Source organism: Choloepus didactylus, chromosome 9 (assembly GCF_015220235.1).
Source record: "Choloepus didactylus isolate mChoDid1 chromosome 9, mChoDid1.pri, whole genome shotgun sequence".
Lineage (NCBI taxonomy): Eukaryota > Metazoa > Chordata > Mammalia > Pilosa > Megalonychidae > Choloepus > Choloepus didactylus.
In genome coordinates this window covers 72,785,053-72,892,824 of record NC_051315.1, presented here as the reverse complement: position 1 = coordinate 72,892,824, position 107,772 = coordinate 72,785,053, and the positions used below count along the sequence as shown (strand labels likewise).

The following is a 107,772-nucleotide window of genomic DNA, read 5'->3' as shown; positions in this document are numbered from 1 at the left end:
TCTTTACTCCAAAAAATAAAAAATAAAAGTAAAACAGAACACCCAAAATATCTCATACCCCCTTCTCCACCCTATTATTTGTTTACTTTTTGTTCACAGTTTTCTACTCACCTGTGCATACACTGGATAAAGGGAGTGTGAGTCACAAAGTTTTCACAATCACAAATCACACTGTGCAAGTTACATAGTTATATGATTGTCTCCAAGAATCAAGGCTACTAGGTTGCAGTTCAACAGTTTCAGTACTCCCTTCTAGCTATTCTAATACACTAAAATTAAAAAGGGATATCTATATAATGCATAAGAATAAACTCCAGAATGACTTGTTGACTCCATTTGAAATCTCTCAGCCACTGAAACTTTGTTTAATTTCTCTTCTCCCTTTTTGTCCAGAAGGCTTTGTCAATCCTGTGATGCCAGGTCCAGGCTCATCCCTGGGAGTCATGTCCCACGTTGCCAGGGAGATTTACACCCCTGGGAGTTACGTCCCACGTAGTGGGGAGGGCAGTGAGGGCAGTGAGTTTACCTGTAGAGTTGGCTTACAGAGAGAGGCCACATCTGAGTAATAAAAGAGGTTCTCTGGGGTTCTTAGGCACAATTACAAGTAGCTTAGCCTCTCCTTTGCAGTAACAAGCTTCATTAAGGGCAAGCCCCAAGATCAAGGGTACAAGCCTACAAAACTGGTAGTCCCCAATGCTTGCAAGAATATCAGGAATTCCCCAGGTGGGGTAGTCTGATATTTCCACATTTTCCCCCAGTCCCTCAAGAGGGCTTTGCAAATGCCTTTTATTCTCTTCCTAAATTACTCTGGGATGTATCAGGGCTTCACATAACCTGTACAAACCGACCAGATCTCAGACCCTATCAAGGTTCCATGTAATTACGGTGTTTGAATAAACTGACTGTACAAGTTAAATTATATAGTGTGCTACAAAAATATAGATTTTGCACCAAATAAGCATCTCTTCCTTTGGTCTCACATAGAAGCTGAAGTTTTAAAACACCATCAATAGCATCCTTTACCCTTTAGTCTGATTTACCAAAGTCCCAACAAAGTCCGTTTTGTTCATATCTCTAATTGAAGTCTGATCTCTTTTGCAACTGTTTTGTTAACAGTTGCTCTATGGGGTAATTCTGACCATTCATAGCTGCCAAACTCTGGCTCTGAGTCTCAGGTGTCACACAGAAACCAGGTTATACACAGAGCTTACCATCTCAGAATTTTGAAAAAACTATTACAACTCATGAATGGATTTAACTGCTATAAGAGCTTACAATCTAGGAACCTTTACAATAAGCCTTCCCCCAATAACCTATGCTCTCAGATTCAATTCTCAGAGTTTGCAAATTTTAGTTAGTCCATATTAGTGAGATGTTATAATGTTTTTTTGATTCTGGCTTATTTCACTCAAAATACTGTCCTCAAGTCCCATTCACCTAGTTGCATACCTCACAACTTCATTCCTTCTTGCTGCTGCTCAATATTCCATTGTATGTGTACCCCACAGTTCACCATTCTATTTATTAGTTGATGTACCATTAGGCCACCTCTATCCATTGAAAATTGTGAATACTGCTGCCATAAATATCAGTGTGCAAATGGCCATTTGTGTCCCTGCTCTTAAGTTCTTCCAAGTATGTACCCAATAACAGGGTTGCAGGACAATATGGCAACCCCATAGTTAGCTTCCGGTGGAATCACCACACTGCCTTCCACATGGGCTGCACTATTCCACTTCCCTAACAGCAGGGATAGGTACATCCCTGTCTTCACATTTTCTCCAGCACTTGTATCCCTCTGTTTATTTCTTAAATAGTTTTATTCATACCATACAATCTATCCTAAGTAAACAATCAATGATTCCTGGTATAATCATATAGTTATGCATTTACCACCACAATCTATATGAGGACATTTCCATTTCTTCCACAAAGAAAGAGGAAGAGGAGAAAAAAATGATGAATAAAAAATAAAAGATAGAAGGAAAAATCCAATCCAATCCAATACAATAAAAAGTCAGGCAACAACACCACCACCAAGAATCCCATACCACTCCCTTATATCCCCCTCTTATAGAAATTTAGCTTTGGTATATTGCCTTTGTTACAATTAATGGAAGCACTTACAATGAATGGTACTGTTACCTATAGACTCTAGTTTGCACTGATTGTATTTTTCCCCTATTCTGTCCAATTTTAACGCATTGCAATGTTGAAATTCATTTATTCTCCCTCATGTAAAAACATTCTTATATTTGTACACTTATTCACCACCATTGACCACTCCAGTTTTCATTAAATTATACAATCCCAGTCTTTATCCTCTATCTTTTCTTCTGGTGTCCTACGTGCCACTAGAAATGCATAATTTCTAACCTCTTTCTGTCTCCTGATATTCTCATTAACTCTCAAAGTTCACTCATCAATGTTAGTTCATATTAGTGAGACCATACAGTATTTGTCCTTTTGTTTCTGGCTAATTTCACTCATCATAATGTCTAATTTCTACCATTTTGTCTTTTGGATTTTATATGTCACATTTTATTTTATTTTTTCCTCTCTTTCTCTTTTTACCCTAACTGATAGTATTCATTTCTACACTTTCTCCAAACCTCTCTCTCCTTGCTTTTCCTATCTGCCTGTAGTGTGCCCTTTAGTATTTCTCGTACAGCAGTTATCTTTTTCACAAACTCTCTCAGTGTTTGTCTGAAAATATTTTAAACTCTCCCTCATTTTTGAAGGACAGTTTTGCTGGATATAGGATTCTTGGTTGGTGGTTTTTCTCTTTCAGTATCTTAAATATATCACCCCACTTCCTTCTCACCTCCATGGGTTCTACTGAGAAATCCATACATAATCTTATCGAGCTTCCGTTGTATGTGATGGATTGCTTTTCTCTTACTGCTTTCAGAATTCTCTCTTTGTCTTTGAATTTGATAATCTGATCATTAAATGTCTCGGAGTAGTTCAATTCAGATCTACTCTATTTGGGGCACACTACACTTCTTCGATCTGTATTTTTATGTCTTTCATAAGAGATGGGAAATTTTCGGTGATTATTCTTTCTGCCCCTTTTCCCTTCTCTTCTCCTTCTGGGACACCCATTATATGTATATTCATGTGCTTCATGTTGTCCTTCAATTCTCTGAGACCTTGCTCATGTTTTTCCATTCTTTTCCCTATCTGTTCTTTTGTGTGTAGGAGTTCACATGTCCTGTTTTCTAGTTCATGAATCATTTCTTCTGCCTTTCAAATCTGCTGTTGTATGTCTCCATTGTGTTTTTCATCTCTCCTATTTTTCCTTTCATTCCCATAAGTTCTGCCAATTGTTTTTTCAAACTTTTGAGTTTCTCCTTATGTTCATGCAGTGTCTTCTTTATACCCTTCATTTCTTTTGCCATATCTTCCCTCAACTCATTGCTTTGATTTTTGAATTGATTTAGCATATTTGTTTGAACATCTTTAATTGATTGTTTCAATTCCTCTATCTCACTTGAAGTGTAAGTTTATTCCTTTGACTGGGCCATATCTTCATTTCTTCTAGTGTGACTTGTAAATTTTTGTTGTCTAGGCATCTGGTTTCCTTGATTGCCCCAATCAGATTTTCCCAGACCAGAAAGGCCCAGGTCTCAGGGATGTGACCCAGAAGATTGTCAAACTTTCCTTTGAGGCCTCTAGACTCTGTGCTTTTCCTATCCTGCCTAGCAGGTGGTGCTTGTCTGCCCACAGCTCCCCACCAGCATAAAGAGGTGCAGTGCCTTTAGTTCTCAGCAGGCTGAGGGTGAGTTAAAAGTCAAGCTTAAGCTCTTTCTGTATTTTTTCTTTTACTCCAGGCCCTGGGGTCTGAATTCTCTGAGGGATGATTGCCTCTTGAGCTGGGCCCTGCTCCAGAAGATAAATTCTTTAGGGAATTATCTCCTTCAGTTGACTTCTTTCTTTGTCTAACTATCTTAACTCCACTCTTGCCTGGGTCAATGCTCACAAATGAAAATACCTGAAGCTTTCTCTAATGAGCTACTTAGAATGAGAGGGAAAAAAAGAGAAAAAAGAAAGAAATGCCCTTTTCAGAGCCAGTCCCCAAACCCCCAGTCAACTAGAGTTGGTACCCGGTTCTATGTGCTCCTTTTCTTGGGACACAGCCCTTTTTCAGTTTTCTTAGCTCAGCCAACTCCCAAAGCTTCTCTTTTATTTATTTATTTATTTTCCATCAGCCCCATATCCTCTCTGCTGGGAGAGACCTCAGTGTTCCTTTCCTGCTTACCCTGTGTTTATCTATACTCACAGCTTGTATTCAGTGGTCCAAATTCATTAATTAAAACTAGAACTGTAGCTTGGTTGCACTACCTTCCCATGCTCCCAGCAGAGATCACTTCTTTTTCCCACAGGCAAGTGTTCCAACTCAGCCTGCCACACCAGTGGGGAAGGGTTTCCAGCTCTGCAGTTTAAGGAGCTTTACTTACAATTTATGCTCTGATCTCAGCCATTCCACCCACTCTAGACTGGTGTATGATGTATGTCCAGTCATGGATGTCCCTCAAACTGTTGTTCCAGACTATTTGTTCCTAGCTATTTACTAGTTGCTGTAGGGGACTAGCTAAATTCCACATGTCTCTATGCTGCCATCTTGCCCCGTGTCCTCTCCACTGCAGTCCTGAATCCCTCAATGTCATCCATGAGGGTTAGGAATCAACTTCTTCTAAACTGTTAATGTTGATATTTTGACCTCTTCCCATGAATCAAGAATGTTCTTAGAGGCATCTAGAATGGTGAATCCTTTCCAGAAGGTTTATAGTTTACTTTGTCCATATCTATAAGAAGAATCACTATCTATGGCAGCTATAGCCTTACAAAATGTATTTCTTAAGTAATAAGGATGGAAAGTTGAAATGACTCCTTGATCCATTGGATCAAGAATGGATGTTGTGTTAGCAGGCATGAAAACAACATTAATCTCATTGTACATCTCCATCAGAGCACTTGGTTGACTGGGTGCATTGTCAATGAGCAATAACATTTTGAAAAGAATGTTTTTTTTCTGAGAAGTAGGTCTCAACAGTAGGCTGAAATTATTCAGTAAACCAGGTTGTAAACAGATGTGCTGTCATTCAGGTTTTGTTGTAACATTTATACAGCATAGGCAGAGTAGATTTAGCATAATTCTTAAGGGCCCTAGGATTTTCAGAATTGTAAATGAGCATTGGGTTCAACTTAAAATCACCAGCAGCATTAGCCCTTAACAAAAGAGTCAACCTGTCCTTTGAAGCCAAGCATTAACTTCTCTCTTTAGCTATGAAAGTTCTAGATGGCATGAGCCAGTTTGTATATATTATGTTCCCCAGAAAAAAACATGTTCTTTGATGCAATCTTGTCAGGGGAGATTGATTAATCTTTTTGATTAGGGTGTGACCTTTTGATTGGATGTTTCCATGGAGATGTGACCCACCCAACCGTAGGTGATAACTCTGATTAAATAATTTCCATGGAGGTGTGGCCCCACCCATTCAGCATGGGCCTTGATTAGTTCACTGGAGCCCTATAAATGAGCTGACAAACAGAAGGAGCTCACAGCAACTGAGAGTGACATATTGAAGAGGAGCTGCAGATGAGAGACATATTTTGAAGACAGCCATTGGAAGCTGACACTGACATTTTGGAGAATGCCACTTTAAAATGCAAGCTGGGAGCAAGCAGATGCCAGCCACATGCCTTCCCAGCTAACAGAAGTTTTCAGACGCCACTGGCCGTTCTTCAGTGAAGGTATCCTATTGTTGATGCCTTACCTTGGACACTTTATGGCCTTAAGACTGTAACTGTGTAACCAAATAAACCCCCTTTATAAAAGCCAATCCATTTCGGTATTTCGCAAAATGGCAGCATTAGCAAACCGGAACATGGCATCTTCTTCCAATATAAGGCTGTTTTGTCTACATTGAACATCTGTTGTTTAGTGTAGCCACCTTCATCAAAGATCTTAGATCTTCTGGATAACTTGCTGCAGCTTCTGCATTAGCATTTGCTGCTTCACCTTAAACTTTTAAGTTATGGAGATGACTTTTCCTTAAACCTCATGAACCAACTTCTGCTAGCTTCAGACTTTTCTTTTGCAATTTCCTCACCTCTCTCAGCCTTCATAGAATTGAAGAGAGTTAGGGCTTGCTTTGGATTAGAGTTTGTCTTAGGGGAATGTTGTGACTGGTTTGATTTTCTATCCAGACCACTCAAACTTTCTCCATATCAGTAGCAAGGCTGTTTTGCTTTCTTATCATTTGTGTGTTTGCTGGAGTAGCACTTTTCATTTCCTTCAAAACCTTCCTTTGCATCACAACTTGGCTAACTGTGTGCTGCAACAGGCCTAGTTTTCAGCCTATTTTGGGCTTCAGTATGTCTACCTCACTAAGCTTAATCATTTCTAGTTTTTGATTGAAAGTGAGAGATGTGCTACTCTTCCTTTCACTTGAACACTCAGAGGCCATTGTAGGGTTGTTAATTGACATAATTTCAATATTGTTATGTCTCGGGGAACAGGGAGGCCAGAGGAGAGGGAGAGAGATGGGGGAATGCCCAGTTGGTGAAGCAGTCACAACACACACACACCATTTTTTGATTAAGTTCCCCATCTTATATGGGTGCAGTTCATGGTGCCCCAAAACAATTACAACAGTAACATCAAAGACCACAGATCATCATATCAGATACAATAATAATGAAAAAGTTTGAAATATTGTGAGAATTACCAAAATGTGTCAAAGAGACACAAAGTGAGTACATGCTATTGGAAAAATGCTCAGCTCAGGGTGGCTATAAACCTTCAATTTGTGAAAACAAAACAAAACAAAGCAAAAATATCTGCAAAGCACAATAAAGCAAAATGCAATAAAATGAGGTATGTTGTGTACAACTGCTAATTGTGTCTTTGACAAACTTCAGTCTAATCCAATATTAATGCACACAGTAGGTACTTAATAAATGTTTGAAATAGTGAATAACAAATACCTCTTTAAAATACCCATTTTTATTGCCAATCTTAAGGGAGAAAATAGTATTGTGGTTATGTTGAAAGAAAAAAGAATCCTTATCATTTAGAGATACATGTCAAGTATTTTCTGAAGAAATTGTGATATCTGGAGTTTGCTAAAAAATTTTCCACGGGAGGTACAGGGAAGTGGTTAGGGACACAGAAAAAACAAATTGCAATGAGTTGAAAAATTGTTGAAGCTATGTGATGGGCATCTGGGTGTTCATTAAACTATTTTCTCTTTTTAAATGTATTTTCTGATTTTCCACGGTAAAAAGGTGTTTTTGTACATCCCATTCTAAGTATTTAAAACTTTGAACTCCAAACATGCTCATGAACTTCTGCTGCTTCAAATCAATTTCATTACCTCAATCAAAATTTTCCTGTTTTCTTTCCTGCTCTAATCAGCCTGTTTCTTCAAAGTTTATTCTAATCTTCCCTGGAAAGAGAGGCTACTATGTACCTAAAAGAAAATGAAAAGAAGTTAGAATAAAACCTGAGGGCTTTGAAAAGAGGTTAATTGAGTCGCACAGCCCAAGAAAAAGTGTTGTCTTGCAGAATTCTGCCCACCTACCTAGCAGTCAACACTGAACAAGTGAGCTGCTGCCAGACCTTTTATTTATACAACTCCACCTCTTACCTCAAGGATTCAGTGACATTCTCTGTTCTTTTGCTCTTCTGAGAATAAATTTTATAAGGGAAACCTCCTGGTAAGAGCTAAGCCTCACACAGCAAGTCCAGCCATGGTTGACTGAGATTGTTTGTTTGCCTTAAGTGGTAGAACACTTCTTTTTAGACCCTACAGTTTATAGGGGATGATATCAGGACTGCTCTTGGTAGATAAGGCATGTTTAAACTAACTGATTAGGTTGGCTTAAACGGGGGTGGGGATGGGGGGTGCGGGATAGGCCACCATCTCTGTTTTGTTTAAAAACCAGCCAGAACCAAAAGAAACAGGATAAAAACAAGAGGAAAACAACATAATTGTACCTTGTGATTTACTAATGTTCCTTGCCTGTGGGGCTCAAAATATTCTCTAAACATTAACTCACGCTTCAGTAGCTCCAAGATACATACAGGGCAAGCCTTATTACCTCCATCTGAAAGTTGAAGTTAAGTACAGCAGGGATGCGAAAGAGCCAAGATTAGGACTCAAAATGTGACTGTTCAGCAACACCAACGAAGTTACCTCCAGTTCCTTTCCCTCTTTTGGGTAGGTTTCCTTCCTTGCCTTAACTATAACCCATTGTCTCACCTCAGTCTCATGTGATATCTCTTCCTTCATTGGCAAGGTCTTCCTTGACTATCCCATCTAAGTATGACCCCCCTTCACGCTGTCTTCCTCAGCTTTATGATTTCATTTTGCCTTTATCACTTGACAGCTTGTCTATTCTTTTCATTAGGATGCTTCATGAGGGAATATTGTATTGTTATATCTCCAATTCCTATTAAACTCACAGTAAGTGCTGAATGAATATGTTGACTAAATTCCTTTTGTGGTGGTTTGAAAAACATGTTCTTAAATCTAATCCACTCCTGTGGGTGTGGACCCATTGTAAGTAAGATCTTTTGATGAGGCTCCTTCAGTCAAGGTGTCACCCACCTCACTCAGGATGGGACTTTATCCTATTACTGGAGTCCTTTATAAACAGAATGAATACAGAAAGAGAGAGAGAAGGAGGGAGGGAGGGAGAGAGAGAGAGGGAGGGAGAGGAAAAGAGAGGGAGGGAGGGAGAGAGCGCGAGAGAGCGTGTGTCAAGGAAGCAAGAAGCTGAAATCAGTGAAATTCGGAAGAGAAGGGCGAGACCAGCAGATGCCGCCATGTGCCTTGCCATGTGGCAGAGGAGCCAAGGATTGTGGGCAGCAGCTTCAGAATGAAAGAATTGCCTTGACGATGACTTGATTTGGACATTTTCTCAGCCCCGAACGTGTAGGCCAATAAATTCCCATTGTTCAAGCCAAACCATATCATGGTATTTGCTTTAAGCAACCTAGGAAACATTATTAATACCTGTTCCAAGTAAAGAAGCCAATAGAGTCACTTCAAGTTGATTGAAGAGGCTTAATGCAAGGAATATTTTGACTTTCATTCTAATAAGAAAAACCCTCCTATGATTTAAGCCAAAGGAATAAAGCTCTAATGAACAGCAATTCATAGTTTGAAGAAAAATATTCTCGCACATCAAGGGATCCCTTTGGTGGTCTAAAATCACAACATCCTTTCAACATCTTTTTCTGTTTTTCATCTTTATTTATCCTGGGTATTTGACTTTTATTTTGTCTGAATAAATGCTTTCCATAAACTGGAAAAAGATGTGGCTCTTGTTAGCTGAGCAAACAGAAGGATGTTTCTTTAGGGTCCTGAACTCTCATCTAAGGAAAGATAATGCAGAGAAACACCTGTCCAATGAGCTTTCCGTACCTGCTGATTAAGGGTTTTAGGTAGTCTCCCACAGCAATCTTTGAACAGATGTGTGGTGTAAAGGTGTGAGCCCTCTCTCCATGAGACCCATCATCAGGACAAATTGTAAATCGGAGCAAATGAGAGTATGATCAGACTTCTGGGAGCCTCTGAAAGATGCAAGTGAAATTAAAGACAAATTAAAATCTAATTGTAAACTTTATGTACCATCCTGTCTAAGCTGGGTGCACAGTTGTTTGGTCAAACACTAGTCTAGAAGTTACTCTGAAGGTATTTTGTAAGATGCGATTAACATCTACAACCAGTTGACTTTAAGTAAAGGTGATTACCCTGGATAAGGCAGGTGGGCCTCATCCAATCAGTTGAAGTCTTAAAAGGAAAAACAGGTCTCCAAGAGAAGAAGAAATTCTGCCTCAAGACTGCAACATTAATTCCTGTCTGAGTTTCCAGCCTGCTGGTCTGCCAGATAAATTTTGGACTTGCCAGACCCCGCAATCTTGTGAGTCATTTCCTTAAAAGAAAACTTTTAATACATAAATACAAATAAGCTGTTGGTTGTTTCTCTAGAGACCCTTTACTAATACATAACATATAATGTGATTCCTATGTAAGTTTATTTTTGTAAAAATTAATCTTATATTGATTACCTCTAATTTATTTCAACTGCTGCATATATTTTGGCATTTTTGCATTCCTTGCTTTTGTTTATAGTAAGTCTTGGTAAACGCTAGTAAGCATTTAAGGTGGTTTACATATATACACACAAGAAAAGGAGACTACATTAAAAATTGGTGGAAGAAGAGATAAATATAAAGGGAAAGTGAGAGTAGGAAAGGTGAGATAAAAATAGTGCCTAAACGAAGGGCATTTGCTATGTGGACGGCACTGCTTTAAGCACTTTGCATATATTAATTCGTTTAATCCTAATAGCAGACCCATGAGATTGGGGTTATTATCATCTCCATTTTACAGATGTGGTAACTGAGGCTTGCAAAGTGACTGAAATCATGCAAATTGTAAACCCAGGGCTCAGACCCAGGTACTCTGGCTCAATGATGCTTTACTGACTCAACAATGAAGCAGGGAATAAGGCTGCTTCACAAAGTATAAATTGTACGGTCCTGTGGTTCTGGTGGGGACTGACCACGAATTTGCCTCTAAAATTTTGGCAGACAGAATCGAGAAGGAAAAACGATGAGTTACACGATTCACGGTGTTTAAGAGATAAAAACAAGCTGGTTGCTCAAGAGGAGCATAATTATTTTTGGTTGGGAGACCAAGAAGAAATTTCTCTTATAAATTCTTACAAAGAAGTCACTATGTAATGAAGTGGACACTATTCCACAGTCAGTCCAATGGGTTTTCATAGGGCTGTTTGTTAAAACATCCTTCAGTGTGTCTTAATGTGTGACAAACTCCAAAGCCAAATCCAGTGAAAGGTAAACCTTTAGGTGGTCAGCTTTGTGGCTCTCTGCTGGTCTGGCTTAATTTAGGAAAACATTTTAGGCTATTTAGGGGAAGAATACACTGTATATCCTTCAGCCCACCGTCCGTAATTATTCCTCTCAATTGAGCTTTTGTTATCAGTTGAGTGGTAGTGAGTGTGAGGTAATTTCCTGACCAGTGCCTGGAGTGCACGCAGCTCTTCCACGCTATTGGCTAAGTATGGAACTCTTAGTTTTACGAGTCAGCTGAGCTAGGAAAAGGACTGATACATTCTTGTAAAAACTGAGGAAGTGCAATGATGTTTGATAGAGGGCCAGCTGGCCAGCACATGACTATGTTTAATGGAATAGAATTTGGGAGACTTGCTCATAAGTGACTTTGTGGGGATAAGTAGTCCTCCATAGAATTCTAGAATTCTAAAGCAGGTTCAACCCAGTATCTACTACGGTTACTTAAAACAACAACAACAACAGATCAACATAGTCTCAAAGTACCCCTAGAATATTTAAACTTAAAACCAAAATAATAAATATAAATGTGATTTTTTAAACATAAAGTGGTATAAGAAAGCAATTGTGTACCTTTGTACCAGCTCTTTGTACCAGGCCTCCCCACTCCTGATCCACTCACCAGAGGCTGCCATTTAAGGGTTTTTTTTCTTTGCTTTTACATTTTTCATTTTACCCAGATTCCCCAATTCTCAGTATTTTTCCACATTTGTTTCATGTTGTGTGTTGTCTCCCCTTCCCTCTCTCCCTCCCTCTCTTCCCCAACCCACAGATACATATTATGATTAATTTTTGAACCATTGAGAGGTGTAGGTTGCATTACATCTTGTCTTTTTATCCTTAAAACACTTTAGTATGTCTTTCCTAAGGACAAGTTGAATAGTCTTGTAAATAGCTGCAGTACGTTATCAAATTCAGGAAATTTGACATTTGTTCAACATTTTTATTTCATCTATAGTTCACATTCCAATTTTATCAATTGTCTCAGAAATGTCCCGTAGAGCACTTTTTCTCCTTTGGTGCAAGATCCAGTTCAGGATAAGTATTGCATTTATTTGTCACTCCTCTTTATCTCTTTTATTCCTCAGCCTTTCTTTGTTTTCCACAGTAACAACACTTCCTTAAACTTTTAATACTTTATTGAGATAAAATTGACACTCCATGTATTTCACATTTTTAAGTTGTACACATTATTAAGTTTTCAAATATGCATATATCTGTGAAACCCTTACCACAATCACGATACTAAACATATCTGTCACCACCAAAAATTTCCGCATACCCCTTTATGATTTCTCTTCTTAGCCGCTCACTATCCTCTTTACTCCCCAGACAACCAGTGATCTGCTTTCTATCACTAGGTTAGTTTGTATATTTTAAAATTTTGTTTAAACAGAATGGCATAGTATATACTGTTTTTTTCATTCAGTATAATTATTTTGAGATATATTCATGTTGCATGTATCAATAGTTCATTCTTTATTATTTTATTTTGCTATATTATATTTATTATAATATATTTTATTATTAATCTTTTTTATTGTTGAGTAGTATTCCATTGTATGATATATCACAGATTATCCATTCAAATGTTGATAGATGTTTGGGTTGTTTCCAGTTTTGAGCTATTTTTTATGAGGCTATGAACATCTGTTTACAAGTCTTTGTTTGGATATATGCTTTCATTTCCCTTGGGTAGCTATCTAGAAGTGGAACACCTGGATCATCTAGTAGGTGTATGTTAAACTTCTTAAGAAACTGCCAAACTTTTCCTAAGTGGTTATACTATTTTACATTCTTAACAGTAGTATATGAGGCTAACATTCTAAAACATAACATGTTTGTGTTCTTTAAAAGTGTCAATATTGGGGAAAGTAAAATATAGAAAGTAAAAGAAGATATACAGATGACAAATACATGAAAGTTGCTCATATGAAATAACCAAGAAGGTAAAATGGGAAATTTAGTACTCTTGTATCAGTTACTGCAATAAAAAGTTAAAAAAAAAAAAAAGATGCTGAACATCATTAGTCATTAGGGAAATGAAAACTAAAACCACAATGAGATGCTACTACACACTAACTAAAATGACTAAAATTTAAAAGTCTGACCACTTAAGTGTTGGCAAAGATATGGAGAATTTGAAACCCAGCTCTCAAAAACATCTATATATTAACTAAATTGTGTAATCCTATAATGTATAATAAAGAATAGTTTCAGACTTGCTATGCTCTTATCACTACCCAAAACAAACCTATAATGAGAGCATGATTTCTTTGCATTTTCCCTAGACTGAGAGCATATAGTCAAATCCATTTTTAAAAGTTCCTTGCATTAGTTCTTCACTGCCCCACCCCCACCCCCCAGTTTGGTAATGCTGTTCATTTGAAATATAGTTGGGTTCATTTATATCCGTTTGCATTCAGTTTTATGGTTTTATTCTCTTCTTTGTTGGCTTAATTTTATTTTTTGAATCAGTAGAATATTAACAAAAGTATAAAAAGTTACACTTAGAGAAGTGCTACTCTCTTCTCTATCCCTTCCTCTCCTCCCCACCACTTTGTGGAGCTCCAATTTCATTAATTTCTCACTTATCCTTCTTGTGTTTCTCTTTACAAAAATGAATAGACATATGTATGTATGTTTTCTTATTTCCCCTTCTTTCTTAGACAAATTACCGTATTATACTCTTTGGAACTTTGTGTTGTTCACTTAACTATATTATCTGAAAATCATTCTATATAGGTTTATATAGATATTCCTCTTTTTTAAAATTAAAAAAATTCACAGCTATATAGTATTTTATTGAGTGTATATGCCATAGTTTGTGAAAATGTTCTCCCATGTTTGAGCATTTAGTTTATTGCCAATATTTTGCAATTACAAATAATACTGCAATGAAAAGCATCATGCATATGTGTTTACATGTGTTTAAGGTATATGTTCAGTGTAGATTCCTAGAAGTGGGGTTGTTGGGTAAAGGATAAATGCATATCTTTTTGTAATATATTGAGAGAACCATTTTTTATTAGTTTCTACTTTTAGTTCTTATGCAGATATTTAAATAACATGCTTATAGTGCTTTAAAAAAATATTAACTTAGATGTTGACATTTGATTTCCTGTTTTGATAGCTGAGGACTTAGTACACTTACACCTTTTCTCTTCCTTCTTACTTCCTTCTTCCCAAATTTTATCACTACTCTCCAGTGTTGGCACACAAAAGTGGCAGAAGGTGGAGAGAAGGAGCAGGAGGAAGGAAATTTAGCTCCTATAATTTCCCCAGCCTCTCCCAAAATAAACACCAACAGATGCTTGCAATGCTAATGCAGCTTTAAGACGAGTCCCCTAGCCACTTGTTCAACTCCATTGCCCTGCTGTTTTTAAAGCTGCCGCTGCTGGCTCAGCTTCTCCAACAGTCAGTTCTGTATCTTTACATAGCGTACTTCATTTTCTTGTCCCTCTACTCTAGCAGAATCACAAACTGGAAACCCAGGCTGGATCTGGCATGGTTCATTATATTTTAAAATCTTTTGAAATTGTCAACATTTGAAAGATTTTACATAAAAATCCACCTTCTAGTTTCTTTTGATAAATTAGAATATTTGGGTCTTTCTTTCTTTATGGCAAAAATCTGCTGCTGCCCTCTTTAGACAGGTGTGAACTAACTGCTTTCTTTTACTTTGCCTTCAGGGCTCCTTTAGCTATGTGAGTTTGCAACCCCTGAACACTGTTTCTTTTCATACTGGAAGATAATGACATTGGTGCCCCATTCTTCTCTTTGCTTGGTTCAGTGTATATTTATTTTTAGGTTTTGTGCCAGTTTGAATGTATTATGTCCCCCCAAACACCATTATCTTTGATGTAATCTTGTGTGGGCAGACTATCAGTGTTAATTAGATTGTAATTCTTTGAGTGTTTCCATGGAGATGCACCCCACCCAACTGTGGGTGATGACTCTGATTAGATATTTCCATGGAGGTGTGGCCCCACCCAGGGTGGGCCTTGATCAGTGGAGCTATATAAATGGGCTGACAAACAGAAGGAACTCAGTGCAGCTGTGAGTGACATTTTGAAGAGGAGCTACAGCCAAGAGGGACACTTTGAAGAAAGCACAGGAGCTGCAGATGAGAGACAGTTTGAAGACAGCCGTTGAAAGCAGACTCTTGCTCCGGAGAAGCTGAGAGAGGACAAATATCCCAAGTGCAACTAAGAGTGACATTTTTGAGGAACTGCAGCCTAGAGAGGAACGTCCTGGGAGAAAGCCATTTTGAAACCAGAAGTTTGGAGCAGACGCCAACCACGTGCCTTCCCAGCTAACAGAGGTTTTCTGGACACCATTGGCCATCCTCCAGTGAAGGTACTGAATGTTGATATGTTAACCCTGGACACTTTATGGCCTTAAGATTGTAACTGTGTAACCAAATAAACCCCCTTTTATAAAAGCCAACCCATCTCTGGTGTTTTGCATTCTGGCAGCATTAGCAAACTAGAACAGGTTTTTAAGCTGAAAATCAATGACAGTACTTGAATTTTTATAACTTCAAAAAAAAACAGCTCACTGCAAAGCCAAGAAGTTAGAGCACATTTCTTACTCTGTGGATTTGATGCTATGATCCAGTGCCACTCAAAGGAGGGGTGAGAGTGGATTCTTCATTTGTACCCTCTACCAGTTTTTCCTAAATCCTCAAGTTTTACCCAAGCCCACAGACTTGGATCTGACCTACTACTTTCCTTCTTCCTAGTCAGAGACTTCTTTCCCAAGCCCTCTGTCTTCCAGCTCCAAGCTGGGTAAATCTAGCGTCTTCAGACCTCCAGCATGGCTGTTGGTTCTATGAGTTTGCTTCTCTTGGATTGGAACCACTGTTTCCTGGAAACCATACTTTTTTGTTTATCTTTCATTTTGCTGAGGCACATATCAGCTAACTATCTAAGAAATAATATACAAGAGGTAAGCTTTTTGAGTCCTTTTTGAGTATATCTGAAAATATCTTGATTCTGTCTGCCTGCTATTTGTCAGTCTCAGTAGGTACTTGGAAGCCTTTCCTCCACAGCCTTCTGGCAAGTTCAAAGTTCCAGTTGCAAGTTGGTTATTCTTTTTAAGGTGTGCATGTGTGTCTGTGTGTGTGTGGTGTGGTGTGTCTATGTGTGTTCCTCTCTGGAAGGTTTTGAGGATCTTCTTTTTGGTTCTGGGATTTCACATTGATGTGCCCAGCCCTCCCCCTTCACACCCCTCCCCTCCCCCCTTAATTCCGCATCCCCCTTCTCCCCACCTCCCCTTCTCTTCCCATCTGTGGGGTCTCTCTCTCTCTCTCTCTCCTCCCCTCAACCCCTATGACTCTCCCAATAGACCTTACTTCTCCAGCCTCATTAGGCTCCTTACTGTTCCATGAATTTGCCAAGCATACCTTGGGGCCTTTGTTCTAGGTGTTCTCTGTATCGATTTGCTCTACCCTCACAACATACCCTCTGCGTTAACGTGCTAACCTATTCTCCTTCAGGAGAACTACCTTGCTTACCTTATTTAATTCTGCAACCCTTCTGCTCCTGCCCCCACACTCCCAGTCCCTCTTACTGTGTTCTACTTTTTTCTTTATTCTATAACACATCTCCTTCTAACATACTATAACATAAATTTATTATGTTAATTTTGCCCACCTCCCCCATGCTAGAATGAAATATTCACGAGGGCAGGAAATTTGATAATTCACTGATGTATCTTAAACTCTAGAACAAGTTTTAGCATATTGTAAGAGCTCAAAAAATTTTTGTTTAATGACTGGAGGCCCATGTTACCCTAATAGTTAGCTTGTGAATGATTTCCATTCAGGCAGGCCAAAGGAAACACGACAAAGAAGATCACAATGTTCTATAAGTGGAAGAGTTGAACCTTATATCTACTTAGTTTTCTTGCAGACAACAGGCTTCAGAATCACAGACTTGCAATTTATCAAGAAAGGAACTTGCATGCATTTTAGATTAAATGACTATAAGCCAATAGGTTTGTAAATTGTGGAGTGCAAAGGGTTGTCTTTGCAAAAAATGATATGGGCTAAACAAAATGTCCATCTGGTGGGATGTTTTTTGGCCATAAACTTGAGTGATGGAACAGAAAGATGAAAATGAAACCATCAATTCTACCAGCGTTTGTAAAGGGCTGATGAAAAGCTTTGGGGGAGGAAACAGATTGACATCATCTTTTATGTTATTTTTAGACTTCAAAGTATTATCCTGTTCCACAGCTCCGAAAACTTCCTCACAAAGATACTAACTGCACTAGTGTAATCTTACTTGATTCAACAAAATATGAACTTCAGCTAATACATTTAGTTCTAATGAAAATTGTTAAAAGATTATAGCAGAGTGTAAAAAACAATTGTTCACCAATTTGTATGTGCATGCATGAGGATTATTTATTATAAATGGATGGATGCATCTATTTTTTTTCTTTCATTCATTTATTCCTCAAATGCATATTGAGTGCTTTGCCCAGGGGATCAAAAATGAATAAGAAACAGTCCTGGCCTTCAAGTTCATGCAATCTGGACCAGAGAGATGACAAGTAAACAGGCCTAAATATACAGAGTGTTAGAATCCAATCCTCTGATTCCCTAGAATATTGTATTGTTTGGAGTTTAATTTCAAATTTCTATCTTCAGTATTTTGTAAAAATGCAAAATATAATAAACACATTTAACTTCCATTTGTTGAAACATGACGTGCAATTTTTGACTTTTAAACATATATTTTATACCCGTGTTACAATTCAAACATAATTACTAATTTAACTAGAAATTTTATCACATATTATAAATGACTGAATTTCTGTTTTGAAATATCCTATCCATTTGAATGTCATGAAACGTATATAATTTGTGTGCCTGGATGCTGGCTTTATTAAACAGAATAAATGAGAAACTGTACAGTAGTAACTATTAAAGCCAGGTTTCACTAATCAAGCAAGATTTTATGGAAGAGGCCAGTTTAAGAGTGTTTTGAAGAAAAGACATGGAATTGAGGCAGGTTCTGCCAATATAATCATGGAAAAATCTCTCTATCCCAGCATGGTGTCAGAACACATTGACTTCTAGATGGGCTGGGCTTTTAAAGTTCAAGATGTTTATCTACTATTTAAAAATTTCACTTGACAGTAGCTCATTTGATACTAATTTGGCCAAAATCGTATTCACAAATACTGTGTATAAATGGCCACCAGAATACATTTCTACCTTAATTTCCACCTTTTGAGGCTGGCTGAGGAGTTCTTATGTTAACGCTTATTCACACCAAGGCATGCCAGCTTTTGTTGCCAAAAACTAGTTATGGTTCAGGACGACTGAAAACTAGGCTCTAGAGTTTCTTTAATTGGAGAATTATTACTTGGATTCAACTTTTATGGCTTGATCCCATAATGGATGAATTGGCTTAATTATGAGGGCACACTGTTCATTTAGGGGAGATCTGTGTGTGAGTATTTATCCACTGAATTTGGATAGTGTGTATTTTATCCCAAACTAAGAACTTTAAAAAACACTTACTTGAAAAATTAGTCATAAAATTTAAATACCAGAATAATGAACAAGGTAGCAAGTGGGGATAGTTGGGGAGAGATCAGGAGGGGAGAAGGGAATACAGTTATTTGGGAGAAATAAGGTAACAGAATAAAGCAAAAGCAATGCCAAAATAAATAAATAAATAAAAGTCAACATAGCAGGCCTTGTATCTGATATTTTAAAAGTAACTAAGGTTATTTGATTTGGTGTAGGAAGGCATGATTATTACTGTTGCAATTTGCTTTAGGAAAAGGGAAAACATGCTTCATTAGATAATGGCTTTTACTTCTGACATTTTATGTAACAGATTTAAACACATATAATTATTGTTCAGATCCATATTACCAAAGTATTTACTTTGAAAACTTCTCAGCTTTCACATGCAGAGTCATGCAAACTAAATTAATAAACTACTAAGTATTTTGCACCCTAACGTACTTTTCAGTGACTCTTGGAGGTTATAAATATAAAATATATTTCCTCTGCTCTTTTAGATCTTACCATCTACTGTGGAAGACAATAACAATGTAAGGGATAACTGGAGAGTGATACAGAATTCAATAAAAGCTTCAGCTTTTATATAAATAAATACTAAGTTAAGTGGTGGAGAGATTTCCTTTCAGAAATACAGGGAACAATGTGGAATAGTCGGTGAAGGCTTTACGGAGGAAGATGGCGGTTCAGTGTAAAGGATAACAAAGCCATCCAGGTGGGAAAAATAATGTGAACCAGGTATAAAAATGTAAATTATCAACTTCCTGCAAGTTATTTTGGAATGGAAAAAGTAATTTTGAAACTCTAAAAGGAATCAAGAGCTCTAAGGAAGACACAATTGGACTTGATTATTTGATTACTACCCCCACCCCAAACCTAGACATACTGTCTCCATAGAAGCAGTGATTCTCATGTGTACGCTGTAAGGAAAAGAATCACCAATTGTACATAATCCTGAAGTCTAGAGCCTGAAGGCCATGTAAGACTATCCAGTAATCTAAACTTCCATTTTCTCAGGAAGGAAGTTCCCAGGCTTTCCTCTGAGATAAATAGAAGTCACTACACTGCAAGATAAGCTCATTCCTCTTGTTCATCTCCTCTGGGAATGAAAAACATAAATGTGCCCATCACTTGCAGGAGGCCTTATCACTACCCGTTGCTAACAGTTTTCCTTTGAGATAAATATTTCAACTTTCCAACACTACCTTCTAGATGTTTTTCACTCCTAGTACTTTTATCAGTTTTTTATTCCAGTTTCCTCTCATTTATCTTAGTAGACCTTCTAATATTTGCTATACCTATTTCTGAGACTATAGTGGGAAGTTATGTCTTAGTTTTTCATTCTACTTTTATTGCTAATTATTGCTTTAACTTAGAAGCACCTAACTTCCAAAATCATTCTTTGCCTATTAAATCATTCCATGATTACATCTTAAGATTTCTCACGACCAAGCATATGAGCTTTCAGTTGTGGTCTTGCAAGGAAAGATCTAAAGTCTCTGGCTTTGAGGGGTACACTTTTGTCATAATTAATGAACTGCCTGACAGTTCATAGGTTTGTCTGAACTTCTTGAACAGTGGAACTTGTAAACCATTCAGAATCAAAACACCAGGTAAATAGATAAAGTAGGCCCATACTATTTCCTCTCATACCTTCCAGAGCCTTAAGAAGCAGAGGCCACAATGACTACTGAGTGATATACACCTTTCTGGAGGCTCACTCAATATGGGGAGACCTCCAAGCCAGAACAGGAGCTGAATGAAATGTTAACACTATGGACCATCCCCTCTGGTGTCCAGGTGACCAGTGGGGCTGCACCTGATTTGCACCATAGGACTTACAGTTGTAGGAAACTCCAAGGACTTAGGCAGACACTGGTGCTTAGGTGAATATGGTTCCTGGCTAATCCCAGTAGTGTTTTATTTTTCAATGAATAATTTTTTTTTTAAAGATAATTTTGGTTAGAATTGAACTTTACTGTGTGCATCAACTGCCACTTCAGGTTAGTTTTTTATTTAGTAGAAGGGGACAGGTGATCAGGATCAAATTACCACTATCACTGCTTCCTCCAAACAAACCTGTAAAGAACTGGTCTCTGCAGCAAAGCTCCTGCACATTCTGACCCCTTCATTCCTACTCTTTCCACTAGGGTTTTCATCTCTTGATTTGAGCAGTATGCTCCCTAAGAATAATTACCCACAGATAGTTGTGAAATATGAAAACAGTAAGTAAAAGTTCGGGAGTGATTTTCCTGATTTTGTTTCTCCCAAACCAAGGGAATTTCTCCCTTGAAAGCTACTAAGTTTGTGCCTCCAACATGGGGTACCCTGGCTTAAATAAGAATGTTTCTGGGTCCAGTCTGTACACATGTACATCTACACTTCATGCAAAGAATACTCAGAGTTTGTCCTCGGTTCCCTATCGAATTCAGGTAACATCAATGGAAATGATGGGCACTACCTCACAACACAGGGTATGAGGAAGACTGTGCACCCCTAAGAAATATGGAAGCATATCGGAAGCTAAGGGAAATTTTGTGCTCTGCCTTAGAATACAGAAAGGAGTTGGGTTAGGGTATGTTCCAGATTATAATCCAAATGAGTCTATTTCACACATTAATTATATCACTATTTATTGTTTTATTTATCATATACATGTTTGTTGAATGAATATTTAAAATTCTCCAGAATCACCTAGGATAGGTGTTGTAAAATGCACAGTATTCCTTTAAAGAGCAGTTTCGGGGGTGGGGTGGGATGCTTCATTTCTAGTAAACAGGAGTTATTGTACAGGAAAAGTTTTGAGAATAACATGGAGCTGTTGAGATGGGGGGGTGGGGTGGAGTGGAGGCAGTGGGGGGAGTAGAGATCCAGGGCAGGAAAGAACATCCTTGAGAGGGACAGCCACCGATAGTTGGCTCTCTGAAGCTGTGGTACCCAGCAAGGTCAAGGGTGAATAGTTGCTAGCCAGGGAGTAGCCCCTTAGGAAGATGGTGTAATTCATCCCTCAAGGCCCATTCAGTTGGGTCAACTTTTCAGAAGATGGTGAATCCTTGTATTATTGGTCTTCAGCTCAGTCAGTCTAGATGAGATGAAGTAAGACATCTGCCCAAACTCAGCGTTAGTAAGTAGCTGGAACAGAATTCAAATTCAGGACACCCATTTCATAGATCAGAGAGCTGTTTTTACCCAAAGACTGGGCCTCTAATTTCATAAATTAAAGCAGTATAAAAAATCACCAATATATCCTGAAGAGATTTGAATAAAAAGTTATGTTTAGAATAGTTTTATAAATATTCTATGATTCCTTAAAAGTGATCTACATATACTGTTATCTAGGCACCATTTTTCATGAATGGGAATCTGCCAAACTTTGATATATTTAGATATTTTTATATCTACAGGAACTTACATGCATATGGCTTTCTTCAATATATTCTTTCATATTATTCACATCTGTGTATTTGTCTTGTTACACTCAATCAAAAACTTTTGATGCAAAAATAATTGTTTCTTTGTAACTTCTCAGTCAAATGTATGTGGCTGTTAGGATTCTATTAGTGGAAGAAAAACAAGTGTAAATTCAGGATGTGTGAATTGTTTCAGTACTGAGGTAGAAACTAACCGTAACATTTTCTAGGAGTAATGAAATACCTTTCTATGTTTCTGCTTATTTTTCACTGCCATCTACTGGTGCCTGATGTTTCTGACTAAAATATTCCAGGGAAGTCTACCATAGGGACAGATATAGAGGAAAAAGAAATTACGAAGTCATAAAAAATTCTTTGGGATAGTTCCTTTCAAAGGCATATGTATTACTGGATAGGTGAGTAACCTTCAGTTACATAATGAAAATTACTAGGTTCTCAAAACTACCAAGCATTATAAGGCTTCTAATTACACACTTATGGACACAAGCTACAATTTAGAAGACATAAGATAATTTTAATTTCTATATGGCAATTCTTAAATGAATTGCTGGCATAATAATAGTATAAATTTTAAGCTCAACAATATAGTAAAATACTTCTGGTCATTTGTTTATTAAAATATACATTGTGTACCTATGGGTCATGTGCTAAGTTCTGAGAACACAGAGGGGAGTATGAAAGATGTGCCCTGTATCCTCATTTTGGGGGGAAATGAATTTCTTGTTATTTAGGTTTCACTAAGTTTAAATAAAACACACCCCCAAAATGAATTGTAAAATTTACTTAATCTTTGTGGTAAAAGTGTTTTTTTCATTTTGTATTTGTTATTATAGTTAATACAGATTAAATTTTCAAAGCCTTAACATGGTGAATTAGATCATAGGCCTTTTTATATATTATGTTAATAAGTCTTGAGTTCTTTGGTGACTATTTAAGAATAAATTGTGGAGGCATAAAAAAACAAAACACAATAGTTGATCTTCTAGTAGTAGTATCCTCAGTTTTTATAGTAAACTATAGGAGAAGTTTCTGTTCCAAATTTCCTGAAGAATATATAAATACAAATCATTTAAGGTTTCACTTGTGTAACAAAAGAGATAGGGAGATATTTTAAAAACAGAACTAAGGAAAGCTGGGTTAGACTAGCTAGAAATCTACAGTTATTTAAAGAGAGGAAAGATGGAACATACTTTACCTTCCCTTCATAATTTTCATGGTAACTAGAGAAAATTAGTTTTGTAAATTAACTACTTATACAAATTAACTATTTCTAAACACACTAAAACCACTGACTTGTTTTATTTTCTTGTCTGAATTTCAATTGGCAGTGGCTCCTAACATTGTTTTGGCCTCTCCATGTCATACATTTTACCATGACTAAAAACAGACACTTCAATGTATTAGGTGGGGCTGTTTGCTAGTTACTTGGCTTCAGAGTCAGGTTTTTAGTTATCTAGGGTTTTACCATTTGGCAATATAAACAATCACTAAGAATATGAGTTTCCTAAGTTTCTGATTCCGTATTTTCCAAAAAGCAACACTTACCTATTTTGTTTTAAAAAAGATTATTTTATCTCCTCCAAGTATTTCAAATAGCAGTTGTTTGATGAAAAGTATATAGTTAATGAACACAGACATTACCTAGACATTAACACAGACCTTTTTGAGGATGACGACTAATTTTCAGAATAGCAGGCCACTAGTTAATGCACTCAAGTGGTCAAGGTGCAGCATTCCTGGGTTCATTACTGATATGGGTCTATATGACATCTAGCCATAATTCTGATTAGTTATTTTTCACAGAATATAGCCAGCAGCTTACACAGAGACTGGGTAACAGTATGAGAATGTATTTGCAAATCCAGCATTAAATTAAAAAAGGACTCAAATCACTTTTTGTGTATAATAATAATACACTTAGCTTAACTGTTGGCCTAACTAAAACAAACTTATTCACCAGAAGAATCTAGGTGTATTTACATTTTTGATGTGTATAGTACTATATTACCAGAAAGGTTATTTACTTTTCATCTTCAGAATCAATTTTATCCTGTAAGTATTACAGAAAATTTAAAATGCATTTGGTTAATTTAACCTTTGAACTATTTCCTAGCAGTCATGATAGAATGCTCCTAATTCAAGACACTTATTTGGTTTTCTTGGTAGATTTAAGGACTAAGACAAGATTATTACACAGTAACTCTGTTAAAAAGGCTTAAAAATACTACTTCATTAAAAACTTTCTTATACTAAGCATCTTTGTAAAAGTATCCCATGGTAAACACTGTGGCGTGTTCTTTGTTGTTGTTGTTTTTTGATATCTATACTTCAACAAAAATTCCCAATTTGAGTACTGTCAGAAAACAACAAAATCAAAAAAAAATTAAACTTTTGCAGTATAAAAAATTATTACATGACAACCATTTCTTCATTTTACTTTTCCTTTGTCTTAATCGTATACTTTAAAAAATATATGAAAACCTAAATAAAATTTGGGAAATTGCAATAGGAGCCATCATTAATGTAATGCCAAAAAAACCCCACAAACTCCAAATATATTGTCTTACACAGCCATATACTCAAATGTATCTAATTTCCAAGGCTAGCTGCCTAACAGAATACATTCTGGTCTGCTGGAATTGGTGCCATGTTACCCAAGGCCAGATGTACAGGAAAACTGTGTTGCTGAGAGAGAAGGCACATTTCACCTGGCACTCTTCAGAGGTGTTCTACTGTACCAATAATGACCATTAAACCCTCTAATCCTTCTGGCTGTTTTTGAAATACCCAGTGACAGTAATATGACTGCAGAAGACAATCTCTTGATGGATGTTAATTATTCCATACATGCTAATTACACTGACTTCTGGGTAGTCTGGCTTTAGAGCTCATCCATAAGGATATTAGGTCAAGTTACCAGTTACAGGATTCATATTTACTATTTTCTTTACTGCTAACATGTTTCCCAACTAATAAGCATAGGAAATATATTCAGAGGTAGTAATTTAGATACCAGCAAACTTATTTAGGAGTTCAATTTCAGATCTGTGAATTACAGACACTTCGGAGAGAGAGACATGTCTTAGATTCTTTTTGTACATTCCTCAGTACCCAGCACAGTGGTATACATATAAATGGTACATTAATTCAGTAAAAAATTAACAAGTAAGACTACTTTAGGCATTCCATTTGGGATTCTTATAGAAAAAAGCCAAATTTGAAAAATTTCTAGATTAGTTTAATAGATGAAAGGTACTTGCCATGGGCTGATCATAATTCAAAAAGCTGGTGTTAAATTAACATTAGAAGTAATGACTGTTTCATACATGCCCACATGTATAAAGTAGACTTCAAGAAATAGTTAAAAGTATACATTAGAAAAAATACAGGAAAGGCTATGAAGAACAGGATTAGGGTTGAAAATGAACAAAGTCTATTACTTTCTGTATAAATTCCAGCTATAAAATAAAACTCTTCCAAACACAATCATAATTGTGAAAGGTTTTTGGAAAAATAGAAGATTTTTTTCAAAATTCGTTAACTTCTTTTGAGCAATTGGGATTTTTACCATTCCATACATGCTGAATTATAATTAAGCAAGTACATGAAGCCACATTTTGTTAAAATGCAAAAGAAAAAATTTGGTTCTTTAATTCTGAACTAAGAAATGAAAAGATCCCATCCCTGTACTTATACTTGATTTTCTTCAAAAAATGTTATTATAACATTTACCTGAAAACGGCAGCCTCTGATAATAAACTAATAATTGGAACAACCAGAGTATCATCATAAGCTCTAGTGAAATAAAACTGCAAAGTGATATTTCCTATGTGAATAATGGAGAGAATGGACAAGGGTGAAAAATCAGAACTATAAGAAAAAAGGCAAACATTATAAAGGATACACATCAAAATGGAAAGACCAGAAGCCAAATACATAAATATTAGAAAGATGCCTCAAAAATCAACTATTATGGAAAATAAATGAACCTATGTATCTTTAAAATATAGAACTCCTGATACTTGATATATTTGGGATCCTCTATAATGCCCAGTTAACTGCTACAAATTTTTTCCCTATTTTTTTCTGGGTGCCAAAGTAATCTATAGGATTTGTGCACTTATTGCAGTAAAAAATTATTCTCAACTGTGAAACTGAAAGCAATTAAACCTTTAAAAAGGAAAAAAATGAATCTCTCATATAGTACGAAAATAGGGTATCTTTACTTTGCCATATTGAATGTTTTTCAAATGAAATATATGGTTAGAGATAGAATTTTTCTTAGAAAAACAGGTATTTCCAGCTAACTATAATACTTTAAGTGAAAAAGTCCACTTTGTACATCTTAGACATGTATGTAGATACAGCAGAGCAGGCTTAAATGTTTGAGCTATCACCTTAAATATCATTTCTTGGGGCCAGTAATCTATGACCTTTGGACTGAATTGACCTGTGGCCTATTTTTGTACCACCCCAAGCTAAAAATTGGTTTTTATAATTTTTAAATGGATTGTTTTTTTTTTTTTTAAAAATGTGACAGACAATATATGGTCTGCAAAGCTTAAAATATTTACAATCTGGCCCTTTACAGAAGAAGTTTGCAGACCTCTGATTTATGTTACACAGAATTCAGGCAGCACAATTCAAGTCCATGTTAATGTTCACTTAATCCCATGATGTAGTAACAGTCTAAAAAAGTGCCTTCTGATGTCATTTGTTGGAATTTCTTTTTATTTCAATTTTTCTTCAGCTTCAACATCAAAGTTCATCCTGTAATAAAATAAAGGCAGTTGAGAGAAGAAGGAAGAAGCACAAGTTTATAATGTTAAAAACAAAGTAAAATACAAACTAACCAACATCTTACCTTTACAAACATATTCAATATTCTTATTTAATGGACCAACATATGAAATACACCTTGCCTAACCATAAGAAAGGAAAATTTCATAGCTCTTACCTACCCACAGAGGATTCTACCAATCCTAGTTTTATGTACTTTCAAAGTCATACTTGGTATGGCCTTTAACCTAATTCCAGTTACGATAGTCTGGATTATGATTGATAACGTGTTCTATTTCAAATGTTTAATAAGTAAAAATTTAAAAAATAAAACAGAAAAATACTTTCACTGAAACCAAGAAAATATGATTCATAACCATCTCTTTTCTATCTTTTAGATTTGGAAAATATATAATTCTCAAAGCAGGCTGTAAGTTTATTTTGGGTTCTGCAGTTCTAAACTGCCTTATGGCAGAGCTATATTCTAATATGGTTTTACAGAACTAGACTTTCTAGAGGTTGAGCTGTTCTTTTGTCCTTCTTTCGTCTTATAGGGAAAGAACCCAAGATATATGTCCTTGTTTTAAATTCCATTCAGAAAGCATTCTTGGGTCTGTTTCTAAGTATGCTCTAGAATAACACTGATTTTAAAAAGGAAAAAATGAACTGCTCCTCTAAAGGAAATAGCAGGAGAGAGGTTGTACTGCTTCTTGACAGACTAAAAATTCAAGGAGGGGCCAAGATGAATATAGGGTTCAATACATCCTGACTATACCAAGAACAAAAGAGTATTTTCTATATAAAATGTTGAGGCTCTAGTATACTTACTCCTACAAATTCAATACTTAATTTACATGTGAACAAAATTTAATCTATGGCAATAGTGACTTTTTGTTAAACGGCTTTACTTGTCCAAATTTCTAAGCATTATTTTACCTGTTTGACACACAAAAAAGCTATGATACATTTTGGTAACTTTTGCTAAAATGAGCTCAAGGCTTGTTCCTTACCTTATTTCTTTTTCCTTGATTTTGTAGCATTTCCAACTTTTCATATATTAAGGTAGCAATATCTTTTGCATTTCTGACATCTATTTGCTCTCCCCAAATATTTCTCTAAAATTAAAAACATTCTTCTTATACTTTAATGTATTTAACAAAAACATTACATTTCCATCTAAGAAACTGGATTAAATATGCCTTAAATGTTCCTTTTGTTCCCAAAATTTAAGAGTTTGAAACTCAAATTTCTTCAAGGAAATAAAGTTGCAAAAACATAGTTAATCCATAACATATCTGAAATAAATACTGATAATAGTATAATGGAAAATGTAAAATAATTCTTTGGGAAAAACACATTTCTAACTCAGAATGCCTAAAAACATCTAATTTGTATAAAAAAAGAAGTCTCCAGAAGACTGAAATAATTCTAATCTAATACAATCATTTGACTGACAAAACCGTGACCAACTACCAGAATTGAAAGCAGTAGTATATCTCCTGGTTCTCAACTGCTCACAGCAGGAAGGTGGCTGAAAAGCAGGACATGGAGCAGATCAATATACCCTCATTCTGGATCTGGACAACCTTTCCCTCATGCCTGGTGTGAACCCCAACCCCAAACTATGAAAAAAATTTGTTTTTGTGTGTACCAGTCTACCTGGTTTGTATTTCTGACTTGGTACAGTCTGTTTACTCCAACTGTTATTCTGCTTTTGCCTTCCTGTCTGGCTGGACCTCTGGATGCCACCTCTGGTCTTTCAGTTTGTACAAAGACATTCTGGGTCCTGACTTTGTCCTGTGGATTCCGCGGGACCCAAGGTAACATGATCTTTTCAAACAAAATAGCTCCCCTGTTGGCTGGTTAATTCTACTACTGCTCATTATATTGGTATTTCCCTAACATCATTCTACCTGAATAAGACCCTAATATTTACATCTTCCATTTCTCAGTTTTGAGAATTGGGTAGTGGAACTATTGAAGCCAAAGGAATGAAAGTACAGGTTCTGGTCTAAGTTCCTGTACCCCCATGGAATTCTGCCTACCCAGGCTGTTCTTAAGACAGTTAGGGATAGCCTCCTTACAAATCAAAAAACTTCACTGAAAAATCTAAATGTCTAACAATTCTAGATTTCTGAAATTCATCACCTATTGCTTTATTTAGCTCTGTTTTAAAATATATTATCAATAATTACCAATAACTAATATCAGGTTTTAATCTGATATTATTTCTCAAAAACTGTATATTAAAATATTTGAAATTATTTGAAAATATTTTACCAGAAAACATGAATACATGGCAAATTCTTGTTTAGTTTAATCACAGCTCTAGTGTTGAAATGTCTTATATTTTTACTTGGGAAGATGAAGGTCACGAGTGAGCAACTGTATTGGCTGAAAGACAAATGCTTTTGTATCAGTGATCATAGAGAGTATCATTTGAATTAGTGTCTTATTTATGTATTGGAAAAAAGCATATTGTAGGTGGCTCCAAAATGTAATTATGGCTGAACCAAGGAACACTAACTTTTATTCTGTAATCTAAGCTACTAATGTATATTTCTCAATCCAAATTCTCAGATACTATGGCTCAGAACACAAACAAATGCTAACTGAATTTGTAATGTACAAATAATGTTCTTGTGGCTAATAACCATTAGTCCTTAAATTCATCTCCACTATGATATGAATTAGCTAAGTTGGCATGTACAGTCTAATTTCTTCCTTCTGAGCTTTATGCCTATTGTGGAGAATAGAAGAGTTATTACCTGCTTAGAGGCATAAGGTGCACTTTCTGCAGCCAAAGGTCACTGAGCAAACGAGTACTATTTTATTATATAAAATTTATTCAACAAATACTGTATTGCATCAAGTAAAAATAGACTATAGATTATATTTTGCTTATCTCTAACTTCTCCTTATGGGAATATTATACACAAATTAGAGAAAGGATTAAGGTAATTACATATGATGAAATAAACTAATTTCTTTAAAAAGTTAGATAAAATTTTTAACAAGGTTGTTCTTAAGCCAGAAGTAGTTCACAGCTGAATATGGCCTACAGACAAATTCTCTTTGGCCTACAGTCTTGGAAAGTTGAATTAGTTGCCAACATTAAAAATTAGGTTTCATATCAAACCCAGGCTTCTGGCTTCTCTTGAAAGATGGGAAGAACTCGTGGCAAGGGCCTGTATTTCCCCATGGTTAGGGGAGGGCATGTGTTCTTCAGGAAACCTCATCTACCAATCCCTATTACACTAGGCAAACATCAGTCATTTGTGTGGGTTTTTTTTTTTTTGGCCTCTTGTAGGCATCTGAGTTTGTGATCTCAATTTCATTCTTTCTCTCTTTCTCACAAGGAGGATTATCATCTTATTCTTGGATGATGGCTTATTTTTAAGAACTATTTCCTTTCAAGGCTGTGACATGTAATAATAAGAAAAAATAATTATTTTCATCACCCCAATCCTTAACATTTCAAAATCATTCTCTCTCTCTCATATGTGTACACACACACACACACAGACATTGAGTCACACAGACATGGAAGAAGATGCTATCATAGCACTTAATAAAGGAGGAAGGATGAATAGAGGCTGAAGAGTTTGTAAATGGTGATGGGCAGAAGTGGGGCTATGGAGAGGAAGCTGCAATAGTTTGGTTTTACGCTTATTCATTTCCTTGACAAGTCAAAGGAGAGTGCATCTGTATTAGGGGTGCTGGGTAAATGGGAGGCTCAACCATACCCACCTTCATGGATAGACAGATACCGAAATGCACACCTGGACAGACCCCTCCACATCCAAGAATGCAAAACACAAATCCACCAAGCAGGTGGTTTAAATCATTATTTACTGTAGCTGCTTCATGGAATTCTAATTTTGGAGAGTTCTTAGAGATGATATAAACTAACCCCTTTTCTTCATAGGATGATATACTAAAGTCCAGAGAGAAAGATCACATAAAGGGACTAAACATCAGTTCTCTGCAATTTTCATTATACTGTGGTGCTATCTTGAGACTCAAGAGGTTTACAAGGGGTAACCTTGAAATGGGTAAATGCCAATATGCCAATTATTATATTTATACAATTGACCACCTCACTTACATTCTAAGGAGATGAGACAGACATACATAAATAAAAATTCCTACTCAACTTTTTTGGTTTTCTATTTTATTAGAGAGTAGGGAATAATTGATTATAGATGAATTTTAGATGGTCAGGAAAATATCTTTCACTAGAATGAGGTTTACTGGGGAGGAGGCTCTGATAGGAAATGACAATAAGTTCTAGGAGAGGAAGTGACCAGATGTAAGAGAAGAAACAATTCTTTCCTCACAGAAATTAAAAAAAAATAAACTACTACCATCAAGCCAAAACATTCAATCAACCAAGCAACCTGATGTTTTTTCCTGGGTTGACTGAATTAGTAAATTGCTTTTCCTTTACTTTTTTTTTTTTTTGAGCGTGGTAGAGATATTTCAAAAGTATTATGACAGTGTACTCCTATAGGTTTTTCCTTTAATGGAAAAAAATTAATTATAAAAGCAATACCTGTTAATTTTATAAGAAGTAGGAAAAAAAAAACTCCACAGAAAATAACCTACCTTGAATTCCATAACTCATAGAAAACCAGTATTAATATTTTAGTATGTCTTTTTCTAGTATTTCTCCTATTCATGAATGAAAATTTTAAAACCACTGATATCATAGTATGAACTGTGAGACAGAAAAACCATTGGAAATCATTTCGTACATATGTAAATAAATGGAAGCTTGTTTTGGTAATATGCAACAATGTCAAAAATGACGGAGAAGAAATGAGCAAAAGCCATTATTCAGATTGAGAACAAATCTTTAGCTTTTGGCTCCTTAAAGGGAGAGACATGGAGGAAAGTCTAAACGTACCTTTGCTTTTTCATAGGGATAAAATTTAACGGTTGGATAGGCTCTAATACCAGCTTTTTGGCATGTCTGAGCATAAGCTTGACAGTCTACTTTTCCAGCTTTCACTTTTCCTTTAATCATCTGAAAGAGAAAATTATAATCGGTCATTTTCTCTTTGGCATAAACTATTATGGCCACCACAAAGCAATACATACTAAAAATTTACAATATTTATAAATCAAATAATTCATTATTTGAAAAATTTAGTTTTCGTGCTCCCCATTCAAACAAGATAGTTTCCAAATTCTTTCTGGCTCCTTAAGCCTCCTACTCACCCGACACCTCCCTCTGCCTTATGAGAAAGTTGAGAGGCTTCATGCCGAATTACCTCAACTTCTTCCTGCTACCCATACCTTTTGTGCATCATGCCTACAACATCCCAGTTTCTGTGCTCGTCTTTCCTCCCTTCTCTGGTCTCACATGCTGAGGTAGCATTCTTTGTGTTGTGGATGGCTGAATATGTCACCTACATGCTGCAGTCCCTGCCTGTCATATCTTTTGCTCTCTCCTCAGTTTATATACATATGATGGAAAAAGCATCCCTTTTTTGACTTCATTGGTTTCTTGGGTGACCACTCTGCTTTTGTCCCTCTCTTTCTGAGCAGCAGTCTGCTCTTTCACTACTTCCTCATCATCTACTTATATCAACACATTGTTGACTGGCTTCTGTTCTTAATGCTCCTCTGAAACTGCTCTAAAGTCTCTAATGATTCCATTCGGCCAAACTGAACCGATACTTTTCAGTCTTCTTAATGGGCACTGGACATTACTGACCACTCTTTTTCTTTTCTTTCTTGGCGTTGATGACACTATGCTATCTTGGCTTTTCTACTCCTCTAGCTGTTGTTCTTCATTTTCCAGCATGTGGTCCTCCTCATTACCTGCCCCTCAAATTACAATATCCAATCAGAGTTCTGATTTTGGTCAACAACTCTGTAATGTGAATACTTTTCGAGGGAGATTTTATATACCTACACACTGATGAACCCCAACCTCTCCCCTTGATTACACATTCAACTACGTACTGGCCTTCTTCAGCTGGATGCCTCATAAGCACCTCAAACACAATGTATCTAAAATGAAATCTTTCCATATTATCTGTTCTTCCTCCTGTCCTACCATTCATTCTAGTCAAGCCAGAAACTAGGGTCACCTTAGTCTCTCCCGTATCTATCACAATCAATCAAGCACCAAGTCCTGCTTATTCTTATATCTCTCTTGTATTTGTCTACTTTTTATCACCACTGCCCTGATTCTGGTTCAGGTTATCCTTTACTTTAGGACAATTAAAATATCTCTGCTGTCTCTAGTTCTCTCCTCAAGGCTGGGATGTTCACTAGTCAGACTTACTTGTGCTGCTAGAGCACCAGCAAAGCTGTGTGCACAAGCAGGCATACAAATACACAAATTATACTCACACTGAAGGTCAGAGAAATCTAGAAATGTTATTTTAATAAGTTGTTATTTCTAAAATGTTTACTTTAAATATTAGTTTGTACTTTCAATTACTTATGGGAAGGCATCATATTGTTTTTGGTGCTCTATATATCTTTCTCTGGCCCTGTTGGCCCTGATTCAATCCATCCAATGTGTTCTTTCTAACATGTAAAATGGATCCTGCCATACTCAAAAGTTCTCTTTAAATGCTTATATAGAATACATTTTGAACTGTATGAAATCACTGTAGTAGAGTATGCAGTGTGAATAAAATGTGGGAGAAAGGACCAAACATTCTGCTTCCCACCTATCTGTTGAGCATCAGCTTTTGCCAGTCCCCTTCTGTTCAGACCCTGGAAATACTGGCCTAACAGTAGAGATCTCTGAATATGCATTCCTCTCTCATGTCTCTGTTTCCTTGTAAATACTGTCTTCTCTGCTTGGGGTGCTCTCCAGCCAACCCTTTCAACTGCCAAACTCCTAGTAATTCTTACCTCAAATGCTAATTTCTGTGGTGCCTATTGTCTTTTCCCAGCATGACTCTGACATTTTTGTTCCCACCTCAGTCTAATTTCACCACAGCAATTATCTTGTTGAATTGTATATATTTATTTGTATTTTATCTTCCTACTAGATTAACATTTTCTTAAAGACATGCAACTTTTGTTTTTTCATCTTTGTAGCCCTAGCACCTAGCATAATGCCTTTCACTTGGATCTTAGGATTTGATGAATAAATGATCTCTCTCATGTTTATTGTATTTTCTGTAATATCAAGATAGCTTAGTTACACACTTTGTAATGCAAGTCTAAATTTGCAGTATATGAGAGATGAGGGATAAGACATTCTGTTAAACTTCCTTTTTCTCCAAATGTCTAAGAAGAAAAGAATGAAAAAATGTTCAACATCATTAGCTATTAGGGAAATTCAAATAAAAACCACAATGAGATAGCATTGTACCATCACACCCACTATTTCACATCCACTAGAATGGCTATGATTAAAAAAACAAAAAATTACAGGTGTTCAAGAAGATGTGGAGACATAGAAACACTCATTAATAGCTGGTGGATTACAAAATGGTGCAGATGCTATGGAAGACAGTTTGGAAGCTCCTCAGGAAGCTAAGTATAGACTTGCCGTATGATCTGGCAATCCTGCTATTAGGTATATATGCAGAAGAATTGAAAGCAGAGATCTGAGCATATATCTGCACACCGATGTTCATAGCAGCATTATTCACGATTGCCAAAAGATAGAAGCAACCGAAGTGTCCATCAACTGATGAATGGATAAACAAAATGTAGTATATTTATATGATGGAATATTTTTCAGTTGTAAAAAGGAATGAAGACCTGATACATGCAACAATATACATAGGTGAACCTTGAGGATATTATACTGAATGAAATAAGCCAGCCCCAAAGGACAAATACTGTATGATGTCACTGATATGAACTAATTATAATAAGCAAACTCACAGAGATAGAATCTAGAATATAGGTTACCAGGAGACAGACGGGTAGAGAATGGGGAGCTGATGCTGATTTGTACAGAATTTCTATTTAGGTTGATTGTAAATGGATGGTGGTGATGGTAGCACATTATTGTAAGCTGAACTATGTATGTGCATGTGGTTGAAAGGGGGAGTTTTGGGTAGCGTATATTACTAGAAGACAAGTTAGAAAATAAAACAGGACTGTATAACACAGTGAACCCTGTTGTGTACAACGGACTGGTGTTAATAGTACAAGAATAAGAAAGTTCTTTCATGAATTACAGTAAATGTAGAACACTATTATAAGGTGTTAATAGGGTGGTATATGGGGAAAAATATACCTAATGCAAACTATCGACTACAGTTAAAAAATACTATTTCAATATTCTTTCATCAATTGCAACAAAGGTACCATACTAATGCAAAGTGTCAACAATAGGGGGGTATAGACGGGAATGTTGTATTTTTTTATATGACTTTTCTGTAAACCTACAACTTCTAATTAAAACAAAACAAAACCATTATGCTGAGTGAAGCAAATCAAAGTACTACATATTGTATGATTCCATTTATATAAAATGCAAATAAATCTATACAGACAGAAATATATTAGTGGCTATGTAGAGCAGGGGAAGGATAGAGACTGAGAGGTGACTGCCAAGGAGTATGGGGTTTTTCTTTTTGGAGTAATGAAAATGTTCTAAATTTGTGGTAATGAATGCAAAAGTCTGTGATTACACTAAAAGCTACTGACTGTACACTTGGATGGACTGTATGGTATGTGAATGTATCTCAAAAATCCCTTTTAAAAAAAGAAGATATAAAAAGTAAAAAGAATGAGTAATCTCTTATTTGAAGGATCAATCCATAACTAAAATAATCTTTTATGGCTTATAAGAGCTTTGAAATACCTCTGGTAAAAAAAAAATTCCTATGGCTTGGGACTCTCAGCTTTCGTTTTGGCCTAATGGAACTGGTGCTGACTTACTTATTTCTAATGACTGTTTTATACAGCCAGTGACAAGAATTCCTTGATTATGTAGGCAAGGAGGCTATGAATCTGGATTAGGTCATTAAAAAGACTGCTATGACAGAAATACCAAAACCCAAGTGATATTCAGTTTAAGTTTACAAACATTTACTGAATCAGGCACTGAGGGTGTAACTATAGATAGATAAGAAAGGGACCTTGCCCTCAAGAAGCTCATAGTCTTGTGGAATAGATAGACATGTAAACAAATAATATGAATTGTGTAAATACACTGCTGGAGTATAAGATATCAAGGTGGCTCTGATTAACTGAAAAAGGGCAAAAAATGAAATAGTATCATCTAAGATGGGTTTTGTAGGAGGAGAAAAAAAAATACAGATCAAAGTAAGGAAAGAGCAGAGAGAAGGGAGCAGCCTCATACATAGGGATCAATCATGTTCAGAGGACTTGGAGTACTTTGGTGTGCATGGACAGTAAGGTGTGAAGTGGGAGATGGCGATAAAACAGAAGAGGAGGAGAAGAGTCAGATCAGGAATCTGAAGTCATTGGGTGAATGTCAAGAAACCTGGTTAATAGGAAGCCACAGAAGACAGTATTTTAGAAAGACCATGAGGGCAGCACTGAAGAAGGTAGACTGGAAGTATGAGACAAGTTAAAAGGCAAAAATGATGAGTCTAGGTGAGAGGAGATGAAGGCTTGGACAAGAGGCTAGCAGTGGAGATGGACAGGAGAGGATGGATTTGAAAGACGTTTAGAAGATAGAACTGATAGGATCTAGTGATTGGAGGGCTGCAGAGTATTGGAGGTAGGGGAAGAAATAGGGGACAAGGGGGAGGAGTGAGGTTTCTGGCTTTTATGGCTAGGTAGATGATGAAGTCATCAACGAAGAAAGAGAAGATGATAGCTAAAAGCTTTAATAAAGAACAAAGAAATCTGCAAAGATTAAAGTCATAGAAATGGAATATAGTTTTTTTAAATTCATAGGAAATTTTTAAGAAAAAAAGAATTATATTTAAAATATTTTATCTAATTATTAAAAAATGCATATGACTACAACTTAGTTAACTAGATAAACAAGACTTACCCTAGCCAAGAGCTCAAACTCTGGAGCAAAATTTTGGCAAGGTCCACACCAAGGAGCATAGAAATCAATCACCCAGTGATTTTTCCCTTGCAAAACTTTTTCACTGAAAGTCTGTGGTGTTAGATCTATGGACACTCGAGGTAAAAATCTGTGGCAAAGGATCAAAATGATTTTTCATTATAGAAAAAGAAAGTAACATCAAAATGTAATAGTGCAAAACTTTCTAAGTTAAAAAATGACTTCAAAGAATGACAATGTAATCAAGCACAACCATATTTTGGTAAATTACAATTCTTTACTAAGCACTTTAAAATGCTAGAACCGTAAACAGCAGTAAATTTAACTATAGACATAAGAGGAAGGTAAATAGCTTTGAATCTATTTTATATAATGATATATATTATATATACTCACCCTAAACCCCAGATTCTTAGGGAATACGCATCCCTATTCCAACCACTGTAACTACTGAAAGAATACAAACAAAAATATTGTAAACAGTATTTTCTGTAATCAGAAATATAAAGAAAATCTTTGTGTAGCAATTTAAAAAGTAGGTTTATAGTTGATTGACTTCATATAGCATCTCTCTTCTCAGATATACTTAGCTACAACTACTGCTTACATGGCTTACCAAATACATTTTATTTTTTCATTTTGATGTCTTTTTGAGCTCTAGACCTCACTGTCTACCTGCCTGCCGGACATCTCCTACAGATCCATGCGAACTGCAAACTCAAAATGTCTTAGGCTTTAGTTTCAGAACCTTTACTCAAGTTACCACTGTCTGTCAAATTCCTACCCATTTTTCAAGACCTATGTCAAAAGCTATCTTGTAAATGGAGCCTTTGAAAATTTCCTCAAATGACTGTGATCCCTTCCTTCTCTGAAATCCATGACTCATTTTTACTTCTTTAATAACATTCATTATATTTTGCCCTTGCATTTGAGTTTTCAACCAGAAATATCATGCAGTATTGTGGAAAGAGCATGGGCACTCAGACTTGGGTTCAAACCCCACCTTCAAACCTTAACAGCTGTGAACTTGCAAAGGTATCTGTCTGAACCATAGGTTACTTATAAGTCAATGAGGATAATGCTTCCTTCTTCACTGGGTACATAGGAGTATCTAGTACAGAAACTGAAATCAGGGAAGAACTTAAATGCTAGCTTTACCTTTCCTTATCCTGTTCTTTACTAGACTGTAAGCTTTATTAACAGTGGAACTGCTCAATTCTTTCTTTTGATCTGAAATGCTCCCTTAAACATGGTAGGTTCCCAATAAATATTTGTTGCGTTAACTTTTATTTACCCTAGGATTACTTTAAAATGTTAACAGTAAAAATAAATGGTTACAATAAACGTCTTCAGATTTGAGAGAATTTACTTACTGATATTCATAAGCTTTATTTGATTTCTGGGGAAAAAGTCTTATCTCAGGGTACCTCCGAACATTTTCTTGGGAACAAAAAGAATGGTACTGCTGGCAGTCTATACTGCCCACATTGATCAGTCCAGTTAACAACTATAAGGGTAAAAAAAAAAACAGATAAACAGAAGTGATTAAAATAAACTGCCTTCATAATTATTTTATATGTTTACAACAGAGAAATTGGCACCCTAAGATAGTTATTATTTATCAGTTATTTTAACCAAATAAAAATGGGTAAGGGCTTATACATAATAGGCCATTTCCAAGTAATGAATTAGGATTCTAATTCTGTAATCAAGAATTTACTACCTTTATTACAGATTAAATAATTGAGATAATTATGTATGTCTAAAATCCCAAGTGTTAGAAAAAAATATCTTATGAAAATCTTTGCAATGATGTTTCAGAGTTACTTTTTCCATTGCAGGAAAGCAGTGCAGGTATCACATTGACTCACACCCGAACACCCAAATTTAAAAAGTTTTATTAAAAGGAGGACAAAAATGTATTACCTTAAATGTTAATCACTTTAATGCTTATGTTTTTTTTTTATCTTAGAAATACATACTGCTGCATTTTTTATTCTGGTATTCAAATAATTTTGTTTCCAATATTTCATGATTTATAACATTGTCTATATGTAGGAAGTTTTCTAAATCCAAATGTTTTAATGATCAAGGCTATTTTTTTCTTACTTTTAAGTCCCACGATAGTGAAAAAACTGTATCATTAAGCTCTAGAAATAAATGGAACAATTTTAAACAGAAAATAAAGGGATTTTGGGGTTGACATTGGCAACAATTTGGTCAAAAGTGTACCAAGTGACACAGGGAAAATAGGCAGATTATCTTACACTATTCATATGCCAGGTAGTTAGAAAAAGAGTTGGAATTTAAGTGTGTCCTAAGAACTGTTATTAAATTATGATTTCTTTGTAAGTTCAGTCATCTTAATTTTCAAATAACTCTGTTATATAAGTATTCTTAGTAAATATTAAAATTTAAAATAAACTATTTTACTATACCCGGGCCATTCTCTTCCATTCTGGCATTAAGACTTGGCATGGATGACACCACGGAGAATAGAAATCAACCATCCAGACTTCATCATGTTTTCTTTGTTTAACTAGTTCATTGAAAGTGGCGGGTGTAAGGGAGACCACTGAAGGATTCTTAAGATCCTAAAGAGAATTTAATTTCCATTATAGCATATATAAAAAGGCCCTCTTCATACATTCTTTCAAATCGCTGGTATACATTATTTAGAAAAGTTCCTGTTTTTGAGAAATCAAAAGACACTTAAGGATATTTAAAAGGAATATAGCGAGCTATTATTAAAAAGTTGAAATGATACCCCAATTTATTTTTTAAGTTTGGATTCTGCCCATCAGTTTTCTTAAATCAAGGCCTACTTCCCCCTTATTTCTATCTCTATATATCACTAGAATCATCGTGCGTGGGGAAAAGAGGCAAGTTTAGGATTATGAGTAGATAAGGAAAAAGTTCCATGAGTCGCCCAGAGTCTGAATAGGCCATATAGTTCTATTCTAGAATCAAGAATAATTGGTTTGGAAATGACCCCTTAACTACTATGGAAAGTTTACCATACTATTTCTCTGACATTTTGACTGGCAGTACTGCACCACTTGTCTACAGATCACTTGATTCAAAAACAGCTCTAACAAAACTTCACACTATTGTTACTAGGTAATACTAACATCACTGGAAAAACAATTAAAAAATGAAACAAAACAAACTATTTCTTTGGAGGAGGGAGAGATGAGTAGGACAGACAGTAGAATGGTCTTCAAATGGAAAAAGATAAGCTAGAATTTTTCATTTTTATCTTAGGAAGCTCCTGTAGCTATTTTAGTCAATAAAGACTATTAGAAAAAAGGGGCTGCCAAAAATGCAGGGCACTTCTGTTTTAATACACAGCAGACTTGGCATAAGCTTTCTAGGACTGAAGAGGCCCTTAAGTGGGGTGCCCTGAATTTTCTGAATAATATTAGACTCACTCTCATGTCATTTATATGGGCCCTGAAAGAAATAGTCTGTGGTAGTTGTACAGAGAAAACATGGCAGGGTGGTGACAAGGCTTTATGTGAAAGTATAATTTAATATATTCAATAAATAGTTGTGTCTACTAAGTACAAGGTGCTATATACTAGGTAACAAACAAAACACACCCCTTATTCTCAGGATTTATAGTCAAGTATATAAGAATAAAACATTAGAAAAATAAAACAACTTGTCAGAAAATGTTTTGCCATGACAAGAATAAACTCCATTATTAAATATTCACATGTCGTATATACATAAATAGAAGGATTTATAGCCATGAGCTGTTAACTTAAAATACCTCTATAAACTCCAGGATCTGTTCAGCAGAGTGATGTCCTTCATATTCATGAATGTTGGACTGATTGAATACCACTGTTGTTGGATAAGCCTGAATGTTATACTGTAGGAGTGAGAATACAAGTTAAACAAAGATTTTCTAAATTATACCTATTTGCTTCAAGTTTATAACCAACTTGCCTTTAAGTAAAGAAACAAAAACAAAACTAAAAAAGAAAAACACTTTAAAAAAATCCATTGCTAAATTGCTGCAGGTGACTCAAAAAATTTAGCCCAGCTAAATTTAGCAAAGGAAATGGACTCATGCTACTCCATGAAACCCACGGACATCAAAACACTGAGAAGTAAGCATGGGTAATTACATGCTTGGTCCCTTTTACTCTTTTGAACCAAGATGGGAAGAAGCCATGATGAGCAGGCTATTTATCTCTACCTTGAGTTTTTTTTTAAACCAAAATAAATATTTTCTAGATGTAGAAGCAAATAATGGATGTAAGTGAGCATGAGCAAGTAATTTAATAACTAATGTTTATACCACTATATTTTAAGTTAAAGGATTATGAATCATGCCCTAAGAATGTGATCACTTTTTATTCTAGGAATCAAATAGCCTTTAAAGGTACAAAATGCTATAATTTGCTTTTCAGAATTAATATGGGCACCAGTCCAGAAAGCGTCTTCCTAAATTTCTGTTCTTATTTATTTTTAAAAAGTTGTAAGGTGAATCCCTGTCTTTGGATTTGCAGTAGTTGAATTTAAAAGTTGGTAGACACTCACTGGCAAATTATGTTGGAATCTTTGACTACGATTCAGAAATAATTTTAGAAAAAACAATGGAAACATTTATCCCATTTTTGAAAAATGAGTGCAAATTCAAATAATTCAGAAGATCTACAAAACAATTACAGCTGATAATGAACAAGTGCTTACTATGTGTTGAGCACTACTCTTATTTCTTCATTACAATTCTATCTGGTAGCTAATACTACTAAGCTCACTTAACAGATGAGGTTTTGAGAGGCAAAGTAACTTGCTCAAGGTCAACCACTTAGTGAATATGGGCCTCTATGGTATCAGATTCAACTGAATTGGTTTTAAACCCTTACACTTTACTAAATTATCTAAATGATATTTAATTTGTTGAGAGCAAACTAGAAAAACTGTAGGAATTCAAATTACAATAATTATCACAATACTTTTATATCTTTGAATGAGTTTTCAAAGTCACATACAAGATACCCAAAATTAAAGTCCTGACATAAATTTTTAACCTATGTTATGAAATTTCAAATGTAACATAACGAGAATAATCTAACATATTTTAACAAAGTAAGCTTTTTTCCAGAGTGGCAGATTGCTGAATTCTCTTTGTATCCCTTTCCTTCTCCTCCTCCATATTAGAGGCAACAACCATCTTTAATGTTTTAAATATTTAAATATTTAATGTCTGTAAATATTCTAGACAACATTTTCTCAGTTATATGTGTTGCAAATACTTAGTCTGACTTAATTTTATAGTGTTTCTTTCCTTTGGCAATAGTTTTAAAATTTAACGTAGTTCTTACAGTTTCCATTTTTGTTTCTGGAGTAAGCAATTATTCCCCACACAGAAGGCATAAAGATTCTCCCCTATATTTACTTCTAATACATTCTTAAATACATTGCTTGCTTGCTTTTCCCTTTGTACCCTCTTCTTTTCGTCTTTTCCTTCACCCTCCATGTCTTTTTTCAAAATGCTTTAGTTTTTATAAGACATTTAAAACACACACAACAGTAGAGGGCTCTAAACTCCATGTGCTCGTTATCCAGCTACAATTATCATCTAGACATGGCTAGTCTTATTTCATCAATACTTCAATCTATTCTATCCCTGCCTCAAGACTATTTTAAAGCAAATTTCAGATAGTTACTGAAATATTTATGGATGAAATGATAGCTATCTCTAAAACATAAGGACTTTCCTTACTTCCTAATATAACCACAATATCATCTGTTAGTGTTCAATTTTCCCAATTATCTCTTTTTCTCCCCCCTGCAATAGGTTTGTTTGAATTGCATCCAAATAAGGTCTATATATTGTATTTTATTGTTGTATGTTAAGTTTCCTTTAGTCTCTTTCAATTTATTTGTTGAATAAATAAATTTAATAAACTGGGTCATTTGTTTTGTAAACTTCTTTACATACTAGGATTTTCAAATTGCATGTCCATGGTATCACTTAACATGTTCCTCTGTCTCTTGGATTTCCTATACAATGATAAATAAGGGGGCTTGATCTGATTTAGGTTAGTTTTTTCTTGCCAAGAATATTTCATAGACGGTACTACATATACCTTCATCAGGAGGTATTTAATTTCCAGTTCTTCCTGGAATTGGAGAGTGAATATTTTATTAAGTTGAGAAAATATTCTTATGTGAACAAAAGCTCAATAAGCTCATTCATTGTTTTGATTTTCTTCTTTTAACTATATTTAGAAGACAACTCTGAGGAAAGCCAAAGAATAAAAATCAGAATGTAAAAAGGTATTAAGTAGAAGACATAAAAATCTTAAATAATTGGGAAATTATGCAAGCATTTTTATGAAGCCAACTAAATATGTTCCTAAGTTTGATAAATAACACCATATATATGTTCAACCACAAAAATTATCTATTCATGTTTTAATCTGATTACAATTTTGTACCATTTGTTTAAACTGTTTAAATAATTTGTTATTCTAAATGGATGATGTACATTTGAAAGTTATTTTATCAGACTGGCAAACTACATATTTTGAAAAAACTTATTAAGAATAAATTTTTATACTTGTGCCTTACCATGTTACAGAGTCCTTCATGAACTGTACAATCCAGTGTACCAAACTTAAGCTGACCATAAAGATGCTTTGATGCTTTTCGTAACTCTGGCAATAAAGCTCGACATGGTGGACACCACTATAAAAGAAAAAAACTATTCATAAGTACTGAGCCAAATGAAACCAAAAATTCATATTTGCAACAAGCAATATGCCAAATAATATAAACTATACTTGCAAATCTTATGAGTATATACTTTAATCCCTGGAAGGGCAAGTATACAATGCTCACTTAGAAGTAGTATGTGCTGGTGGAAAGTGAATGATAGTCTTGTACTAATAGTTCATGATTACCTAGAAAATGTCTTTTTTTGCTATGACAACAGAAAATCTGATGATACAGAAATTTGACAGATATAAAAATAACTTACAGGGGCAAAAAAATCAACAAGCCATGGTTCTTTGTCACTGGCAGGAAAATTTTGAGGTCCAAGTGTAGTAACATGAGAATTAACACTTTCTTTGGCAAATGCAAGTATATCATATAGAATCTTCTTTCCTTTGAAATTGAATAAGAAAAAAATTTCAATCCACATTCTGTCTTTTGTATCCATAAAAGCATTTCACATTTTATACTCAAAATATTAAAGAAGGAAGGTGAACTTATGAATAAACTGATTTGGGGAAGATACAGTGTTCTGTATGATACAGATAGGTTTGCTCTGCCAGGAATGCCCTTGCCTAGTACACCCTTCTGTCCCTTGGAAGACTAGTTAAAATGGGAGCCCTCTTTGAAAAGTTCCTTCTTCCTGAGAGGCAAAATAATAATTTCTCTGCAGTGTAGTGTGAGTTTCTTATGCTTATCTCATCTATTACTGTGGCCTAACTCCCATATCTGTATCTTCAGCCTAGACCTCTCTTACAAGTTCAAAACCCGTAATACCAACTGCCTAGTGGAAAATTTTACCTGGATGTCACATTAGCATTTCAAACACAATACATCCGCTTTCTCTATCTTGGCAATGACATAACCATCTGCTACGTGTCCAAATAAGATTCCCCAGTCTTGACTTCTCTCTCTGCCCTTGTATGATAAACTCCACCCACCCTTTCTCCTACCATCTCCAACCTCTTTTAACATCTAAGGTCAGCCTGGCCTACTGCAATTATCAAGCTAGTCTTTTCTGTTCCTGGTTTTCCTTAACTAATACATTTTCTACACTGCCATCAGTCAATTTATAAAAACATTATCTGATCATGTTGTCCTCTTGCTTAAAGACCTCTAATGATATGCCTCTAATGATATGCCATACTCCTCTGCTTCGCAAATAAAAACTTTCTCAACCACTGGGTAGTCCACTTTCCCATGTGCCTCTTTGGTTTATCTACTCACTCAAAATTAAATAAAATACCTATTATGTGTCAGACCCTGTTTTAAATGTTACTGCTTCTACCTGTTATTCCTTCCTCCAATCTTGCTTCCATCTATTTTAGGCAGCCAGTCACCATCCCAAAATATAAAACTAGTTAAATCATACCTCTGCTTAAAATCCATAAATGCCTCTTTTTTGCCCTCAGGAAAAAGTCCAAATTCCCATACAGGGTAGATGAGATGTGTAATTTGGACCCCTGTTGCCCTCTGCAGTTTCAAGTCTCATTCCTTCCCTAGTACTCAAGATTCCAGTTTTTCCTGGAATTCTTGCTTTGCTAAGAATGTGGGAGACTCTCTCCTATCTTAATGGTCTATGAATACATTAGCTTATTTCCCATGCTTGGAATGTTTGCCTTCTCTTCCTTTGGGTAACCATTATTTATACTTCAGATTTCTACATACATACTCCTTTCTCCAGGGACTTCTCTGACCCCAGAAAATTGGGTTCTTCCTAAGTGCAACCCATGCTTATCCCTTGTAGCCAGCCACCAAGATAGTCCCCAGTGATGTCTATTTTGTGCGCTCACAACCCTTATGAAGTTCCCTTCCACCCTGTTCCAGGGTTAGCGTGTGTGACCAACAGACTACGGCAAAAGTGATGGCTTGCCTCATCTGAGATCAGGTTATAAAAGACACTGTGGCTTCTATCTTAGTCTGTCTGTCTCTGTCTCAGACCACTCATTCTGGAGGAAGCCAGCTGCCATATTTGAACAGCCCTAGAGAAACGCCTAGATGGGGAGGAACTGAGGCCTCCTGTCACAGAGGCCTTCAGCCCATCATGAGTGAGCTTGGAAGAGATCTTCCAGTCTTGGCCAAACCTTCACATGATCGCAGCCCACCTTGACTGCAACCTCATGAGAAACACTGAGACAGAACCACCTAGTTAATCTGGTACCCTGATTCCAGACCTTAGGTGGGTTAATAAATGTTTAAGTTATAAGTTTTGGGGTACTTGATTACTTACCAATAGATAACTAACAGCCCCCCTCCAGACATTTTTCAATATGCCTATTTACATGTCTGTTCTTCCCTACTAGTCTATAATGTTCTTTAAGGTAGAGATTATGTATGGTTCACACTTTTCCCTACTTCCTAGTACTGGAGTAGACACATATAGATGCTCAATAACTATTTATATCAACTATTAAAAACAATGAAATAATGCAAATTATGTTATAAAGTTAGTGACTGCCCATAAAAGGAAGTACTTATTGTTTATGGTACATTTCTCAAAGGGGAAAATGCTGAAAGTTAAGTTTTAAAGGGTGACTGGGAATTTGCCAGATATTTTGAGGAGCAGGAGAGAATGATTCCAGTGCAAGCAGAGGAAAAATCATGTGTGAAGGCTCAAAGGATTGAAAGAACATGACATTTTCAGGGATCTACAAGTAGCGGGAACTAAGATTATTTGGAGGAACAGAGGTGGGAGCTGAGGATGGAAGAGATGGCAGAGGTAGATCATGAATGTATTTCAATCATTTAATAACTATTTACTGAGATCCTACTATGTGCTAGGCACCATTTTGGGTGCTAGAGATAAAGCAGTGAGCAAAACAGAAAACGTTGTCACTGCTCTTACTCTAAGGAATTTGAAGTTTATTGTAAAAGCAACCAGGAAAGTCTGGACAGAGAAGTGACAAGAAAAAGGTGTTCTAGGGTAGTAACTGCAAACAGAAGGGAATCGATTGTAAAGAGGAAAGGGTAGAGGTTGGGCAATCGAATAGTAGGATATTATAAGAGACAAAGGAGCTGACAGATCTGAACTAAGGCAGAAAGCACAGAGAAGAGGGGGAACTGAGAAATAACTGAAAGGTAAACAAGGAACAGAACCCCATTACTGAAACTTGGTCATTTCTAGCACTTCTAGGAAGTGGCATGGTTAAGTGGGTAAAAGCTTAGGCTTTGGAGTCAGACACATTTGGATTCAAAAATCTACCTTGACAAGCTACTCATGTAATGTGGGGCAAGTAACTTAACCTTTCTGACCCTGTTGTTTTCCCTCACTGGATTGTTGTGAAGAGAAATCAAATCATGTATGTAAAGCATTTAGCAAAGGGTCTGACTTCTAGAAAGCACTGAATAAACAGCAGTTATTGTTAGGTTTAATCCCGTGCAATTTTTGCTCACATGGGTACTTCTTCTAGAAAGCCTCACTTCTTTTATTCCCACATTTATTTTGAGGAATTGAACAATCTGTGCTCAATTCCAATGTTACCTCTTGACTTATATTATGCAGGAGTCTCTTTATTTGATCTTGTTGTAATTTATACAATATGCTATTACAATGTTTTTTACTTTTTCTTATAGATCTTTCTTCCCTTCTTGAGTGTACAGTCCATGTCTCACAACTCTGTATCCCTAACATACAAAGCAATGCTTTCCAAACAGGCATTTCATAAATTTGTTAATCAGTTAATTGTATTAGTAGTTTTAGTTTGTGTGTCTCCTTTGCAACACTTGACATCCTTCAGGACAGGAGCTATGAAGTATCCCAAACTATAGGCATTGGGACTGTACTTAAATGAGCACAGAGCTGAAGTCCAAAATAAGCTAAAAGGTAGAAATGCAATTACAAATGCTAGAGAGTTAACTAAGCAGTATGTGAAGAAGTTTTGTAGTCTAGGGGAGGACAAATTCAAAAGAACATCTGGAAATTGCCCATAAAAGCTGAGATGCTACATTAGCATATGGGAATGGAAACTGCAGGTGTTGCTTATCTTGCCAACAAGCAGGATCCTTAAATTACTCACTAGCCTATGTGTCACCAGTAATTTTGCTGAAACAATGATCTAAATATTGAATAGAGGAAAAAAAACACTTTAAAAAGGAGTGTAAGAAGGATAAATTAATTGTATGTAATTCAAAATACTTTTCCCCATAGAATCGTATTTAATTCAAAATGTCTTTCCCCATTAATAATCATTTCCATTTACCAATAAACGAGAACAAAGTTATTTACAAAAAGCATATAAAACAACAAAAAGCAGAATTAGAGAATTACAATCTGAAATGAAAATAACATATTATAATTTTCCCCCTTCTTACCATGATGAATTTCATATTCTTTGGTCCCTTGTCCTTTAAAGACTGCTAGACTTGGCTGAAAAACATAGAGATTACTACAGATGTCTGGTGCAGAGGAACAGTCAAACCTGCCAACCTAAAGTAGAAAGAAAAGGTTCAGACTGACTTAAACATAAAATCTTATTTAATATTTACAGTCATAAAGAGAACTCAAATAAGACACTGGACCAGGAAAATAATAGATAGAAATAACCCACTGACATTGAATACTAATACTCAATTTAGTTTAAAAAAAAAAAAAAAAAAAAAAAAAAGCCTCCTAGAGAGTTCAAAAACCTGAGAGAAAATTTACAAGAAAATATGAAGTTGATTAAGAAATCTATCCTTTGAAAATATAGAGAATATTCCATTATCTTGGGGTTGGGGAAGGTCTACTTTCTAAGTACAAAAAAAGATTGACAAATTTAGCTACAGAGTGGAAGAAAATGGCATAAATAAAATTAAATGGCAAATGATAAACCAAGAAAATAATTGCAGCATTTAAGACAAAGGATCCATTAGGAAATAAAAAGCTGGACAAACTTCCCATCAGGAAACAGAAACAGGGTAAAAAAGAGAAAGTACAGAAGAAATACAACTGATTAATAACCATGAAAAATATATGTGTTTTTCAATCCCACTAAGCAAATAAAGTGATTATTATTAACATGACTTTTGGCCTATCAGAATGGTGACAATTATAATTAAAAAAATGATGATACCATGTTTGGCTAGGGTGTGCAGAAACAGCCACTCACATATTGTCAGTGAGATTTAAGTTGGTATTAACTTTCTGGAGGAATCTTTGGTAAAAAGGAGGAAAAACCTTTAAGAAAATATATAACCTTTGAGTCAAAAATTCCTTATACTAAGAACTTGACTGGACAAGTTCTGTATTGTTTCACATAAAAAAAAATAAACGCAACTTAAATGTCAGTAAGAGTGGACTTGTTAAAAAAAATTATGGTGTAAATATACAGTGAAATACAATGATATATATTTGTGAGGTGTGATGTTGAATGAAAAAAAATTTGTAGAACAGTATATAGTGAATCCATTTGAAAAAAAAAAACATATAAATTTGTGACCATTACAATATATATGCCTATCACACATATACACAGACAGACCTATACACCCACACATACACACACTGATAAAAAGTTTTAAGGGTTATACAATAAACTCTAAATAACTATTATTAGCAGTAGGAGTAAAGATTTTTAGATGTTTAATTCATTAATTTGCTTACTTATATATTCTAATTTTTGAACACTAACAAGAATTACTTCTATGAAGAAATATTAAGAATTAAAAAAACAGGAAAGATACTATATAGTATGTATTCTGGGAAAATTGTATGATACAAATTATCAAATGCCAGTGACTCAAGAGAAATGAAAATTAGCTACTTCAAGATATCTCGTCAATTTTTAATGGAAAAAAGGAAAAATGAAAACACAACCCTGAACAAAAATAATTAGGGACCTCTTAATACAGAATTTTAAATAAACCTTTTTATGTTATTTAAAATTTAAATATTTCTAAGGTAATAAAGCACACTAGCAAAAGGGCAGGCAGAATACATCTTTCTTACTTGAATATGTTCATTTTTAAGTAGAGTTTTCAGTTTCTTCAATTCAGGATCATTAGAATTTTCATTTTTTCCAAAATGAAAAAATAAGAGCCATCTATGGTGAGCTAAACGATCCTTAAAAGTGATAAAGAAAAATAAATGTCAGAGATGGGAAACTATACTAATGATTCTGATCTTTATTCTTTGACTTAATTTTAGCCACCCTACCAAATACTTCAAAATATTATCTAAAATTCAGACCCATTCAACACACTTACTTAGAATAATGGTATGTAAATCAATTATATAATATTATAGGAGGATAAAAAAGCACTAAACAATAAAATTTTAAAAAGTAGATAACTGTACCAAGTATGTACCAATATCTGGCTAAAAGTGAGCGGTGAGGGATGGGGGGTGGGAAGGAGTCTGATTTATCAGGTTTAACGAAAGATTTGGTAGGGATACCAACTTAGAAAGCTCTGATGTCAATAAGCAGAAAAAAATAATTGATTCTACCATAAATTAAATATTTCTCAAGCTGCATCTTCTCAGTGAATTATAAAAATAGTTCTAATAAGTAAGAACACAGTGCTCCAAATGTAGATTCAAAGTTTCTACACTCAAAGCCTACCTTCTTGGGAAAAGGAAAGGTTAGGCTTTCCAGAGACTAAAGATCCACCTTGCATTAGCAACAACAGCTTAGAGTTTAACCTAGAATTGACTGATAAATAGTTCTTTAAAACTGTTATTGTCAATTGTCCCTAGTGAAGAATAATACAATTGCTTATTTTTAAATGTTAAGACTTCAAATATTACCAACATTTATTACTATTTATTATTATTAATGAAAATATTACCTCTAGTGTGTTTGCTGAAAGTAGTTCAAAACCTGGAAGATTACTCATTATTTCCAAATATATTTCTTTAGCATCCAATGAATTAAGAAACTAGAATAAGAGAATCATACTGTAATCTTTCTGAATAAACATCCACTTATTATAGTTAGTGCTTTAATTTTTTTTTCAATTTCCAGAGAACTTTTAAAGAAACAATACAGGAGTTAAACAGTTTTTAAGCTATTTCAAATGTTGCCTTTATCTTAAAAAAAAAAAAAAAAAAAAGTATACGGTATTTTTGGCATTATTACAAATACTGTATAACTGGGCCATTTCTTAAAAACAGTGACATAAAATAAATTTCATTTTTAAGTGTTTCATTAGCTGGAATATTCTATTAACTGTGCTGTGTATTCTATGATAATCATCACAATACCTTGAGAAAGCATAAAATCCTAGTATAACATAAATTACGAGGAAAAAACTGGATTACGTTCAATTTAATTTTAATGCTAACCATGTTTTACAGAATTTCAACACTCTACAAATTCTTTAAGAATTTTTATAATACTAGAATACTTGACGATCTAAGATACCCAACCAATAATTATCTTCTCAAGATAAGAAGAAATTAGAACTGGAAAATTGGGATGGAACTTAGTGCTCTTACAGGTTTTTAGAAATGATAATGTCCAAAAATCAAAGTGCTTAGGAGTTTTGCAGAGTAAAGTCCACTGACAAAGATCTTACCTAAATATGCTTTAGATCCAGGTCTTTTAATACTCATGTTTAAAAACAAACAATTATAAGATACGCCCCCCCCCCAGCCTTTATTTCTGTCCATATTTTTTCTTAGCATATATATATAAATATTTTTCACGAAATCTGATGGCCTAATTCTCAATGAAGCAGTTGTTGCTACAAGGAGTATAGCAATGGTTACATCAAGAAAATGTATACAGCTGACAAAACAAGAGTTTAAAATCTAATCCTACAAGTCTCTCCTCTTCCATTTTGGTTTATTCTCCTTATTACGGGATTTCTTAAATATATCTTTAATTAAAAACTACTATGTTTAACAATTCAAATATTACATGAAAAACCTAAAACTCTTTACATGGAGATTTTTCTAAAAATACTCTTATAGCAGCTTAAATATGTAAATGATTAACTGTCTAAAATCTCATTATAACCCTATTTTTCTTAGGGTAGAATTTGGTAGACTTACACTTATGAAGGATATTCTCTAACCTCTGAATTTCACCTTCCAGACTTACTTTGCAGGCACAGGATTTTATGTTTTAAAAAAATCTGAATGCTTTTAAGGAGGGACATGGACTCTTTAATTTATCACTCTATTATTTCATTTCTAGTATTCATTTATGTTTCTTGTCTAAAACAGCATTGGAGCTTACGATTTTATATCATAAAACCCAAAGATCTCACTAAAATATTAGACTGTAGTACTGAAGGTAACTGCCGATGTTAAGTGTTGGCCAAGGTGAAGGTAATCCTCATGAACTGGTGGCAAGAGTATAAACTAGCACAGCTTTTCTGGAGAGCAATCAGGCAATAGGAATTTAATTTAAAATTGCTGCAGACAAACCATTCTAAACAGATAACTGAAGAAATGCAAAAAAAACACACAAAAAAACAAAACAAAAAAACACAAACAAAACAAAAACAAAACAAAACAAAAAGCAAGAAACAAAGCCAAAAACAAACAAAAAAAATAAGAATATTCATTACAAATATTGCTTATGATCAGGAAAAAGTAGAAACAACTTAAAACTCTAAAAACAGGATTAAGTATAACATTCTGTCAGTGGATTACTATTCAAGGATAGTGAATTACTAAAAGGATTAATGTATATATACATAAATATAAATTATAATAATATTTATATATATACTATATATAAAAATATAAATTATAATTACATATTTTTATATATAAAATTAACAAATATATTCCTAACAGGGAAAGATTTTTCTGATACACTAAAAGAAAAAACTAGATTGCAAAACAGAATGTACCATATGATCACATTTATAAAAAAATTCCATTTCTGCATTTAAGTATTCATTTATTTTGTATATGTGTGTATGTATATGTGTATGTATGTGTATATAAAATAGTGTCTACTATATGCCACACTTCTAGGCCTTTGGGAAACACGAAACATCAGTGAACAAACCCAAACTTACAATTTATTGGGGGAGAAAAATGATAAGAGTAAAATAAGTAAATTACACTGTATGTTACAAGGTGATAAATGCTCTGGAAATAAAACAACAGGGCAAGGGGGAGTGACAGTACCAAGCAGGGAGTGGGAGAAAAGGTGGCAGGTTGCAATTATAAAGGAATTTATTGACCGGTAACTTTAAAGCAAAAGACTTGAAGATACAATAGGTGACCACGTGGATTTGCTGGGAGAGAGAGTTCTGGGCAGAAGGAAACATTACTGCAAAAGTCCAAGGGTAGGAGACTGCCTGGCTGTTTGCAGAACAGCAAGGAGGTCAGTGTGGTTGGCCCAGTGATTGTGAGTCACAACAGAAATAGATGACATCACAGAGGTAGACAGTAAGGTGGGAATGTGGGAAGGGGTTAGGCTACTCAGAATGTGGCATTTACTCTGAGAGAAAAGGGGAACCATTGGAGGGTTTCAGGCAAACTAGTGACATGATCTAGTTTATGCTCAACATGGCTACTAAGTTAACGGACTGAAGTGGGGGAAAGGATAAAACAGAGAGCCCTTACGAAGCTGTTGCAGTAACTTGGCTGAGAGATGATGGTAGCTCGTAAAATAGTGCAGGTGGATTATGGAGTCATTTTAAAGACAGCCACAGGTTTTCTTGATGAATTGGTTATAGTGTAAGAGAAAAAGAGAGTCGTCAAGAATGACTCCAAAGTTTTTGGCCTGAATAATAAAAAATGGAATTATCATCAACTGAGATGGATAAAACTGTAGGTAGGGCAGATTTATGGGGGAAGACCAGAAATACAGTTATAGACATTTATGTTTGAGATGTTGACTAATGTCGCAGAGGAGATGTTGAAGAAATGGCAACAGGAGATATATATGTATTTACTGGAGAAGTTTGGACGACAGATATAAATTGGAAAGTCATCAACATAAATCCATAATTGCCTGTATATGTAAATACAGAAGAGATCTGGAAGGGTATTTACCAAGGTTTGATGGTGACTGTCTATGGCTGATTTGAATTTAAGGAATTTTACTTTTATTTATATATTTCTATATTGTATATGAACTTCTGTAAAGAGTATATGTTATCTTGAGCAACATTAACAAAAGCAGAAATACAATACAGAAAATAAAACTAAAGGAAGTTTATTCTTTGTCAGAGTCCTTTATTTTCTTTTTGAATTCCCTAGGGACCAATCCACTATTCCATTATTTATCTCAGCTCCTGGATCACTAGCTTGAGTTCTGTTTCTTTAGTCATAAAATTAAGGAGGTGACTACTACATCAGTAGATCTCCTAACCAAGTTTATATCAAAATCCCATAAGGTGCATTAAAAAAATACAGATGATTGGGTCCAGCCAAACATACCAATAATTTATATTTTAAGATTAGAAATAAACAAATAGAAACCAATGAAAACTCATGGTATAAATGTTCCTCCATTTAACATTAACAGTGTATCTCAGACTATCAGGGTTTAAGACACAGGTTTATATCAGTTTAAAAATAATCCTTCTTACAGACTCTACAACCTGGAGCACCCTAGAAATTAAATATTTGTTCTAAATCATTAAATATTTCACAATCAGACAATATAAAATTGATTCATTTCCTTGCTCACTGCTTATGAAATAGTGTATTATAAGAGTACGTGCATGTGCATTTATATGTAAATAAATTATGTTAAAGTGATTCATACCAAAATACCACTTTTCTCTTTGTTATTTAAAGAAGCTCCAGGAGGAAAATAGGCAGTAGTACTTGTTGTAATATCCAAACTTTTACAAAGGTTGTCCTGAGTAGCACAGTCGATCCATCCTACATTAACAAGACCATCCTAAAACGAAAGAAAAAAATATAAGCCATGTCACAAATGGAAGAAGAAGGAATTTAGCTTCACTGATCTAAAAACACAACTTATCCATGGCAAATTTAAAATTTTTTTTTAAATGAGCACTCAATAACTTAGGATAATGAATTGTAGTTTTCCCCAGATATTGAAAACCAGCTTCTAGACAATGCTTTTACAATTTCTTCTAGAAAGCTAATTATTCAATAATCTCTTTCAGATTTTAAGAAAAATCAAACTATATGTAAGACTTTTATGAAGTCCTTTTAATGAATATCATATAGTTATCAGACATTCTCTGTGTGTGTCTGCAAATGCATTAAAATTAGTACCTTTAAGGTTTTTACCTATTGTGGCTGACCTACTTTAATCAGTCCAAAATCCTATAGGAAAAAGTACATTTCTCAGAATCTTAAGTTACTAGAAAAAAAAAATGGGGAATAGACAAGTTGGGAGATGAAAAAACCAACATAAATATAATTGGGATCCCAAAAGGAGTAAAGAAAGAGAGAATGGGCCAGACACAGTAAAAGAAAAGATAGCTGAGAATTTTCTACAACTGATGAAAGATATTAATCTATAGATTCAAGAAGTTTACTAAATTCAAGCAGGATAACTAAGAAATCCACATTTAGGTGTATCATAATGAAACTTCAGAAAATCAAAGACAAAAAAACCAAAATCTTAAAATGTAGAATTATCTTGAGTTAGGCGGCTGTAGTGAATTTAAATAAAACTGGAACTTTTTTCACACTGTCATGCTATCTCAGCGTCTCTCACCCTGTCATTAGTAACATAAGGGGCTTTTGCATTGTCACAAGGCATCAGCATCTTAGACCCTAATGTTAGGTCCCTCAGTGACCACCCCTGATACCTGCTTATAGAAGATAAACAGCTTCTCCTTCTCCTCCCTAGGTCCTACAGACTCTCAATTCCCACTCTTGCTTTACCCCTATAACATTACAAAGGCACAGTCCCCAGGTCGACTGTAACGTTTTGTTTCCCACCTGCCTGATACACGCAATTCTCCTGCTGTGATTCCCCATTTGGCCCAGCAAGGCCTGCCGCTTTTCTCTGTTCTAGGACTTGTAAGTACTAATAAACTTTTCCTTCATACATCTCTGGTGTCACTCATTCTTGCCATACCTGACCATCTACATCAAGATCTGTACTCCTTACAATACAATGGAGTAGTAGGCAGGATATGCTAGTCACGGCAGATGGGAGATTCCAGGCATGTCTCACGTGGCTTCTAAAGAATAAACTGGCTTTCTCCACTAGGAGAAACTAGTTGGGAGGGCTTTTTGTCATGCTGGTTTTCGTAATGTGCAATGGTTTACCCTGCTTTGTGTTGCCTATTTTGAGTGTTTCTAACTTCTCATCCTAAATTGTGTGTCAGGCAAGTCTTGTTCTAAGAATTCCCCAGGAATCCTCAATCTTGCCTAGTGGAGTTTCTGGCTAGCAAGGGGGTGGTGGTGGTGATAAGAGTCGTATTGCTCCCCTCCAGAACTCCTGAGCCTAAGTTGTGTGGCTATTTACTCTGAAAGGACCCTAGCTAGTAGATGGAGTTCACTGTCATTAGTGGAGTATGGAGAAAACCTCCCCCACCCTGTTAGTGAAGTAGCACTGGGATAGATGTCAGGTCATGTTCCTAGTGTGACAGGAGGGCTGGGAGACGTTCACATACTATGGCACCATGTGATGGCATAAAAAGAAATTGTATTTGGTGCCTCATGATCCTACCTAGTTTAATTGTAAGTCTCCCTTTGGGTGACCACCCAACTTAGCCCTATCCTGGGTGTAACTGCAACTAGCAGAGCCTGTACCTCCACAGGGTTTGGATGATAAGAGCCACCTTCAGCTTCTCCAAATGGCCTTTGCTGCTCTGCTCTTCATGCCGAATAGTTTCAAACCTTCAATCCCCAGTACCCATGGGAAAGCCCTACCCCTCCCCTCTGAATCACAAAAGCAAGATCCCAGGACCCACATGTGCTGCTTTTCCCCTCTCCTCCAAGACCCTCACAGGAGCCTAGTTTAGATAAGCCCAGTGGGCCCCTCCACCAAGCCCCTCTGTACCCTCATTCTTCCCTCTCCCCATCAGGGTCTCTGATGTAACAAATCTGTCCTTTGCATGCATTCTTCGGTGGCTGGCTATCTGTTTGTGCCCCATCATCCAAAGAACTTCCACATTAACATACAAAACACATTTAGCTCAAAAGTTCAAACTATGCTTTCCTTTTAGTCCTCTTCTCCCTCCTGAGCCTTACTTACAGTGATGGCGCAGCCCTTCCACAGAACTGTTATGAATACCCCGAAAGGACAATGCTGCCAAGGTCAGCAACCGTTCCTATGCCACATCCCTTGCTTCTGTCACTGTTCATCCCCAACCCTGTGGGTTATTGTGGGTTCCATCCATGGTGACTGGCTGTCACAAGACTTAATGTCCCAGATCCAAGGCAGCAAAGCTTTCAAAAAACTCCTAAGGTCAATCAATTACTAAAGAAATGCATTAGGCTACTAAGCACAGTCACATACTGTTATGAAAAGGCATTCCTCCTCCAATCCTAGGGAGTAGGAACCCTACCGTACAGGCAACCCCAACCCACTACCATAGCTTTTGTGGAATGCTAAGCCAGATCCCTGAGGTCAATTTGGATGCTCTAAAATGATAAGAAGCGCGAAGAGAGGCACTTCATGAGTGCTTCTGTTTACAACGCAGTGGGTTAAGATAACAGGAGACAAGGAGGAACTTTAAACTGAAACATAATTTTAAAAGGCTGGCGGTTCAAACTATTCTCACAAAATTTCTGCAGAAAAAAAAAAAAAAGGAAAAAAGGGACGGATTGGTTACTGAGAGTGTTTAATATGGGGTCTGAGTTGCCACGGTCCTTCTTGGAAATGAGGCAACTAGTCAGTATCACTAAAGACTCCAAGCCCCTCCCCTACTGACCTGTATATTTGTGGCATGAAAAAGGCGCATCCATCCATAGTGGTTATTACTGTTAAGGCAGATGCCTTTGGCAAACAGCTAAATGAGGCCCAACTGTCACTTAGAAAAACTGAGATACTGCAATGGGTATAACATATTTCTTTGAGCATTCAGACAAAAGAAACCTAGAATTCATCTCCAGTCCTGAAGAGACTCTTTTTGACATTGGGTTGCAGACAATTTTTTAACAGGGGTGCCCTCCTTCTCTTCTCAACTTTATTGGCATGGCTCATATTATCCACAAGGTTATAGATGGGGTGGAAGTACTGGTAGGACATGAGGGGGATGCACATCTAGAGTCTCAGATCCTGGCTTATCAGGCTCAGGTGTTCACCATGGGCCACATGGCCCCTCTTCTGGAGGGCTCTGCCTTCTCTTCCTGCATATCAAAGGTCCCTTCTCCATTCTCCCTTCCCCAGATATGACTATTGGAACAACTCTTACTAAACAGCTAACTTGAATGGTGGCCCCCTTTGCTCCAGTATAGGTATTGATGCTTTAAATGTTGCCAAGAATAAGATCAAATCTTTGGCTCTCTTGGTGGGCCATGCCAAGTGAGAACCTGTGGAAATGCCCCTGCCAATCAGAGGAGATAATGCTGCAATTTCACCTGACACAAGATACTGTGGGGCTCCAGCCTGTAATCCAAGATATCCTAAAAGAGGGAGTCACTGTACGTGCCATCTCCCCATTCAATAGCTCTATCTGGCCAGTTCCTAAAGCCTTCACAAGTGAAGGGTGATTAACCAATAATCATACCAACCTTAATATACAACTCTAGTCCATCAAAGCTCCTACCATCTATTTAATAAAAAATATACAATGGAACACTGGCTACCCACCTACCCTCTAACTCAAGCCTCTGCTGTTATAAACCCTAGGCTTCAGTGCACTACCTCTGATGTTGGCAGAAGTAACCCTGGATTGTTTTTCTTAATACATCAGACCACCATCAATACAACTAATAAATACACTTAGAAGATACACCTTTTCTAGATAAAATGATCCCAAACTACCCATCAAGAAGCAGCCCAGAGGTCCAATAACTGTATCTCTGATCATCCGAACACCCTAATAGAGATCTGTGAGTCCAGCAGCTGCAGGGTCGATTAAAACAAATCCTGGACCTTGAAGCCCAAGAGTATGATATTTGCTAAGATCCTCTGGCCTTCATGTTTCCTTGGTAGATACTCACCTAGGAATGCTATCCCCCAGAAGACTGGCCACCAGAGATGACATAGTCTCAGCCCAAGAGTTCGTCAATTGTGACGACTACATCCCTGGCTACAGGGCCACTAACAACAGAGACTTGCTTTTACCAGACCCTCCTTGCTTGCACCATTTTATCCCAGTTCCTATCCCTGACCCAGGTATCCAATCCCCAGTAGCTAAGATCACATTGCCAAACTGTGAGTGATAAATCCTCTTGAGGTGCACATAAACACTATGGGAAGCCAAACAATGCTCACAAAACCACACCACACAGGCAATTAACATCCCACAATGCCTCCCTTACCCTCCTGCACTGGAGGAATTGCCCATCCTATATTTTCTCCCACAAATCCAGTGACTCTTGTAGGCTATCACCACCAGCCAACACAGAAACACCCTTTACCTTTAACATCTCCATGACAAAAACAGCCAACATAAACCAACCCTAAAATCCCTGATGCTGAGGCATCACAGGGTCAACTCTAGTGAATTAAAATAAAACAGGATTTTTAATATTAAAATAAAACAGCATCTCCCACCCTGTCATAAGTAACACAAGGGGCTTTTGCATTGTCACAATGCATCAGTATCTTAGACCCTACTGTTATGTCCCTCAGCAACCACCTCTGACACCTGCTTATAGATACCAGCTTCTCCCTCTCCTCCCTGTATCCTACCTGGGTTCATGATCCTGCAGAAGTCAAATACAAACTCTCAATCCTCACTCTTGCTTGACCAACCACTAAACTCTACCACTAAAACATAAAGGCATAGTCCCCAGGTCCACTGTAACATTTTGCTTCCTACCTGCCTAAATAAAGCTATGCGCCTGTAGTGTTTCCCCTGTGGCCCTGCAAGGTTTGCCACTTATCTCTGTTCCAGGACCTGTAAGTACTAATAAACTTTTCCTTCATAGATGTGTCACTCATCCTTGCCACACTTATTTATATAAAGATATTATTGCTTACAACATAGTGGTGTTACATGGTAGTATACAAATGTAAAAATTAAGTTGTACTCTTAAGATGTATTCACTTTAGTGTATAGAAGGTGTAACAAAAAAAAAGGAAAAAGAAAGATAGACATATAGGATTAAAATACACAACAGCAAATGCTGGGGAGATAGGAAAGGAATTTGTATTCTAGGTCCTAGGCATTAGTTCAGAAAGTGGATAAGTCAAGGATGCATGTCGTAATCTCTAGGGTATCCACTTAAAGGAAGAGTAAAAGAATAAATAAAAAGTTAATAGACTAGGACAATAGAATGGTAAAAAAAATACTTGTGTAATCCAAAAGGCGGCAAAAAAGGAGATAAATCATAAAATAGGTGGGAAAAATAAAAAAACTTATAAGTTACTAAGTACAACCCAAATATATCAGGAATAACAAGAAATATAAAAGGGCTAAGATAAAAGAATAACTAAATGAAAACAAAACCCCTTTATGCTATTTACAGGATAATGTATCTAAATATAAGGATACAGTAAAGTTGATAAAAAAATAATAGAAAAAGATATACCATGCCAAAATTAACCAAAAGAAACCTGATATAGCTATAGTAATATCAGTAGGTAAACTTCAAGGCGAGAGGCATTACAAAAGTTAAAGAATGATATTTCATTATCTTAGAGGTTCAGATCACCAGGAAGATATAACAATTTTATAGTATTATCCATGTAAGAACACAGGCTAAAAATATATGAAGAAAAAATTGACAGAACCAAAGGGGAAAAACAGACATATCCATAATACTAGTGGGAGACAGTAAGACACTTCTCCACTTACTGATATAACACACAGACAATAAAATCATTAAGATTTTAAAGATTTGAATAACAAGGTTAACAAAGTTGACCCAACTGATACAAGTAGAAGTACATACCTATCAACTACAGAATTTGCTTTTTTCAAATGCAAGTGGAAAGATTTTAAAAAATTGATATGTTGAGCCAATGAACAAGGCTCAAGAGATTTCAAATAACTAAAATCATGTTCATTAATCACGGTTGGAATTAAATTAGCAATAAATAACAAAGAAAAATCCCTTAAAAATCTCCTCTACGTTTGGAAATTAAATACAGTACTAAATAATCCATTATTCAAAGAAAAAATAAAAATGGAGATTAGAAAATATTTTGAGTAGAATGATAATGAAAATACTATACATCAAAATGGGAGGCACAGTAATTTATAGACTAAATTCATGTATTAGAAAAGACTGCAAATCAGTGATCCAATTACCAATCTCATGAATTTAGAAAAAGAAGAGCAAATTAAACCCTAAAAAGTGGAAAAAAGAAAATAAAGCCCCATAAGTTAATGAAATAGAAAATAAGTATACAAAAGAAAGGATCAATAAAGCCAAAAGTTACGACTTTTTGAAAAGGCTTGTAAAGCTTGATAAACATGTCTTGAGTTTGATCAAGCAAAAAAAAGATAAGGTACAAATAACCAATATCAGAATGTAAAGATATCACTACAGAACCTACAGACATCAGAAAATCTTAGAAGTATATTTTGACCAGCTTTATACCAATAGATTTGAAAATTTAGTTGAAAGAACAAAATCTTACAAAAACAGAGAAGAGGAAACAGAAAATCTGAAAAATACAATAGATATATATGTAAAATAAATAATAGGAAAATCTTTAAATATGGATTCAGAGAAAATTCCAGATGGCCTCTAACAAACACTTGAGGGAAAAATAATACCAATTGTATACAAATTATTTCCAGATAGGAAAAAAAGGGAGAAGATTTTTCAACACATGTATGAAGCCAGCATAGTGTGCAAGCAGTGCTAAAAAATCACTGGTTTTAAGTCACAAGGTGTAACAGGGGAAAGGAATGAAATAAAGGCAAGCTAAGTTAACAATTTTAATATAAGATAAAGTAGAAGTAAAAAAAAAAAACTCCATAAAGTACAAAGAGAGATACTGATAAACTACTATCAAAAATATATAAAGATCATAAATACATTGCCCCAAACAAGGTTAAAATAAATAATGAAACAACTGATAGAAATATGGGGAGAAACAGATAAATCGACAATTGTAGCTGAAGGTTTTAATGAGTCCAAAACCAAATGACGTAGATTTGAATAACATGATTAATATATTTGATTGAACAGATATCACACAGATAGGATAGGTATTATTTTAGAGTACACATGGAACTTTCACCACTTTCACAATTGAAGGCCACAAAGGGAGCTTCAATAATTGTTCAAGTATCAACAGCATACAGACTGTATTTCCCAACCCTAGCACAATGAGAGCTAATTAAAAAGTAAATAAATAAAAAATAAGAAAGCAAAATAATACAAAATAAAATACGGAACAGACAAAAACATTAATATATAACTCTTCAATTGAAGAGGAATTCGTAATTAAATTACACAATACTCAGAAATGAATGACAATGAAAGCACCACATGTTAAATTTTATGAACACAGACGATTAGTTAGAATGAAATTTATAGCTATGAATACATTTATCTGAAAAACAAGAGAGACTAGAAACAAATGAGTTAAGAATTCAGGAAACTACCAAATAAAACATTTGGAATTAATTTCTAAATGCATTTCTTAACATGGTGATAGTTTTACGAAGTGACTGATGCTTACCAACATGCCACTAAGTCTGAGTCGTGTCTGTGAAGTCAAACAATCTGGCGGGGGGGGGGGGGGAGAAATTATAAGGCAATTTAAGGTTTATAAAATCCGTAGCTTAATTTGTCTTTCCCCAAAACTACCAAGTTGATTCTAAGACAATTAACTGAGTTCTACTGGTAACTACTGAGATCTTTATTTACCAGATAGATATTGAGACCAACACACACACACACACACACACACACACACACACATTCATCCTTCCATTCCCTCCCCTTCGTTTCTCAGGGTTTCTAGTTATAGGGAGGAGTGATTTTCTCTCAAGCATTTCTTTAGGATCTTTCTTTCAAATCTCTCCTCCTATGAATAATTTCCCTTCATCCGAGAGAGCTCATGATTTGGGGGAAATAAAACGTAAAGGACCTATTTGATAAAATATGTAAAGGAACCTCAAAATACAATAAAATCTTAAAACAGCTTCTTCATGATTTACATGAAAGTTCTGTAAATCTTGAATACTAGGACACAATGAAATGGATTCAAAGAAAGGGAGCTACAGTGTCACAGATCCTACAAAGATGGGTAAAATCAAGTTACCTGGGGTGAAAATGAAGAATGTCACAAAATTTTAAAAGTTTTGTTTATGTGTGGATAGACAGAAACTTGGGTGTCAGGCCAAAATGGGACAAACCCACCAGTGATAGCCTAAGTTAACGGTGATTTTTGTTGTAAGGTAATACCTCCCTAACATAAGCCTTACTGGATGGGGGGAGTAGTTGATTTAGTTGCAAGGCAATATCTTCTCAACATAGCACCATAAAGGCTGAGAGGTGAAGTGTGGGGAAAAGATCCACGGTTGGGATTAAACATATGAGAATGTATTAATGAATTAAGTTATTTTGTAATACTGGGATTGATTTTTAACCAATATCATTGAACAGAGTTAACAGTTTGTGGTTTGGTATACAGGGTACTGAATTTTCATCCTTAATTCACTGGAGGGAAAGGTTCCTAGAGATGCGGAGTTGTCTTTATCAAATACATAATTTTGAGGCAAACATACATTAATTTTTCATATGCATAAGTAAAACATTATGATTTGGGGAGGGGTTATATCTGTCAACAACTAACTATGGAAACTGCAAATATATCTGTGGCTACCTGAAGGTACAAATTATCATGATGTAATTATGCTGAAAAACATGTCCACTGAACCTAAAAACATGAAAGATATGTTGAGAAATCAATACTTTCATAATCTCTTATGTATAAAATTATAGAAAAGGTAAGTAATTATTAAATTAAAAATTGTAATCTTGGGTACAAGTTGTAGTTTCAAGTCCTTAATCAATTACAGTAGTTTTTTTTTAAACTCACCTAAAATTTAAATGCCATAGTTTCTTCATCAAAACAAAATAAATAAAATTACCTCCTCCACTGGAGCAAAAAGTGATCAGCCAGCCAATACCAGCAGCAAAAGCAGCTTGTATAGAGTTAACAAAATTTCCTTAAAAGAAAATAAAGCAAATTTTCTCATCACTTATTGTTTTAAGTGGTTTTTGCCTTCTAATCTTACTTGGAAAAAGTAAGATTAAAAAAACATCCTGTTATCTTTCTAAATCCTCTTGAACATTCCAAATTCTACATTTCTTTCAGCACATAAAATCTAAATTCATTATTTCATCAAGAAAGCAACTCAAATTGGCAAGTAAGGCCCCTTTTGAACGGGGCTTTGTTTATCTATTTGCCAACCATTTCTCCCCACATCACTCCAGCCTACTACCCATCTTTTTGTCAGATTTACGTTGAAGTATTGACAGTTCCTCAAAGAGTGATCTTTTAAGCCTTCCTTTTGATTTGCAAAATATTAATTTCTAACCTTTCCTCATTTTTCCAACTGGGTTTTATATCCTTCATGCTTCCCTAACTTCCTAAGCTCACCTTTATTATCACAGTTACTACAATGCATACTAACTGTTTAATAATGTCTTCCTCACTACAATATGAGGCCCTTGATGGCAAGGATTATGTACTCTAACACTGCTGACCTAGTATTTAACACATGTTCTGAGACATATCTGTATTCAATGAAATGAACATCCCTTGAAATGTGAATACCAAGGATGTCATTTTATGGACAGTTCAGAGTACTTAAATAACCCGCCTCAAGTCATTTGCTAATTTAAAAGCCTAAAATTAGAAGCTTTTTTAAACTTCAAAATTGAACTGGATAGGTATGAATTTATTGTCTGACACAGGACAGTTAAGAAACACTGGTATTACTAAACATTTAGTTCCACTTTGAAAGTTGCCTTCCCACCTATCCATTTCCTACATTTTAATTGTTTTAAAACATTTCGGTACCAATATAATTAGTTTGTTGAATGTCCACTATTGAGCAGAGATCAGAGCAAATGACATAATTACTTTTTATGAAGCAAGGAAAATATATTTTGAAAATCAAGTAAATTAAGAAAATAAAATTACCTGCCCACAATTCTGTCACTGTGCTTCTAACATGCTGCATGGCAAAATTCACTAAATTTTCCTTAGATCTGTCACCATGATATTTCACTGCAGCCTATTTTTTTTAATAAAAAGGGAAACATTTTTTATTTAAAAAAAAAACTCATTAAAAATACCAAATACTTTTGATTCTACATTATTTTGAAGATAATAAAGTAAGATCTTTCTGTCAATAGTACAATGTATATCCAAACGATATCCTGAGACTCTTGATTGTACAGATTACATGCAAGACATTTTAATACTATTCTTTATAATAGGTTTAGCTGCAGCTTCAGTTTCATCATTGAAAACTAAAAAAAAGGATATCAGAGCATTATATTCAATGAGACAATGCCTTTAAAATACTTTGTGAGTTATAAAGCACAATATACACACTAGTAAATTATGTTCTTTATGAGTAAGAGAAACTGAAGTTGATAAATATTTAATTTTGAATTATAGCAAAGTAATGGCATCTAAAAAGTATTCACAATACAATTCAAAATGTTTATTATGACTACAGATTCTAGTTATATGGTACCTAAAATAGAACCTAAATATTAAAACATTCTGCAAATTCACATATTGTGTTTTCTCTAGTATTTCACTTTTTATAAAGTTCCACAAATTTTTAAACAATGCTAACTTTATCACTTACCATTCCAGATCTAAAAATGAAGAGGCTGGGATAACTGTTGACTCCTTTCATTCGGCAAAGCATTCTATCATCACCACAGTTAACAGCTCCAATTCGAAGTAATCCATCCACTTCTTTAGCAAAGTCTCTCCACTGTGAGAAAAATAAAAAAACATAAGCATTCCTTTGATAAGAGCATTTTTCTTCCTTTGAATATTCTTCAAGCTATACATTCTTAAAGGGGAACATTTTTATCAAATAAGACCATATGTATGTGAAAGCTATTTGATGATTATTTCTGATAGTTGCAATTACTTTTAATAGAAAAATAAATCCCAACATGTTAAAAAAAAAAAAAAAAAAGAAAAATACTTTTAAAGTCAAATAACAGATCAATTGGAAATAACAGAAGTTTAATAATCAAGATATAAAAAATACATACTGTGGGAGCTAAATCATGGCAGTGTGAACACCCTGGGGAGTAAAAGTTCACAAACCACAGTTCTCCAGAATTAACAGCAGCATCTAAAAGTAAATAAAACAGAAACAATTTAGAATTATTTACTAAAGGTTTGTGCATGTTTTAGTTAGAAAAAAAAACTTTTGTTAGGTCAGAATTTTAAAAATGCAGTTAATCATAAATCTTTGATATTGCCTTTATCATTTTCTGCACAACTTTTTTTCTATAGAAAGAAGAAAACAAATTATTTTGACTGTTAATGATTTTTTTCACTCTTCCAAGCTCAGACTTAAGAAGCAATCCTAAAATTCAAGATAAATGTGACCATGTAACTGTAAAATGAGGTGGCAAATCTCAAGTAAGAATTGGTGTGGACGAGAGAAATGAAGAGAAACAGAAAGATGGAGATTTAAGCTCTCCTAACTGCAGCATAGGTCAAGTACATGGTCATTCAAACAATTCTGAAGGCTGCTTCAAAATCTGAAAGAATCAAGTAAGAGACTCACATTATATGTTAAGGATTGTGAGGAGTAAAATGTAATCTTTGTCCGTAAAATTATATTGCTTGAAAAGAGAGGTTAAACTGCTTATAATTGTGCCTAAGAGTCTCCCCGAGTGCCTCTTTGTTGCTCAGATGTGCCCCCCTCTCTCTAACTAAGCCACCTTGGCAGGTGATCTCACTGCCCTACCCCCTGCGTCGGACCTGACTCCCAGGGGTGTAAATTTCCCTGGCAACACAGGTTATGACTCCCAGGGATGAATCTGGACCCAGCATCGTGGGACTGAGAACATCTTCTTAACCAAAAGGGGGATGTGAAATGAAACAAAATAAAGCTTCAGTGACTGAGAGATTTCAAATGGAGTCGAGAGGTCACTCTGGTGGACATTCTTACACACTATATAGATAACACTTTTTAGGTTTTAATGTATTGGAATAGCTAGAAGTAAATACCTGAAACTACCCAACTCCAACCCAGTAGCCTTGACTCTTGAAGGCAACTGTACAACAATGTAGATTACAAGGGGTGACAGCGTGATTCTGAAAACCTTGTAGATCACAGTCCCTTTATCTAGTGTATGGATGGATGAGTAGAAAAATGGGGACAAAAACTAAATGAAAAATAAGGTGGGATGGGGGATGATTTGGGTGTTCTTCTTCATTTTTATTTTTTATCCTCATTCTGATTCTTTCCGGTATAAGGAAAATCTTCAACAATAGATTGGGGTGATAAATGCACAACTATATGATGGTACTGTGAACAGATGATTCTACACCATGGATGATTATATGGTATGTGAATATATATATCTCAATAAAATTGAACTGAAAAAATTATATTGCTTAAAAAGTGTAAGATCAAGGTTTTTAACAATTTAAAACATTAATTCATATTTGCTGAAATAACTGATTTGAATATCATGTTATCTATTAAATGACCTGATGTAAGTAAAAGAAACTTTATTCACTTTAAAATTTTCATAAACTTATTAATTACAGTAAGGCTTCAAAACATGCAAACTATTGTAAATATGTATAACTGATTCAGGTTAGTTAGAAATGTGTAGGACTCAATATTCACCTACACTTCAAATACAAGACATCTCTGTGAAAAATAGCTAATGCATACATTAGAGGTAAAATGTGGCTTTTTTTTTTTTGGCAATGTTTAGAAAGTTTGATAAATAGACTATTCTATGTAGGTAGTTGAAATAATTATGTTGGCTTAGACCACCCACTAGTACTAATTTAGGCAAAATCTTAACAGAATTTTTGCAAACTTTAATATAAAAAATGAATTTTCTTACTAACTATAAATAGGATTAATGTGATTTTTAAAAAAATAAAAAGCAAAAGCAAAAATTAGACAAAGCATTACTATACATAAATCTTAAATAAAAGACATGATGTAAAATAAATCTAAATGGCATTTAATGTTACAAGCCTTGTTTATAGTGAAAAAAATTGTCTCCTTTCTTCATACTTTGTTTTCACACGGCACTTCTAATATATTTGCCAAGTTTCTACTGATAGTTGAACAAGAGTAAGGTTAAAATATTTTTAATACTGTATTATCAAAGTTCATTAGGATGATTTTGCATAACCTAGAGACCCAGAATAGAACAAGTGTATTTCAAATGCAAGCTTCAGCTTCTAAACATAATCTGACACTCTGAACTATATAACTGCAGCTAATGTCTGTTAATAGCCATACTACTACATCTAGTATCTTCTATTAGCATAGAAAAATTAAAGAAAAGAAATAGGTGCTTTGAGCATCTCTAACTTCTTGTGCTTGTCTTCAGCAACATGCCTATTCATAGTGTTGGTACTATTTAGAATGATTAGTGTAAGTGTGAGATGTTCTCTGTTTTGCTAATACTATTTAGGTCTTATTTATTATGATATACTCATATAATACTGTAATGTCAACATAAAGAAAGGTAATATGCAAATATTTAATAGAAAGAATGCAAAATATTATTTTTAAAGGTTTAAAAGTAGAGTTTATTAACCACATTTTCCCTTCCGTATTAAAGTTGAACATTCTGGAGTCCCACTATTGATAAACGTGAACTATGTACTTTAGATTAACTCTCCTTCTATAAATAACTGAAAAACTGGATAAAACTTAAAAAGACCTGTTGAACGCATCACAGAGTTACCAATGCAGTGAAGAATTAAGGGGCCAAGATTTGGGAGGAGATAGAACTCAGAGAGCCAGTGTGCGCCAATTCTAAAAGAGGTAGCTGAGAGGCAAGAAACCAAGGAGAACTTTCAAGAGATTCATGAGGCTAGAAGGATAAAACCGGAGTTCAGGATGCATCTAAGGAAGAGTCCTATAAAGAAAGATGAACTGAAAAGTGATCAGTCCTCTCAAAGCTCAGCTTCTGAATCATTTCAATCCCTGTTTGATTAACGCTGATCTGAGGTTGTTAGTGACTCTAGCCAGAAGAAAACCTAACTCCTCTCTGGAAAAAGAAAACACACATAACCTTAAAATAGCTCTACAATTACTGAAATAATGAGTTATATAAAAAGATTAGAACATATAATGAAAAGCCAATAGAAACAACTGATATTGGAAAGAGACCCATAACCAAGTAGGCTAATGTAATATTTACATTCAGTACAAACTGATACTACTATCCATGCTTGCCCTCTTTCCCCAACTTCTTCAACTAAAACTTCAGGATCATCTTGTCTTAGCCTAGTAATATAAAGAGTAGTATTCAAGATCAGATGAACAGTGGCAAATATGCATGGAACCCATCAATTTAGTCTCTCACTCTGGGTAGATTTGTGGATTACTCAACTTGCAGATTTGTTCAGTTCCTTCAGTTCCATCTAATTCCAATATTTTTGGCCCTGTTGGTCAATAAGACACTCAATGACAGACTAAGAAATGAGAGAATAATAACTATGCAAGAAAAAGATATGCTCCTATAACTATGTGCAGTAAAGTTACTATTCTGCTAGCATGTGATACGGGTATTAGTTCTGTCTATGAACAATCCAATTTTCTTCTATTTTCTTTGTAGGGAAAATTATTATTTTCTATTCACTTTGAACTTGTTCAAGAGTTCACATACAAGACTTTTAACATGGTAATTTATTCAATAGTTACTCTGTATGCCTAAACTCATCAACATGATATAGAAAATGAGAACATGCAATTCTTGCTTAGAAGGAAGAAACTGTACAAAATGAAATGACTGTAATGTATCTTTTATGATGACAATATAAAAAACATTATAGATATTCTTTGCAGTTGGTATGCTATTTTAGATTGAAATAGATCAAAATAAAATTGAAAATTTGAGGTAAAATTTATTGGTTTAAAGTAGAAAAGGATAAAACTATTTTAACTATACAACATCTTAAAGTATAAGAATCTAATCAAATATTTATAATTTTCTAAAATGCAATGGAAAATGCAGTAGAATCATATTTTTACATCCATTTTCACACCAATCACAAATCACATTAAACCTACTTCAAAATAACCACACACTTATCCAAAACTCTCAAATCAAAATGCTCTGAAACTGATAGTTTTTTGCAGCAAGTTCACCTGGCATCCAAACATGACCTGAACTGATACGGGGATATGCACTTCTCTTATGTAGTAAACTTAATTATACATTTTGCTGCAGAAATACTGTTTTTTTAATGGTACACTGCCCCAGATTCTGCTGTTATTTAATATACAGTACATACCATATTGCCCCCCTAAAATCCAAAAAATTCCTGAATTCCAAACATATTTGTACCCAAGAGTTTTAGATAAGCGACTGGACTTGTACACGTCTTCAAAAAGCATATGCCTCCTGTTGGAGACTGAATCACGACCCCCAAAAAGACATATTCATATCTTAATCCGTGTTCCTATTGGTGTGAACTGATCTCTATAAGAAGACCTTTTAAGAATGTTATTATTAGTTAAGGTGTGGCCAAACAGAATCAGGATTGGTCTTAATCTGTATGACGGGAGGCCTTAAAAAGAGAGGAAATTCAGATGCCCTCAGTCAGAAGAACCCAGAAACCAGAAGCAGAAAAAGCCAGATATTAGAAGAAGCCAGAGAGGAGAAAAAGATTGCCATGTGTCAGAGGACTGCCATCACCAGAATGCTACTGACCCTGGGAGAAAGCACAGCCTCGCCAACATCTTGATTTTTGAACTTCTAGCCTTCAAAACCACAAGGCAATAAACGCTTGTTGGTTAAGCCAACCCATTTTGCCATATTTGTCAAAGCATCCCTGGCAAACTAAGATACCCCCAAACTTACCAAATTCTCTTCTATCCAATGTTATGATTTCAGGATCATCATCATAAATACCTAATTTTAAAAGTACACAAAAATTAAAACTTTACCATCACTTGAAGATTCACATAAAAAAATTACTCTTGGGTCTTAATAATCCAAAAAAAATCATAGTAGTATATTAAATCTCAAACTTGAAGACTATGTAACAAATTGCTAAGAAAAAGCTAGGAGTAAACAACATTGCTGATATATTTAAAGAGCGATCTAAAGATCTAATATGAGTTCCCTGATATGTACTACCATGGAGGGGAGGGAGTCTTAATATTCTCATAATTCATCTCCAAAGAAAATTTCTATTATATTAATTTTTTAAAATTTTGAGATAATTATAGACTTACAGAAAGTTTGCAAAAACAGTACAGACTCCTATGTACCCTTCCTCCAGCTTTCCCTAATGATGTCATGTTATGTAGCTGTTGTACAATATCAAAGTCAGGAAACTGAAACTGGTACACTGCTGTTAACTAGGTTACAGATCTCATTCAGTTTTCAGATCATATGGTTTTTAAAGGTGGTATCACTTTAAAACATTTTCCATTGCTAAAAATCTTATAGTTTGTATTTGAAGAGGTAGAGACAAACTTACTTAGTAAATATAAATTTTATTTACCATAATAATTAAAACCAATGTGAGATAATTTCTCATTGCTGTATGACATATCCAAATAATATTAATGATGGATATAGACCAGGGGTCAGCAAACTATTTTTGTAGATGCCAGATGGTGAATATTTTAAGTTTTGCAAGACATGCAAAACTGTTGCAACTACTCAATTCCACCACTGTAGTGCAAAACCAGCTATAAGAAATACATCAACAAATGAGTGTGGCTGTGTTCCAATAAAACTTTACAAATAAAGTGGCAGGCTGAACTTGGCCTATGAGATGCAGTTTGCCAACTCCTGAAACAGACTACCAAGCTGGACAGTCAGTCTTGAGAAATAAACACCCCAGAAATAAAATGAAAATACCTTATTTAGACAAATACACACAAAAAAAGCATACTTCAGCCCATAGTCTGCAATTGAGGCTAACAAAGGACCTGGAAAAAAATTAGGTACTGGAATACCCTTCTGCCTGGATACTTGTGTTTCCTTTCCCTCTTCCCTCTCTTTGGTCTCTCTAACTTGTTTCCTCCTCCTGCTTTTGCCTGATTTCTTTCTTATTCCTGTTACTACCTTAAACCGTTATTAATAAAGATTCCACATGAGAAGGATGGCATTTCTATTGATGTGACCACATATTTCTTGAAAAAAATACAACTCTATCTTAGAGATATGCTTCAGTATTTAACTTCTATTAATGCAAATAGTTTTTTAAAATTATTACAGTTATCCTTATTTTAGAGGTACTTAACCAGATTCTGACCAATATACCTTCACATCTATAGAGATAATCCCTATTTGTACTGACTTCCCTTTTGTATTCTACACCCATTATGTTAAACGGAGAGTGAAGGTGATAGTTATAAACTACATTATGCTAAGTAGCGAAAAGAAAAAAAAAGGAACTTTTCTAAACTTAGAGCAAAAACAAAACATTTCAGAAGTAATGTCATATCACCTTACCAAAATCGTAACGGTAATAGTTCCAGCTTTCATACTGGCCTCCTCCTTGATTATCTGCAAGTCCCTTTTCCCCATATTTGTCATACTTTTTCCGGAGATCTTCATCTTTGAGTACTTCATATGCTCTATTTATTTTTAAAAAATCACCATGTGCATTTGGGTTATTCTATTTGAAAATATTAGAAATAACACAGTGTTTCAGATACACAATTCAAGGCTCTTCAGAACGTATATGTGGATTTAATTAAATCTTAAGATTTCTGGGACTAGATATCAGATAAAGTGGGGTAGTATATATAAAACAGGTTATCATAGGTTGATACAAAAGCAAGTATTTTCTAAGGAAGTACAATTTTCAAAAAAGAATAAAAGTAACAAGGAAATGAGAATTGATACTTCCAAAGGTGATCATATAATATAAATCATTCCTTTTAAGAAATGCAACTGAGAAAAAATTTATAGATACTTATAAACCCTTAATGTTGTAAATATTATTTGTCTACCGCTAAAACAATTACAAAGAAATAGATTTGCAAGTTCTTTTTCTATTTGAGGCAAAATCAACATATTAACTAAAATAGTATGCACACCTATCAGACAGTTAAATAAAACCAGCTAATATCAGAATAACAATTCAAAACTGGATTGGAACTGTTCCTCATTTGTTACAAAGAACTGGTTTTTTGAGGGTTGCTTTCATTTAAATAATACCAGCATACAAAGTCTTTCGTACAGAAGTTTAAAAAAAATCAAATTCTGAAAATTTAAAGGAAAATCAGAAATAAAAACCCTAAATATAACAGAATTTAGATCTCAGGGAGATTACAAAACTAACAAGACTTTTAAATAAATATTGTTTCAGCTTTATGGATCAAATAAAATAATCCTATTTTCAAAATTCTAACTAGAAAATAGAAAATTATAACTTAACCATGTCTTTCTCCTCACTAATGATGAGTGTCAAATCTCATTAAAAATTAAATTATAAAAATACCATAAAAATAAAAACTAATTTAGTTTTGAAAGATCACAGTGTTAGATATGTAATCAAATATTTATGATGGAAATTAACTATATTTTGGCTGCCCTTGAGTTTTAATTTATAATACTTTTTAACTCTGGTCTCTGCACTTGTTAATGGGAGAAAGCAGTGGAAACTAAATCATGATATTACTAACCACTACTGCCATTTTTTAGCAACACATACCCACTAAGTTCTAAAAAAAAAAAAAAAGTAGTTTTCTGCTAGTGTTCTAAGATATTTGATCTTAACCTACTTTTAACTACTAAGTAAATTATTTCAAGTACTTTGCAGATGTTTCTGTTTGGGGATTAGTGTCTTTAACAGAACTGCTGGAAAAGAATTTACAAAAGGAAACTGCATTTTTCGTAGACATTCTTTCACACCATTCTGAACAAGAATATTTTGCTGCTTCTGTTTTTAGCAAAGCAGCTGAAAAGGATTTTTGATTTGATTGTTTTTAAGCATTATGAATCGCTCATTTCAAATAATTTAAATATATATCAAAACTTACTAAAATACATTAATCAAGTATATTTAAAAAGAAATTTTTACTTACCGGGTTTTTATCAGGATGTAACTTCAATGCCAATTTCTTGAAAGCTTGTCTTATTTCTCTACTGCTTGCAGTTTTAGATACTCCAAGTAAACTGTAAAAATCTTGATCTGTTTCCACTAAAATGGCCATATACACTATTAGAAAGCAGAGAATGATCCTTTTCAAGTCTCTGACATAATGACCTTTATTTAACCAGACTCCCATTCTTTTCCTTATACCAGTTCTGATTTAAGTGAACATTAAGACACACTGCTGGTTCCAGATGATACAGCATACAAGTTTGAGAACTTTTGTCCACATTACTCCAAAGGTGAATCAAATATCACAAAATTGTCTCCAAAAACATTAATCTAAAGAGAGGAAAACAGGCAGTTAAAATACACCCCCAATGGAACAGTAATAACACAACTTGTTTATCAGCCATACAATCTCCATTAAATGGCAAATCAAGGTGGCCCAGGATCTTTGCATATCTAGGCAGTGAGGTGTTTATGAAATGTGAAATTACTCAAGACAGATGATAAACGGTAGTTGGAACACTTGATCAGCACCAGAACACAACGGTGAGTTGTATCCTTTTTTAATACTATCTTTTCCTTTTTGACTACTTCTTTACCCCATTAAGTCTGCCCAATTCTCATCAGAATCAGATTTCATTTGTAGGAAATGCACTTTAATGAGACCAGAAGGAAGTACAGGGTGTAAGATTTTCCAAAGGATAACATTTTTCATATTACCCTTCCAAAAATGGCAGTGAGTTGTATTGCAATAATAGACAACTCAAATAGCAGGTCATTTTCTTTTTTTCTGATTTTTCTCAGAAGATGATTTTATCAAATTTAAATAGAGGCCATTTATAAAAATAGTGGAATAATAACTGCAACTTAACGATGCAATTTTATTGCAAAATATATGTTAGGTATAAGTAGACCTAAGAAACAGAAAAGGGAGAGGGCAATCAGTTATTTATCGACATGCTCGCCTCTGTACGGTAAAAAAGAATCTTCTTCATTACATCACATTTAAATTTGTATACCTTAGTTCCAAAGACCTCTTAACGATTTGAAAAATCCTATCCCTTTAGTATACAGTTTCTACTTTCCTCTAGTGTACAACTTTAAAATCCTTAATGACTACTTAAATTTTTTTCCCCTTACCCGTGAAAGGTCTTCAGTCCATTCTAATCCCTCTTTTTCATCCCACAAAAATGTATACTTGGAAAATATATTGTCAGACATTAATAAATACCGAGACTAGAAAATGCTTAGGAAAAAATAGAACATATTTTCAATCACCACTTTGAAATAACTGGTGTTCTCGGTTAGGGGTTGTTCTCAGGACAAGTGTGCTCTAACGGCCGTGTGCAAGGGGTAGCTGCAGGTAAATGCAATGCGGACGCTCTCAAGCTGCCACCACTCCAGGATGGGATGCGGAGAAAGGGGAAGATGGAGACGTTGGAGGAACGACTGTGAAGTGTTACTGGTGTCTGCAGTCTCAAGGCGGACTACTGGAAAAGGGAGCCTAAGTTACTGAAGCTAGAATGAGAAACTGAAGCAACAAGCGGACAGAGGAAGAGTGGTGTAGGCAATTGGGAGGAAGAAGACGGGGAAGAGGAACATAAAGCTACTGGGAGCTGAGACGAGAGGTTCCGGCGCACAGGAATTTTGCCCCTCCCCTCCCGGAGGGCCCAGGCCGCCGCCGGCTCCGGCAGAGCCTCGGCCCCCGGCCCGTGCCCACCTCGGTGTCGCTGGGTCGCCTCTCGTAGCTACTCCCCCATCCTCAATTCCCGGCAGCGGACCCGCCTGGCCAAACCCAGGCTGTGAGTGTGGGAGTGAGTACGCAGTCTCCGACCGGCACGGCCGCCGCGTTCGGGATGGGAGAGGACAAGCTGCCCCGGCAGCAACAAGCCCACCACCTCCCCGGGTCGACTTCTCGCACGCCGGTCTCCACCGCGAGGCTGGGAGGGGTCTGGCGCGGGGCATTGTGGGAAAAGCGTGGAGGACGCGGGCTGGGAGGACCATCCGCAGGCCCGGAGGGCGCGGCGGAGCGGGGAGGGAAGGGCGTTGCAGGTTGAGGTTGACGTGGCCGTCTGCGCGGGATCCGGCTCCGGCTCCGGCTCCGGCTCCGGCTCCAACCCGGAGGAGAGAGACACGCGATAACCACGCAGCCCGCGCCTCCGCACCCCACCAGCTGTGCGGGCCACCGCTGGTCAGAGGAAGGCAAAGCCCTCCCCTTCCGGGGCCCGTTGCCCTGGTGACGGAGAAACTCAGGGGGCGGGTTTTGGCATGAGGTTTCGCTGAGATCCTGTTCTTAAAGGAAAGACTAGAGGATTTGTCTGTTTGATGGGTGGGTGAGGCAGAAAGAGGAAATTTTGCTGGAAAAGGAGAGCTTGACTGCAGGGGCGTCGATGGCAGTGTCAGGCTACAGGGCTGAATAGGCAGTGGGATGGGGATGTATTTATCAGTGTAACTTTAAAGCATTTATTGAGTGTCCTCCAGTACTTCCTGGTGTCACCTTTGTCCAAGTTAGAAACTAGGGAGTTACTCAAACTCTATTTTCTCTCATTTACATTGATACCGCAAATGAAATGAATGAAACTGCATTTTTGACCTGCAACAATATAACTAGAAAATTGAACTAAAACATTTGCGACCGTCAAAAGAGAAAACATCATGATAAAGTGGTTGCCTGTTTATGACATCAACCCTAATATGAAATAAGTTCTTCAAAATAATCTTATAAGGTAGTTGCTCTTATTATACACATTTCAGGGTTGAGGAAACTGAGGTGTAGTACATGATAAAGCAAAGATTCACACTTATACAGGCTGATTGCAGAGTCTGTGATGTTAATCAATACCCTACCCTTTGCCGACCCACGGAATACTGAGAGTAAAATGGAAAGCAAGACAGCAAACAAGAATTAAGCAGGAGCCAGATCATAGTTTTTTGTTTTTAAATCTTTCAGTTAACAGAGAAGCTATTTAATAGTTTTAAAATAAGGGACTGAGATGGTAAGATTATTTTAGATTACTCAGGCAGCTATGTGGAGAGAAGATTCAAAGGGAATGAGAGTGGATAAAGGGCGAACAGCTAGGAAAGTGTTAGAGAAATAGAGTAAATTTGGCAGGAAATGGGTGATTGGTTGGATATGGGAGATGGAGGATTTAAGGTTAATTTTTGTCTGAGGTGGCTGAGTACTACCTACCGAACAAGAAGCTGTTCAGGGAAAAAGATAAAGAGTTCTGATTTTGACATATTTAGTTCAAGGTCCCTAGAGTATCTCCAAATGCATATATCCAACATAAAACTTATGGGAGATGTCTAGACTGGAGAAAAAATTAGGGAACCATTGTTGCCAGACAAAATGGACTCGCTGCCTGATAGGCACAGAAATCAATTCTGTGACACCACGGTTTTTTCAAAGCGAGAAAGAGGTTTATTACACAGCTTCCAATAAGGAGAATAGGAGCTAAAGGAACAAGCTCAAATCTGTCTCCCATAGTCTAAAGTGCTTAGGGTTTTTATGGGATTTAAACAAGGGGAAATGGAGATAGTGAACTTGGTAGATACTGAATGATTTTAATTGGAAGAAGTGTGTAAGCTAAGGCCCAAGAAGCTGCTCTTGAAGACTGACAAAAGCCAGCTGGGGTAAGTATTGGCTTACAGGTTACAACAGGGTTGTAAATCTCTTAATTAACATAAGATAATAAGTAAAGGAATTGAACTGAGCTAAACAACTAAAAACTGACAGAGTCTGGCTGGGGCAAATACATATGGTTAGAGGTCACAGTAGAGCACTGAACAGTTCAATTAACTTAAGATAACAAGTAAGGAAACTAAGTTAAACAAATGGGCTATAAGATCTGACAAAAGCCTCTAGGACAAACATATAGTTACCTGTTACAGCAATGTTGTAAAACATAAGATAACAAGTAAAGACATGAAAACAAAGTTAACATTTACAATTAAAACTTTGTAAGCAGCAGTTATGATCTACTGGGAAATGGAGACCTCCCAAGGACACAAGGGAAGGGTCCTAAGGGGAATGGGCTAAATAGCGAAAACAGGCATTACATGGGTTACATCAACAGCTAATCTGTGGTAGTTAAATCCATGAGAATGAATGAGATTGCCAAGAGAAAGTATGCAGAATAAGAAGAGATGTGCACTAATGATAAAATGTTGGGGTCTTCTCTTTTCAAGAATGTAATGGCCATGTTGAAAGACTGAAAGCATTCCCCATGTGAAAGACAAATCAGAGTCAAATTTGCAGACTACAGCATTTTTCAGGACACCAAAGTTTTGCTGCAGCAAAGGAAGCCAGAACAGAAGTAGTTTCAGGGTTCTAGGGATGGCAAACAATTTTTGAAGACATAAAAAGAAAGTAGATTGGGAGCTAAGATGGTGACATAGGTGTGGAATTTAGTTAGTCCCCTGAAACAACTAATAAACAACCAGGAACAATTAGTAAATAATCTGGAACAACTGCTGGGGCACAACCATGACTGTCCACACATCATACACCAACCTGGATTGGGTGGAAAGGTTAAGATCGCAGCATAAAATCTGTAAGTAAAAACTGTGGACCTGTGCCAGGAGCCCTCTCCCCCTCATGGCAGGCTCAGCTGCAGGACCTCACTGTGGAAGAAAGTGGCATTCTCTGAGTGAGCGAATATAGCTAAGTCCAGCTCCAACTGGGGTTTTATTAACAAATATGGACCGCTGAATACAAGCTACAATCATAGACAAGCAGCAAACTATCCTGAGGTTGCTCCCAGTGGAGAGGAGGTGGGGCTGACTGAGAGGAAAAAAATTAATTAAAAAAGAAAAAAAAATACAGAGACTTTTAGAAGACTAACCTGAGAGAGCTGGTTGGGAGGGGGAGCCTAGAAGACCAGGTGCTCTGACTAATGGGTGAAATGGGGGGCCCTGGACTGGCTCTGAAGTGGGGCTTTCCCTTTTTCTTTCTCTCAACCTGAATGGCTCAGTGGAACCTCAGCCATTTTCAGTTTGCAGCACTTGGACCCAGACAGGGGTGGAGTTGACAGAGTCAGAGGGACAAAGAAATTATTGAAATGCAGAAGATAGCTCCTTAGGGAATGTATCTTCCCTAAGAGGAAGGAGGTGGGGCCCAGCTCAAGGGCCTGCCCTCCCCTCAGAACTCAGACCCCAGGACCTGGGGGAAAACAGTCAAAACAGAAACAACCTAAATTAATAATTAAATGGGCCACACCTCTTTACACCAGTTGGGAGTGATAGGCTAACAAGCACCAACTGCTGGGCAGGTTAGGAAAAGCACAGTGGCTACAGACATCACAGGAAAGTCTGTCAACTTCTAAGACACACCCTCAGAGAGATTGAAACTGAATATAACCCCTTTCTGAGATCTGAACCCTTTCTGGTCTGGAAAAATCTGTTTGGGGTAACTGGGGAAGCCAGATGCCTAGACAACAGAGGACTACAAACTGTACTGGGAAGGGTGGAGATATGGCCAAGTCAAAGGAACAAACACACCTCAATCAAGATACAGTTGAGATATTATTTCACTCTAATGAAACAGTCAAAGATTTTCAAAGAAATATGCTAAATCAAATCAAAAACCAAATCCATGAGTTCGGGAAGATATGGCAAAAGAGATGAAGGCTATAAAGAAAACATTGGGCAAACATAAGGTTGAAGTTGACAGTTTGAAAACAACTGGCAGAATCTATGGAAATGAAAGGCACAACACAAGAGATGAAAAACACAATGGAGACGTACAACAGCAGATCTCAAGAGGCAGAAGAAAACGCTCGGGAACTGGAGAACAAGACACCTGAAATCCTACACACAAAAGAACAGATAGGAAAAAGGAATGGAAAAATATGATCAATGTCTCAGGGAATTGAATGACAACATGAAGCACATAAGTGTATGTGTCATGGGTGTCCCAGAAGGAGAAGAGAAGGGAAAAGGGGCAGAAGCAATAATAGAGGAAATAATCAATGAAAATTTCCCATCTCTTATGAAAGACATAAAATTACAGATCCAAAAAGTGCAGCTTACCCCAAACAGAATAGATCTGAATAGACATATGCCAAGACACTTAATAATCAGATTACCAAATGTCAAAGACAGAGAATCCTGAAAGCAGCAAGAGAAAGGCAATCCATCACATACAAAGGAAGCTTGATAAATCTTTGCTGGATTTCTCAGTGGGAACCATGGAGGCAAGAAGGAAGTGGTGTGATATATTTAAGATACTGAAAGAGAAAAACCACCAACCAAGAATGCTATATTTGGCAAAACTGTCCTTCAAATATGAGGGAGAGTTTAAAATATTCTCGGACAAACAAACAATGAGAGAATTTGTAAACAAGATATCTGCGCTACAGGAAATACTAAAGGGAGCACTACAGACAGATAGGAAAAGACAGGAGTCTTTTGGACTTGAGTCTTGTGTTCCAAAATTGGAACATAATTTTGGGTGATGGTAGCACAACGATGTAAGTACACTGAACAAAGATGACTGTGAGTATGATTGAAAGAGGACGGTCAGGAGCATGTGGGACACCAGAAGGAAAAGGGAAAGATAAAGACTGGACTGTATAACTCAGTGAAACCTAGAGTGCTCAACAATTGTGATAAAATGTACAAATATGTTTTTACGAGAGGGAGAACAAATAAAGTTAACCTTGCAAGGTGTTAAAAATGGGGTGGTATTGGGGAAAAATGCAATCAATGCAAACGAGTGACTATAGTTAACAAACATTGTGCTATGCTTCCTTTAATGTAACAAAGGCAATATGCCAAAGTTAAATGTATATAAGAGGGGACATAAGGGAGGGGTATGGGACTGCTGGCATTGGTGATGTTGTCTCTTATTGTACTTTAGTTTAATTCTGTCTTTCCTTTTGTTGCTTTTTAGCTGTCATTTTTTCATTCTTTTTCTTTTGTCATTCTACCTTCTTTGACTCTTCCTCCTCCTTTGTGGAAGAAATGGAAATGTCCTTGTATAGATAGTGGTGATGGTGGTGAATGCATAAATATGTGATTATACTGGGAACTATTGATGGTTTACTAAGGATGGAATGTATGGTGGGTGAACAAGACAATCTTAAAACAAACGAAAAACAAAGACAAAAAACAGGATGATGAAAAAACTTGAGGGCACTATATTGAGTGAAATAAGTCAGACATATAAGGACAAATACTGTATGGTCTCACTGATATGAACTAATTATAATATGTAAACTCATAGACATGAAATATAAGTTACCAGGATATAGAACAAGGCTAAAGAATAGGGAGCAGTTGCATATTATGAACAGAATGTTTAACTAGGTTGAACTTAAGTGTTTAGAAATGGACAGAGGTGACAGTAGCATGTTATTGTGAGAATAACTAATAGTGCTGAATGGTGTGTGAATGTGGTGAAAAGGGGAAGCTTAGAGTCATGTATGTCACCAGAAGGAAAGTTGGAGGTTAAAATATGTGAATTTATAAAACAGTGAATCTTGTGGTGGACAATGTCCATGATTAACTGTACAAATATTAGAAATCTGTTTCATGAACTAGAACAAATGTATGACAGTATAAGTAGAAGTTAATAATAGAGGGGTATATATGGAAAAATATACATATTGTAATCTATGTACTACAGTTAGTAGTATTTTAACATTCTTTCAACAACAGTAACAAATGTGCTATACCAATACCATGAGTCAATAATGGAGGAAGTGGAGTTAGGAGGGGAGGATTTGAGTTTTCATTTTTGTTTTTATTTCTTTTCTGGAATAATGGATGCACAGCTTATGATGGTACTGTGGGCAATTGATTGTGTATATTGGATGACTTTATGGTATGTGAACAATCTCAATAAAATTGAATTAAAAAAAAAAAGAAAGTTAGCTTGACTCCTATTCATTGGACAAGGGTTTTTCCATCCTATATGAGTGAATTTAGGGCAGGTGGGTTTATTTTGTATTGGGTCAAACATAATGCACTAGGGGCTTGATTGGCTGTCTGGGTTAGCTATCTGGGTGGGGAATTCAAGTTTCAAAGGATAAAGAGGAAACTCAAGAGGTAATTCAAAGAGAAGGTAGAGCATAGGTTTTTTGTTTTGCTCTGAGTGATCCCTAGGGCTTTTTCTATACAATTTTATCACCTCTAAGATCAGGAACAAGACAAAGAAGCCCAATGTTTTTCAACTGTACTGGAAGTTCTAGCCAGAGCAATTAGGCAAGAAAAAGAGATAACCATCCAAATTGGAAGAAAAGAAGTAAAACTCTCCCTAATTGCAGATTACATGATCCTACATACAGAAAATCCTGAAAAATCCACAGCAAAGCTACTGGAGCTAATAAATGAATTCAGCAAAGTAGTGGGGTACAAGATCGACACACAAAAAGCAGTAGTCTTTCTAAACAGTAATATTGAACAATCAGAGGAAGAAATCAAGAAAATAATTCCATTTACCATGGTACTAAAATAATCAAATATCTAGGAATAAATCTTACCAAGAATGTGAAGGACAACCACAAACAATTGCTAAAAGAATTGTCAAAGAAAACCTAAGTAAATGGAAGGACTTTCTATGTTCATGGATTAGAGGCCCAAATATTGTTAGATGTTAATTTTGTCCAACGCAATTTATAGATTCAACATGATCAAACTCCCAACAGCTTTCTTTGCAGAAATAGAAAAGTCAACCGTCAAATTTATATGGAAGGATATGGGGCCTCAAATAGTCAAAAATATCTTGAAAAAGAAAAACAAATTTGGAGGACTCATGCTTCCTGATCTTAAAACTCATTACACAGCCACTATGATCAAAACAGCATTATACTGGTATAAGGACAGATATATAGACCAATGGAATTAAATAGAGAGTTCAGAAATCACCCCTCATGTTATGGCCAAATGACTTTTGACAATAGGGCAAAGACTACTCAACTGGAAAAGAATAGTTTTTTCAACGAATGGTGCTGGGAAAACTGGATCTCCATATACAAAAGAATGAAGGTGGACCCCTACCTCATACCACATACAAAAATCAACTCAAAATGGATCAAAAACCTAAATATAAGAACCAGAGCTATAAAACTCCTAGAAGAAAATGTAGGGAAGCATTTTTAGGATCTTGTTCAGGCAATGGTTTCTTAGACTTTACACCTAAAGCACATGCAACAAAAGAAAAAAACAGATAAATGGAACCTCATCAAAATTAAAAACTTTTGGGAATCAAAGGACTTTATCATGAAAGTAATATGATCTACACAATAGGAGAAAATATTTGGAAACCACATGTGTGATAAGGGTTTAATATCCAGAATATATGAAGAAGTCCTACAATTCAACAGCAAATAATAAACAACTCAATTAAAAAATGGACAAAAGACTTAAATGGGGATTTTTCCAAAAGAGGTATACAAATGGCCAAAAATCTTGTGAAAAAATGCTCAACATCATTAACCATTAGGGAAAAGCAAATCCATATCACAATGATTTACCAATTCACACCCATTAGAATGACTACTATTAAAAAATGGAAAATGACAAGTGTCAGAGAGGATATGTGGAAATAGAAACATCCATTCATTGTTACTGGGAATGTAAAATGGTACAGCCACTGTGGAAGACAGTTTGGCAGTTCCTCAGAAAGTTACATATAAAATTACCATATGATTCTGCAATCTCACTTCTTGGCATATACCCAGAAGAATTGAAAGCAGGTACTCAAGCAGATATTTGCACACTGATGTTCATAGTGGCATTATTCACAATTGCCAAAATATAGAAGTAACCCGTGTCCATTAACTGATGAATGGATAAATATAAAGTGTTGTATACATACAATGGAACATTATTCAACTTAAAAAGGAATGAAACTGTGATACATGCTGGAACATGGATGAACCTTGAAAGACGTCATGTTGAATGCAATAAGCCAGACACAAAGGGACAAATATTGTATGATCTCACTGATGTGAAATAATTAGAATCAGCAAACTTATAGAGTCAGAAACTAGAATATAGGTTGCCAGAGAATGGAATGGGGATAGGGAATACGGAGTTAATGCTTAAATGGTACAGTTTCTATTTGGGATGATTGAAATTTTTGGTAGTGGATGGAGTTGATGGTAGCGCACATTGTGAATGTAATTAGCAGCTATGAATTATATATTTAAATATGGTTAATTAAAAGGGGGAAATTTTAGATTGGATATATATTACCAGAATAAAAATTATAAAAATTCCATGGGACTGTACAACAACTGTGAACCCTAAGGTAAACTGTGGATTGTGGTTAATGGTACAATTATAAAACTGTGCTTTGATCAATTGAAACAAATGTAACACACTAATGCAAGGGGTTACTAATAGGGTGGTATGTGGGAACCCTGTATTCCATGCATGACTTTTCTGTAAACCCACAACATGTCTAATAAAAAAAAATAATATAAGGCTGAAATTTTTGTTTGTTTTATTTATTGTTTTATCTCTGTGCCCAGCACATGGTAGGTACTAAATAAATATTTTTAAATGAAAAAAAAAGAAATTATTTTGAGAGTTAACAAGAGTGATGAAGTTAATATATTGACTAAAACCCATTAATTGGGTCTGGTAGAAGAGATTATAGTGACCTTAGAAAGCACAGTTTTGGTGGAATGGTAAGGGTGGAAGCCAGATAGTTGTGTACTGAAAATTGAATGGGAGATGTGGAAATAGAAACAAGTATATTCTACTCTTGTGAAAGTTTGAATGAGAAGAGAAGTAGGGAAATTACACTGTAACTAGAGAAGAATGTGGATTCAAGAAAGAAAATATTTTAGGGTGGGCAAGACTTGAACACATTTACAAGCTGATTTGGAGCCAAAAAAAAGAGAGGTTGCAGTTCTAAGAAAGGGATGGAATTGTCAGAGGCACCAATGGATGTACTGATCTTAAATACTGATCTTTAATCATGAAAATAGTTTATTGTTCACTGGACTAGGTTCTTGTGATACTATGATGATACTTCTTGAGCGCTCCCCTCAAGAAGTAGGATAGCAGAGGACAAATTATCCAGTTAATCACAGTAATCTATAATTATAAAGAGAAAATAGAGAGTGCTGTGAGAGTAAATAATGGGGAACTGACTTACTCCTTGCAGCAAAGGTCTGGGAAAGGTTTTACAAATAAAGAAGAAAGAAAGGAAGAGAGGGAGAGAAGGAGGAAGGGAGGAAGGAAGGAAGAAGAAATTTAAGATATAGGGTCAAGGAGTAATGGTTAGGGAATTTTCTAGGTAGTGGGAACAGCAAATCCATAGGTCTTGTGCTTCTAGAAGCATAGGCATTCGAGGAACAAAAAGGAGACCAGAATGCAGTGAGCAAAAAAAGGAAAGAGACAACAAGATGAGACTGGGAAAGCAGGCAGGGCCAAGATCATGCAGTCTTGTAGCTCATTTTAAGGATTTTGGTCTTTTTCCTAAGAGCAACAGAAAACCATAGAAGAGTTTTAAGCAGTGGAATTTCATGATTTGTTATCATTATTATTGTTTAAAACGTTTGTAAACAATCTCCCCAAACTGTGACATGATATTTTCTACAAAGAAAATACTCAACCACAATACAATCAACAAAATCAGTAAGTTAATATTGATATGATATTACCATGTGATCCTCAGACCTCATTTAAGTTTTGTCAATTGTCCTAATAATGTCCTTTGTAGAAAAAGGACCCAGTTCAGAACATATTGGTTTTAGTTGTCATATCTCCTTGGTCTCCTTCAGTCTGGAACGGTTCTTTGTTCTTTGTTTTTTCCGTGACTTACATGACTTTGTCACTTGTGAAGAATACAGGCCAGTTATTTTGTAGAGTGTCTCTCTGCTTTGGTTTGTCTGATGTTTCTTCATGATTAGATTTAGATTATACATCTTTGGCAGGAATATCACAGAAGTGATGCTGTGTGCTTTCCGTGCATCTTATCAGGTGATCCACAATTTTAATTTGTCCCATTATTAGTGATGTTAACTTAAGATCATTTGATTAAGGATGGGTCTCCACTCTAAAGTTATATTTTTCTTTTTGTATGTAATAAACACTTTCTTAGGAGGTACTTTGAGATTCTGTGAATATCTTATGTCTCATTGAACTTTTACTTTATTCATTAATTTATATTGTTAAGGATTCATGGGTTCAATGGGTTAAAATCCATTACCATCATTTATTTAGATGGTTAAATTGCCCCAGATTTGGCCAGCGAGAATTCCTGTAAGCTGACTTTGTGTCCTCTTGACAATTCTCATCACTCTTTGAGGGTTCTTATTTTAGTGCACAATGATGTTCTGGGCTCATTCTGTATTTTCCCTGCTTTAGCCCTGATACCAGCCATTCTCCAAAAATCCCTGGTTCTTTTTGGAGAATGGTATTTAATTACCAAGATCGTGGAGCTATGCATACTCCATGCTGTAGGGGTGCTGCTGCTTCCAGGCATTCCCAGTGGACAGAGCTAGGTAATACATGTACTTATATACACCCACGCATACACATTCAGATGTCCACATTTACATTTAAATCTATATTTACTTCTATACCTATCTATGTCTATCTAGGAAAAACACCCAATTTCAATTAAACCCTACAAGAGTCATTCTATTCATTCTAGTTTTCTCCCTTTCCATATTCTAACTCCTTTCTCTGACAATGATGAACTTATCTCCCACCATGCTTAATATGTTTACTTATTTGACCATGAAAACCGGTGAAGTTACTGTTCCAACAGTGCAAGTGATAGATGATGATGGCCTGGACTAGGGTGGAGTTAGTGCAGATGCAGAGAAATGAACAGATTCAAGAGAAAATTAAGGGGTAATATATGTAGTATTTGGTGATGAATTGATTATGGTGGGAAGAGAAATGTATGTGAAGACACATCTTGGGGATTTCCACATACTTCAGAGGGACCAAGACCTTGTCAGCCTCGGTATAACTTATTGAAACTTGATACAACAGCTTAATCATATATGCATGAAATATATTACAACAAGGGGATTGTTTCCAGTTATTTTTAGTTATATCTGGGGAATTGCTACCCATTTTTAAAAATCCAGTTCATTTTTGTGGTAGGTTGAATTATGTACCCCAATTTAGACATCATCTTAATCTTAATCCACATCCCTGTGGGTGAGAACCCATTGTAAATTGGATCTCTTGAATGTATTATTTTAAGGTGTGGCCCAACTGAATGAGAGTGGGCCTTAATATGGATTATTGGAGTCCTTTATAAGTGGAAGAAATTCAGACATAGGGAGAGAAAGCCACATGGATGAACCAGAAGCTGGAAGTCAACGGAACCAGAAGAGAAAGCATAGGATGTCACCATGGGATGTGAGGCAGGGATACAAGCCAAGGAACTCCAAGGATCACCAGCAGCCAGTAACAGAATGCTACAGACTTTGGGGAAAAGCATCTCCATGCTAATGCCTCAATATGGTATTTTCCTAGCCTCAAAACCATGAGCCAATATATTCCCATTGTTTAAGCCAACCCATTGTGTAGTACTTTTCATAGCAGCATGGCAAATTAAGACATGTTTCTTCTGAAAAGCCGTATTCTGTGAGCCATCCAAGCATAGTTGACCACTCCGTACTTTATCTTAATTGCATTTATCACACCATGTTGTGATTATATTTCATCTATTGGTCTACTATACTGAATTTTTTGAAACATGGAATCAGTTTTATTTATCTTTTTGCCTCACAGCCTAGCTAGAACAATGTTTGGCACCTATTTAGTAAAATGTATTAGAAGAAATGAGGAATCAATATTTATTATGTGTGAAGAGTAAGTTGCACTTCCAGGTCCATACACTCTGTTGTGTGGACACTGCACTTGTCATTATTACCACTGTGCAAGGTGGGAGAGTGTGATGGCAACAAGGAAACTCCTAGCTCCCAAAGAAATTGATTTACGGTTTGTTGGGTCAGATAATACTAAGTTTATGATGTAAAGGTTAAATTGCATAATCACTTAGTCTCCCATGGTTTGGCATTCAGTCTTTGCCAGAGCCTAGAAGAAAGCTGAGAGCTACCTTTTGTTTTATAATAGGCTTTATTTTTTAGAGTAGTTATATATTTACAGAAAAATTACACAGAAAGTACAGACAGTTCCCATATACCTCCACGCATCACTGCACACAGTTTCTCCTTTGTTAATATCTTGCTTTCTGTATGTTTGTTATAATTGATCAGTCAATACTGACACATTATTATTAACGTAAAATCCATAGTTTACATTAGGGTTCACGCTTTGTGTTATACAGTTTATAGGTTTTAACAAAAGATAATGTCATTTATCTGCCAGAATATCAGACAGAATAGTTTCACTGTTCTAAGCCTTGTTGCTCCACCAGTTCATCCCTCCTCACCCCCCACCCTACCTCCATGTCTTTGAACCCCTGGCAGCCACTATCTTTTTGCTGTCTAGATAGTTTTACTTTCTCCAGAATGTCATATAGTTGATATCATTTGGTATGTACTTTTTTAGACTGGCTTCTTTCACTCAGAAATATGCATTTAAGATTCCTCCATGTTTTTTTTGTAGCTTGATAGCTCTTTTCTTATCACTGAATCATACTCCATCGTACTGCTGTTTGTTTATCCGTTCACCTATTGAAGGGCATCGTGATTGCGGCCAGGTTTTTTGGCAATTATGAATAAAGCTTCTATAAACATTTGTGTGCAGGTTTTTGTGGGGATGTGTTTTCAGCTCATTTGGGTAAATTCCTAGGAGCATGATTGCTGAGTCATATGGTAAGCCTGTGTTTAACTTTGTACAAAAAAGCCAGACTGTCTTCCAAAGTGGCTGTACCATTTTGCAATGAATGAGACTTCCTGTTGCTGCCCATCCTTGCTATCATTTGGGGTTATCAGTGTTTTGGATTTTAGCCATTCTAATGGGTGTGCAATAATGTTTCATTGTTGTAATTTGCAAATCCCTAATTCCCTACGATGTTAAGCATATTTATCATATGCTTATTTGCCATCAGTTATCTTCTTTGGTGAGATATCTATTTAGATCTTTTGCCCATTTTGTGATTGGGTTATTTGTTTTCTTATTGTTGAATTTTAAGAGCTCTTTGTATATTTTGGATACAAGTCCTTTATCAGATATGTGTTTTGCAATATTTTCTCCTGGGCTGTGGCTTTTCTTTTCATTCATTGACAAAGCAGAAGTTTTTTATTTTAATGAAGTCCAACTTTTCTTTCATGGATCATGCTTTTGGTGTTGTATCTAAAATGTCATTGTCAAGCCCAAATTCACCTAGATTTTCTTCTGTTACCTTCTGGAAGATGTATAATTTTGCATTTTACATTTAAGTCTGTCATCCATTTTGAGTTGATTTTGGTGAAAGGTACAAGATCTATGTTGAGATTCATTTGTTTGCACATGGATTTCTACTTGTTTCAGCACCATTTGTTGAAAAGACTATCCTTTCTCCTTGATTGCTTTTCTCCTTTGTCAAAGATCAATTGTCTATATCTGTGTTGGTCTACATCTGGGCTCTCTATTCTGTTCCATTGATCAAGTTGTCTATTCTTTAGCTAATACCATGCTGTCTTAATCAGTATAGCTTTATAGTAAGTCTTGAAGTCTGGTAGTGTCAGTATTTCAACTTTGTTCTTCAATTTTGTCTTGCTTATTCTGGATATTTTGTCTTTCCATATAGAATTTAGAAACAATTTATTGATATCCACCAACATAACTTGTTGGGCTTTTGATTGGGATTGCATTGAATTTGTAGGTCAAGTTGGGAAGAATTATATATTACTAATATTGTCTTCCTGTCTGTGAATATATCTCTCCATTTACTGGGATCTTCTTTTATTTCTCCCACCAGAATTATGCAGTTTTTCTCATTTAGATCTTGTACATATTTGTTCAATTTATACCTAAGTATTTCATTTTTTTGTGTGTGTGTGATAAAAAGCGGTGGCATGTTCTAACTTCTAATTCCATTGCTGTTATATGGGAAAGCAATTGACTTTTTTTTTATTATCAAAATCTATCTCAAAGTTGGGAAGAATGGATATATAAATGGGCAAAGTTTTCTGCTATTCAGGTCATGACTATAGAGATGTAGTGGGAAATAAAAACAGAGTTTGTGGATGTTACAGGAAAGTTTTTGAATTAGATGAAACTGAAGCAGAATCTGGAACTGTAGCAGTTAACGTAAGTGTGGAGCTTGAAGAGATGGTATGTGTAATAACTTAAATACCTTTTTTTTCTCTCCATGTATTCAGGTCTTTATTATGTTCTTGTAAAGATTTGTTATTTTATTCATAGAATCTTATTTCTTTGTTTATTTCTAGGTATTTTTTGTTATTGCTAAAATGTGAATGGGATCCTTTTTCATTATATTTTCTAATTTTTTATTGTTAGAATTAGAAATTCCATTGATTTGTTTTTAATGCTGATCTTATATTTGGCCACCTTATTTATTGTTTTTTATTAGAGTAGTTGTCAGTTTACAGCAATTGGCTTTTGTATTTTTTTTCTGTTAATTATAGTCTCTAGTATAATACAAGAGACTATATTGTATATATACAATATATATATGTATTTCCCCCCAATCCCACCCTATTTTTAACACCTTGCAATGTTGACATTCATTTGTTCTACCTCATATAAAAACATATTTGTACCTTTTATTACAATCATTGAGCACCCTAGGTTTCACTGAGTTATACAGTACCAGTCTTTATCTTTCCTCTTTCATTCTGGTGTCCCACATGCTCCTAACCTTCCTCTTTCAACCATACTCACAGTCATCTTTATTCACTGTACTACCATCACCCAAAATTGTTTTCCAAACCTCTCACTCCTATCTTTTCTTTTCAGTCTGCAGTGCATCCTTTAGTGTTTCCTGTAGAGAAGGTATCTTGTTCACAAACTCTGTCATTGTCTATTTGTTTGAGAATATTTTAAGCTCTCTCTCATATTTGAAGGATAGTTTTGCTGGATATAGGATTCTTGGTTGGTGGTTTTTCTCTTTCAGTATCTTAAATATATCACACCACTTCCTTCTTGCCTCCATGGTTCCCACTGAGAAATCCACACATAGTCTTATCAAGCTTCCTTTGTATGTGATGGATCACTTTTCTCTTGCTGCTTTCAGGATTCTCTCTTTATTTTTGATGTTTGATAATCTGAATATTAAGTGTCTTGTTGTAGGCCTATTAGATCTATTCTGTTTGGGGTATTCTGTGCTTCTTGGATCTGTAATTTTCTGTCTTTCATGAGAGACGGGAAATTTTCATTGATCATTTCCTCTATTATTGCTTCTGCCCCTTTTCCATTCTCTTCTCCTTTGGGGATACCAATGACACTTACATTCTTGCATTTCATTTTGTCCTTAAGTTTCCTGAGACGTTGCTCATATTTTTCCATTCTTTTCTCTATCTTTTCTTTTGTGTGTAGGATTTCAGGTGCCTTGTTCTCCAGTTCCTGAGTGTTTTCTTCTGCTTTTTGAGATCTGCTGTTGTATGTTTCCATTGTGTCTTTCATCTCTTGTATTGTGCCTTTCATTTCCATAGATTCTGCCAGTTGTTTTTTTTTGAACTCTCAATTTCTGCCTTATGTACGCCCAATGTTTTCATTATACACATCATCTGTTTTGCCATTATCTTCCCTAAACTTTTTGAATTGATTTAGTATTTGTTGTTGAAATTCCTGTGTCTCAGTTGAAGCATAAGTTTGTTCCTTTGACTGAGCCATAGCTTCATTTTTCTTTGTGTAGGTTGTGGTTTTCTGTTGTCTAGGCATCTGGTTTTCTTGGGTACCCAAATCAGGTTTTCCCAGACCAGAATGGGCTCAGGTTTTGGAAGAAGGGAATAGTATCCTGTTTCCCTTAGGGTGTCTTAGAAGATTGATGCACCATGTGAGGCCTCGAGTCACTGTGCTTTTCTGCCCAGCAGGTGATGCCTGTCAGCTTGTAACTCCAGACTGGTGTAAGAAGGTGTGGCCTTTGGCTGTTTTCCCCCAGGCTCTGGGGTCTGGTTCTGAAGGTTCTGAATGGAAGGTGGGTAGTAGAGCTGGGCCCCACCTCTTTCCTCTTTCCTCTTAGGGAAGATAACCCCCCTAGGGAGAGGTCATTAGCATTTGAATAGACTCCCTGCCTGTGCTATCTCCACTCTTGTCTGGGTCAGAACACTGGGAACTGAAAATGGCTGAGGCTTTCTCCACTGAGCCAAAAAAGGAACAGAAAAACACCTTCAGGGCCAGTCCATGGCCACCCTCCAGCTCTTCAAGGTCAGTCATCACCAAAAGCCTCTGTCTGCTTGTTGGGGATTCATAGCTTGTATTGAGCAGTCCATGCTTGTTAATTAAAACCCCAGTTGGAGCTCAGCTGAGCTATATTTGCTTGCTGGGAGAGTGCTGCTCTCTAGCACCAGGAAGCTTTGCAGTTCTGGTTGTGGGGCAAGGGGACTCCCAGCTTGGATCCACAGTTTTTACTTACAGATTTTATGCTGCAATCTCAGGCATTCCTCTGAATTCAGGTTGGTGTATGATGAGTGGACAGTCATGTTTGTCCCCCTGCAGTTACTCCAGTTTATTTACTAGTTGTTCCTGGTTGTTAATTTGTTGTTCCAGGAGGACAAACTAGCTTCCACTCCTCTCTATGCCACCATCTTCCTCTATCAGCTTTTGTATATTAATCTTGTATCCTGCAGCCTTGCTATAATTGCATAATTGTTCCAGAAATTTTTGGTTGATTCTTTGGGATTTTCTCATACACAAGCATATCACCTGTGAAAAAGACAGTTTTATTTTTTCCTTCCCAATCTATATAACTTTTATTTTCTTTACTCATTTCTCTCTCTCAGTGCACAGTTAGCCTGGTAAAAGGGCACTGATTCTTCTGGCAGAGGCTCAAGAGGAATATTCACAGTATATGTCTGTTGCCACTTTGAAGTCTCCCTCACAATTGACGGACACAGGGTTTGAGAACTGATGTAGGTCTGGGATGTAGGTAAGAGGCTGTGAATCCTCAGTATGGTGACTTGAGTTAGTTTTCTCATTGGCACAGCTAGAATTTTCCTCTTCTATTCATGACACACAGCACATTCGTAGCTGCCAATATTTTTTTGTGACTCTCTGGTCAATTAGCCATAGCTACAGATCTCTGAAGGTTAAAAGTACTTTAGATTACCATTTCATCCCTGTAGTAATTGCTCCCCCTATCTCTGGCAGTTGAGCCCTACCATATGGCCTCTACAAGTTTGGGATTTTATTGTTTTCAGTGAGATCAAGCAACTCATTTTTACTGCAGCACTCCCTATGATCATGCCTGGCTTTAGAAAATAGCCACCACAGAGCTTTTCAAGGATGTTGCCATCCCTTTCCCCAGTACATTCAATAGCTTGGTGAAGGTAATGTTCTTTTTGTTCTCCTGAGAGAATGGCTACAGAGTGGCAAAGCAGGTTGGACATCATAGATTCATTTCAACTTACCCCTTTCTCTGTGCCTTTAGTCTTTTTCCTATACAATATTCCAGGAAATTTCTGACATTTCAACCTTATTAACTGTAAGCATCATGTACTCTAAGCTTCAATTAACTAACCTAGCAGATTATTAACACCATTTCAGGTGCAAAAGTCAACAGATTAAATGGCCTGATTGAAACTTATGTTCTGACCTCTTGATTTAAAGATTTTTAGAATCCATTGCCAACATGCTTCCCAGACTCCTTTCAGGACAAATTGGAAAGTTCTTTTAACTCTTTTTGGGTATATGCTATTTCTTGCTTCAAGCAGGCCTTAAAATGCTCCATCTGAACTATGTTGGGATTCAACCTATTGATTCCTGGAATCAATAGGAAGTGGTAGAGCTGAGTCCTGAGGAACATCATTTCAGGAACATAAAACATCCAGTATAGAAGGGTGGAGAAAGAACAAGATAACTCCAACAAAAACTCACACTTTAAAATCATATAATGTGAAACACACACACAAAACACTTTTTCAGAGTACATATGAAATACTGTTGGACAACAAAAGTAAGGCAGGAAAAGTAAGTTCTTTGGTTAGCCAATATGACAGTTCTCTAAGATGATCTCCCTTCTGGGATGTAGGTAAGAGGTTCTCCATGGTTCCCCTTTCTACTTTCTGAGACAATGGTCCTTTCCTGTTGTCTTCCATGGCTACATCTGAGGGACCCCTGGGAAGGAAAATTGAAAAGGATGAATTTATTAAGGCAAAGATGGAAATAAATAAATTGAATACCAGAAAATGTAGAATGTTTATGCAGTACTAACTATATGCCAGACACTGTTCTAAGTACTTTTCACATATTTATTAATTTAATTTTTATAGAATCCTTGAGGCAGATATTATTATATCCATTTTACAGTGGGAAAATTAAGGCACAGAGAATTCACTACTTTATATGATGTTGTGCAGCTACTGGGGGCCAAACTGAATTTGAATCTGCTCTTTTGATGTTGGGGTAGTATTCACCTGTAAAATGAGTTGGGAAGTAGTCTTCTCTTTTTTCTGGGAGAGACTGATTTTATTTTTTTCTTAAATGTTGGTATATTTCACATTAGTGAATCCACCTGGGCCTGGACCTCTTTGCTAGAAGGTTTATAATTATATATTTAATTTCTTTTACTAAATTTAGAGCCATACAGATTTTCTATTTCTTCATGAGTCAGTTTTGGTAATTTGTATCTATCAATAATTTGTCCATTTTATCTAAGTTGTCAGTTATTGGCATAAAATTGTCTGTACTATTCACATATCATCCTTTATTGTCTGGGGAATCTATAGTGATGTTTCTGTTTAATTCCTGATTTTCATAATTGTTTCTTCACTTTCTCATATTTCTTGATCAAATTACTAACTGATCAATTTTATTGATATTTTCACATAATAAGCTTTTGGTTTAATTGTTTTTTTTTTCTGTTTTCTATTTTATTGATTTTTTTCTTAACTTTTGTTTCCTTCTCTCTACTTACGTTGGGTTTAATTTGCTCTTCATTTTACATTTTGCTTCGGATGGAAGTTTAAAGCATTGTTTTGACACATATCTTCTTCTCTAGTGTAAACAGTTAAAGCTATAAACTTCTTTCTAAATGTTGGTTAAGCAGCACCCCACCAATTTTGATACCTTGTGTTTTCATTCTTACTCAATTGAAAATATTTTCTAATTTCCCTTGTAATTCTTTGGTTCATGAGTTATTCAGGAGACTTTAATTTCTAAAAATCTGATACTCTGAGGATATCTTTCCATTATTGACTTTTAATTTAATCCCATTTTTGGTCAGGAAATACACTTTGTATGAATTCAATTATTTTAAATCTGTTGGACTTATTTTATGGCCTAGCACGTGGTCTATTTGGATCAATGTTTCATGTGCAGTTGCAAATAATGTATATTCTGCTGTTGTTGGGTGGAGTGTTCTATAAATGTCAGTTAGGTCAGGTCAGCTGTTTGTGTTAGCCAAGTCTTCCATACACTTACTGATTTTCTGTCTATTCATTCTATTATTTTCTGAGAAAGGAGTCTTGAAATCTCCAACTCTATTTTTAAATTTGTATATTTATACTTTATGAGAGTCAGTTTTTGCTTGATGTATTTTGAAATACTACTTTTGGGTACATACACATATTTTCTTGATTTACTGAATCCTTTATCATTAAGAATTCTCTCTCTTTACTCTGGTAATAATCTTTGTCTAGCTTTTCTTATATTCTCTTCTGGGTTTTGTTGCCTTCAGCTTCTTGCTTCTATGGCTTCTCTCCCTTTTTCTGTATTCATTCCATTTATAAAGGACTCCAGCAACAGGATTAAGACCCATTCTAAATGAGATGGGTCACACCTGAACTGAAGTAGCCTCATCAAAAAGTCCTATTTACAATGGGTTTACACCCACAGAAATGGATTAACTTTAAGAACATCATGTTTTTCTGGGGTACATACAGCTTCAAACCACCATACTTGGTGCATTTTTTTTTTTTTTTTTGAGTGTGGGTTTACCCTGCTGTGGTTTGGGGGCTTCTTGGATCTGTGGTTCCATGCTTTTTTTTTTTTTTTTTTTTTTTTAAATCAAATTTGGAAAACTTTAGGCATTTTTTCTCCCATTATTTTTTCTGTACCCCCCTCCCCCATCTCTCTCTCCTTTCCTTCTAGAACTCCAAACCTCCATATGGCCTGCTAGACCATATGATATTATCTCACAAGTCATGGAGTCTCTGTTAATTTTTTCAATCTTTTTTTCTCTCTGTTATTCCATTTTGATACATCTTAATGCTATGTTTTCATGTTCACTGGTTATTTCTTCTACAGTAGTTAATCTGACCCAGGAAATGTTTTTGTCAGATAATGTATTTTTGATCTCTAGGGTCCTATTTGGTTCTTTTAAAGATATCTTTATTTTTCTCATTGTCTTTTCATGGTATATCTTTTTTTATCCTTTTTTTTAACAAGCTATTTGTCTTTATAGTTGAAGTGGATTTTTATTAAACATCATGTAGTTGGGTATTATTGCTTCACTGAAATACTTGTACATGGTTAGAATACCTGTTTACCATCCTTGTCAGCTAGTTACCTCATCTCTGTCAATTCCATTTCTGTTAACCATTTTTTCCTCTGCTGGTTATAGGTCACATTTTCTTGGCATGTCTATGAACTTTTGATTGTATACTAGACATTGTACGTATTATGTTGTTTAGTGTCTGGACTTTGCTGTCTCTTTTTAAAGAGTGTTGAGTGTTGTTTAGTGGGAAGTTGTTCGTGGGTTTGTTTGATCCCTTTAAGGCCTGTTTTAAATCATTGCCAGGGTGGGTCTAGAGAAACTTTCAGCTTCAGAAATGATTCAGTCTTCTTCTAAGGTGAAACCCTCTGCGGTGCCTAACTAATACCTCAGAAAATCATCAACTACTCTTTGCTCTGGCTGGGCAGAGCTTGAACAACTCTCCAACTTGGGTGAGCTCTGGAGATTGTCCAGCTTACAATGCCTCAAACTGATTATTTGCTTTGTCTTGTGGACATGTTTAGTATTTGGCAAAGATTTAAGGGGACCTCATGCATATATCATAAGCTCTATTTCTTTATATCTCCCATCTTTCTCAATCTCTTCCTCACAAATATCTAGCTGCCCGAGGTACCTCAAACTTCAATTTTCATTTCCTTAAGTCATGGAAGTTCCTGGGCTTGGTTTGTGAAATTACACTGGGTGGAAAACCAGGGCAGTGTTAAAGCTAAACTTGTTTGTTTCCCTTTTCTTGGAGATCACTCTTGTGATGCCTCTTGTCCAATGCCTGAAACTAGTTCTAAAGGAGAGTTCAATTTTTAGTGAACACTGAAATTATGACTCATTGAATAATGATGCAAACTTCAAGCTTCAATTCCTGGTACAAATGTCAGGAAAAATGACTGCTGCGAGTTTCTTATGCATTTCAGTTTTGGAATATACTGTTACAGCACACCTTACCATTCTTTATCCAGCCGTTTGTCTGTTGTCCAAAACTTTGGTACTTCCAATTACTTCCCCCTTTTTCAGGCCTAATTAACCCTGTTGTCACAGCCCAAGAGGGCCATGCCAGTCTAGAGGCCAAAGAAGATAACAAGCATTTTCTGACACATGAACTTTTACTCAGGCATTACTTATAGGGTGAGAAGTCGTGGAGAGATCATAATGGCTCTCTCAGGCCGGGCAGGCATCGCGTTCGCAGGGAAGATGACCAAGCGATGCAAAAAGGGCAGAAAGCCTTTATAAGAGTTTAAGAAAAAGGCCTTCCTAAGGGTGGGGGGAGCATAGATGCAGGAATAGGTCACTCTGACCTGGGGGGTGGTGCAAGAAGGGCTAGAATAACACTTGGACAATTACATTTTCTCTTTTTGTGAGACTAAGAGCCTCTCACTTCCTGCCTGCTTGCATAAAGTTACATTTTAAGATCAATTTACCCTTTTTTTTCTCTATACTAGCTTAGAAGACAATAGGTTAAACATCTAGCTGCCTAGGTCATGCAGACTGCTGTGCTCCAAAGATCTGCAGGCCTGTTTTGCTCAGGCCATGGGTTGCCACACATGTACTTGAATCTTCATTTGGTAAGGTTTCTCTTCTAAAATATAGGGACCAAACAGTATTTAGGTAATTCTCCACATGCACTATTGATATCCTAATCCTTTGTCATTCTGACATTTTTCTTTGTCTGTCATGAAAGTTTTGAATGTTCATAGCCAGCTTTATGAATTAATTCTTATTAGGTTTTAAAATTTGCAGGGAAAATATTAGGGAAGGGGGTGGCATGGATTTACTTGTATGTTAGGTAAATAGTGATGTCATGGATTATAACTGCCTAGACCAGAATGCTGAGCTTTTTCCATAAATAGATAGCCATGCAACACTGTATAACACACGATCTAGTAATACCTGTTTAAGGAAATGTTTTGTTAATATATGAACTTGAGCATTTAACTTAAGTTATGCAATATTTGCATAAAGAACTTAGCAAAAAATATCATATAGGTTGAAGGTTGAAGAAACTAACAGACACAAATTAAGTACCTTCTGACACTTGCCATCTGTTATATTCTGCCACCATAATATAGTAGCAAACTCTGGAGCCTCACTGCCTGGGTTTAAATCTTGGTTCTGCCATTTAGGCATTTGACTTTGGGCAAGTTAATTATACTCTCTGTGCATCAGTTTTCTCCTTTATAATAAGGGAACAATACTAGTACCTACCTCATAGAGTGCTAAATGGAGTTTTTTAAATGGAATGAATAGACTAATACAGAGGTGAAGTGCTTAGAAATAGTGTTTGACATATAATTGTTAGGCATCAGCTGTTATTATCACTGCCAAATTTACTTTTGGGTTTCCTCATTTTACGTTTAAGAGAAACCTGAATTTTCTCTACTCTAAACCCTGGAACTCATTTAAATAACTGCTTTCTCTTTAATATTCCTTTTTAAATAATAGTGTCAAATCAGAATGTTCTGAGGCCCAGACTTTCTTATTTTGCTAGCACATAATTGGTTCTCTTTGATTAAACAGGCTTTCAGTGGATGAAAGAGAACCACTATTTGTTCTTTGCAACTTCTGCTTGCTTTAGCAGCCACCTGGCTTTTAAAATTTTGTGGCCAGAACAAGAAAACAAAGAAAGAATATAGGTGGGGTAATGTTTACAAAAACTTGTTGCTTCTGTGATTGTCTTTTTCAATCAGAAATATTTACTTTGGCCACTTTGTAATATATTACTCATTCCAACCAGCACCAAGTTACACAAACCCCTCCTTCTTGGTAAATGTATTGTACACCTCAAGGAATTTCTTTACTAAATGCTGTTTTCAGGGAAAATAGCATCGAGTATGCTTTTTGCCCAAATTAATATAATCAAAGCTAAGATTAAGTAAAAATATCAAAATTTCAGTTGTGGACTAATATGCAGATGTCCCTACTTAATATTATTCAAGATGAGAAATAAATAGAACAAACATTCTTTGTCCTTAAATGAGCGATTGCGATTTTAGGAAGGGAAGAGATAGTTAGAGGGTCTTTGAGGTCTTTCAACACCAATATGTTCTTCCTGCCTATCTACATGAAAGTGTCTGACCTAGTAGTGGCTCCATTGTACTTAGCATACCTCACAGGCAACCACATTTTGCTATAGGTTTCTAACCTTTTCTCCATTAAAAGGCTACAACTCTTGCTCTAGTCAGCCTTTTCAAAAAGAGAAGAGCTTAATGTTAGATTTAACACTTCTGGTTGCATTGCTGACTGCAACATCTGGCATGTTCCCTGTTAATAGCTAAGGATTCTTTAATGCAAGTATTCCATTTTTAAAAAAGAGTTTTATGGCCTAATAATGACAACAATATTCTGTATTTAAATATAACTGTTTAATTCTAATGTAATGAATTTTTCCTTTTGAAAATTAGCCCTTATCAAGATAAATTTCTATCCCAAAGACCTAATCCACTCTTTATAAAAATGTTCTCTTAAATGCCTTTCTTTTATTAATCAGCAATGTTAATTAGTTGAATGACTTTTTTGTTATTACAAAGCTAAAGGACAGACTGCTGTCAAATTGATGGCAGGAAATCTATTGCCATTATGCGCATCTCCCTGCTGTCCTCATTATTTTTGTTCAATTTGTAAAAATGCCACTGATCCAAAAAAAGTTCCCACCCACTTGTTTTTTAAACCTTCATTTTATAGAGATATATTCACATACCATGCAGTCATACAAAACAAATTGTACATTCGATTGTTCACAGTATCATTACATAGTTGTACATTCATCACCTAAATCAATCCCTGACGCCTTCATTAGCACACAAACAAAAATAACAAGAATAATAATTAAAGTGAAAAAGAGCAATTAAAGTAAAAAAGAACACTGGGTACCTTTGTCTGTTTGTTTGTTTGTTTGTTTCCTTCCCCTATTTTTCTACTCATCCATCCATAAACTAGACAAAGGGGAGTGTGGTCCTTATGGCTTTCCCAATCCCATTGTCACCCCTCATAAGCTACATTTTTATACAATTGTCTTCAAGATTCATGGGTTCTGGGTTGTAGTTTGATAGTTTCAGGTATCCACCACCAGCTACCCCAATTCATTAGAACCTAAAAAGGGTTGTCTAAATTGTGCATAAGAGTGCCCACCAGAGTGACCTCTCGGCTCCTTTTTTTTTTTTTTTAAATTTTATTTAATTTTTTATTTTTTTAATTTTTTTATCTTCATTTTATTGAGATATATTCACATACCATGCAGTCATACAAAACAAATCGTACATTTGATTGTTCACAGTACCATTACATAGTTGTACATTCATCACCTAAATCAATCCCTGACACCTTCATTAGCACACACACACAAATAATAAGAATAATAATTAAAGTGAAAAAGAGCAATTGAAGTAAAAAAGAACACTGGGTACCTTTGTATGTTTGTTTGTTTGTTTCCTTCCCCTATTTTTCTACTCATCCATCCATAAACTAGACAAAGTGGAGTGTGGTCCTTATGGTTTTCCCAATCCCATTGTCACCCCTCATAAGCTACATTTTTATACAATTGTCTTCGAGATTCATGGGTTCTGGGTTGTAGTTTGATAGTTTCAGGTATCCACCAGCTACCCCAATTCTTTAGAACCTAAAGAGGGTTGTCTAAATTGTGCGTAAGACTGCCCACCAGAGTGACCTCTCGGCTCCTTTTGGAATCTCTCTGCCACTGAAGCTTATTTCATTTCCTTTCACGTCCCCCATTTGGTCAAGAAGATGTTCTCTATCCCATGTTGCCGGGTCTACATTCTTCCCCGGAGTCATATTCCATGTTGCCAGGGAGATTCACCACCCTGGGTGTTTGATCCCACGTAGAGGGGAGGGCAGTGATTTCACCTTTCAAGTTGGCTTAGCTTGAGAGAGAGGGCCACATGTGAGCAACAAAGAGGCACTGGGAAGGAGGCTGTTAGGCACAATGATAGGGAGGCTTAGCCTCTCCTTTGCAGCAACAGTCTTGCCAAGGGTAAATCCTGTGGCAGAGTGCTCAACCCATCAAACCACCAGTCCCCTATGTCTGTGGTCATGTTAGCAACCATCGAGGTGGTGTAGGCCAATACCCCTGCATTCTCCACAGGCTCCTCAAGGAGGCTCTACATATTTTTTCCTTGTTTTTTTTTTAACTTTTTTTTTTTAAATCAACTGTATGAAAAATAAAATAATAAAATAAAATAATTAAAAAAAAACATACAATAAAAGAACATTTCAAAGAGACCATAACAAGGGACTAAGAAAAAGACAACTAACCTGAGACAACTACTTTACTTCCAACATGTTCCTACTCTACTCCAAGAAAGTTACCTAATACAGCAACATTTCTGTGAACTTGTTCCTACTATACCCATCAGAAATTAACAGACCATAGTCATTCCTGGGCATTCCGAGAATATTAAATTTATCCACGATAGCTTATTTGTTATTCTTGGATTATTGTTCCCCCTTCCTTAATTGCTCTCTATTGCTAGTTCCCTTACATTCTACATTATAAACCATTTGTTTTACATTTTTCAAAGTTCACATTAGTGGTAGCATATAATATTTCTCTTTTTGTGCCTGGCTTATTTCGCTCAGCATTATGTCTTCAAGGTTCATCCATGTTGTCATATGTTTCATGAGATCGTTCCTTCTTACTGCCGTGTAGTATTCCATCGTGTATATATACCACATTTTATTTATCCACTCATCTGTTGAAGGACATTTGGGTTGTTTCCATCTCTTGGCAATTGTGAATAATGCTGCTATGAACATTGGCATGCAGATATCTGTTTGTGTCACTGCTTTCCGATCTTCCGGGTATATACCGAGAAGTGCAATCGCTGGATTGAACGGTAACTCTATATCTAGTTTTCTAAGGAACTGCCAGACTGACTTCCAGAGTGGCCGAACCATTATACAGTCCCACCAACAATGAATAAGAGTACCAATTTCTCCACATCCCCTCCAGCATTTGTAGTTTCCTGTTTGTTTAATGGCAGCCATTCTAATCAGTGTGAGATGGTATCTCATTGTGGTCTTAATTTGCATCTCTCTAATAGCTAGTGAAGCTGAACATTTTTTCATGTGTTTCTTGGCCATTTGTATTTCCTCTTCAGAGAACTGTCTTTTCATATCTTTTGCCCATTTTATAATTGGGCTGTCTGTACTATTGTCATTGAGTTGTAGGATTTCTTTATATATGCAAGATATCAGTCTTTTGTCAGATACATGGTTTCCAAAAATTTTTTCCTATTGAGTTGGCTGCCTCTTTACCTTGTTGAGAAATTCCTTTGAGGTACAGAAACTTCTAAGCTTGAGGAGTTCCCATTTATCTATTTTTTCTTTTGTTGCTTGTGCTTTGGGTGTAAAGTCTAGGAAGTGTCCGTCTAATACAAGGTCTTGAAGATATTTTCCTACAATATCTTCTAGGAGTTTTATGGTACTTTCTTTCATATTGAGATCTTTGGTCCATTTTGAGTAAATTTTTATGTAGGGTGTGAGGTAGGGGTCCTCTTTCATTCTTTTGGATATGGATATCCAACTCTCCCAGCCCCATTTGTTGAAAAGACCATTATGACCCAGTTCAGTGACTTTGGGGGCCTTATCAAAGATCAGTCGGCCATAGATCTGGGGGTCTATCTCCAAATTCTCAATTCGATTCCATTGATCTATATGGCTATCTTTGTGCCAGTACCATGCTGTTTTGACAACTGTGGCTTTATAATAAGCTTCAAAGTCAGGGAGTGTAAGTCCTCCCACTTCGTTTTCCTTTTTTAGAGTGTCTTTAGCAATTCAAGGCATCTTCCCTTTCCAAATAAATTTGATCACTAGCTTTTTCAAGTCTGCAAAGTAGGTTGTTGGAATTTTGATTGGGATTGCATTGAATCTGTGGATGAGTTTAGGTACAATTGACATCTTAACGACATTTAGCCTTCCTATCCATGAACATGGAATATTTTTCCATCTTTTAAGGTCCCCTTCTATTTCTTTCAGTAGAGTTATGTAGTTTTCTTTGTATAGGTCTTTTACATCTTTGGTTAAGTTTATTCCTAGGTACTTGATTTTTTTAGTTGCTATTGAAAATGGTATCTTTTTCTTGAGTGTCTCTTCAGTTGTTCATTTCTAGCATATAGAAACATTACTGACTTATGTGCATTAATCTTGTATCCCGCTACTTTGTTAAATTTGTTTATTAGCTCTAGTAGCTGTATCGTCGATTTCTCAGGGTTTTCCAGATATAAGATCATATCATCTGCAAACAATGACAGTTTTACTTCTCCTTTTCCAGTTTGGATGCCTTTTATTTCTTTGTCTTGCCGGATTGCCCTGGCTAGCACTTCCAGCACAATGTTGAATAACAGTGGTGATAGAGGGCATCCTTGTCTTGTTCCTGATCTTAGAGGGAAGGCTTTCAGTCTCTCACCATTGAGTACTATGCTGGCTGTGGGTTTTTCATATATGCTCTTTATCATATTGAGGAAGTTTCCTTCAATTCTTACTTTTTGAAGTGTTTTTATCAAAAAGGGATGTTGGATTTTGTGAAATGCTTTTTCAGCATCTATTGAGATGATCATTTGCTTTTTCCCTTTCGAGTTGTTAATGTGTTGTAATACATTGAATGATTTTCTTATGTTGAACCACCCTTGCATGCCTGGAATGAACCCCACTTGGTCATGGTGTATGATTTTTTTAATGTGTATTTGGATTCGATTTGCAAGTATTTTGTTGAGGATTTTTGCATCTATATTCATTAGGGAGATTGGCCGGTAGTTTTCCTTTTTTGTAGCATCTTTGCCTGGTTTTGGTATTAGATTGATGTTAGCTTCATAAAATGAGTTAGGTAGTGTTCCATTTTCTTCAATGTTTTGAAAGAGTTTAAGTAAGATTTGTGTCAGTTCTTTCTGGAAAGTTTGGTAGAATTCCCCTGTGAAGCCATCTGGCCCTGGGCATTTATTTGTGGGAAGATTTTTGATGACTGATTGGATCTCTTTGCTTGTGATGGGTTGGTTGAGGTCTTCTATTTCTTCTCTGGTCAGTCTAGGTTGTTCATATGTTTCCAGGAAATTGTCCATTTCCTCTACATTATCCAGTTTGTTGCCATACAGTTGTTCATAGTATCCTCTTATAATTTTTTAAATTTCTTTGGTTTCTGCAGTTATGTCACCTTTTTCATTCATTATTTTGTTTATATGGGTCTTCTCTCGTTTTGATTTTGTCTGTCTAGATAGGGGCTTGTCAATCTTGTTGATCTTCTCAAAGAACCAACTTTTGGTGATATTTATCCTCTCTATTGTTTTTTTTTTTGTTCTCTATGTCATTTATTTCTGCTTTAATTCTTGTTATTTCTTTTCTTCTACTTGGTTTAGGATTGGTTTGCTGTTCATTTTCTAGCTTTTTCAGTTGATCCATTAGTTCTTTGATTTTGGCTTTTTCTTCCTTTTTTAATACATGCGTTTAGTGCTATAAATTTCCTCCTCAGTACTGCTTTTGCTGCATCCCATAGATTTTGGTATGTTGTGTTTTCATTTTCATTCGTCTCTATATATTTAGCAATGTCTCTTGCTATTTCTTCTTTAACCCACTGATTGTTTAGGAGTGTGTTGTTTAACCTCCAGGTATTTGTGAATTTTCTAAGTCTCTGCCCACCCACTTTTAATTAGGCAACATGAACTGCCAAAGTACACTAGGAAAGAAGAGTGGCTTTCCAGGGAAAAATATTACTTCACATAGAATATTTGTTTAAAAAATTATTCTCTATGATATTTGGTCCTCCAGGATACTTCAAAGTTTTCAAGTTGTTTATATTCTTAAAGTTAAACTCTAAAACTTTATTTGATTTTGTTTCTACTTTATCAATTTGACAGTTGCAAAGGCAAGAAAACTACTAGTTTCACTTTGCCACATTCTCTAAGACATGTCTGAGAGTTAAATAAATAGTCTTTTTCAAATACGTCAACCAATCATTAGGACAAAGGTATATATATCTAATCCACTGTCTCATGAAGTATTTGGGGAACCCCAAGACTCTTCCAATGGGTCTGTGAAGTCAAAACTGTATTCATAATAATAATGAGATATTAACTACTTTTGTCACTTTCATTCTTTCATGAGTATACAGTGAAGTTTTTTGGAGGCTAATCTGATGTATGACATCACAGTAGATTGAATGCAGAAACAGATATGAGAATCCAGCCCTCTTTTATAAAGTCAGACATTAAAAAGATTTGTGGAAATGTAAAGTACTGCTATCTTCCTCATTTAATTTTTTGTTCTGGAAAATATAGTCATTTTTCATAACCATTTGTGTTAACATGTAATTGATTTATTATTTTTAAATGAATTAACTATATAAATTTCTCAATTTTAATTTCTAATATGGAACATATCAGTAGACAATCCATAAAAACAAAAGCTCTTTGGAGTGATCAATAATTTTTAAGAGGATGAAGAGGTCCTGAGACAAAAGAGTTTGAGAACCACTGATCATTCCAACTGCCAAGAAAACTTGCTACTTTTAACATTCTATCCCAAGAATTGTCTGTGTGAAGTTTTACCTAACACCTTTACTCATTTTAATGACCTTAGGTCCATTTTTAGTTTGTATATTCTACGCCAATTCTGCGACTTTCAGAGCCATTGCCATATCAACACCTTGGATCCTAAATTTGACAGAGCTTGACAATCTGCAGGAACTTGGTGACTTGAAAGGCAAAATCACTTGGTACTTTATACCAAGTTACAGAAATGGGGTGCTTCTGTACCAAATACCTGAAATGTGGAAGTGGCTTTGGAATTGGGTAGTGGGTAGAGTTTGGAAGAATTTTGAGGTGTGTATTAGTCAGGGTTCTCTAGGGAAACAGAACCAACAGGAGATATCTGTAAATATGAGATTTTTATAAAAGTGTTTCACACAACTGTGGGGATGCATGAGTCCAAATTCTGTAGGGCAGGCTGCAAACTGGAAAATCTGATAAAGATTTTTGATGAATTCCCCAGGAGAGGCTGGCTGGCTGAAGTAGAGGTGAAAATTCTCTCTTCTGACTGCTGAAGTCATAACTTCTCCTTTTAAAGCCTTCAACTGATTGGATTAAATGTCTCTAATTGCAGAAGACACTCCCCTTAGTTGATTGTAAATGTAATCAGCCATAGATGTAATCAACTTACTGATGATTTAAGTCCATGAAATGTCCTCACAGTAGCAGTTAGGCCAGTACTTGCTTGACCAGATAACTGGTCACCATTACCTGGCCAAGTTGATACATGAACCTAACCAACACAATGTGTGTGACAGAAAAAACTTGGGTTGCCTTAAATAGACTCTTGGTATTGGTAGAAATACAATCATTAAAGGCATTGGTGATGAGGGCTTAGAAGGAAGTGAGGAGCAAGTCAGAGAAAGCCTATATTGTCTTAGGAAATACATATATCACCATAAAGAGAATTTTGGTAAATATGAACATTAAAGATTCTTCTGGTGAGGTCTCAGAAGGAAATGAAAATGTTATTGGAAATGAGGAAAGGCAATCCTTGTTATAAAGTGGCAGAAAATATCACTGAATTCTGTACTACTGTTGGATAGAAAGCAGGACTTGTAAGTGATAAACTTGGATATTTAGCTGAGGATATTTCCAGGTAAGGTGTTGAAGGTACAGCATGGTGTCTCCTTGTTTATAGTAAGATATGAGAGGAAAGAGATATATTGAGGAAGGAATTATTAAGCAAAAGGGAAAAGGCACTTGATTTAATAGGTTCTCAGCCTGTACAGAATTCAAAGTATGTTGATAGTAGGAAATTCATTGTTGGAAAACATTCATTGGAGAGAGGGCTAAGGGTGTGGCTAGACAACCTTTTGCTAAAGAGATTAAGTGTGTGACTCATGAATCCAATCAACCAACTGAAGAAGTTAAGAATAGAGGTGGGGTTGTCCAGGAAAGATCTGTGGAGGACTGTCTTGTCTAATGGAAAATTTCCATAACATACACAGGAGACCCACAAGTTTTTTGAGGATGTTATATCAGTAGAGACACTGCTAGCTTAGACTGAAGGGTACAGAGACACTGAGTTACAGAAACGAGAAGAAGGCCATGTAAAGATGAAGGCAGAGATTGGAGATATGCATATCTAAGCCAAGGAATATCTGGAGTTACTAAAATCTGGAAGAGGCAAGGAAGGGTACTCCCTAGAGACTTTGGAGGAAGCATGGCCCTGCCAACACCTTGATTTCAGACTTCTGGCCTCTAAAACAGAATAAATTTCTGTTGTTTTTAAGACACCCAGTTTGTGGTAATTTGTTATGGAGATAAGTGTAGGAAGACCCACAACACTGTAACCCATGCAACCAGAACTGACTAAAGGTAGAGCCTTAGGAAGTATCATTTATAGATTGCCTGTAACATATCAGGAATTCTATTGGCTACTTTATGTAACTTATTTTGTGATTCTCCTAACTTCTCTGAAGGTGTGTGTGATTGTCCCCATATCATGGATGAGGAATGTAGGTTTGGAGAAGTGAAATCATTTGTTCTGGGCAACACAGCTAGGAAGAGTCTGAATTGGGATTTCATCCAAACCTGATTAGCCCCAGGCCACTTGAGCAGGGAGCTCCTTTCAATTTCTTTTGTGACACTTCTTCAGATTTTACATTGGAAGAAGTCTGGACCTTCATAATAGAAGCTCAATAAATTCATTTTTGTTGGCTGGAGGC

At 35.8% G+C, this 107,772-nt stretch overlaps 1 protein-coding gene across 4 annotated transcripts; it reads right to left on the bottom strand.

Moving 5' to 3' along the window:
* Positions 1–21,044: 21,044 nt before the first annotated feature.
* DNAJC10 (DnaJ heat shock protein family (Hsp40) member C10) lies at positions 21,045–75,769 on the bottom strand. Of its 4 annotated transcripts, none has more exons than XR_005218793.1 (24): positions 75,297–75,768; positions 73,560–73,909; positions 71,980–72,145; positions 70,372–70,422; positions 65,566–65,648; positions 65,145–65,276; positions 64,466–64,559; positions 63,408–63,485; positions 61,991–62,034; positions 54,014–54,151; positions 50,124–50,213; positions 49,285–49,398; positions 47,670–47,784; positions 43,624–43,751; positions 43,215–43,331; positions 40,399–40,500; positions 39,062–39,217; positions 37,997–38,130; positions 37,020–37,073; positions 36,606–36,753; positions 31,557–31,676; positions 27,658–27,762; positions 26,475–26,638; positions 21,045–22,911 (listed from the first exon to the last, which is right to left on the bottom strand). XR_005218793.1 is itself a non-coding variant. In XM_037849538.1 (23 exons), exons 2-23 carry the CDS (start codon positions 73,761–73,763, stop codon positions 26,627–26,629), a joined length of 2,385 nt encoding a protein of 794 aa, XP_037705466.1. In that variant the 5' UTR covers positions 73,764–73,909; positions 75,297–75,768; the 3' UTR covers positions 23,703–26,626. The 4 variants fall into 4 exon arrangements, 1 of the variants encoding a protein (XP_037705466.1); XR_005218794.1 differs by having other exon boundaries at positions 21,047–21,991; XR_005218795.1 differs by lacking the exon at positions 21,045–22,911 and adding an exon at positions 28,928–29,041 and having other exon boundaries at positions 26,623–26,638; positions 75,297–75,769.
* Positions 75,770–107,772: the final 32,003 nt, after the last annotated feature.

What these genes read in the sequence shown, in the direction of transcription:
- DNAJC10 (XM_037849538.1), bottom strand. Translation starts at nt 73,763, where the DNA reads ATGGGAGTCTGGTTAAATAAAGGTCATTATGTCAGAGACTTGAAAAGG. An exon ending in TTTTTGCTCCAGTGGAGGAG is followed by an intron (nt 62,035 to 63,407) that starts GTAATTTTATTT and finishes CCCCCCCGCCAG; the next exon opens with ATTGTTTGACTTCACAGACA. An exon ending in AGATCCTGGAGTTTATAGAG is followed by an intron (nt 39,218 to 40,398) that starts GTATTTTAAGTT and finishes AATTCTCTTTAG; the next exon opens with GATCTTAAGAATCCTTCAGT.